Source organism: Grampus griseus (genome assembly GCF_964374135.1).
Source record: "Grampus griseus genome assembly, chromosome: 3".
NCBI lineage: Eukaryota > Metazoa > Chordata > Mammalia > Artiodactyla > Delphinidae > Grampus > Grampus griseus.
In genome coordinates, this window is record NC_139019.1 from 104,037,765 (window position 1) to 104,176,193 (window position 138,429).

The window sequence follows — 138,429 nt, forward strand, 5'->3', positions numbered from 1 at the left end:
GGGACACGGATTCGAGCCCTGGTCTGGGAAGATCCCACATGCCGCAGAGCAGCTAAGTCTGTGAACGACTACTGAGCCTGAGCTCTAGAGCCCTCGAGCCACAACTACTGAGCCTGCACGCCACAACTACTGAAGCCTGCACACCTAGAGCCCGAGCTCCGCAACAAGAGAAGCTACCGCAATGAGAAACCTGCGCACCACAAGGAAGAGTAGTCCCAGCTCGCCACAACTAGAGAAAGCCACACACAGCAACGAAGACCCAACACAGCCAAAAATATATAAATTTTTTCTTAAAAAAAAAAGGAGACTCAGTTTAAAAAAAAAAAGAATGGGGCACTGAGTTTAGCACATCTGCCTGCTGAACACAAAACCTTTTCCACGATGACTTCCTGGAGAGCAGAGTCCACACAACTCTTGGCCCTGCCCAACTGAGGCGCTTGCTCTGACCAACAGCACCACCTACAGGTCAACACCATGAAGACAATTTGATAGTATCTGATTCCTGGCCAGATTTCTAGAACCCTGGAATTGCCAGTGAAAAAGCCTTCAACCAGCAAACAGCAAACACTGAGGAATTATTGGATCTGTGTTCCTATTTTCATAGCTAATCTACCTTGGAAAATAAATGGCCTCTGCGATAATTTACACATGAGAGAAATCCAATTGACAATGACTAAAATTATAAACCATATAGGAATAAACTTGAAATAATTTTGCTAAGCATCTTAAGTATTTGAATTCAACGTACATACCATATACCTAGATTTTAAAAAACATGAGTATTGTAAATTGATTCTTTCCTGTTTATAAATCTATGATCCCGATAAAAATCTCAAAGAACTTCGCTTTTCAGAAACCTGAAAAATGCTTCTGAATTTCACTTAGGAAAATAGACAATATTTAAAAGTGCAAAATACCCCAATAACAACATTTATTGAGCTCTTACCACTGCCAGGCACTATATTACTTTTGTAATTTTTTCCTTTAATCTTTACAGTTGTTTGGGATGGGCGTTATTACCATCTCATACAGTGGGAACGCTAATCACAGCCACTCAGGTCCACTGTGGGAGCTGGGAACTCTGGCAGTATGGCTATAACACCGGATGCAGGCAGGGAGGGGCAGACAGTCACAAGGGGCTCAGTGTAACCAGTAACCAGCAGTACAGGACTCCCAGCACCTTAAATCACATGGCCAGCAATAACACACACAAATGTAAATTTTAACTTCTGTGGTTAAAAATACTAATAAGTAACTTTCATTAAGTCAGTAAAAAACAGAGGGACATGTAAGGCCAAAATTTTTTAATAAACATCATGACAAAAAATGTCCTTGTTGCTAGAAACATTTGTAGAAAACTTGTGAATTAGTTTCAATGAAAGCTTTCAGAATCAGTTTAACTTGACTTCCATACCTAAGATTAGAGTTGCCGGTCCCCCTCTCACCAGTGTACTAGAGATTATTCCATATTGGCCACCATGGCATGGCTTTAGCAAATACACAGGAGGATGGAGAGCCTCCTCATTGGAGAGAATACATACCTGATTGGAGAGAAATTATAAATGTAAAAATTGAAAAAACACCAACACAGCTCGTGTTTTGAAATACTTGTTAAAAAATAATATGCTTGGAAAAAACAGGATATAAAAAAATATTTCAATCGAAATTAATCTCAATTTCACAAAATGAAAATAGCCAATTACTACATGGTTTCTAAAAACGTTTTAAATAGTGCTTTACTATTTTCTTCAGACATTATTATAGACACTAAAGACAGGGCTACAATACCTAACATTGTGATGTACAAAGAAAAACCACAGCAAGGTTTTTTTAAACAAATGAACAAACTGCGTAATTTTCTTAGGCAACTGCTTGTATTAACCTTGTATTGATACACATATACTTTTAATCTATTTTGTACTTCAACACATGGAAGGAAACTTGGCTTTCAGCACAATCCTTTCATGAGATATTTAAAGAGTCCCTAGTTGAATAAGGGGAAGCTCACAAGTGTGCAGTTTGTGTGTGCTGGGGAGAGGGGTGGTGGAAAGGGGGTTAGGAAGCCTAGGATTCCAAGCACCTGATTCTCCGACATCATTTTTTTGTTGGTTTGAATTTTTAATCAAAGTTATACATTCTCTTGATTTAAAGTCAAATAGCTCTATAAGACTTGTTATGGAAGATAATCCCTCCTGTCTCCATGCCCCACCCCCCATTTGCCCTCTCCTGAAGCAATGATATTTTCAGAATTTAGCTCCCTATCTTTTAAAAGCCTATGTTTCTATTTCTTGCTTTTGTAATTTTAGGCATTATTGATTTTCCACTACAGAACATAAACTGCCTGCATCTCTGACCTCCCTCAAACCCTGAACTTTTCCTGCCAACATGCTCTCAGAAGGCCTATCGTCCATGTTTGGCTTAATATTCAAGGTTGACAACAGCATACCTGGGTGAACACTAGTCACAGCTGGGCCATGGAACATGTTATACCTTTCCTTCCCTGATAGATTTATAATTGCTTGGTTTTTTCATTTGCTTGCTTCTCTGCCATAACTCAACCCCAAATTCTTTGCCAGGTGTCTACATCTCTCCATATATCTTGACACATCAGGTCATCTACAGATGTCATCTTCTTGCAAGTCTTCTGTCCCAGTCCAGTCTGGCAGGAGTCGACGGGGTGGTGGCTGCTACCCATCAGGGGGGTGAAGGCTGCCAGGAAAACAGAACTGCAGGAGCCAGCGTGAGCTCGACAGGGCCCTGGGCTGAATCACTCCAGTAGCTCCCGGGCAGCTTCTGAAGAGAAGGAAGTGGACTCCCAGGAAAGAAAAAGTGAACTATGCCGAGTCCACTGCGAACACATGCTGCTACACACTTGCTTATTCTGATAACAAACCTAAGGGCAACTTAGGAAGCCTAACAGCTAAAGAAGACGGTCTGAGGTTGCATAAGAAATCCAGATGTGCTCTGCATAGAATTCCACACAGTCGTCCGCAGGTGCAGGTTCTAGGTAGGGCAGGAGCAAAATCTCCATCCACCCCCCAAATTTCTTCTGTGGTGACACAAGCCATCCTGAGCGAGAGAAGCTGTGATAATGATGAATGCCCTCAGACATCTTAAACAGCAAGTCGTTCCACAGGGATACTGTGCTACGCTCCTCCATAAACAAGGGACACTCCCTTCAATCACACCCTTTCCAACACCTGCTGAGGAGGGTGACATGAATCAATACTTGCTACCGATTTCTCTACTTGCTCAGGAGACGTTCCTGCACTTCCTGACAAGGCTTCTATTTTTTCCCCTATTATGTTCTGTACTTTTCCAATTCCTACCATGGCATGCATTATATTTTTCTAAATTATAAAAATAATGCTAAAGTTTAAAAAAATCAGTAACTACTAGTAACATAAAAATCCATCGAATCTATCTTTTATTACTTAAGGCTATGTCATGAAAATTTTTATTTTTTAAAAAAGTCTCTTGATTTAGGCTTCAGAAGCATAAGGGATTAACCACTGTCAAATTCAAAATGATCCATTGATTCAAGGCAAATAGTAATTTTCTTCGTCTTCTTCAGAAGAAAGAGATGCAACAATGCCTGAAACACTTGAAATGTCAATTGAAAGCAACTTTACTGAAACTTGATTCCTTGGGCCAAAGGCAGGTCCTTACTGTAGTTGATGGTACTAAGGGGGGGGAAAAATGAACAAAATTAAATGGATAGTATACACGTAATAGAGGAAATTTTATGCCATTAAAAAAATGTGTCTGATCTGCATATATTAACAAGGTCAAATATTCAAGTTATAAGTTAATGAAGAAAAAAATTAGGATACAAAAAAACATTAGTATAGATCCAGTTTTATAAAAGGAAAAATACGAGAAATACAAAATTCTGGAAAGACACACATGTGTTAGTAACGGTTTTCAGGGCACAAGAATATGGGGATTATAACTTCATCTTCTTTATGTCTCTCAATAACTTGTACTGAATTAGGAGGAAAAATACAGATATTTCCATTCTGATAGAAATAAAATAAAACTATAATAATTTGGAAAATAAAAGATTCCCTCTTAGTCAGTCATCTGGCTTTTCTCCTGAGAGGAAGTGTCTCCGTCTGATGGATACCAAAAAGGCTGCAGCTACATGCTTGGTCCCCTAGATCTCAAGTACACAAGAAAAGTAAAAGGAACATAACTGACTTCAACAAATGGGAATCAGACAAAGAGCATGCATGTGTCTGAGAGTAAGCAAGCCACAGCCAAAGCAACTCAGAAACTCCTGATACATACTTGAAATTTGCTAGGAGTAGATCTTAAGCTCGCTCGCTCTCTCTCGCTCTCTCGATCTCACTCTGACTCACACACACACACACACACTGTTGTGAGGTAAAGGATGTGCTAACTTGATTGTGGGAATCTTTTCACAATGCATGTGTATGTCAAATCATCATGCTGCACACTTTAAATATATTACGATTTAATTTGTCAATTATACCTCAATAAAGCTGGAGGGGAAAAAAAAATTCCTAACAGACATGAAGTTGCTGAGGAGACAATGAGCGAAGGTGTAGGAAACCCCCCTCCCCGAGAGGTTCCAGAGCCAGTGAGAAGCAGTAAATGAGACAGACGGTGTCCTGGGTTCCTCACCCTGTGCTCTTTCTACAACCTAACACGACATGGGCCTGACCCCACACACCATTTTACTGCTCTTGGATAAAGTGATTTCTACCCAAGAGGGAGAGAAAACAGAAAACAAATAAAAAGCAGCTCCTAGCCAGAACGTCCCAGCAACAGGTTCCCTTGCCAGCTACCCTTGGGCTGGGTGAACGTGCTAATCCACTTTCAAAGCTTGTGCTCACTATTCCCAGAGCTGTATCCCCCAGCTCGCTAGCCAGGCCCGCAGCCCACCTGCCCACTTCCATGTCCTACTGCCCTGGCAGCCTGCAGGGGTGGTAACTGTACCCAAGGAAAAAAACTGAAAGGACAGCCTCTTCCACGTTCTCCTGCTGGTTGACCCCAATTGTCCTGCTCCTGTGCTGTCTCTAGACAGGAACCACTACCGAGACGGTTTCACAGTCAGGCGCTGGGCACTAGCTGAAGCTGGAAAGATGGGTAGGAAAATAATAGCACCAAATAGATGCTCTGGGAGGGGAGAGCTGTGGAATGTTAGAAACATAAAATCAAGAGAAACTGCACGAACAGAACAGACAGTAGGAGACTGTGGAAGCACATTCCAGAGGCTGTAAAGCCAAACCATTTTCCCAAAGCCTTTCCTTACCAAGTAGATCTTCTCATGTACTGTTTCCAGGCATCACTACCAGACTCCCTGCCACCGCCAGTGTGCTTCTCTCCTCCTAGAGAAATAAACAAGCAGCTCATGAATCTTGCGCAGTGCCTCTGTGTGGGCTCCTACTCAGGATCACAGAAATGAAGACATCAGGAGACCAGAGCCACCTGACCAACAGGTAGCCAGAGTATCCCCTCTGCAAACAAATAGATAAAAGACAGAGACCAAACCAAATGGGAAAAAGGGAACTAGGTTGGAAAATAAAGTAAAAGGAATTAACCAAAAAAACAGAAATGTCAGGAAGCACCTTAAAAAAAAAACTTACCATTAGACCAAGGTGTTAAGAGTGGAAACCTCTGAATAATGGAAATGTAATTTTATTTTCCCATTTATGCTTATCTGTATATTATTTTCTATGTTATACACAAACTGATTTTATAATAAAAATGTTTAAATGTCATATTATTTTTAAAAGTTACAAAAAGGATAATGATTCCATAAAACAAGAAAAGGGTACTGTTTAAAAGCGTGCCTTCAAAGCACACTTAGTATCGTTTTTAGTAAGAGCAGAGGAGAAAAAAACAATAGAAGTGTTTTGAAGAAAAGTTTGAGGAAATCTCCCCAAAAGACTAACGAGATGGAAAATAAGAGGGGAAAAAATAACACAATTAGATAATTCTTCAACAGATAACATTCAAATACTAGTTCTAGAAATTAAAATACAGAAAAATCAAAGGGAAAAAATTGTCAAAGAAACACTATCAAAACAAAATAAAACTATCAAAAACTTCCCAGAACTAAAAACTGTGAGTCCCAATGTTAAGGCCAATTACTGGCCCATTGACTGTCCAACAAAAATGTTTACCAAGATCTCCATTGAGGCATATTACTGAAGAATTTCAGAACATCAGACATAAATAACAGATCCCAAATTTTTTGAAATGGGGGAAAAAAAGACCAGAAATCAAAGTGGATTGGGCTTTTCAACCACAGTAATGGAAACCAGAAGACAAGTAAGTTATAGCTTCCAAAGGCTGAGAAAAACTTACAATCTGTGCAGAAAAGACATAGCAGGTCTGCTTACAATGTTGCTGGCATCTGGAAACTTGTAGGCTAAACAGTCCCCTACACTGTCTCATTGAGCAAACAATGTGGTTTATGTTAAATACCTGCTTTCCTCAGGGAGTCTGGAATTTGGGTGCTTAGGCAGAGGTTGCCTGTGTGACCGACCCCCAATAAAAGCCTTGGGTACTGAGTCTCTATGCTTTGCTGGTAGACAATGTTTCACATATGTTGTCACAATCCGATGAGGGAAGAATTAAGCACATCTTCTGTGACTACACTGGGAGAAGACTTAGGAGCCACTTAGTATCTCGTTTTCTCTAGACCTCACCCTGTGCAATAACGGCTCACAGGAAAAGAGAGGGAGGGTTCAAGAAAGTTAATCTATGATAACAAAGGGTCAGTACATAATGTCTAAAGTTGTGAAAGAGCAGTTAAAGCACATTACTTAGAAAAACTGAAGTAAATTCAAAGGTCAATTTCCTTTTTCCTTCAGTAAGAATCTCAAAGTAGCTGCCTCCGGGAAAGGAGGAGGAAAAGCAAAGTATGGGGCAGAACTGCTTTTTCCATTAATGAGACTTTTTAAAAACTTTAGAAATGAACTGTAAAGGCTGAAATAAAAGAATCAATTGGAGAGAGAAGGCATGGGCGGCAAACAGGGATTGAGGGCCTACAGAAGGAGCAGACACTCACTTAATAGTGGAGCACAGAGATAAACGGCTAAGCTGAAATCAGGAACGTTTATCAATGTCTGTACGCTGGATAGTAATTGCCCTCTGTTTTAAAATGCATAAAAGAATGCTTCAAAAAAAATGCTTCTAATTATTTAAATTTTACAGGTATTAATGTATGTTTGTTTTACTTCTCTGTGTGTGTATATATATATAAATAATGCAATCTGTTTTTACTATATTTTGGATAATTTTTAATAAGTTAATACATGATTGTTGGGAAGGCCTCTTTTAAAAAAAAAAAAACAAAAAAACTTTTACTATTAGTACTAAGTTTAAGCATCAAGAGCCCCAGGCTCATTAAGAGAAAAGAGGAGCTGGGCCTAATGAAAAGAAACAACTCAATATTTTATCTAAGATAAAAGATAATGTATAATATTTACTATGCCTACTTTGCAAATAAAACCCAGAAATTTTCATGTGAAATTTTCTGGCTTTGAAGCAGAGGTTCTTAATCTTTTTGGGGTCTTCAAGCGTCTCCCAAGAAAACAGATGCCATTTCAGGAGTTCACATAATTCAGCTGAAGGGCCCCTGTTTTAACATGATGCTGCATCTGAGAATAAAATGTAGGACCTTGGACAATAACGCTGAATATAGAGCATAAGCTCTCTCGAGCATATCAGACCAGATAAGACTATTATTTCAGTGTCTTGGTCAAACTTTTCTAAAAGACTAGTGCTTTTTCTTTGCCACCTGTTATGGACTAAATTGTGTTCCCCTGCCCCAATTTCATAGGTTGAAGCCCCAACCTCCAATTCCTTAGAACGTGGCTAGCTGTATTTGGCAACAGGGCCCTTAAGGAGGCAATTAAGGTTAAATGAAGTCATAAAGGTGGGGTTTTAAGCCAATAAGACTAATGTCCTTATAAGAAGATAAAGAGACACCAGGGATGTATGTGCACAGAGAACAGGCCATGCAAGGACACAGGAGGAAGACGGCCATCTACAAGCCAGAAGAGAGGCCTCAGGAAAAACCAAACCTGCCAACACCTTGATTTTGGACTTCCAGCCTCCAAGAATGTGAGAAAACACATTTCTATTGTTTGAGCCACCCAGTCTGGTATTTTGTTATGGCAGCCCCGGCAGACTAATAAACTGGCCAACATGAAAAAGGAGAAAGGATTCTCTACGTACCAAATGCACCTCCAATCTCAGCCCCACTCGTTGGAATGTTGACGTTTACAATGCCACAGTCTGATCCTTTGGGGCTGTGTGTAAAAAGGGAGGCAAAGTGAAAGCAAAATATGTGAAAGTTAAAAATAAATAAATAAATAAAAAGGAAAAACACACACACACACAGAACAAATATACAGAAATGAATAAATAATCCAAACAAAACCTCTAAGACTCTCAATGCTAAACAATAAATAAATAAATAAAATAGGGGACTTCCCTGGTGGCGCAGTGGTTAAGAATCCGCCTGCCAGTGCAGGGGACATGGGTTCGATCCTTGGTCCAGGAAGATCCCACATGCCACGGAGCAACTAAGCCCGTGCACCACAACTACTGAGGCTACGCTCTAGAGTCCACGAGCCACAACTACTGAGCCCACGTGCGCCTAGAGCCCATGCTCCGCAACAAGAGAAGCTACCGCAATGAAAAGCCCATGCACCACAACCGCTATGAAGGGTAGCCCCCGCGCACTGCAACCAGAGAAAGCCCACGTGCAGCAACGAAGACCCAACGCAGCCAAAATTTAAAAATATAAATAAATAAATTTATTTAAAAAAATATTTTCACCTATGATGGTTTCATTTTCTTTTTTTATAGTCCATTCACCACATAAATCAGACTTACGTAAGTTTTCAAAATAGACAAAGTTATACCCAAGCCAGCGAAAGATTCTGCCCAAATCCTTGGTAAAGATGCTACTTGAAAGTCCCTGTTTTACTTCATTATTCCATGCAAAGACCTCGTCTTCATTCTAAAAGGACAGGCATTGGAAGCTGTTAGATGATACACACTGTTCTGGTCCAAACTGACTAATAGTAAACTCATTTCTGGTAAATTTCACTCATTTCGTGAAATTTACCAGTATAATTTTAGTGCACAAAAGGAAACTAAGGAGTCAACATCTTCCTAATTCTGTTTATCTTGTACAGTGCTTTGTGGGATTTTCCCCTTACCTGAACTTTGAGAAAAACATGAGTACATTCTTCCATTCAAGCCACTACGTATAAGAGCTGTTATTTACTGAGCTCTTACTATGTGCAACACACTGACCTAGGCACTGAGCATGCATTTATACATTTAATCCTCACCCAATGACACAGGCTCTGTATTATCCCTAATGTACAGATTAGGCAAGAGAGGCTAAATGACTTGCTCAGGAACTCACAGTCAAACACACAGACACAAGACAAAACATGAAATTACACTCTGTAGTCACATTATGTGAAACAATAATAGACAACTTAAAGCAAGATTTTAATTAGTGCAATCATATAATTGCAACAAAGTATAAATCTCATCATCCTTCAACTGTTAATCATGGCACAGCCAAGCCTTGATTCAATCTCTAGACATCTGCTGGCATGGTAGGGCCTGTCACGGGCTGGGAAGGAGACCCTCTAGTTACCTTTATCTGTTAAAACCTCCACAGCCTGTCCTCTGATACAAGTTGTAATTGTATGTCTACAAATTGCCCTTGTATCTTCTCATTTTGTCCACTGATACTTAGCACTCAGACTATCAAACTACCTCGTCCCTTTGGTGCAGAAGCTGACTTCATAGTCTATCAACACAGCTGATACAGATAATGAGGGCAATGTTCTCCATAAATTTCAATGTTGGCCCTCTACTTGTCTTAATTCCCCTGGCAGCTAGCTTATGCTCTATTGTTGAAAGTGTTCGTCTCATCATAGTTTGTCCTTAACCTTCAAATCTTTACTAATCGGAGTGACTTTCTAAAACCTCCCTAAAGGCCGACTGAAATTTAATATACCTTTATTTTCTCCTAGTCTTCTCACTTGTTTCAATGTTGAACTAGAGAAAAGAGAGAAGGAATCCAGTTTTTTACCTTGAATTTAAAGACATAAAGAATTGGGGCAAAAGTCTCTGTGTGTACAATGGACGCGTTGTGGTCAAGGCCTGTCACAATTGTCGGTTCTACATAATTTCCAGGGCGATCCATAACCTGCAGTAGAGAAAGGAAATAAAAACAAGAGCATTTTGTTTTCTGGTTCCTGAAGTCAGAGGATACAATCTTTGTTTATAATTTTGAGAAAAAAAAAATAAACACCATTTATAAGTGAATTATTTCTCCAAAATAACCTCCCATCGTGAATGAAATTTTTCTCTGCCCCTTATTGGTTCTAACTTAGTTGGTTAGAAAAAAAATAGAATAAAGGAGTCAAGGATAGAGAGCTGTGCCGTGCATCATGACCAAGTTACAGGGAAAAAACGCTGGTGGTTATTTTTAACTTCACATAATTTTAAAAGAGGTAATCTATACCTGTTCTGTTACAAACTGTATTGTGCCCATACCCACACCCCCAAATTCTTATGTTGAAGCCTTAAACCCACCCCACTCCCATTACGACTAAATTTGGAGACAGAACCTTTAAGGAGGTAAAGTTAAATGAGGTCATGTGGGTGAGGCCCTAATCAGATAGAAATAATTCCTCATAAGAAGAGGAAGAGACACCAGGGACCTCCTCTCTCCAGGCAGGGAGGAAAGGCCATGTGAGGACATGGAGAGAAGGTGGCCGTCTGCAAGCCAGGGACAGAGGCCTCACCAGGAAGGATCAACCCGGCCAGCACCGTGATTTGGGACTCAGCTTCCAGAACTGTGAGACAAATTTGTTGTTTAAGCCACCCAGTCTGTGATATTTTGCTATGGCAGCCCTAGCAAACTAACATATTAATACAGAAATCAAAAGCTCTAAAAGGGTACACTATAGACACTCTCCTAACTAACCTCCACATAACCAAATTACTAGTTCATCTCCACTTAACTTCTATAAAATATTCTGATGCCTGCAGCAAGCTGCTTGGCTGGGGGTCAGCTCTCCAGGGTGACTGTGTAATTCTGCTCTCACCCTCTGAGCTGTACGTTTACCAAGAGTCATCTGTATTTACTCCCAACCCTGTATGTGGCGGCTGTATTTGTTATTACAATACCATATTGCATTATGTAACTTAAGTAAATATTACACAAAGGGGAAAAAAGAGCTACTTCTAAAGATTAAGTTAAAATGCTTAAAAAAACTCAAGGTAAGTAACAAAAAGTACACATACACATCTCTATCCAATGAGATGTGGGTATGTCAACGTTGAGAGACTAGGGAGAAGGATTCTGCTTCTCAGAGAGCTTTGCCAAGAGACTCAGTTTTCAGTGATTTTTAAAGAAGTGAAAATAAATTGTAGATAATAAATTATATGTATAGCTTATTCAAGGATGAAGACAATTCCTATCATACACGAAGAAAACGCCTTGAATCTACATCTCAAGAATCAAACAAATATAGTGTGAAATGAAATTCATATTTTATGGGTAGACAAGAAAAATTTAAACATCAAAAACTTTCTCTGCCCTATGGCCTCCTCTCTCCCCTCAACTGTGCACTGTGTATCTGTATCATGCATCAACCAAACCTCCCCATTGGCAGAAATACCTGCTCAACCATAAACAGCAACATTCTCCTAGCACCACCAAGACAACTCCTTAAAAGACAACATTCCTTATATTGTAAGGGGCCATGATGATGCTTAGATGCTTAGATCTAGATTGTGTAAACTGTCAAAGATACGTCATTCAATGTACAGCCCTCTGTCTAAAAAACCTATATAACTGCCTTGACTTCTAACAGGTAGAATGGTTCTCGGAGCTTTCTGAGGTGCTGTTCCCGGGTTATAATCCTCGATTTGGCTCAAATAAAAATTTCCATTTCTTTCTTAAATCAACTAATTTTTCATCGACAATAGTAATATGTGTTAAAAATGCTTTTGGTATTTTTTTTTTTTTGATTCCCTGCCTTAAATGACTTAATAATCACTACTAAATGTGGATTTTTGCAGTATGCGGGCCTCTCACCGCTGCGGCCTCTCCCGTTGCGGAGCACAGGCTCAGCGGCCATGGCCCACAGTGTGGGATCCTCCTGGACCGGGGCACGAACCCATGTCCCATGCATCGGCAGGCGGACCCTCAACCACTGCACCACAAGGGAAGCCCTAAATGCGGATTTTAAATTGCACTAAATACAGTCTTCCATACCATGAAAAAGAGGTCTCCCTTCCATACAAATTCCCAGGGACTCAATTCATAGGCAACCCTGGCTCTGAGTTGTGTCTTCCAGAAATTTTCCATTCACGTTACATTGTCATTCTTTAAAATATGTATTTCCCCGTTATAAAAGGGATGGAGAAAAGAAAAGTGGCAGTCAGGCACCCTTCATCAATTTACCCAGAGCCCTGCTTGTGCGAAAGGAAAAGAAAGAACCTGTCACTCCTGATCTCAAGTTGTCATTACCTTGCCACCATAGACCACGGTGCCACCTTCTTTCTTTGCTTCCTCCACTGCTCCAAGAAACATGCTCACTGCCTGTTTGGTGTGGAGTGGCCCATAGAGAACATTAGCTGGAAAGAAAAAGGAATGCTCTTCATTTCACCCTAACTGGCATCATTTTATAATTAAACAGCTTTCCCAATGAACAGACCAATCCCTTCATATATACCCTCAGTTGAGAGCAGGAGTCAGCAACCTTTCTCTGCAAAGAGCCGGACAGTAACTATTTAATACTTTGCATGTCATGTGGTCTCTGCCACGACCACTCAATTCCGCCAATGTAGTGCAAAAGCAGCCACAGAAGATATGCACAAAAGAAGGTATGGCTGGGTCCTCATAAGCTTTCTATACAGAAGCACGGAGGGCCAAATCTAGGGAAAGAGCTATCAATTCATCAGAGTCCTGCAGTAAAAATATAGGCTCTGCTTATTACAGGGTGATCATTCTCTAAGAACCTCACAGAACCAGCAGTCGGTGAACAATTTAAGGGGAAGAGGCTGATGCTCCCTCTGTATGGCTGTCAGAAACCAGAGCATTAAAGGTGACCGTGAGACAGAGTAAGAAGGAAGATATAGGTAGGCCTCAGTGAGGAGGTGGGAAGGACTGGGCAAAGAGCAGTTCCAGCAGGGCAGAGCCTGGAATGTCCAGAGCACTGAAAGAAGGTTGGAGAAGCTGGAGCTCCGGGAGCAATGGGGCAAATGGCGCACAGCGGGTCCAGAAGGGGACGCAGCCGGGGTCAAATCACAAAAGACTGTGAGCTTGCAAAAAGGGTCTTAAAAGGCATCCAAGTTTTAGTCAAACAGTGATGAGTGTTTTTAGCAAGAGAGTGAATTATTTAATTACATGTTTAAAAATTACTTTGGTTATGGTGGAAGACAGAAGTGGAAGCAGAAAAGTCAGGCAGGTGACTTGCAACCTTGCACGAGGGAGGATGGTGGTATCTGGAAGGAGGGAAGTGAAGAGGGAAAAGCTTCTCAAACTCATCCCATCTCAATACCATCTCCCAAGCTCACCCACCGGCCCACGTCAAGCACTGAGATCCTAAACTAGGAGCAGACGTGTCACCCCAAATGCAAAATACACTGCTTTGTATTCCCTCGGGCCTCTCAGGAAAGGGAAAAAAATAAAAGTAGAAAATCAGAAACTCTTATAACACCATCTGTCAAAAAGGAACATCTTTGGAATCAACCAGATACTCACAGTCCCATGGGTTCCCAACACGGATCTGTGCATAGGCCTTTTTAAGTCTATTAACAACTTCATCATGAATGCTTTCATGTAAAAACTAAATGAAAAAGAAACAGTCAAGGGATTAGTACATATAAATGAACTATTAAATAGCACAAATAAATGTACGAAATTGTTAAAAATGCACAAATTTTTTTTCCCCCAGCCTTTTTTTTTTTTTTTTTTGGCCGTGGTGCACAGCTTGTAGGTCTTAGTTCCCCAACCAGGAATTGAACCTGCACCCTCAGCAGTGAAAGCGCGGAGTCCTAACCACTGGACAAGCAGGGAATTCCCTCAATTTTTCTTAACAGTACTGATTTATACAGTTGACCCTTGAACAACATGGGTTTGAACTGCACGGGTCCACCTATATAAAAATATTTTTCGACAGTAAATGTTACAGGACTACATGGTTCCCAATTGGTTGGATCTGCAGATTTGGAAGAACCATGGATACAGAGGGCCAACGATAAATCACAGAGAGGTCCATAGTACTGGAATGGATTTTTCTGTACAGCACTACAGTCCCTACAAAAATTGATTTGGGTTATGACTAACAGGATCCTCCAATATTTGACACTAAATATAAAGCATGGCTATGTATATTTGCTCCAGAACACAAAGGAAAAATAAAGGTTGACCAAATAAAGAAATGCTTGACTTTAATGTAATTTCATAGTTTACCACGTAATTAAGATTATAATCTTTTGGAGTACCCCCGTTTCCTTCTTAGACTTAAGGTAATAAATGTTTAAGGTGAACAAATTCAATAAATTGTAAATACTTTACAAACATCGTAGCTTAGATATTCTATCGTAGTAGGCAGACAAGGTACTTTATTAACTGGTATAAGATGATGCCTTTAGAAAGTGCAGGCTCTGGGTTTCTGCCGGTTAAATCCGCAGAGCAACATTTAAATAAACAAATAAATAGAAAAAAGAAAAAAGTGCAGTAAGAGAACGTTAGAACTATCCCTGTAAAACAAGCAAGTTCATACCGCAATTCATACCACGTCAACTGAGTAATATAAAAACAAAGGAAAGATACTCATTCATTGTAAAATACAGGAAAAAGTGAATATGAAAAGTTATGGCAAAGGTAAAGGCTTAATTTCCCTATATTTTTTATCTATTCTAATTAATTTAGATTATGTCAACCTTATAAAGAATTCGTTCATACTCATTGTGGGTAAGAGGAAAAACCCAAAGCCAATTCCTCCATAATTCAATTGTAAACTGTTTATTTTTTTTTATAATTACAGGAGGAAAACTCAACAATAATAATTTAAAAAGGCAATTGTAGCCAAATTTTCTACCTAATCAAAACTGGTTTGGCCCAGTTTTTCAATAGTATGAGTCATGAAAATCAAGGTTGTACCTCATACAAAAACATTTTAAAATCCAGCTCAAATCTAAGTGTGGAGATTAAACTTCCCGAACACTGAAGCGAAACCACTCTCCTCACATGCTCTTAATATTAATGTGTCCTATATATATCCATGCAGACTTATACACTTATATAGAGAACACACATATATTTACTTTCCAATAAACTACGTCACATCAAGTCAAATCTAAGACTTGACCTATAAGCCAAAATTTTCTAATTTTTAAAAATATTTTACTACTTAAAATGTTTTTACATGACAACTAAGACTGTCTACCTTTTAGCAAATAGTTGTGAATTTTTCAAATGTTTATCTTGTTTTATTCTCTAAGTGACAAGGGACTTTGTCCACATTGTTCTAGGTGTAGGACTGAAAGCAGGTCTCATCACCCATGTCCAACTCCAGTCAATGAGGACTGGACCACGTTCAGCTTGGGGAGGTAAGGCAGAGTCCCTCGCTGACCAGCAGCATCTGCCAGGAGCACAGAACAGAGCAGCAGGGCCACGTGCTTGCCAACCACATCCAGGGAATACACGTTTCTAGCAGTGTTTCTACTACACCTCCTTAACAGTACAATGTGTTGAAAAGCAGCACTGGAAGAGGAGGACACTCTCATGTGCCCACGCAGAAACACTCACCAGGCGCCTCGCAGTGGTACACCTCTGGCCGGCTGTCCCCACGGCTGCAAAGAGAGCTGAGGGAACGACTAAGCTGAGGTCCGAATCCTCAAAAGCTTAGGGAAGCAGAAACACATCCATCAGTGTTGTGAGGTAGGCAGACAAGGTACTTTACTAACTGGTATAAGATGATGCCTTTAGAAAGCGCAGTGAGAGAACGCCAGAACTATCCTTGTAAAATAAGCAAGTTCATACCGCAGAGGCAACTTTTCTCCCAAAGAAAATGATATGAGAAGAGAGCAATGAGCTCCCCCTCCTCTGACCTCTTCATCTTTCACCTCTCTGAAGTTTCTGGTGCTGACTGAGCCTTCTCTGCACTTTCATGTGGTCTCTTCTCTAAAAGCACCACTGTCTTTGTCAGTCTTACTTGCCTCCAGTCTCAACCCCACCACCCATTTAGATGGCAGCTTCCCTGGGCCCATAGAGAAGTCAGTGGGATCCTTCTGATTTATTACCGCCATCAAACCAAGCTCTCCAACAACCTCTGCACCCTCATCTGCATCAGTCCATTCCCTAAAATGCCTCTTGTTCTCCCCGCTACAGAAGCTTTTTCAAATGTCTCAAACCCCTCCAGCCCTTTAGTCCTGCTCCAGATGACTTCACCCTTTACTTCGAGGAAAATCTCAAAGTGATCACACACAAGGCCCTTTCCTGCTTCCTCTGCATCTCTGAAGAGATCAGTGCAAAATCACTTTCAGACTGCTCTCTACTTTTGTCTATTCCTTCCTGCTCCTCTTCTGCCCTCCAAAGAAAAAACTAGCATAGTTTTTACAAGGTTACCCGTCCATCGATCCATTGTATTACTTATAATTCCTTCCTTTCTATCCCTTCCAGAAACTTACAGTCCCAATTCCCTCTTACATCTTCAATTTTCCCCTGTCCAGTCTAAGAGCATTCTCAGACTAGCATGATGGTTAAGAAGGTGGATTACACAACCAAACAGACCGAAGCTCTTATCCATCACCACCACTTTTTCATCGTGTTATTTTAACTTTTTAAGCCTCAGTTTCCTTATCCATAAAATGGGATAACATTATCTGGGGTACTAACGGACGATAGTAAGGAGTTTTAGGAAGAGAGCTATGCTCTGGGGTCTGATTGCGAGGATACAAATGCTGGCTCAGGCACATAATCATTTTAAGCCTCATGGTGTAACCTTCAAATGAGATTAATAAAGGTATCTACCTCATGGGATTACTGTGGGGATTAAATGACATATTGCACATGAAAAAACTGAGCCTGACACATACCCACTGATCAATAAACGCTAACTATATTTTCTAATCAACTCTCTCTTTTACGAAATCAGAAGTTCATCCAAAACAAACCCCTCACCATATAATTTTTATATTTCTGGTGTACCCCACAAACACATAAGCACTTAAACATGATGATAATGATGGCAATATACAATTAGCAAGTTTTTAGCATAAAATTCATGATTCTATGAAGTCTCAACCAACTGATGTTCATCATATTATCCAGAAGTTAGGCTGGTAGACTATTTCCTTTTGTGTCAAACCAGTGAAAAAGTGAATTAAATAATCTCCAAGACTATAGGTAAATGATAAAATGCCTTAAGGAAGTGTTCCTTCCCAATGTAAAAGCACTCAATACCCCACTGAAGACGAACTAATGTTTTTGGAAACAGCAGGTCACATAGAGTTACTTACTTATTTATTCTAGAGAAACATGTGGCCAGTTTTCAAAAAACAGAAGGAAAACAAGAAACAATGACACATTAGAAACTCTCATACACAGATTCTAAGCCCCAGGTAACATTTTCCAAACATGAACGCCTTTCCCTCCTAGTTATCTCTGCCTGCAAACCATGTGTCCTGTCTCACAAGGAAAGTTCCTAAGCATGGGACACACAACATAAAAGGGATGAGTTCTTACACAAGTTCTATACATACAGGATGGCTACTGAAGATATTCTAAACAGAAATCACGCAAACAAAGAAGAAAAGGCAGCCTTACCTATAATTGCATTGTTTCCTCCAAGTTCTAATAAACTTCTCCCTTTAACATATATAAACACAAATTAATTCCTATTTCATTGTTTAATGCACACAGCTACACGGCCTCAAATCATAGCCTATCCCAATTGTTTTAATTTATTTTCTGATTTAAAACAGCATGACAAAAAAACAAACAAACAGCATGACAATAAATAAACTGTAACTCTTAAAAAATTTTCAAGGGAAAAAAAAAGCATGAGCATCGCATCAATGTCTAGATTCCTGATTTTAATAATTGTATCATGGTTATATGATCGAATGTCCTTGTTCTTAGGAAGTACACAAAACACATTTAGTGGTAAAGGAATACAATGTCTTCAATTTTCTCAAAAGGTTCAAAAATATGCTCTCACAATATGTGTGCGTGTGTGTGTGTGTGTGTGTGTGTGTGTGTGCTGGTAGAGAGAAAGTGATTTTAAAAATGGTACAATTGGTAAAACTCATTAAAGGGAATATGGGAATTCCTTGAGTTAGTCTTGGAATTTCTCTAAGTTTAAAATTATATCCCCCAAAACTCCAGTTAGTATAAAATGGTGCAGTCACTTTGGAAAATTGTATGACAATTTCCCAATACAGTATAACCATAAGATCTGACAATTCCATCTGTACCTTCCATATCCTTCCAATTCTCTATGTGCTCCCTAACCATGTTCAAAACCACCAACCCCCTCCAGGAAAAGCACCTACAACTTAAGACAGGCAGATGCATCATTTAAAAATTGTAATCCTACTAATGGTACTACTTATAAGAGAACTACAAACTACCGCTTTGAGTTAAAAGGAGGCATAGGGAGGAGGACAGTATCTTCTAGTGGGAGAAGCAGGATTAACGATCTTAAGCACCACTGCACATACTTACTGGACATTTGTTTATCTTTGAAGAAATCATCTAATCAAATGCTTGCCCATTTTTTAATTGGGTTGTCTTTTATATTACTGAATTGTAAGAATTCTTTATATATTCTAGACATAAATCCCTTATCAGATAAAGGATTTCTAAATATTTTCTCCCATTCTATAGGTTGTTCTTTTCACTTTTTTTTTTTTTTTTGGGGGGGGGGTACGCGGGCCTCTCACCGCTGCGGCCCCTCCCGCCGCGGAGCACAGGCTCCCGACGCGCAGGCCCAGCGGCCATGGCTCATGGGCCCAGCCGCTCTGTGGCATGTGGGATCCTCCCAGACCGGGGCACGAACCTGCGTCCCCTGCATCGGCAGGCGGACTGTCAACCACTGCGCCACCAGGGAAGCCCTCTTTTCACTTTTTTGATGGTGTGCCCTTTTTAAGTTTTTTTTTTTTTTTTTAATGTGGACCATTTTTAAAGTCTTTATTGAATTTGTTACAATATTGCTTCTGTTTTATGTTTTGGTTTTTTGGCTGCGACGCATGTGGGATCTCAGCTCCCCGACCAGGGATCAAACCCGTGCCCCCTGCATTGGAAGGCGAAGTCTCAACCGCTGGACCGCCAGTGAAGTCCTGATCTTTTGAAACAGCTCGTCATTTCTACAAAGAAGCCAAGTGACATTTTGAAAGGGATTGCATTCAATCTGCAAATCACTTGGACAGTACTGATCTTGGGCAGTAATAATATTAAATTGTTTCCAAACAGTGAAAATGGGAGGTATTTACATTTATTTAGGTCTTTTAAAGTTTCTTGCAATGATGCTTTGTGGTACTCTGTGTGAAAGACTTATACTTCTTTTGTTAAATTTATTCCTAAGAATTTTATTCTTTCTGATGCTACTGTAAATGAAAGTTTTATGAATTTCATTTTCAGATTGCTCGTTGTTAATGTATAGAAATACAATTGATTTTTGTATCCTGCAACCTTGCCAACCATGTTTATTAGCTCTAATAGTTTGTAAACTTCCTTTATAAAAGCAATGCCCATATAGCAAAATAGCTGACAGATTAACTATTCGAATCTCACCTTATGCTAGGGTTAGTCTAAATCAGCAAAATAGGCAAAAATTGACCATAAATATTATCCCAGAAAACCTCTTTAATGAACCATAAAGTAGAGCATACAAAGCTATGTCTTACAGCCCTTTTCAGTCATATACGCATGAAACAGAAATGAGAGAAAAACAGATGTAAGTCTTCTACACAACATTCATTCCAGGTCCTGTACTCTCACTGGTCCTGTTTAAATGTCAGTTTTCTTTTTTATTTGCCAAACCAGTCTGATAGAAATTGATAAGTACATTTGATATGATTCTACTATGGTCATTTAGGGAGGGAATGACATCCTTTTCCAAATTATGCTATTAAATCTGCTATCTCCCTAATATTAAGCCACTATTAACTGTACCCTTCCTTTCACTTGGACATTCAAATAAACACAGCTGGTGCCTCCATGGAAAGAGACAAGGAAAAAAACCCAACCTTTATTTCATATCCATACCTGAGGGAATTAAAAGCTCGATATAAAGCCAACACTTACCAAACCTCTCCTGCACCATAAGAGCCACTTGTTTTCCCACCCGAGTGCTCCCAGTGAAGGACAGCAGGTTCATTCGCTCATCTTTGGCCATGGCTGTGCTGCAAGGGGAAGAGACACGGTCACCCAAGCAGAGAAACCCAGCAATGGTGGCACTCGACGGTGCCAAGCCAGAAAATTCTGAAACCCCTGTCATGGAAAGACGTCAGTGAAAGACACAAGGATCGAAGCAGAAACTAACACACCATTGTAAGGCAATTATACTCCAATAAAGATGTTAAAAAAAAAAAAAAAAAGACACAAGGATCTATCCCAAGGGAGCAAGGGAAGGTCTTCATGAAAATGATTTTCACAAGGAGAACCATACAGCAGAACAGACTAACCCGTTCTGGGAGCTCTCCGTAAACAGAAATCACCACAAGGATGTTGTTAAGGAAGATATTCCTTCTTGTACTGATGGGTGACTGGACAATACAACCGTAGCAGTTCCTCGACGAGCACCCCAGTTATTTTGCAGTCTCTTAAAACTGATTCCTAAAAGTTTAGGGACTTCCCCGGTGGTCCAGTAGCAAAGAAGCCGCCTTCCAATGCAGGGGATGTATGTGGGTTCAATCCTTGGTTGGGGAACTAAGATCCCACATGCCGCGGGGCAACTAAGCCCACGTGCCACAACTACTAAGCTCGTGTGCCTCAACGAGAAAGCCCATGTGCCACAACTACAGAGCCCACACGCTACAACTAGAGAGAGAACACTGCACGCCACAACTAGAGAGAATCCATATGCCGCGATGAACAGCCTGCATGCCGTGACGAAGACCCAATGCGGCCAAAAATAAAAAATAAATTTTTAAAAAATATGCAAAAAAAGAAGACAATTTTAAAGACTGTAGGGAAATATCCTAAGTATCCTTCTTGGAAGCTGACTCAGAAAGGCTGTGCTATTTCCAGTTTCTAAGGAATGCAGACCAGACACTACTGATCTGAACCTTCTTGCTCATAGTGCAGGGTTTCAAAGGGCTTGGTGTGGGCCAAGCAAGGCAGCCACAGCATCAGACCAATGCAGGGCTGGAACTGTGTGATCAGACAGTGCATGTGGGCTTCCCAGGTCAGCCCAGCACATGTGAGCACTGACACTCAAGGGGGTTGCTGTGTAAAGCCCTTCTGCACACATTATTGTTATTATCTGAGCTATTCCAAGGCCAACGTGAAGGACTGCATGCCCAAAGTACAAGAAAAGAGCGGGTCAAAGGATAGACTATTTGTTTTAAATGACAATTTAGATAACACTTCACTATGCACTCTCTATGTGGGAGTTGTATTTTCTAAATAAAATTTTCTCACTTACCTAAAAAAAAGGAGTCATGTATTACAACTTTTTGAGACTGCCCATGAAGTACAATAGTGTGGTCAAAGTGCTAGAGGGGGACTAACACGTTCATCACACCTGTAAGGGTTCTAAGACCTGACTCCTATGAAACGCCATCTAATCAGTCAAGGCTACTAGAACCAGCTTCACCATGATTCAGAGACAGTACAGTCCGTTCCAGCTGAAAAGATGCTATAACATTCTGCCAAGTGAAAGCAGCCGGATATAAAGGCCACATGATTCCATTTACCTGAAGCACCCCAAAGAGGCAAACCAACAGGCGTGAAGTCGATGAGGGGCTGCCAGGGGAAGGGGAGGGGGAAATGACTGCTAATGGGTACCAGGTCCCTTTGGGGGTAACAAAAATGTCTGGAATGAGGTAATGGGGATGGTTGCACAACACTGTGACTTACTATTCTAAAAACCACTGAATTGTACATTTTTAAGGAGAGAACTTTATGGTATGTGAATTACATGATGATTTTTAAAAAACAATAAATTAGAAGCTGTGTCTCCAGGGTTCCCTTTTTTGGTCAGCTGAAGAACCCAGAGAAGAGGCTAGGTCCTTGGTGGGGAGTGAGAAACCAGAGCACAATTCCACAGCTTTGCTTTGTAAGTGAGCACGTTGATAAATCAAGCGTTAGGAAGCCATGGGCTGCACAGTGGTACGGCAGGGTGTTATTTTAGGATATAAACACCTTACAGTAGTAGCTCTGGGCAATGAAAAAGACAGTTCTCACTCATCCTCCAACAGACGCTACACAGTAATGAAGTAAAGCCCAATGAGATCCGTAACAATAATGATTCCAAAAAACCACTCACCTCCTGAGCTATACCGAGTTTCGAAATTCTAGTAAAGATGATTCTAGTTGATCAACCCAAGCCCTTCAGCAGAAAGACACTCCGGGCCTACTATTGACCTACCCAATATCCGCTCCACCACAAGTCAAGGAACAAATCGCACCAGGCAGCTTGTTGTCCTCCAGAACCTTGGCTATTATCCTAGGGGAAAAAAGCAATTACTAAGGAAGGGAGTGATTTAATTTCTTACCATTTTTTGAAAAATGACAATAAATTCCAACTACGTGACTACTTTCTTTTTTCAACTTTCTCTCCCATCCCTCAAATATCTAGGCCTAGATTTCTCCTCACATACTACAAATGAGGTTTTCAAACACTTAAAAAGCAGGACTCTTGGGCTTCCCTGGTGGCGCAGTGGTTGGGAGTCCGCCTGCCGATGCATGGGACACGGGTTCGTGCCCCAGTCCGGGAAGATCCCACATGCCGCGGAGCGGCTGGGCCCGTGAGCCATGGCCGCTGAGCCTGTGCTCCGCAACGGGAGAGGCCACAACAGTGAGAGGCCCGCATACCGCAAAAAAAAAAAAAGACGACGACATGCGAAATAAACAAAACACCTAAAGCACTGGTCAGGAAGTTCAAGTGATCACTGTTCTCAAGTATTTTCTGCCAAACTCTGAAGACATATCTGGTTCAAGATGGTAGCCTGATTGCAGGGCTTGTTTTGGCTTCTCACCACAAATCCACTAAAATGATGTTAAAGAAATAAAAAGGGAAATATGGAATAAAACCCACAAAGATGAAGAAAATGAAAGATAGCTCCCATTAGCAAATGAGAGGTTTTGACGCATCTCTCCCAAGCAGAGCCAGCCAGAGAAGTGGTAAAGGGTGAAAAGGGAAAGAGGTTCGCCAAATCTAGACAGTATGCTGAGAAGACAGAGCAGAAGGCACTGGACCTGCCTGCAGAACCCCAGAGAAGTTCAGGACTAGTTTCCACTGGCTTCGCGCCAACCTCTTAGTCAGGAAATTGTGCCCTCCAGGCTAAAGTAAGGTGGACAAGCACAGCTTTTTCTCAATTAGTCTGCTTACAACTTAGGCTGTTAGAGTCAAAATGAGAAACACAGTTCAATGCTACTTAAATCTGATTTTAAGTTGTAAAAAATGGCTCCAGTAATTCTGATTTCTCTGGAACAGGGTTCTTTCATTGATTTTGAGCTTCCTGAGGAGCATGGGCCTAAATAGAGCAAAAGTTCTTTCGATCAATCATCCCAAGCTACTGGCTACTTCCTAATTTGCTTAACTTAAATTTCAAAAGGATCCAAATTCTGTACCCACTTCCATAAAAAAGATACCATTGTCATACCTAAGTAAATTCTCCAATTGTCCCCAAAAATGTCCTTTACAGCAGTTTTCTTTCCTCCACCCAATCAAGGACCACATATTGCAGTTGTCATGTCTGAGAGCAGGTGTCAGGCTGTGCAATTCTCTCCAGGGACTCAGGGTGTATCTACTATCTGTACAAGTAGCTGACTGCTCCTGAAGGGCAGGTATTTTGCTTTGGCCTGTGGGTAAAGGTTAACCAAAACCTCTTCCCCTAATGCATGAGAATCTGACCTTGGGTTAACTCTTTAGTTTTGCTCCTCAAGTTACCTGATAAATGCCAGAGTATCAACAATGCTACCTAGACAATATGGCTCATGGTAAAGATGACCCCTGACTGGTCAACTCAATCTAAACTGGAATAACGACCTGAGAACTACAACTGGAAACCTCATGCTTTTGCCCTTCTCTGAGCGCAGTGACTCCTATAACTGTATGTCCCTGGTGGGTGGTTGAAAGCCACGTGGATAGAATTGTTACAAGACATTTTAGCTCATGTGGGGCATTAGGCTTTTAAGCCAGGGCAACCTCCACACCTGTCCAGTATAGATCTCATCTCCTTTGCCCTGAATAAACTGCTACAAAGACACTGAATCAAGAGGAATACCTGATGCTATCCTCCTAGCAAACTATGTTCCTGTCCTATATCCTTCTGAACATATAGAGGTACAATATGTGGTCATTTTATGAGTCTGAATATTAGCTGAATTTTAAAAAATTCCCAGTGGACGTTGCAGCACCCTTGGTTAATTCCAGCACAATTTAGCATCATTTTACTTATTGTCTTACATTACAAAATCAGATAATATTCTCAATTACCTAAAAAAAATCATCCATGTTCCTATGAACACCTCAAACCCTTCAAAGGTTTAATAAAGCAAATATTTAAAAGCACAAGGCAAAAATAACTTAGAACGAATATCAAAATTAATGATAATTTAACCAGCTACTAATAACAATTGGCAAGTCAGTTCACTATGTCTACATTAATTTTTTTTTTTGAGGATTTTTTTTTTTTTTTTTTTTTTTGCGGTACGCGGGCCTCTCACTGTTGTGGCCTCTCCCATTGCGGAGCACAGGCTCTGGACGTGCAGGCTCAGCGGCCATGGCTCACGGGCCCAGCCGCTCCGCGGCATGTGGGATCTTCCTGGACCGGGGCACGAACCCGTGTCCCCTGCACTGGCAGGTGGACTCTCAACCACTGCGCCACCAGGGAAGCCCAAGGATTATTTTTAAAAATTGCCTGGGGAATCTCATCATTTTTATGTGCTTTGTATGTCAGTGTTCTTAATATTTAATTTGAACAACATTGCCTTGAAAGATATTGTTTTCTCAATATCACATATTCCTTTCAAGTAAACACTTAATACACGCTACTCTTTTTTTGGCCGACTTTTCACTTCCTAAGCCAGTGTTCCTAAAATGACCTTCCAACATTAAGGACCCTCTTATGTATAGAATCCATCACAAACTCTCTACCAGCAATTCTTTAAATCAGAGAATGTAGACCACACAAACGATGGAACATCAAGGGCCCACCGTCACCCTACATGGGAAGGCACTCTCTTCTATACATTCTCTAAATTCTGGAATGATAAATTAGTAACACTGATTTTATGACCTAATCAGAGTTGTCATGTTTCCAAATAGGAATAAATAAAACAGTAATTTTTTTAACCGAAAGAAGAATCAGTGGAATAATATAATAACCCTTTCTTTCTGCTTTGCTAACTGTCTATTAAACAAAAGCAGTAAAAGTATCAGGTGAGTAGAAATCAAGACCATTAACATGCTGAATAGTTGTAGCATAAAGCCCCTAAATTGCAAGGCTATTTCCTCTCTACTGGATTTGTTTTTATTTTGCAAGTGACAAAAAAAAATGTTTTAAGAGTTCAAGTTCAGGCTTCCCTGGTGGCACAGTGGTTGAGAGTCCGCTTGCCTATGCAGGGGACACGGGTTCGTGCCCCGGTCCGGGAAGATCCCACATGCCGCAGAGCGGCTGGGCCCGTGAGCCATGGACGCTGGGCCTGTGCATCCGGAGCCTGTGCTCCGTAGCGGGAGAGGCCACAACAGTGAGAGGCCCATGTACCGCAAAAAAAAAAAAAAAAAAAAAGAGTTCAAGTTCAACATTTATATCAGTATCTGGCATGTTTCCCAAGACTTAAATGTATGGCTCTGAAAAAGCTCTGTAAACGGCCTAACGATACAAAAATGTTATTACAACCAAAGAAGAACGAGTTTATCCAAACTCCATGCTAAAATAAATATGACACTTTCATGTCATATTAAAAATTCAGTGCCTATCAATCACCCTTTTAAGATTCTTCCATACCCAGAAAGAATACAGTCATACATACTTACTTTGTGACAGCTACACTAATGAGGGAAGTTGTTGGAGCTCCTTTCCTTATAAGGGTAAAAAAACAAAACAAAAAAAAGGCAGTTTAATTTGGTGGAAATCATAAATACCTTTTATTTTCAAGCAGAAGTCTTTGTGAGAAAAAGTTCTCTCCAATTAAGCAACTAAGCCTAGTAACTAAAAGAGAAATCTATCCTTCAGCTTGGTGCCTCTGGGACCTAAAGAACTATAAAACTTTTATAAATAGAAAAATGGCACCAAGCAATTCTGGACCTGCCTGCTGCACTGATCACAGGAACTGTTACATTAACCTCTGCCAATTAAGGAAACTGAGTAAAACAGAAAATCAATCAACATGAACTTCCATTGGAAGGCTCAGAGGGCTGAGGAAGACTATACAACTAGCCTTTGGTAACATGGTGCCAGATCATTAATCCTCCCAACTATGCCCTTGCTTTCATAGTCTTTGAATACCTTCAACTGAAAACAACACTAAGATCAGTACATATTAGCGGGACAGACAGAAAAGGAGCAAAGACAATTCTCCTGGTTTTCCCATCTAAGTTCCTCCATTGAACAGGAAAGCTAAAAACAAGCAACCGTTTTGTCATCTATAAATACTGACATTGTCCCAGCTAATTTTTACTATCACATATTTTATAGCGATGTAACATTTAATGCATCAATGGGAATATGGCCAAGTGCCTCAGAATCACTTGGGAATTCACCATCAAATTTTATTGAGTTAAAAAAAAGAATCGAATTTTTAAAAGAAGGTTGTGACGTATCACAAGTTATTTTTTTCCCTCCTATTTGTTCACTTAGTTTTCTGTTTGTTAGTATAGTATAATAAAGACTATCTGGTTTTCACTCCCAGTTTTCTGGCATACCCTGTTATCAACACCCCTTGGAATTTCCCGAGTGAGAGAAGTCTTTTTTATGCTAATTAGGTGACTAGTGGGCCCGCCCCCAAGATAGCGTCAGGATGGGTGCTGGTCATTGTTCACCAGAAAGATCAACCATGGGGAGGTGAGGAGGGATGAAGACTAAAGTCCAATCACTTGTACAATGATTTACTCAGTCATGCCAACGTACTAAAACCCCCATAAAAATTCTGGACTCCAAAGCTCAGTGGAGCCTCCTGGTTGGGAAGGTGACGTGTCCTCCCCTCACAGGGAGAGAGCAGGGAAGCTCTGAGCCTAGGACCCTTCTAGACCATGCCCTATATGTATCCTTTAAAATAAAACTGCAATCATTAAATATTGCGCTCTCTTGAGTTTTGTAGGCCATTCTAATGAATTACTGAAACCAATGGTTCACAGGAACCTCCAGCTTTGTAGATGGCTGGTCAGAACTACAGATGTCCCGGGGACTGGGAACATCTGCAGCTTGCATCTTAAGTAGGGGCAGTATTGTGGAAGACTGAGCCCTTAAACAGGTGGAGCCTGACACTGAGTACAGATAGTGTGTGTCAGAATTGAATTACAGTACACCTGCTTGGGGTGGAAATAACTGGAAGGAACAGGGGACAAGGCTGTGTCAAAAAAAAGGAGGTCAAAAAAAAATAAATTTTACCAATGGTAAAATTTGTAATAATTAAAAATCAGCATTTCACAACTACCAGGTGTGACTTAGCTATGTTACTTGAAAGAGTAGTAGAAAACATTTCAATACATTTGCGATACTTTCAGTAGTACTTGAAAATAGCTAATTTTACTATCTAACTACTGGATAAGAAAATGAGCCGTTCTTACCAAAGGCAGGCATTCCCACAGATCATGGCGATGGCGTTGTTCCAGCCATACACCGCCACAGGGAAGTTGAACGCAGTTATGATTCCAACCAGGCCTACAGGATTCCACTGTTCAATGAGCGCATGGCCAGGTCCTGAGGAAAGGGAAAGCATGCAACATGCTTAAGCATGTTAATTTCATGCCTGTCAAGGTAATAAGAACAAAGTCTGCAATCTTTCATTTTCAGAACAAAGGTGCACCACACCAGGTGGCGACTCCAGATGCCGTGCAGCGGATCACTTTACACAGCTGTGGGATGCTGGTACATTAATGAGCATACAACAAAAGCTGTTATTACTACCACATTATCTTATAAACCATGAGGATATCCATTACGCCTCTGCTCATAGGAACTCGGTGTAGATCAGGGCAGTTTCAGTCCCATCTGGGAGACAAGGAAACTTCAGAGAGTAGATGAGACGTGTCCTAGGTGATGTGATTGCCAAGGGCAGGGCATGACCACAACACAGGAGTCATGACTCTCAGGGCCGTGTTCTTGATGTTCCGATGAAGCCCTCAGCTAACCTCTCTAAATTCAAAACAAAGTGGCTCATGTACAGGGAAAAAAGTTATAATAATTATAAAAATGCTGAACGAATGAAGTGCACAAATAAAGCTTTACATACATACAGGAAAACTGAAAATACAAATTGAACCATTTGCATTTTATAGACAAACTTTAAAGACACCATAATCCCACAAGGGCCTTATTTTAATCAAAGGCAGCTGGAGCAGTGAAGAAGCAGAGCAAGGAGTGTGAAGGTTCACAAAACCTGGTTAAAAGCACTAGGAAGGTCACGCTCCCAGCCATCCACCTTTCTGGCCACGCTCACGCTGCTAGCAAAAACAGGGAACCCACCACTTGCTGCACCTCATTCCCAGGCCCTTCCTTAGTCTAGGAACCCTAATCTCCCTGGAGATGATGTGCTGGTACAGCCTCACAGGGCCTCTTCCTGCAGGGCCTGCCTCCTCTTCTCTGCCCCTCCCGTCTTTATCCTCCCCTCAAGTAGGCCAGGGGAGCTCTTATAACATCCCTCCGTAGCTTGCCACACTTTGGTGTCTGGATCAGTACTGCAGCTGCCCTCAGGGTAAAGTCCAAACTCCATGAAAAGTCCCTACCCAAGGTTCCCTCTCTACCCATCTCTCCCCCTCATACTGTGCCCTCCAGCAGTGCTGAAGTTAACACAGTTACTAATGGCTAAAGGCAATCGCTATTATGTATCTAATTAAAGACAGTAACTGTACATTTGAAAAGAATCCCCTAACTTCCTACAAGCAGGGAATTTGCCCGATATTCTAAGAAAATATAGGAAAATACGATTTTTTTTTTTTTTTCTGGTACGCAGGCCTCTCACCGTTGTGGCCTCTCCCATTGCAGAGCACAGGCTCCGGACACACAGGCTCAGCGGCCGTGGCTCACGGGCCCAGTCACTCCGCAGCATGTGGGATCTTCCCGGACTGGGGCATGATCCCGTGTCCCCTGCATCGGCAGGCGGACTCTCAACCACTGCACCACCAGGGAAGCCCAGGAAAATACGATTTTTCAAAAAATTTCTTTTCCTGATTATAAATGTAACACAATTCCCATTGTGGAAACTTTGGAAAATATAGAAAAATATAAAGAAGACAATAACAACCATCAATAATTCTGCCATTACTACTTTGGCAGACTTCCACCCTGGTACTTTTCCTTGTTCTCATCATTAAGTACAAGGTTGGTCCCCGCAGCACAGTTGAACAACCAAAGACTGAAAATACCCTAAATATCCATCTTTTAGGAACTGGCCATCCTTACAACAAACAACCATAAAAAAAAGATGAAGGAAGTACCTTATTGGAATAATATGAAACAATTTCTAAGACACATTAAGTAGTAAAAAAGTAGAGAACATACAGTTTGCTAACGTTTATGTTCCTAAAAGACATGTATTTGCCTGCACGTGAATAAAAGCTCTAAAAAGATACACAAGAAACCAGAAACATTCGATACTTCCATGGAAATACTATGGAGTATCCCATGGGGAGGACAAAAACTTTTCATCCTTTACCCTTTTATTCCTTTTTAATTTTGTGATATGAATATATTACCTCTTCAAAAAAATAAAAATAATTCAAAAATAAGTAAATACAACTTTCCTATAAAATTTGGGGTTGGGGAAAGCAAACTTCATGATTTTTTTAATGCTTGCTAATAGACTACCAAAATTATTTACTCAACTTTTGTCATATGATTTGACATGTAGGCCATTTCTAATGTTTCCTATGAATAGGACAATGAACATCTTCACACATGAACCTCAGTCACATTTCAGATTATTTACTTCAATTAGATTCTGGAAACTGGTATTAAGTATTTAAGGCTCTTTGGAGAGATATTTTTCCAAATTGTTCCCCAGACAGACTGGTGACCCACATTGCCAAAAGTCCCCATAAAAGAGTGTCTGTCTCACCCATGGACTTGCCAATTTAAAAAAATTTTTTTTAAAGTTTAAGCATTTTAATCTGATGTCTTCATCTGTTTTAATTTGCCTTTCTTAGTAAAGAGATTAAAGTTATTATCATATCTATGTATTACCTGAAATTCCTTTTTTGCAAACTGTTCACAGCCAGAGAAATTTTTGGAGCTCTCTGTATTAGAGTATGAAACTCTTAAAAATAAATAAAATAAAATTAAAAATCTCTTAGCTGAACTGACTTCATTGCTTACTTTCAGAAGGCAGGATGGGTCCCCCAATCATCCGAGATAAGCCAACAGCATAATCACAAATATCCACGTACTCTTGAACTTCTCCCACACCTTCCACTAAGATCTTCCCCATCTCCAAAGACACCTAAAAATACAAAAGACCAAGCCGTATTTTTCCAAGAGAATTCATACTTTAAAGATTAAATTTATGGTGGGGAAATCAAAACATATTTTGTTTGTTTTGTGATGCTCATAAACTTCATCAAGTGTGTTCTTATTTTTCTGAAGAATTTTAAAACCCAAGAATTGTCTTCACTTTTTCCTGTCCATCTTGTTAATCTTCCCTCTAAAGAAAAGATTTTTGAAATATATAAATTACTCTTCTTAAAAATCACAATCTTATACACAGGAGGACAACATAGCCTTATTCCTCACTCGAAGGATTGTATATTTACTACAAGAATACTTTACCAAGCTTCCTAGTACTTGGATCTTCTCCCGCAAGGCATCACCAATCTGTCTCACTACTTCTCCTCGCTTTGGAGCAGGAATCTAAGAAAACAGTGGAATTTTAGTGTCTGATTCAAAGTGTAAGCTTGTGTCTATAACACAGTAAGTATTAGATAAATGTGCAATAAGAGAACAAAGTACAAGCACATCAAAGACAACTGTTTTGATCCCATCAAGACTGTGACATGGCAGGCCCCAAAACCCATACCACAGACCAAAAAAAAATCCAGATGATACGTTCTTGGTGAGGCAAGGACTGTGCTAAGTACATAGAGAAATTCAGATTGAACACAACTTTTGGGGATGGCTCCAGAAAGCTCAGAATGCCTTACATACCTGTAACCCTTTATGATTCCCAGAGGTATTTTCATATGGGTCAAACTGACTGCATGCCCAGACCCTAAATTCAGCTTACTTACAAAGCTGGTATTCCATAATCCATTCAAATAGTACCACTCACTCACCAAATACTTCTAAGCACCTACATACTATGTGACAACAGCAGTACTAGGCACCGGGGCTAAAATAAGTGAGGCACTCATGGAGCTAATAATTCTTATCTAGCAGCAGTCATGGTACTAATAACAGGCGGGGGGAGGCAACAAATAATTACGAAGTGCCACAAGGGCTATAAAGACCAAGGAAATAAAGAGGTTTCTAAGACAGAGAAAACAGCAGGCTTGGAGGATAAACGGGTACATTGCTTTACCTAAAAGGCTGTCAACCCAAATCTCCAAGGTGAGACTTAAGCTGAAACCTAAGGTTGGGAAAAGTCAACCATAGGAATATTCTTCCCAAGGAAAAGAAAAACGTGTAAGAGATCCATGGAAAATAAAAGCCTATCATATATGAGGGGCTGACTGAGGAGGACACTACGCCTACAGCTAGAAGGAGCTTTAAGGAGTCTGAATTTTACTCCAGGTGCAATGGGAAGTCTTTAATGGTTTTTAAGAGGCAGAATAAGATGATTCGCTTGAACTTTTCTAAGATCAGTGCCTTGATGGGTGTAGAATAAGTTGGAGGGGAAAAGAGTAGAAGCAGGGAGACCAACTAAGAACATGTTCTACTAGCCTAGGCAAAAAATACTGGTGACTGAGCCTTAAGATAGAAGCAAGGGAGACAAAAAGTGGATTCAGAATCTATTTTGGAAGTAGAATGGACAGAACGCACTAATGGAACAGGTATGGGAAATGAAAGCACTAAGGATGACTCCCAGGTCTCTGGCTTGAATAGCTAGGTAGATGGAAGTAGAATTACAGGGATGAAGATAACTCAGAAGAAGCATCAGGATTTTCTTTTGGAGGTGGAGTACAGGTTGGGCCATATTAAGTTTGAGATGTGATGCATGAATGGAGACATACTTTCGCCACCTACGATGTCACCCCTTCTCTCCCTTCCAGCTCTTCCTGATTTATTCCACCTCTCCCTTGAAAGGCAACTAACAGGACCATTCCCATCCCCCCAGGCTGCTGCCAGTCCCCCCATGCCCTCCTCACAGAGAGGCCTCCCAGAGCTTGACCGTGAGCTCAGGGCTCTTCTTCACTCTCTCTCCTTCCCAGATGTACTCCAAATGTCTTAGTATAGCTTTTCTCAAGGGTAGCTTGGTATTCTATTAACATTTAAAATGTCCCCTGCTTTGAATAGGCAGTTCTACTTCTGGAAATTGAGTATATACATAAGTGTGCAGAAGTAGAGGTACAACAGCATTTACTGCAGTGCTGTTTCCAGTAGAGAAAACAGAAACCAGCTAAATGTCCATCGGTATATGATTGGTTTATTATGGAATAGCCATAAAATGGAATGCTTGACACTCTCTAAGAAGAATAGATTTATAAGGACAAACTTTTAAAAGCCATAAAAATAGCAAGATAAGCAAAAGTTTACTTACCATATGCATTAAGTTTGAAGGAATATAAAAGATATTAACAGTTGTAATTTCTGGGAAATGGAATCATAAGAGACTTTCATTCTCCACATTTTGTATGCGGATATTTGCCATTTTTACGATACCTGCACACTTTCAGAAACAGTAAACAAAAATTATAACATTAAATGAAGCAGCACAGATCCTTTGTATTTTCTAAGGCATGGAATGGGTTTAATAATGTTTTGATCGAATTTAGCCCACACATTTATAAACTTAGCAAATTGGTTAATTTCAACTCAGAATGGCCAACTCAGTACACATAGCTATTCTAAGCACATCTATTCTATCAGTCTTTCGACCACCACTTACTGCACACGTTCTATGTGCCAGATATTGTGCTAACCCCCGGGATACTAGGGAAATAAGTCAGCTACGATTCATGCCCCCTAGAGCCAATGGTCGAGTGAGAGTGGTAGAAACAAAACAGGAGATTACAATTTCATGTGGTAAGCACCGTGATGGAGCTAGACTGCACAACTGGACCACCTATGAGTGTTAGCCTAGCATTACTTGCGGGCAAGGAGGTGGGGAGGAAGGAGGCTTTTTAAAGAAGTTTAGAGGGCTTCCCTGGTGGCGCAGTGGTTGAGAGTCTGCCTACCGATGCAGGGGATGCGGGTTCGTGCCCCGGTCTGGGAAGATCCCACATGCCGCGGAGTGGCTGGGCCCGTGAGCCGTGGCCACTGAGCCTGCGCGTCTGGAGCCTGTGCTCCGCAACAGGAGAGGCCACAACAGTGAGAGGCCCGTGTACCGCAAAAAAAAAAAAAAAGAATAAGTTTAGAGTTGAGACCTAAGACCTAAAGCATGACTGGTGTTCACCAGCTGAAGAGGTAGAGAAAGTATGGGGGACAGGGAGCATAACATACGCAAAGGCTAAAAGACAAGAGAACACGGTGATTCTGGAAAACTATAAAGACTTCAAAGAGGTAGGAGAGGAATGTAGGGGCCACACTGCCAAGGACTATGTAAAGGATCCAAAGAGCAGTGGGGAAATCACTAGAGGGTTTTATATGGTGGGGAGAAAAATCACAGTGCTTTTTAAAATACCACTCTAAATGTGGTATAGAAAATGGATTGGAGGGAGAAAAGACTCAGGCAGGAAATGAGGCCAGACAAGAGATGGTGGCTGTCTGGACCACAAAAATAGCAATAGAGAGAAATAGAATTCAAAGTGTTTAAGGCTTGGTAATTGATCAAGTCTCAACCCTGGCTACATATTAGAACCACCACCCACGCTTTAAACTACATTCCATCCCAGACCACTCAAACCTGGCTTTTTTTTTCTTTTTCCTCCAGCTTCCAAGATGATTAGTAGGACAAGCAAGAGATGAGAAGAAAGGCAGGGTTAGGTGTGAGGTGAGGGATGTGAGGTGAGAGCGGGAAACCAGGAATACAGCCATATTCCCCGTGTGGGCTTGATCAGTCCCAGCGTGACGGGGCATCAATAACCTCAGACCCTCCTGAGATGGCAGACGAGAGCCCTTGTCCCTACACACCTCACCGTGAAGTAAGATTTAGAATGAGCATCAAAGGCAGCCATAGGAGACAACTATGACCACTGAGGAAGTACCAGCTGAGCCCCTGGGGAAGTACTACAAAGATAGCCACCCATGTTAAAGAGTTACCAAGTATCTGGTATCCTTTTATTCAGCTAGAGGAGCCCCATTCACAGTTCCTGTCATCTCTGGCACCTCCTCACCAGAAATGGAGAAAATGATGACACACACAGCGGATGGAGAGAGGCAGAAACAGGTGGCATTCAGACTAAACAGCTCATGAAAGAAAGCAAGAGTGAGAAGTCCCAACCAGGTTCCCTGTAGTTAGTTTTAGTTAAGAGAAAGAAATGTTTTTATAACTACTTTTTCATATTTTCATACCTTTTTTTTTTTTAAGGAAAAAGGAGACAAAGTTCCCTTTGAAAAATTCCAGGTTTAACACAAATGAACTAAACGAAACCGTGGTTTGTCCTCACAGGCAAGGTCATCCAGAAAGGTCAGGACCAAGCAGAAGTAGCCCCACATGAGTGAGCATCCAAGAGGAAAAGTGTATATACCAGGAGGGGATCAAGCTTTGGTCTGTTCTTGTTTGAGAACGAGCAGCCCTGCTGGCAGGAGTCCAGAGGCACAGTTAGGAAAGGCTCTGCTTCTTCCCTAAACTTTGGGCTCAATTGCTTAACTCAAATTCTAACAAGTGGGATTCCCAACTGATTTTACCATCACCCAGGAAAGCCACCTGTTCCCACTTCGCACCCCGACTCTACTGAGAGGTCTAACAAGTAAAAGCAGAAATAGTAAGAATGTTAGGTGCAGAGGCTGGCCCAGTTGAGTAAAGGGCAGGCACCAAGTAAGAACCTGAATTCAAAAAGTAGCAACAACAACAAAGTACAGCACGATTTTAAAGAAAGAATCACAATGCCAGCTGCCACCCCCTCGGGCAAAGCCAAGACTAACCTAAAAGCCAGTTCAGGGAAAGAAAAGACCCTGAATTCACACAAATCTTTTTTCAAACAAGATTGTATTTACTGTGGGTAAAGACACACATATAATGGAAGTTTCTGGTCAAAAGTTTCACTAGCATTCAAAATAGTACATGCAAAGAGTGAATCCTAATGTGAATTATGGACTTGTTAATACTAATGTGTCCATATTGGCTCACCAATTAACATGTACCACACTAATGCAGGGTATTAATACAGGAAACTTGCAGAAGTGATGGAGAGTAAGGAACTCTACACTTACTGATCATCCTTCCGTTGAAGGGGTTCAAGCCACCCCACAATGGGCCCGTCTGGCATGTTCTTTGGCATTATTTTGAGCTAAAGGCAGTCAAAGCACAGTAGACTCGGAAAAGATTTCCAACACCTCCTTAACCGCCTACAAGAACTTAGAAAGTGGACCTATACCAGGAGCCATCGCCAGAGGTAACTTTTTATATCTGACTTATCTGCATGAGGGAAAACATTTGTTACCAAACACTTGCTCTTCTCACGTTCCTGAGATTTGTCCTCCTCTTCTTTGAAGCCCCAGGGCCCCCACCCCTTTCCTTAGATCAGGATGGTATATAAGCCTCAACTGCCTAACTGCCTTTGGGTCTCATATCTTTGTGTCTCCCCCTCACACAAAATTAAAATTTGTTTTTCTCCTGTCAATCTGCTGTATGCTGATTTAATTATTAGAACAGCCAAAGAACCTAGCAGAGAATAAAAAATTTTCCTCCCCTATAGTTTCACCCTAAAACTGCTCTAAAATATAAAGTCTATTAAAAAAAAAAAAGTACAATTGTCCTTCAGTATCCACAGGAGATTGGTTCCAGGACCCCCACGGATTCCAAAACTTGCGGATGCTCAAATCCCTTACATAGAGTGGCTGAGAACAGTCAGCACTCCGTATCTGCAGATGTGAGGCCCGCAGAGGTGGAACCGGCTGACTTAAAATAATTTGACACAGCTTTGGTCACAATTCTCTAACCTGCTAAGGCGAACTTTACTCAGCACACTGCTTACTTCTGGAAGTGGTATTTTCTTTGTTGAAGGATATTTTTGATTGTATATAATGGAACTCTGAGCATAACTTAGCCAGAATTAAAGAGATGTTCTTCCTACTTTGCACAGAGGTGGTCTCTTGGCTGACAATAACCCTGCATCCAACCCAGGGCTCTCCTGGAGAGTCTGCCCTTCCCCAACTCCCCACAGCAATCACAGATTCAGGAGAAAAACAAAAAACCACTGAGGCTCAGCAGTCACAAACCCAGCAGCACATGGTTCTAGAAATCAAGCTCACTGGTACGGAGGTTTGCCCCTATCTGCAAGCACTTTAAATGATTAATTCATTTAACCCTCACAATAACTGAAGAGGTAAGCACACCTGGTCTCCCCTTTTTACAAGACAAAGCACACTAAGGTGAAGTAAAATACCCAGGGGCTGAGCTGGGTTAACCGACCGGATATTCCTGCTGCTTCGGGCCTTCAGCTGAAGACCAAAAGGGATATTCAGGGTGGGGGAGGTGAGGGAGGCCTGAGAGATCCAGACTAGGCCAGTTCTTTACTCTCCCCTCCTCCAGACCTAGGCCCTTATCTAGTGATAGCTCACTGTGGCCCGGCCCAGCTCCAGTCAAAATCCCTACACCAGCTCACAGAACTCCTGGTGGAGACAGACAAAGAAGGCAGAACCGGCCTCAAAGCCTCATCAGACTGTTGAGGAACTGGAGCCTAGGCCCGGTAAGAGGGGCCACTGCCATTTGAGCCAGGAATGTCGACCTATTGCTAAGATACCCTCACTCCCGAAAAAACTGGCAGGGAGAAGGAGCATACAGGTATTTTTAGGATAGATATTCCTTTCTCTTTGCTTAATTATAAATTCAAGTAACTTCAGTTGGAGAGTAAAGTGTTCATAGATCAAATTTATGCTACATTAGTAGAGTTCTATTCCCTTTAAAATCACCAAATTACTGAAGGCAGAGGAGATAGTTGCAGCCCCCAGGAGCTCCTGTTTCAGCAAGGGGGCACTGGCCTGCTCATCAGATGTCTCTTATCTCACCGTCATTACAGTAGGTAATCGTGCCATGGCCTCCATACTTACATCCGCCCAGATTCTCCATGCTTCTCTTGCTTTCTTTACAGTTTCTTCATAGTCAGCCATGCTGGCCTAAATAAAGATTTGGAGGGAGACAAAGGGTAAAGGAAAGGGCAGTGATGATCTTCTAAGAACACAGATTTTTGGAAAAGAATTGTAAAATCTCTGGTTGACCCTAAGATTTGTGGTTTAAAATGATTTTCACAGCCTACACTTCCAAAAACTTGCTGGAATTCAGTAAGTCAGAATCTGTGCTTTTTAAAACCTTGCTTCTCAAAGCGAGGTCCAGGAGCCTCATCTGTGAGCAATACCTGACGTGTATTAGAAATTCAGAACCTCAGGCTCCAACCCAGATTCAAGAGGTCAAAACATTCATTCTAACAAAAGTACCCAGGTGATCCAGAAGCATGGCCTTCAATGGACCCCCTCCCGAGTCCTCTCTAGGGTTCACCTTTTCTGGGGCACACACACCCCCATCGACAGTCTCCCTCAGATATTCTTAAATGTTACATTAAAAAGAAACATTATTCTTTGACTTTGTAAAGTTGTATTGCTCGTCATCACTGGCACAAACTCCCAGTGGGCATTCTGCATTTAAAAAAAAAACAAACCCACTTACCTGTCGGACTCTCGCTATCGGCTCATTGTTAGCAGGACAATAGGTGGTGATAACCTTAAAACAAAAAGACGACCACCATAAATAGAAAATGTAATCCCAAACTGGGGGAGCAGATCAAATGGGGGAAGAAAAAAAGGGGAAAAAAGAGGCTAAGACACAATATTCAAATTCAGAATCTTTACACTAACTTGTTACAAATAAGCGACTCTACAGAGCTTTCATTTCTGACCTGAACATTCAGAACAACGTTTTCTGCAAAACCCACCTTCACCATTCTAAATACTAGGTATTTAAACAAAAGCCTAAATGTAATCCATTATTTTGCCTCTATTTCCATTAACAACAGAGCAAAGTTACAAGTTTAACTTATTCCCTCTCTCCCTTACTCTGCCCACCCTCTGGTAAGGGGTGAAATGGCCAAAGCTAGACAACCATGGGAAAGGCCTGTGTCCACACAAACTGGAGAGGTCAATTATAAAGAAAGAACCCAGGTGTAGCTTTAAAAAAGGCTTTCAGGAGAGGGTATTTATCCATGAATCTAATGATTGGATACCACAGGAAAAACAGCTGAAACCACCAATGGGGGAGGGGGGATTTGGGGAACAAATAAAACCGCCTGCATCTCCTAGTCACAGATAACTAAAAGATGTGTTTCCTCTAACAAAGCAGGTTCATTCAACAAACTATCAGAATGTTACATAACATTTTCTTTCCTTCTTTTGTATGCAGCTCTCAAAAAAATCTAGGTGATAACAACCTAACCTTTCCATACTACTCTATAAAACATTTTATTGAACATTAACTGGGTGTCAAGCACGGTGTCAGGCTCTGGAAATAGAGAAACGCTGAAAACCCAGCCCTCAAGGAAGCTCAGAGCCCAATGAAAACATGATAGGATTTCAGCAAGTCCGAGCTTGCATTCCAAAGGATTTCAGAAAAGACAAGACAAAACTATACTGTAAAACAGTACCTGTGGCGCACCTCACATGTGAGGAGCCACAGTCAAGCACAAAATTCCGATAATTTCCACCGCTAAGCGTGTGGCAGTTCTCACTAGAGTGCCGAACTCTGCCGGCACGGTTTCAAGTATGCGGGGGAACTTCAACCCCAACCAGCTCCAAAATGAACTCGATTCTCCATAACACACGGGACCTAAAATCTAACGGTATTTTTAAGACATTCTACGTGAGGAAACTTTTACTGTGGACTTCAAAACTTCCCACCCAGTACAACCGCCGACAGCGTCCGTGGGGACTCGAGCTGGGCAGTGCGTGTCCGGCCTCCCGGGGCGAAGTGAGGCCGCAGAGATTGCCCGGGACACCCGCATACCTCTCCCCGGCCTCCCCAGCTTCCATTATACACGCCCTCGTTGTCCTCGCGGAGCCCCAGCTCCTTCAGCCAAGCATACTGGGGCTGATTGATGAGCAGAGTGGACATGAAGGCGGCAGGCCTGTTCAAAGGTCCCGTGAGCTTGCTCTTCCTTGGAACGTACACGCAGAGCAGACGGCGAACTCGCCACATACTGAACCAGGGAGGCGCACTGCGCCTGCGTTCGGAGGAGCAGCTGAAATAGGGCCCCGCCCCCCACCCGGAGGAACCCATTGGGCAGGTCCGGTCCCGCCCACAGGGTCCGCCCCCTCCCTCGGCGTCTCCCTGCCTATTTGGATCTTCCGCCAGAGCCCGAAGCTGTAACCTGTAGCTTAACACCGGCCTGAAACAGTGGGGCTGGGAGGAAGTGAACGGGCTACTGCCATCTGGTGAAAGAGACTGGGAACAGCGGCAGCAGCTAGAATTTTTTTTCAGCAAAATATTGGCTCTACAATACAGTAGGTTAGAGCAGGCCTTGTCAGACCGAAATGTGCGAGTAATCACCTGGCCATCGTGTTAAATGAACATTTTGATCTGGTGGGTCCAGAATGGGGTCTGGGAGTCGGTATTTCTTTTTTTTTTCCTGCTGTATTTTTTTAATCTTTATTGGAGTATAATTGCTTTACAATAGTGTGTTAGTTTCTGCTTTATAACAAACTGAATCAGCTATACATATACATATATCCCCATGCACCGAGCTGATCTCCCTGTGCTATGCGGCTGCATCCCACTAGCTATCTGTTTTACATTTGGTAGTGTATACATGTCCATGCCACTCTCTCACTTCGTCCCAGCATACCCTTCCCCCTTCCCATGTCCTCAAGTCCATTCTCTAGTCTGTGTCTTTATTCCTGTCCTGCCCCTAGGTTCTTCAGAACCTTTTTTTTTTTTAGATTCCATATATATGTGTTAGCATACGGTATTTGTTTTTCTCTTTCTGACTTACTTCACTCTGTATGACAGACTCTAGCTCCATCCACCTCACTACAAATAACTCGATTTCATTTCTTTTTATGGATGAGTAATATTCCATTGTATATATGTGCCACATCTTTTTTTTTGTGGTATGCGGGCTTCCCACTGTTGTGGCCTCTCCGGTTGCAGAGCACAGGCTCCAGACGCGCAGGCTCAGTGGCCATGGCTTACGGGCCCAGCTGCTCCGCGGCATGTGAGATCTTCCCGGACCAGGGCACGAACCCGTGTCTCCTACATCGGCAGGCGGACTCTCAACCACTGCGCCACCAGGGAAGCCCCACATCTTCTTTATCCATTCACCTGTCCATGGGCATTTAGGTTGTTTCCATGTCCTGGCTATTGTAAATAGAGCTACAATGAACATTGTGGTACATGACTCTTTTTGAATTATGGTTTTCTCAGGGTATATGCCCAGTAGTGGGATTGCTGAGTCGTATGATAGTTCTATTTTTAGTTTTTGAAGGAACCTCCATACTGTTCTCCATAGTGGCTGTATCAATTTACATTCGCACCAACAGTGCAAGAGGGTTCTCTTTTTTCCATACCCTCTCCAGCATTTATTGTTTGTAAATTTTTGATGATGGCCATTCTGACTGGTGTGAGGTGATAACTCATTGTAGTTTTGACTTGCATTGCTCTAATGATTAGTGATGCTGAGCATCCTTTCATGTGTTTGTTGGCAATCTGTATATCTTCTTTAGAGAAATGTCTATTTAGGTCTTCTGCCCATGTTTGGATTGGGTTGTTTATTTTTTGATATTGAGCTGCATGAGCTGCTTATATATTTTGGAGGTTAATCCTTTGTCAGTTGCTTCATTTGCAAATATTTTCTCCCATTCTGAGGGTTGTCTTTTCGTCTTGTTCATGGTTTCCTTTGCTGTGCAAAAGCTTTTAAGTTTCGACGTGACCAGATTGGGCGGGGCGTTGGAGTTGAGATCTCAGTGTCCTTTATACCTACTTCCTTTTTGTCCCTTTCCGGCGTTCAAGATGTCGAAGTGAGGACGTGGTGGGTCCTCTGGTGCGAAATTCCGGATTTCCTTGGGTCTTCCAGTTGGAGCCATGATCAACTGTGCTGACAACACAGGAGCCAAAAATCTGTATATCATCTCTGTGAAGGGGATCAAGGGACGACTGAATAGACTTCCTGCTGTTGGTGTGGGTAACATGGTGATGGCCACAGTCAAGACAGGCAAACCAGAGCTCAGAAAGAAGGTACATCCAGCAGTGGTAATTCGACAACGAAAGTCATACCAGAGAATAGATGGTGTGTTTCTTTATTTTGAAGATAACGCAGGGGTCATAGTAAACAATAAAGGCGAGATGAAAGGTTCTGCCATCACAGGACCAGTTGCAAAGGAATGTGCAGACTTGTGGCCCAGGATTGCGTCCAATGCTGACAGCATTGCATGACTCTTCGGTGTATTTGTAAAAGAAAAAAATGATAATAAAAATTATTTTCTCCAAAAAAAAAAAAAAAAAGCTTTTAAGTTTCATTAGGTCCCATTTGTTTATTTTTATTTCAATTTCTCTAGGAGGTGGGTCAGGAAGGATTCTGCTGTGAATCTCAACCACCGTAGTGCTCTCAACCACTGCGCCACCAGGGAAGCCCCCTCCCTGCTGTGATTTATGTCATAGAGTGTTCTGCCTATGTTTTCCTCTAAGAGTTTTATAGTGTCGGGCCTTACATTTAGGTCTTTAATCCATTTGGAGTTTATTTTTGTGTATGGTGTTAGGAAGTGTTCTAATTTCATTCTTTTTTTTTTTTAAGGGAATTCCTTTTATTTTTATTATTTATTTTTGGCTGTGTTGGGTCTTTGTTTCTGTGCAAGGGCTTTCTCTAGTTGCAGCAAGTGGGGGCCACTCTTCATCACGGTGCGTGGGCCTCTCACTATCGCGGCCTCTCTTGTTGTGGAGCACAGGCTCCAGATGCGCAGGCTCAGTAGTTGTGGCTCATGGACCTAGTTGCTCCGTGGCATGTGGGATCTTCCCAGACCAGGGCTCGAACCCGTGTCCCCTGCATTGGCAGGCAGATTCTCAACCACTGCACCACCAGGGTAGCCCCTAATTTCATTCTTTTACATGTAGCTTTCCAGTTTTCCTAGCACCACTTATTGAAGAGGATGTCTTTTCTCCACTGTATATTCTTGCCTCCTTTATAAAAAATAAGGTGACCATATGTGTGTGGGTTTATCTCTGGGCTTTCTATCCTGTTCCATTGATCTACATTTCTGTTTGCGTACCAGTACCATACTGTCTCGATTACTGTAGCTTTGTAGTATAGTCTGAAGTCTGGGAGCCTGATTCCTCCAGCTCCATTTTTCTTCCTCAAGATTGCTTTAGCTGGGCTTCCCTGGTGGCGCAGTGGTTGAGAGTCTGCCTGCTGATGCAGGGGACATGGGTTTGTGCCCTGGTCCAAGAGGATCCCACATGCCGCGGAGCGGCTAGGCCCGTGAGCCATGGCTGCTGAGCCTGCGCGCGTCCGGAGCTTGTGCTCCGCAACGGGAGAGGCTACAACAGTGAGAGGCCCGCGTACCGCAAAAAACAAAAAAAATTGCTTTGGCTATTTGGGGTCTTTGTGTTTCCAAACAAATTGTGAAATTTTTTTGTTCTAGCTCTGTGAAAAATGCCATTGGTAGTTTGATAGGGATTGCATTGAATCTGTAGATTGCTTTGGGTACTTTAGTCATTTTCACAATGTTGATTCTTCCAATCCAAGAACATCTGTTTGTATCATCTTTAATTTCTTCCGTCAGTGTCTTATAGTTTTCTGCATACAGGTCTTTTGTCTCCTTTGGTAGGTTTATTCCCAGGTATTTTATTCTTTTTGTTGCAATGGTAAATGGGAGAGTTTCCTTAATTTCTCTTTCAGATTTTTCATCATTAGTGTATAGGAATGCAAGAGATTTCTGTGCATTAATTTTGTATCCTGCTACTTTACCAAATTCATTGATTAGCTCTAGTAGTTTTCTGGTAGCAGCTTTAGGATTCTCTATGTATAGTATCATGTCATCTGCAAACAGTGACAGCTTTACTTCTTTTCTGATTTGGATTCATTTCTTTTTCTTCTCTGATTGCTATGGCTAAAACTTCCAGAAGTATGTTGAATAATAGTGGTGAGAGTGGGCAACTTTTTCTTCTTCCTGATCTTAGTGGAAATGGTTTCAGTTTTTCACCATTGAGAACGATGTTGGCTGTGGGTTTGTCATATATTGCCTTTATTATGTTGAGGTAAGTTGAGAGTCGGTATTTCTAACCAGTTCCCAAAGTGATGGTGACTGCTGTTTCCTGGAGTAGCCAAAGGAGGAGGGTTTTTGGTGGAGAAGAGAGGATTTTTTGTTTTCGCCACTTTGTTAAATTATAAATTAGAGTTTTCTAAAGAATGAAAAATATTAAATTGTGGCATTTCCCTTTAAATATCCTGCCTGGGCATATTCTTGCTTTTGAAGAACAAAGACAGTTTTGATCAATTTCCTTTATTCTCCATTTCTTCTATCTTCCTGCAACTTTTTTGGGGGGGGGGTTACTTTTTTTTTTTTTAACAGCAGGTTCTTATTAGCTATCCATTTTATATATATTAGTGTATATATGTCAATCCCAATCTCCCAATTCATCCCACCTCTTCCTGCAATATTCTTTCCACCCCAACCCCACCCCTCCACCATCCCATCTTCCATCTAATTCCACAATAACTGGGCTTACTCTATATAAGGGAAATAGCACCATCTCAGTCAGCATGATTTAGGCATGAGTTAAAAATATACACACACTCTCAAATCAATTGAATTAATAAGGTGTCTCAGTGATTCCAAGTGGACTTGCCTTGTGGCCTTCCACACTGCAACCAGACAGTCATTGTATGTTTCTATACAAAGCCTGTGTTTTCCTCTCAGTGTCTTTGCCCTTGCTGTTCTCTCTACCTGTAAAACCCTTCCTTCCATCTCTGCATTCATGCTTGAGCTTTATCTGTTCCATCCTTATGACACAAATGATTTCAACAAACCATGTTGAAATCGGCATGTATCAAGCACCTATCAGAAACTGTAGTTAAGTGCTGGAGATACCTGAATGATGCTTCCATTTGAAAATGTTATATTTTTCCCCATTAAGGCAAGGACCATCTCTGACTCATCCTTGCATGGCTCCACAATTCCCAGCATCCTACCAGGCTCACATACATTTACATCAACGAAAAAATGAAACTATAAACACACCTCTGTGGTACAAAGCAAGGATACCCTGTCCAGCATTGGTAACCTCTATCAACAACCCAGCTACTGTTTTCCATCCACCCCTAGGACTGAAGAACTAATTTCCTTCATTTTAATTCCCAAACATTTTAATGGAGAATTTAATTCTCCTCACTTTCTGGGCTGCCAGTAAGATTCTTTGTACACGTATCCTAACACCACATCCTTCCATTCTCTTCCCCTCCATTTGATTCAAAAAATGAAAAGGCATTTACAGATGCACTAAATTTTAGAAGCAACACATAAATGCTCTCAAGGAATGTTAACTTCCTTCTCTTCACTAAGAAGAGAGGTTCATGGCTGTCTCTCTAAACCAGTTCTGGGATGATAGACACCAGCAACTGCCTATATGGAAAATAGGGATTGCATCTCTCTTCTACCTTCTTTTTTCAAAACTCACTTAGCCTGCCAATAAGAGGTCAGGAAAAATCACCATCGATGAATTTTGATGGGGCAAAGCACGAAGAGATAGAATTAAATGAATCATATGAAAGCATATTTCCTACTTGAAAAAGAATTAAATGGATCGTACATGAAAGTATATGTAAAAACTGCAAAGCCCTATAGAAATTTAAATGTACTGACTAAACTCAGGACACCTTGATCCAATTCTCTATGAAAAGTGGAGAAGTTAGCAAATGGCCAATTCTGCTTTTCAAATGACTTATCAAAGGCATCATAGGGTGGTTATAACAAAGACTTTGGAGTCACAGCATAAGTACAAATGACCTGTGCTTGGGAAGTCTTCATGAATACTAGCTGTCTTTGTTCTTCAACAATAGCTGGCCAGAAGGCGGAGGGATTTGATCTGATAATGCATGCTTGCCCCAAGGCAGCAGTAAAGTGGAGAAATCACATAAAATTTCATTATTGTAAACTCAGAATCTGATTTAACAGAGCATGAGTGAATGACACTAACTATTGCTCTGGGCAGGCTCATATTAATCAAGCTAACCAAAAAATGATGCTGCAACTAAAATGCTGGCTTATTACTTGATGGGGAAAATTATTCTCAGAAAGGACCAACCATTCACATCCTCTAATCACTGCATTCTCTCCCAGGGTATATACTACCTATCTAGTGGTTTAGGAGCCCAGAATTTAGAAGAAGAAGAGTTATTGATTAGCAGTATATGATTCCTGCATTCAATGGCATCAGGCTAAGATAGTCTCCCCAATGTCCAGATTAAACTGTAGATTCAATGCAATCCCAACCAAGATACCAGAATCGGCAAGCAGAGTCTAAAGTTTAAATGGAAGGGCAAAGGATCTAGAATAGCCAAAACAGTTCTGGAAAAAAAAAGAACAAATTTACATTACCTAATTTTAACAACTATTATAACAATTTTACAATTGTTATAAAGCTACAGTAATCAAGAAAGTGTCACATTGGTGTAAAGATAGACATAAAGATCAATGGAACAGAATAGGGTACTCAAAAATAAACCTTCATATATATAGTCGATTTTCAATGAAGGTGTCAAAGAAATTCAAGGGAGAAAGAATAGTCTTTTCAACAGATAGTGCTATATTATTTGGATATTCAGGCACACACACACAAAAGGGAACCTTGACTTTTACTTCCCGCTAGATAATAAGAATTAAGTCAAAATGGACCATAGGCCTAAAGTTAAGAACTAAAACTCTTCTGGTGGAAAACACTGGAGAAAGTCTCTAGTGTGAGGGGCTGGCTATTGTATGCATTCTACGGTATTTAGCTGCCTCCCATACCACATAGTAAAATGTTAATAATAACATGAAAATGTACTCCTACCTCACACCACGCACAAAAATCAGTTGTAGGGGGATTGTAATTCTATGCAGAAAAGGTAAAATAATAAAGTTGTCTAAGAATTAGGAGACCTGGAATCAAGACGCAGGTCTTCACTAGCTTAGCTGTGTAAACTCTCTTCAGTTGTCAAAATAAATTGGACCAGGTGACTTCTAAATTCCTTTATAGGTATTAAATTCACATTTCAAAAATCTAAATTCATTTTTTTCCATACAGTCTAGAGACATATCCTAAGGAAATAATAAAACAAGTTTGTAAAAAGACACGTTCATTGCAAAACACAACCATCAGAGACTAAAAAATGAGGCTACCTTCATGCAATGGAAAACTAGGGAGTCATTAAAATGAAGGAGCTAGATCTTTATATTCTGGTATAGAAAGGTGTCCAGATAAACTTCTATATTGTTTTTTTTGGCCGCGCCTCGCGACTTGCAGGATTTTATCTCCAGACCGGGGATCGAACCCAGCCTCCAGCAGTGGAAGCGCGGAGTCCCAACCTCTGGACCCCAATATTGTTTCTTTTTTAAAGTAGATAGCAGAATAGGAAAAGGTACAAATAACAAGATCCCCTTTACGCAAACAAACAAACAAAAAAATCAAATATTTCTTGACCATCTTTACGTACAAGAAGTCATGTATGTTCGCAGGTAGAAACAACAGCGAATAAAACTGACATTTTAGTGGGGAGCTCAGACAAAAAAATTTTAAAATACACATACGACTATTGACGCCATGAGGGAAAAAAAACGGTTTGAGAGTGACAGGAGAGACCCTGTTTTAGTGAGGGTGGTTGAAGAAGACCTCTCTGAGAAGGTGGCATTTAATCAGAATCCTGAATCATGAGACAGCATAACCTGTGCAACAACGGGGTGTCGGGTGTTGGAGAGTCAGCCAGGCAGAGGGAACAGCAACTGCAAAGCCCTTGGGCCGGGAAAGGACAAAGGGTGCCAGAGGAACAACGTGAGCAGCGCCAGCGTGGCTGGAGAGCCAGAGGGGGACACCAGACAGGCACACACCCGCAGCTCTGCTGGCAGTGCTGAGAACTCAAGCCTTATCGTGCGGAGGAAAGCCCTGGAAAGTCTGAGCAGGGCGGTGACCTCACGTCCCGTCTGGAAGGTTCCCCGGGAAGCTACATGCACGGTGGATCACAGAGGAGCAAGAATGGAAGCAGGAAGGCCTGCCCAGAGCATCCAGGCGAGGGTTGTGAGGCCGAGGGAGAAATCCCTCATGGCTGCCATCCATGCGCATCTTTAGGTTTGCCGGAAACAGGTCGGTAGGGAACGCGCCAGAGTGCTGCAGCAGAAGAGGACTCATTCTCCCAGAATAGCGTTAAGCGAGCGGGTTGCAATGATGACGCAACATCTGCGAGCCTCGACCCAGGCGTCTGGGTCCATCCACCGGCCGCCGGGGCGGGAGCAGCCCCCCTCGCGGGGGCGCCCGACCAGTCAGAGCCAGCCGGACCAGCCCGCCGCCCCGCCGGAAGTGCCCTCTCGGCCCGCTGCACCGCGCCGCGGGAAGATGGCGCAGGAGGCAGGCGACATGGAAGATGGGCAACTTTCTGACTCGGATTCCGACATGACGGTGGCACCCAGCGACAGGCCGCTGCAGGTGCCGGTGAGTGCGGAGGGGGGGGCGGGTGACTCTGGGCCGGGAGCGCGGAGCGCGGGCTGCGATGAGGGGTGGTCGTCCCCGGGCCCGGCGCGCGAGCCGGTGCGGTGGGGAGGGTGAGGGGCGGGCGGGCGTCCCGCGGCCCGGCGCGCGGAGCGAGGGAGGTTGCGGGGATAGGAGGCCGTACGAACCTAGCCCGGCGTCTCGCTGCGAAGCGGGTTCCGCGAGGCGGGCTGTCTCCCGGAGGCGGGCTTGCGGCTGCCTCTTCCCCGCCTCCAGTGCTCCGCTCCTCGTTTTCTAAACCTACGGGCTTCCCCACTTCGGCGCCGCTAGGTTGTCTCGGAAGGGCATTTTTTTTGCCGAAAATGTAGAACCTGGGGACCTCTGCCCGCAAACAGCCTGTGGCGCTCATGTGCACGCTGAGCAGAAAGGGAGTGAGGACCAGGGATGAAGTTCATCACTTGCTCAGAGGCCTGGTCTTCCATATTCCCCTGGAACCTAGCTTCGTCATGCCATAATGTGGCACTGGGTTTTGTGTTAGCTTCCCAGGTTTCTAAGTAGGCGTTTGTCTTGGCCGCCCTACTGAGTAGCAAGCTCTTTTGAGAAGGCTTTAGTGCCAGTCTACCCGCGTTCGAATCCTGGCGCCGCCACTGTGTGACCTCTGACAGGTCATTTAGCCTGGTGTCCCCATCTTAGAATAGGAATGATAATAGTACGACAGTAATAGGGTGGCTGTCAGGATTCAGTGGAGCCTGAGTAATGGCTGACAAGTGTTAGTGCCATTATTATTTCAAAATAGGAAGACTTACCTTCTAGACTTAAAATACCCCACCCCCATTTCTAGCACATATTAGGAACTTAACAAATACTTTGTTCAGTGTTTAGTTGAAAAAGCGAAGGTGATTCCTTTTGCATAGAAATTTCTTAGGAAATCGGTACCAAAATATTTTGTTTTTCAGTCTTTTTCAGTTTGTTTTACATAGATTGACCCATGACTTGGTAAACTTAATGCCACGGACTCTGCAGTTTTAAAAGTAATTTGTCGGAGATTCTTACACATAGGAGTTTACTGTCTAGTCTAAAAGGAACATAGTCACAAAACCATATAAAGGCAGTTGATGTAATCAAATGCATGGCAGGCATCTTTGGAAAGGAAGAAAACAAGTTCTGTTTTAACTGCTAGTAACATCGTGTATGTCATTTTCAAACATTCTGACAATAACTTAAAAGATTGAAAATCTTCTAAAGGTGAGAATTAAAAGCTTTGGAAAATTTTTAAAAGGGGTCTTAGAACTAAGTGCTGTATTAGCTATATAGAAATATGAATTTGTGGCTTTTAAAATGGAAATTCCAGGGAGTTCCCTGGTGGTCTAGTGGTTAGAATTTGGCGCTTTCACTGCCCGCCCGGGTTCGATCCCTGGTCAGGGAACAGGGATCCTGTAAGACTCACGGCGCAGGCAAAAAAAAAGGAAATTCCATGTAGACCTTTAGAAATGCAGGGCCTCAGTTGGTTTCAGAGATCTTTGAAGATCATTTCTCCTTCAAAATGGTCCAGCTGAATCCCTAAATAATTTTTTAAAAAGCACATGGTGGGGCTTCCCTGGTGGCGCAGTGGTTGAGAGTCCGCCTGTCGATGCAGGGGACACGGGTTCGTGCCCCAGTTCGGGAAGATCCCACGTGCCGCGGAGCAGCTAGGCCCGTCAGCCATGGCTGCTGAGCCTGCGCGTCCGGAGCCTGTGCTCCGCAACGGGAGAGGCCACAACAGTGAGAGGCCCGCGTACCGCAAAAAAAAAAAAAAAGCACATGGTGTGTGGAGTTAATGTGTTTTATGGAATTGATTGTATTTTCTTTCACTTGCAGAAAGCACTAGGTGGGGACTGTGCAGTGAGGCCCTTCCAGAGTACTGCAACAGTGTGTGCTCCGGTATCACATTATCGGACTGTTAAAAGTGTGGATTCAAGTGAGGAGAGTTTTTCGGATTCAGATGATGATAGCTCTCTCTGGAAGCGCAAACGACAAAAATGTTTTAACACTCCTCCCAAACCAGAGCCTTTTCAGTTTGGCCAGAGCAGCCAGAAACCGCCTATTGCTGGAGGGAAGAAGGTTAACAACATATGGGGTGCTGTGCTGCAGGAACAGAATCAAGATGCAGTGGCCACTGAACTTGGTATCTTGGGAATGGAGGGCACTATTGACAGAAGCAGAGAATCCGAGACGTACAATTATTTGCTTGCTAAGAAACTTAAGAGGGAATCCCAAGAGCATACAAAAGAATTAGACAAAGAGCTAGATGAATATATGCATGGTGGCAAAAAAACAGGATCAAAGGAGGAGGAAAATGGGCAAGGTCATCTCAAAAGGAAACGACCTGTCAAAGACAGACTAGGAGACAGACTAGAAATGAACTATAAAGGCCGATATGAGATCACAGAGGACGATTCTCAAGAGAAAGTGGCTGATGAAATATCTTTTAGGTGAGTATTTAAATTTGTCTACAAGTGAGCACTCGACCAATTGTCTTCCATTTATGAGAAATAACAGATTCCAAATACACTGACAATGGTGTTCCTTTTTGAAATTTTTAAATTCAAGGCATGAACTCTAGGCTTATGTGGTTATATGAATATAGCTGGGTGTTCTTAAATTTGGGCAGACCTGATAGAATAATTTTGCAGATTTTTATGAACTTTTGAGCAACTCTTTCCATTTAGTGCTATAGAACTCTTTAGGTAAAAACATATCCTTTTAAATCATGTAGGTTTTTTGGAGTGCTTTCAAGCATTCATGATTTTTTTTTTTTACAATTTTATTGAGGCATGGTATACATGTGGTAAAATTCATCCATTTCAAGTGTTGATTTTTTTAGTAAGTTTATCAGTTGTACAACGATTACCATAAAGCACTTTTAAAACATTTCCATCACCCTATAAGATCCCTCATACCATGTGCCCATTTAAAGTTAGTTCCTGTTCCTATTCCCACGTAACTGCTAATCTACTTTCTGTTGCTATCAATTTGCATTTTTGGAAATTTCATGTTAATGGAATCACAGTATGGGGTCTCTTGTGCCTGGCTATTTTCACTTACTGCAGTGTTTTTCAGATTCGTCCATGTTGTAGCAGGAATCAACAGTTTGTTTATTTACACACACATGCATATGCACGCACACATCCATATCGGCTGTTACCGTTTTGGGAAATTATGAATAATGCTGTTATGAACTTTCACGTACACATCTTTGGACACAGATTTTCATTTCTTTTGGATAAATAGGAGTAGAGTTGCTTGATGTATGGTAAATTTACATTTCATGTATTTTTTATTTATTTATTATTTTTTGGCGGTACACGGGCCTCTCACTGCTGTGGCCTCTCCCGCTGCGGAGCACAGGCTCCGGACGCGCAGGCTCAGCGGCCATGGCTCACGGGCCCAGCTGCTCCGCGGCACGTGGGATTTTCCTGGACCGGGGCACAAACCCGTGTCCCCTGCATCGGTAGACGGACTCTCAACCACTGCGCCACCAGGGAAGCCCATTTCATGTATTTTTAACAAGAAATACTAAAAGTTAAAATTTTGGGAGTTCTCTGGCAGTACAGTGGTTAGGACTTGGCACTTTCATTGCCATGGGCCCGGGTTTGATCCCTGGTCGGCGAACTAAGATCCTGCAAGCCGCCCGGGGAGGTCAATAAATAAATAAAAAGTTGAAATTTTGTTTACTTTTTTATTAGCTCTAAATCACTAGTGAACAGTGTCACAAATCTGAGAACAGGTAAGGTTCAAGAGTAATATAGCTAGTAGGAAAACAAGTATTTACTTTCCAGGCAAGCCTGTCAATACTCATACTGGATTTTTTTAAAATACTGAGGGAGTTTGGAATTTGAGTTCTGGAAAGGAACTTCGAGATTTTGTAAACCAAAGCCTTTACTTTACAAATAGGAAACTGAGGCCCAGTAGTTGTGTGGCTTGCTCAAAGTCACAAATTTAATAAGTGTCAGACCTGGAACTAAAATCTAACCCCTTTGTTCCTAGTCTACTGCTCTTTCCACAACAGAGAAGAAACAAAAGAAGCCAGGGCTGGTTAGGGAACTGGTAAGACTTCTGTAATATTAATGCTCCTTCATCTCTATGGAGTATGGGCTCTGATGTCAGAAGTGCTACCTACTTAGGCTCCCTGTGTTTTTACCTCTCAGTGGTAAAATGAAAATAACAATATCTGCTTCATAAGGTTGTTGAGAGAATTAACTGAGATACAAGGCATATATAGTTCTTAGGATTGTGCTTATCCCATAATAAGCCTTTGGTAAATATTAGCTATTTCCTTGTTCTGAGGCAGGGAGCCCATGAGGGAAAAATCCAATCCATTTTAAAGCTCTTAGACGTCTCTAGAGTTAGGAGAGCTAACTTTTAGAAAGCATGGTATATGTTTGCTATTTGTTTTGATGAGAGTAGACTGGTTGTATCTTCTTTTGCTTTTAGGCTTGCATTCCCCTTGCTATGTGTGCATGTTTCTTTTGAAATATGCCATAATCCAATAAGGCAAAGTGAAGATGCCAGTTATGAGACTTGAGGTGGATCCTGGAGGTTATGATCTCCTTGGGTGACCCAAGATAGGAATGTTTCCATGTCAGTGATTCCAAGGTTAAATATTGGGGATTTTGGAAAGCAAATGTTATTAGAATGAGAAGTTAATTCTAACTAGGAACTAAATTGGAGACTAAGGTAGATTTCCTCAACTTTTTGCAACAAATAAAAAGTTTAATATTACTTCATTTGTTCCTCATCAGGTTGCAGGAACCAAAGAAAGATTTGATAGCCCGAGTAGTGAGGATAATTGGGAACAAAAAGGCAATTGAACTTCTGATGGAAACTGCTGAAGTTGAACAAAATGGTGGCCTTTTTATAATGGTAAGACTAACTGCTTCATTCTTTCTGCTTTTGTATTATTTCATGTGATTTTTTAATAAAATGCCCTTGTCTCTGATTGTTGGTTCTCTTATTTATAAATTATTACAGTGTGTTTCAGACTTTAAAAAACCTTCATTAATAATTTAAAAATTCAGGGCTTCCCTGGTGGCGCAGTGGTTAAGAATCCACCTGCCAATGCAGGCGGCAAGGGTTCGAGCCCTGGTTGGGGAAGATCTCACATGATGCAGAGCAACTAAGGCTGTGCGCCACAACTACTGAAGCCCGCGTGCCTAGAGCCTGTGCTCCACAGCAAGAGAAGCCACCACAATGAGAAGCCTGCGCACCACAGCAAAGAGTAGCCCCCGCTCGCTGCAACTAGAGAAAGCCCGCACACAGCAGCAAAGACCCAACACAGCCAAAAATAAATAAAAAACAAATGTATAAAAAAAAATTTAAAAGTTCAGTATGGTCAGTTTTTGCAATTAATACTTTACTTATAAAAAATATACCTAAATTGTAGCCTGTTAGTGTGCAGTCAGCAACAGATCTCTTATAGGATTCATTAAGGCTGAAATTTTAAGAAAAAGGTCTGGAGGGGGGAACTGGAAGCTCAGATTTTGAGAATATGGGTTTTGGAATTTGGGGTACCTGGTTTTGAATTTTGGGTGTGCAGCTTACTAGATGTGACATTTGGCTAAATTATCGATACTTCTCAGATCTCAGTCTCAGCTATAAAATGGGATTAATCCTCTGTTATAAGGATTAAATGAGATAATGCATATACTTACCACAGTGCCCGGAATTTAGTTAGTGGTGGTGAGCAGAAATGTTACTTTTGGGGCTTCCCTGGTGGCTCAGTGGTTAAGAATCTGCCTGGTAATGCAGGGGACACGGGTTCGAGCCCTGGTCCGGGAAGATCCCACATGCTGCAGAGCAACTAAGCCCATGCACCACAACTACTGAAGCCCACATGCCCTAGAGCCCGTGCTTTGCAACAAGAGAAGCCACCACAATGAGAAGCCTGCGCACCACCACAAAGAGTAGCCCCCGCTCGCCACAACTAGAGAAAGCCCGCACGCAGCAACGAAGACCCAATGCAGCCATAAATAAATAAATAAATTTATTTTTTTTTAAAAAAAGAAATGTTACTTTTGGCTCATTTAATTCATGCATTTTTTTTTTTTTTTTTTTTTAATTTATGGCTGTGTTGGGTCTTCGTTTCTGTGTGAGGGCTTTCTCTAGTTGCAGCAAGTGGGGGCCACTCTTCTTTGCAGTGCACGGGCCTCTCACTATCGCGGCCTCTCTTGTTGCAGAGCACAGGCTCCAGACGCGCAGGCTCAGTAATTGTGGCTCACAGGCCTAGTTGCTCCGCGGCATGGGGGATCTTCCCAGACCAGGGCTCGAACCCATGTCCCCTGCATTGGCAGGCAGATTCTCAACCACTGCACCACCAGTGAAGCCCAATTCATGCATTCTTGGAAACTGGTTCTTGGGGGTAAAAAAACCAAAAATCTTGTTATGTAAAAAGCACAGATAAATATAAAGTATATCTGTGAGTATTAAAATCTCATGGGTGGTAGGCGTGAATAGGAAACAAAATGTCTAAAGAGGCTTCTGGGGTTGAGGAAGCAAAAATGAAAAAACAGTTAAAAAATACTTCATTGCTCCAGAATGGCATAAAGAGCACTTCTCTGGTTGGGGCCAGATCACAAGCAGTAGCAGTTTATCCCATAGAATGAATGGTTTTGCAGATCTCATTTAATTGAGCTTTCAGCACAGGGTGAGGATGAAGATTGAATGGCTTCCTTCTTATTTGTTCCTCGTGAATTTGAATAATAACATCACAAGAGACTAAATATTATGCTGTGGAAATAGAGAGAAAAGAAACCAGTTAGAAGTGATAGCACTGGGTGAGGAAACAGCCTGTGAACATAGGTTCCAGAAGTTAACAACAAAACAAATTATAATAATCATGATGTACTGGCATCCCTGTTTGTGTCACTGTTGAAGGTACCTAGATTTTCATTCAGTTGAGCACGAAGTTATAGATTATATCAATATTTTACTTTAAAAAATTTTTTTTTTAATTTCTTGCTGTGCCACACAGCTTGTGGAATACTAGTTCACCAACCAGGGATCAAATCCAGGCCCCCTGCAGTGAAACCACCAAGTCCTAACCACTGGACTGCCAGGGAATTCCCTATATCAAAATTTTAATACTGTAGTAATAATACAGTAGTAATAAAACCAGTGAGCTAATGGAAATCTACTGAATGTTGGGAAGATGCAAGTCCAAATTCACTTTCTTTTGGTGCATGCATTCTTTCCTTGTACAGTTCTTTATTGCTGTGTGCCAGGCACTGTTCTAGACACAGGAAGCTTATGTTGTAGTAGGGGGTGGGAGGGAAACAGTCTGTAAAGAATAAATGTAGTATCTTCAAGTATGCCAAGAAGTGATACATGCCATGGGAAAAGAAATAGAGCAAATGGAAGTCTGGAGAGGAGAGAAGCACACTGCAGTTAAACTGGAGTGGTACTGTAGACCTTAATATCTCCTTAGGAATGTCTCTAAAAGTTGCTTTGACCATTCACTGGAAGAGTCTTCACAGGATCATTTTTCTGTTCCTTTTTGTAGAATGGTAGTCGAAGAAGAACACCAGGTGGAGTTTTCCTGAATCTCCTGAAGAACACTCCTAGTATCAGTGAGGAACAAATTAAGGTAGAAGCAATAATGTCCTTGACTTTTGAGATCCATCATAATTTAACTCCCACTCAGCCTCTAGCTTCATTTTCTACTGATCTCTGTTACCTGCTCTGCCTTGTACTGACCAATTTTTCATTGTCTCATTTCAAGTAAACCTTGTGCCTTTGGTAAAGCTCTGCCTCCTCATTTTCTTCCCTTTCAGAGCCAAGGTCAAGATTTCTTTTATGGCAATTTTTCCTGGTCTCTTAGCATGTAATTATTTTTTTCTACTCCTACAACTTTTTATTAATGAAAAATTTCAAACGTGGAATAGATGAAAAAGCAACAGGATGAATACCCATATATCCTTCACCTAGGTTCAGGGGGGGTTAACATGTTGACATTCTTACTTTACCTATACAATTTTTTTTCTGTACCATTGGGAAATAAGGAGCAAACATCATGACATTCAGCCCTAATTACTTCAACAAGCATCTCCCAATATCCTACACAGCCACACCTAAGAAAAATAAGAACAGTTTCATAGCATCATCCCAGTATCTATCTAGCCCTTATTCCAATTTCCTGAATTGTCCCAAGAATGTATTTTCTAGCTTTTTTCCTCCCCAAATCAGGATCCTATCTAGATTTCCACATCCCATTTGTTATATGTCTTTTGGTCTGTTTAATCCTACATTTTTCTCCATGATTTAGACCTTTTGATGAGTCCAATATGGCTCTCTTATAGAATATACTACATTCTGTTGTCTGCTCACACATTTGTTTTGTTCATTCCTCACAAACTGGAAGCCAGGCATTTTAGTATCATTTTTGTATTACCAGAATGTCATATGGGAAATCTTATACACTGTGGGTTTTTCACAGCTCAGAATTCAGTTACCTTTTAATTTATTAATTAAGGAACATGACTCGCATTTAGCACATGTGATCAAAATTGAGAACTGTCTTTTGCATAGGAAGGAGATGGTACACATGTGCAACACAGCTACAATATTTGAGAAATTTTGTATTCTCTTTATTATAACAGTGGGTGATAAAGGTCATAGGAATGTGCTTTAGCCGTACTAATGTAATGCTGATGATGACAGAAAAATAAAAACCTTTTCTCTTGAGCTGATGCTACATGTGAGCATATTTTGCATCTGCTCAATGTTTTTTTCTTTTTTCTGGCTATTCACTTTTAGTCATTTTTTTAAAAATCTGTTACTGAAATTCCTACAGGAAATGTTACTGTTGTTGCACGTTTGAAATCTCTACTCTGTAACTACTTTTTTCCTCATTGGAACAATTATTTTGATAATAAATTTATAACAATGTGAATTTCCTTGGGAACACAACTTTTGAGTGGTAGAACAGAGCTTATACCTTAATGATGTTCTCCCTCCTCCCCCAGTATAACCCCTGATCAGAGTGTGTACTTAGAAGGAACATTCTTCTTGGGTCTTTGTTAGATAGCAAAATGTGACTCTTTTCAAAGATATAGCATGATGTGATGAAAAGAATTCTCTAAGATTCAAAATCTAGGTTTTAATCTTAATTTTGCCATTTAGTGATTATATGACTATGAGCAGATTGCTTATTCTCCCTTAGCCTTGATTTTCTCATCTATAAAGTGAGGACTTTAATATGTGTCCTGCCTATTTAATATTGCTATAAAGGAGTTAAATAAAGTGATGTCTAGAAAAGCTGTTTGTCAACTAAACTTGCACAATTTCCAGAAGCAGGAGAGAAGAAAATAACATTTATTCACCATCAGCCTGGCACTGTCTATCATTGGGTATTACCCTGATGTGCAAATGCAGAGCAATAAAAAGGATAGGTCTGAGATCACACAGGAAGGACTCTGACTTCAAACCCATGCTGTTTTCATTGAATCACCTATCTTTTTTTTTTTTTTTTTTGTGGTACGCGGGCCTCTCACTGCTGTGGCCTCTCCCTGTTGCGGAGCACAGGCTCCGGACGCGCAGGCTTAGCGGCCATGGCTCACAGGCCCAGCCGCTCCGCGGCATGTGGGATCCTCCCGGACTGGGCACGAACCCCTGTCCCCTGCATCGGCAGGCAGACCCTCAACCACGGCGCCACCAGGGAAGACCTGAATCACCTATCTTTGAAATTCATTTCTTCTAACACATTGTGGAGAAGGAGATTTAATGTTAGTAGATTTTTATCTTGAACAACCAGAAACATTGCATTATAATAAACAGAAACGTTTGTAGTATCTAATAATAGGGGAATGTTGACTAATAGGGACATTCATAAAACAACTATCCTGTAGCCTCTATTTTTGTGAAACAATTTTAAGAAAATTAGAAAATGCAATAATAACTGAATTTTTTAAAACGACAAGGTACAAATTTATAGAGAAAAAGAGGCATGGGACAATAGACTGGCAGTTAAAGCACCAAAATATTACCAATGATTTGGTCTGTTGTGAGGGATTATAAATGTTTTGTCTTTTAAGATTTTTCTGGGTTTTTTTTTACCAAATTTTCTGTATGTGCGTGGATTGACTATCTTTGTTACTAGAGGGAAAAGCCTAAGACAGATATAATTTTATTATAGGTAATTTCATGTGCCATCCAAATAATGGTGTTATAATTATTCTTTTAGTCACTGTATTGCTAACAATCACAGTCTGTAGAACTTGGAAGCCAAAACTGAACTGAGTGGGCTTGTTTTCAACTTTTTCTCATTTGATTTTGTTTCGGTATATGGCCTTATAATTTGTTTTAGACAATACAAAGTTGGTGAAGAAAGAAAAAGTAAGAATAGTTAGAAGTTAATTTGCGAAGCGGGGACCCCTGGGGTGCCTGGCCAAGGCCCCCTCGCCCACGCCCACCCCATCACCGACCCCCTGGGAAGACCTCAGCCCCCAGACGAGCACCTCTCCGGGACGCTTGTCCCCAGATTTTGCTGAGGAGCTGAGGTCCTCAGAGCCATCTCTGAGCCCCGGTCTTCTGGAGGAGGATGGAGAGGTGGCCGTGGTGCTTCTGGGCAGGCCCTCTGCCGGCGCCGCGGACCCTGAGGAGGTGGTGCTGTGCAGCAGCTGCTGCGCCGTGCGGCTGCGGCGCCGGGGCCTGGCCCAGTGCCCTCCTAGAGGGTCGGGGTGCTTCCCCCGACTTGGTGTGGGGGCCCCGCCACCTGGCTGTCAGCATTTTAAAGAGGTCCCCCCCTCAGGAGTTCTGGCTGCCAGCTAACTGCCCCCTCCCCAGCCAGGACCTCCTGGCAAGACTGTAGCTAGTGGTGTTTTTACAACCAAAGACTCTATTTTGTGGTTTAAGGAGAATAAAATTGACTATGTTTAAAAGAAAAAAAAAAGTTAATAAGTCCACCTATAACGTTCTCCCTCTGAAAATAGTATGCACTTCAGGTTCTTAACTTGCAGAGTTAATTATACAAAGAGATGGATGGGAGAAAAAAGTTGCTCTCAGATTATCTGTTGTCTGCATTTGTTGTAACAACATTAATAATATGCTACAAAGACATTTCTTTGGGTCATCCCAGTTCTGTTTAAATTCGTAACCCATGAGAATGACATTCCTTTTTAATAAGGATTGCCATATTTGGAGGGAAAAGGGGAACTTCGTAATTTTATTTAGTGTTGCCAAGCGTTGTACTAGTTAGAATTGTTTTTATCAAGATGTTTGGATGTGCTTCCATATAAAATGAAAATACTTCTACTATTGCTCCACTTGAAGGTAAGTAGACTCTTGAAAAAATTGTGAATTATCACACTCTTGCGAAGGTTTAAGGTTTAAGAATATGGATTTGAAGAAATCATTTATGAGTTTAGACTTTATACCTTTACCTGTTGGCTCTAATCTTGAGCCTCACTTTCCTCATCTGAAAACAAGTATAATCCCCACCTCATAAGGTTCTTGTGTGAATGAAAAGAGTTCACACCTGTGTCAAGTTCTCAGCGTAATGCCTGGCACATAAAAGTGCTCATTCAGGAATTGGTAGCTGGCCTCATTTTCCTCTGAATTCACCCTTTTTGTCCTTCCTGTGCTTTTTTCTCACATATGTACCCTCCTTCTCCACCCCCATCCTCATTTCTTTAGCAAACACTTTCATTCCTTCTCTTCATCAAAGCTCTCATATTCTGACGCTTTCCCTTATTGCATTCATTTCGGGGTTCCTTACTCCTTCCTCTGCTAATTCCATGTGCTGCTTTTACTATTTAGCGAAGCAGAGGGCCCCCTTTATCTCACCATCCTCCATAATGTTTTTTATAAACAAGAAGGGATTTACACTTTATGCACTTTAAGAATGTAATAGGAACTGACTTGGCTACAGCTTCTTTTTTTTACGGTACGCAGGCCTCTCACTGTTGTGGCCGCTTCTGTTGCGGAGCACAGGCTCTGGACGCGCAGGCTCCGGACGCGCAGGCTCAGCGGCCATGGTTCACAGGCCCAGCCGCTCCGCGGCATGTGGGATCTTCCCGGACCGGGGCATGAACCCGTGTCCCCTGCATCGGCAGGCGGACTCTCAACCACTGCGCCACCAGGGAAGCCCTTGGCTACAGCTTTTAAGAGTCACTTCCTAGAATATAATAGGATGTCGAAAAGTGTGTCCTGCCTGTACTAGCTTCTCTTTTAAATCTTTGAATCTTTTTTGTATTAGCATCATCATTTTTGCCTTCTCTTTAGATCCCTGCCCTTTTTTTTTTGTACCCTCTAAAATTATATTTATCTATCTGTATCAAGGTTCCCAGAAGTTATTTTGTTTTTCCATGTAGTGTTTTAATGGAAATGTATTTTCTACTTGAACCGTTCTCATTCACTGGCAGTTTTGCCTCTCAGAGGATATTTGGCAATGTCTAGGGGTATTTTTTGGTTGTCACCGTTTGGTGGTGGGGTGGGTGTGCTAGTGGGTAGAGGCCAGGTAGGCTGCTGAACATCCTGCAATGCACACAGCAGACTGCTACACAAAGAATTCCTTGGTTTGCAGTTTTAGTAGTGCCATACTTGAAAAACCCTGTAGTAGAAGATTCTCATATTTTCATACTATAAAATCCTTTTTCTGGCACCCTGGAATCCAAGTGCTGACTATATCATTTTTATGCCTTGTGATAAAAGTTTTTGGCAGGGAGTTACAGTCTCACATGTTAATTACAGCAGTGTTTAAGGGCTGGAATTTTTCTTGCGTTGTGTAGGTTACATGATCATATTTAGTCACACAGTTCGGGCCTGGCCAGTTTCTTAGCATATAACATGTGGTTATGATGACATTTCAGAGTTAGTAAATTATTATACCAAAGACTTTGTTTTGTTGTGATAAAATATATTTTATTTAAATCCTAAACAATATGATTTTTCTACTGTATATTTCTATTTAGAAAACCTTTATAGATTGATGTATATGGTATAATAAGCATGGACCCTAGACCTAACACTAGGCTGAGTTTGAATCATAGCTTCATCCTCTCAACTTGCAATGAGGATTTATTAAATATCTTGGACTCTGTGTTCAATTATGAATCTAATATTTTTTGTGTGTGGAAAATGGAGATAATATAAAGAGTCTGCCTTACAACAGGCTTTCAATAAATGGTAGTTCTTGTTTACTAAAGTTGTTCCTTTATTGTAGGACATTTTCTACATTGAAAATCAAAAGGAATATGAAAATAAAAAAGCTGCTAAGAAGAGAAGAACACAAGTGTTGGGAAAAAAGATGAAACAAGCTATTAAAAGCCTAAATTTTCTAGAAGATGATGATACATCACGAGAGACTTTTGCAAGTGACACAAATGAGGCCCTGGCCTCTCTTGATGAATCACAGGAAGGACACGGAGAAACAAAGTTGGATGCAGAGGAGGCCATTGAGGTTGATCATTCTCATGATTTGGACATCTTTTAGGACATTTTGAGAAATAAGCCTTTCTAAGATAACATTGTAATAAACCATTTCTACTGAGATTGCTTTATTTTACTTTGCACTGATAAACCCAAAAATCTGGAGAGAACTGTTGTTTTAAATAAAATTGAATATGTGGGAGATGAATGCAATAAGAACATTTAAAACTTTCTCATGTCTGACAAAAGTATATAGCAGAGGATTTAATTTCTCAGTCTATTGCATGTGCTAATCATTACTAGTTGATAATCAGTTTTGTCCAGGTCATTATAACATAGCATTCAAAAGTTTGTTTTCTTTTTCTGATTTATCTTTGCAGTGAATTATGATTGGTTTCAAACATTCCATTAAAAGATCCTAAGACCTAAATTGTTAAGCTATTACAAATGCATTCAAATTTAGTTTTTCTGTGTTCTAAGAACTCTTAAGCAGTTTTAATAATAGAGACTAAAAATAGGTTTATACTAGTGGCTCTTCCCACTTAAGTTGTTTGTGCAGAAGTAAATAAACATCAGAAGCTTTTCAAAGAAGTATCTGTGCTTAACTTTAACTTTGTTTTTGATCTCTTATTAGTTACCTTGGTCATATGTTAAATACTGAATATGATCCATACCTGCATAATTATCATGACATTTAAAAAATTCCCAGTGACAGCCTGCCTAAGACTGTTTTACCTTATGTTAAGGAAGTTAGGTATTAAAAATGTTTCATCTGCATGATGTTTAAAATTATTCATTTTTATTTAAGGAAATAAAGGTAGTTTACTTAAGATGTTCCAGGAGTTGACTACAGTTTACAAAATAGATTAAGCAAAAATATGTAGGGAGCAATTATTAGCTATTCTTTGCAGCAGTGTACTTGAAGTCTTTCAGTAGTTTCTGAAATACATGATCATTGATGTTGGAGCTAAGTAAGCAGGGAAAGAAAAGGAAATGGTAATTGGTTACATTTTTTTCATAAAGAATGCAAAAATAAAAGTGGAGTTCTGGCAGTCCTTAATGAGTTTCAAGTGATTTTATTTTTTAATTTCAAATGTTCTTTCATAAAATTGCTATAACCTAGGAAAGAAACATTTTAAATAGGTAAGTATTTAAACATTATCCCTGAGATTTTTTAACCATTTATTTATTTATTTAAAGAATTTTTTTAAATTGAAGTATAATTGATTTAAAATATTACATTAGTTTCAGGTATACAACATAGTGATTCAGTATTTTTATGCCTTGTAAAATGATCACCACAGTCCCTGAGATGATTTTATGTAAGGTGATTTTAAAGGTATAGTAGGGCTTCCCTGATGGCCCAGTGGTTGGGAGTCTGCCTGCCGATGCAGGGGACGCGGGTTCGTGCCCCGGTCCGGGGGGATCCCACATGCCCATGCCGCGGAGCAGCTGGTCCCGTGAACCATGGCCGCTGAGCCTGCGTGTCCAGAGCCTGTGCTCCACAGCAGGAGAGGCCACAACAGTGAGAGGCCCGCGTACCGCAAAAAAAAAAAAAAAAAAAGGTATAGTATATCAGGAAAGATAATCAACATTCAGAAATCTAAATGCCACTTACTCATGTAACTGCTAATTTTTCTAGTGAAAGTTACAGTTTTTGAGGGACATTAATGCCTCAGGCTACTTCATCTTCAATGGATTGCTCCTCCCTCATTCCCCCCTTCCCGGATTGTTTTCATCAATTGTTATCTCCTTAACATTTGCAAACCAGATTTCTGGATTGTAGTACATCCTAATGTTATATATAGAAACCAGTGCTTCAGTTTTTAAGGTTCTGTAAAGTTTTGTGTATTAACATTACTCTTCTCTAAACCTTTCTGACTATCCAGATCTAGAAAGTTCTCTCCAGACTGTTGCCGGATATGTATTCAGTTAATACTCTCACCAAGGCAGTGTACATTGCAGTCATTCTTCCTGCTCAGCCTAACATTTTTCCTCCTTCTGGCTAGGAGTATTAGCAGTAATAACCCTCCATGTCTCTGGCCTAGTAATTTAGGTGCTCATCCTCACTCATAACCTTTCTTTATTAAAATGAGTTTTGTTACCTAAAATACTCTGCGATATAACTCAAATCTTAGGAGATAAGATGGGTTGGATTGGTTTGGGTTTAGGCAAGTTTGATTTACACCTTGAAGTGTGTCTAAGTAATGGTGAAACAAATGGGACACATATCAACCACGTGCAGTATGTAAAGAGGAAAATCAGCTAAGGGTAAATAGTGTTCATTTGAAGTGATTATTTGTGAATAATAATTCTTTAGTCCAGTATATTTTCTAGTATCTGTCAAATTTGTAATATATCTGCAAGCATCCTTATTTTTTAAGTGTTCGTGATAAGAATGATGGTGTACTCAAGGTGTACTAAAACACCGAAAATAGCTCTAAGTGCCACACTCTTAACTTCTAAAGTAACTGTGATGGGTTGCTATGAAATTAGCAAAACATTGTTAGATCTGAGGCAGCAATGACATCATAATTAGACTAGTAGACTAGTGAAGTTCTAGATGAGAATTCCTGTCACTACTGGCAGTGATGGCTTCAGGCAAAGACACTTGTCCTATCTTACCTAAACTCACCAACAACTGTTCTAATGAGAATTCATCTAAGCCTGCTAATAAGTGAGGACTTAAGGGTTCTGGGTTTTGGGGTGGTTTCTTTGTTTGTTTTTTGTTTCTTTGTCTTCAATCTGGGAGCTACATAGATGAGGACGCTAATTCTGTGCTTCCCCTTGGCATCTATATAGAAAGCTTTATGTTCCAGAACAAAACAATGTGTGTGCAGAGAAAGCAAGTCTGACCTGAGTGTAGGGCATGTACTAAATTCAGAAGCTAAATTCGTTACTGGTTTTTGTGAGTGGCCAGTGATTCCTTTAGGTAATGAGTAGGCCTGAGGTAGGTCATGGTGTGCTGTCTTCCCCCATAAAGTCAGGCCAAAATGAACATCATGAGCAAATTGTAAAGGACAGCGTGCAGTTAGAGCTACAGATACCCAGGCCAGACTCTTGATCTTGGTGATACTCGGGGATTTAATGGCTTGGTTATCTACTAGGTGAGCCTCAAACAGTGACACAGCTCTGTGCTGCATCTGCGAGGGTCCAAACCTCACAGACACAGCTGCTTCCATTCCGTAAAATGAAGCTAAAATAATTGAATTTAGCTCACAATATATCCTTTCTTCTTGCTTTTTCCTAATCTTCAGGTGTGGTGAGATTCATTTGCCACGGTTTTCATTAAAGCATGGGATGATCCCAAGACGTTATGTAATGCCTTGGAAACAGAACATGAAATTCAGGAATGTGAATCTGAAGGTATTTTCCTATAGGTATTTATAATAAAAAACCTATACTATTTAATATATCTGTGAATAGACATATATAACTCTACAAAAGCTGCTTTGAAATTTATTTTTCATTTTTTCAGCTTTATTGAGGAATAATAGACAAATATGATTGTGTACCTTTAAAGTATACAACGTGATGCTTTGCTATACATTGTGGAGTGATTACCAAGATCAAGATAACACATTCATCACTTTACATTGTTGACTCTTTTTTTCTTGCAGTGAGAATGCTTCAGGTCTACTCTCAGCAGCTTTCAAGTATATAATACCGTATTATTAACTATAGTCACTGTGCTGAACATTAGACCGTTAGAACTTATTCTTCTTAAAACTGAAAATTTGTACCCTTTGTCTCATTTCTTCCTTCTCCCAGGCCCCGACAACCACCATTCTGTTCTGACAAAAACTATTTGATGCACCTTCACATAAACTTGCAAACAAAAGTTAAATAGCAATATCTATTCAAATAACCCAATTACAAACTTAAAATAGATAAACCAAAAGATTTCATAAATATGTGTCTACCTTTTTCTCTACATAATGGCAACTCACAGCTGTTAAGTTCATCAGAAGTAGGCGCCATTAACATTAAAGCTACCGTACAGAGCATGTATTTTTTTTTAATTGAAGTATAGTTGATTTACAGTGTGTTAATTTCTGCTGTACAGCAAAGTGATTCAGTTATACATATATATATGTATATTTTATATTCTTTTCCATTGTGGTTTATCACAGGATATTGAATATAGTTCCCTGTGCTATACGGTAGGACCGTGTTTATCAATTCTATATATAATAGTTTGTATCTGCTAACCCCAAACTCCCAATCCAACTCTCCCCCATCCACCCTCCCCCTTGACAACCACAAGTCTGTTCTTTACAGAGCGTGTATTTTTACAGTTGTACTGCACACTCAGGTTGAGAGCTATGGGAACACTTTGGCTAGATTTACAGATAAGACTCCTTGCTCACTCAATGCTCTGATTCAGTAGTCAATAGTTTCAAAACATTTTCCAAATTCAGATTGATTGACCATTCACTTGTGAAAAGGTAAGTTGTTTCTTTAAAGGAGATTATAATATTTTGTAAGAATCAGTAAGAAGAGATTTCATGTTAGGATTCCTAGGAAGAAATGTGTTTATATAACTAATTTCCAAATTTCTAAAGGATAAGCAATTAATGTTGAATAAGAATGTACTTTGTGAAGACAGAGATATTACAAAATATGAATATTATATGATATACAAAATACAAAAATATGGCTCAATTATTTTCTTATAAAATGCATACATACAGTGTAATAAATGAGGCTGCCATTTGCCTTGAGATGATTATTTTATATGTATTTTTATCTGATATTTTGAAAACAAATATGAAACTAAGGAAATCACGATTCAAATACCAGACTTAAACATCAAATTTGTATGGTTATTAAGACTTTCTAATATCTTAATATTGGGCTGTATTTCATGTAACTTAGTGGCTTATCAAGTCATTTTCAATGTCCTAAGTAGCTTTAGCATGGTGACAATATTAGTACTGACTTTATATTTTTCATTTACTAGAACTATCGGGTATAAACTTAGAGTTGAAGTCAATAATGAAGAACTGTTTTGAATGCATCAAAGCATTTCTGTTAGTCTTGCCCTTACTCTTTAGAGCTATAAGTCAGCATAATTCTTTCATTGTTATTTTACTTCTCCAATTTAGTTGACAGTGTTCCTAACAATCTAAAAAATATAATTAGCGACTGGTGTATGGAATATTCTGCCATACAGAGTAAAAGTGAAAATTAAATGAGAATTACAGTGAAGTGAATGTGCACTGAATAAATGCTAGCTATGCTTTCTTTTCATTTTACCATTTTTCCTGATGATATAGCTCTTTAACAACATAAAAACAAGAACACAGCATAGGAGAGAGGGAGCGGCACCCCAAGACCAGGCCAGACTGCTGTTCAGCAGTATCAAAGAATCAGAAATAGATGTACAACTAAGAGAATCTTAAGTAGCTGTTATCTATCCAGCAGCAGGGTGCAGCAGCAGCTGCATACTGTGTAGCTCTTTTACTTAGTAGTTGGCGAAAGTTTTTTCATTCACATAGAATGTTTTATTCAACACTCAAAGAATCCTTTAATAATTCCCATTTTATGTTTGAGGAAACTGAGTCTCACGGTAGGTAAATGACTTGTACAAGAACACAAAACTAGTGAAGTTAAAAGTCAGTGATCTGACTCCAAGTTTATAGTCTGCAGCCCACACCACTGGCTCTTCCTGTTGGTCGGAAGACACAAGTGAGAGAGCACTGCTTTTGAAAAAGGGATATTGCTCTGCCCACTAGACCTTCCTTCTCAACAGGAACAGTTAGAAAAACTATTGGGCAACTTCCATCTCAATCTAATAAAGTGGGTTTTTTAAAAATTAATTAATTTATTTTTCTCTGCGTTGGGTCCTCATCGTCGCACGAGGGTCCTCTCCATTTGCAGCAAGTGAATGGGGGCCACTCTTTGCTGTGGTGCGCGGGCTTCTCATTGCGGTGGCTTCTCTTGTTGCGGAGCGCGGGCCTCAGCAGTTGTGGCACGCGGGCTCTAGAGCGCAGGCTCAGTAGTTGTGGTGCACAGGGCCAGTTGCTCCGCGGCATGTGGGATCTTCCTGGACCAGGAATTGAACCCGTGTCCCCTGCATTGGCAGGCGGATTCTTAACCACTGCACCACCAGGGAAGTCCCTAATAAAGTGATTTTTGGTGTGATATAGAGCATATTTTTTTTTCTTTTAGCATGCAGAAGCATGTGGGATCCATGCTGGCCCTTTGGAAGACTCTCTGTTTTTGAATCACAGTGAAAGGCTTTGCCATGGGGAAGATCGTAAAGTTGTCTTGAAGAAAATCCCACCAGAAATAAAAATTGCAGATATGCCTCTGCATTCACCTCTTTCCAAGTACCAAAGCACTGTGATTTCCCATGGCTTCAGGAGGCGACTGATCTGATGAAAGAAGAATAAAATGATAAAGTATTTCAGTCTCTCCCTCTCTCTCTCTCCCATAATGTTTAAGTCCTTGTACATTTGTATTTTGCCTATAGGTTCAATTTGTTCAAAGGCTATAAGTCAACTGCATACTCTTTAAATTATACTAGCTTAGAAAGGAAATAGGCTGTGAGAATATCTGAGATGACGTGGGGGAACAAGGAAAACTGTCTCACTGAAATTAATTTCACACCAAGTAGTTAAGAAACAGCAGACGGATCCAGTTCTACCATCTAACCTTACCACACTCCTCTACCTTTCTCTCCTTCTTATTCCACCCTTATTATTCATTCCCTCGAAAACTCATTGTCAAGAAAGCCAAACTGAAATAGAGTTGCAGGATGTGGAATTATTTTTGCTTCTTTTCTGACTGCTCCAACACCCTTCCTTCCGCTCCACTACACCACACACACACCCCTAAGGCTATAGAGACCGGCAGCTAATCAGCATGGTTATTAGAAGTGTTAGTAGACAACTCTGTGATACATCATACAATTTTAGCTGAGACATATGTTTCCATATTGGTTCAGTGTATCCAAGTATCAATTTCCTATAGTGAAGGATTGATTCACATAACTTAAGACATAATAATCACTGTATGCAAAAATGATGCACCACTGTGGAAGACAGTATGGTGGTTTCTCAAACAATTACACTCAGAATTACCTTATGATCCAGCAATTTCACTTCTAGGCATATGCCCAGAAGAATTGAAAGCAGGGATTTGAACAGATATTTGTACACCAATGTTCATAGCAGCATTATTTATAATATCCAAATGGTGGAAACAAGTCAAATGTCCATCAACAGATGAATGGATTGTTGGGGAGGAAGAAATTTTCCTCTACCCTTCTAGGTTCTTCTGACTGGCTTAAGAATTGAATTGACATGAGACAGATTAACAGGAGAAAGTCAAACAAAAGTTAAATAACATGTATACATGGGAGAGGCCCAGGAAAACTGAGTAACTCACCCAAATGACTGAAACCCTCACTTTGTTTTTAAATTGTATTTATTTATTTATGGCTGCGTTGGGTCTTCCTTGCTGCGTGCGGGCTTTTCTCTGGTTGTGTGGTGAGCGGGGGCTACTGTTTGTTGCGGTGTGTGGGCTTCTCATTGCAATGGCTTCTCTTATTGCAGAGCAAGGGCTCTAGGAGCACGGGCTCAGTAGTTGTGACACACAGGCTCAGTAGTTGTGGAGCACGGGCTTAGTTGCTCTGCAGCACGTGGGATCTTCCTGGACCAAGGCTCGAACCTGTCTCCCCTGCATTGGCAGGCGGATTCCCAACCACTGAGCCATCAGGGAAGTCCCTGAAACCCTCACTTTAAATACCACCTTCAGCTAAAGACAGAAGAGGATTTGGGAATAGTGATTTGGGACTTCAAAGGGAGGAAGGCAATTGACATGGAGATGGAAAAGTAAACGTTTGGTAAATGTTTTCTGAGCCTGCAGAGACAGTGGGACACAGGGTGGCCTGTGATCTCTAAGAGTTTCCCCCACCACATCTAGCTCATGTTCTTTGCAGACATCTCTGGTGATAGCTCTATTCCAGTAATCGGCCCTCTATCTAAATTCCTTTAGGCACTTAGGGGGAAGGTCAAAAATTCTTCCTGAGTCTTCTGGGCCTTGATTGTTTTCAGCTTGAAATAATCCACATGACAGAGACATTTTAGGGTGGCAAATTTTGTTTCCCTACAGATAAACAAAATATGGTATATGAATGTAATGGAGTGGATTATTAGTCAGCCATAAAATGAAGTTCTGTTACATGTTCTAACATGGGGAACCTTGACAACAGGCTAAGTGAATAAATAAGACATAAAAAGACAAATATTGTGTGATTTCACTTATATGAGATACCTAGAGTAGTCAAATTCTTAGAGATAGAAAATAGAATGGTAGTTAGTTACCAAGGGCTACAGAAGAGGGGAGAATGGGGAGTTATCATTTAAAGGGTAAAGAGTTTCAGTTTGACATGAAAAGTTCTGTAGATGGATGGTTACACGACAGGGTGAATGTATTTAACGCCACTGAATTGTACACTCAAAAAGGGTAAAAATCATTAATTTTATGTCATATATATTTTACCAGAATTTCTTTTTTTAAAAAGACCATAGTGGGTCTAAGCTATGCTTCATTCAGCCAAGTGTTCATATCTGATAACAGCACCGAGGAAACTATTACAGAAAAAGATAGAGCTGTCTATCTAATAACAACTTAAAAATCAGCAAAGAAAGCATCAATAAATTATTAAGGAAGATAATTTAAGTGATACTGAACTGAAGCAGGGTCCACTTGACAATTTACTGACACTGGGTTGTGGTGAAGGAAAATACAGCATTTATTGTAGGCACCAAGCAAGGAGAATGGGCAGCTCATGCTCAAAAGAACCAAACTCCCTGATAGCTTTCAGGGAAAGGTTTTTAAAGGCAACATTCAGGGTGAGGGTTGCAGTGGGTATGACTTCCTTCTGATTGGTTGGTGGTTGTTAACAGGGTGGTGTTTCAGGAATCTTATTCACCAACCTGGTTCCAACCAGTATGGGGTCTCTATGCTTGTGGTCAGCATGTAGTCACCATCCTCAGCCTGGGTGGGAGTCTTTGTCCCTGCAGAACAACTCAAAGATATGTGTCAGATTGTTGTATATATCCCTTGAGGAGGAAGTAGGCCTCTGTTTTACTGCTGAACTATTGTTTCTTGACTGCTTTTCCTGTGTTTCTGCATTCCCTCACTTCCCTAATTAATAACTGCTTGTGCCTGCTCTTTGGAACTTTGGGAAGGCCTAGGAGACCAAAGCCTTTTTCTACAAGCAAGAAATGGGAGACACAGAGGGGCTTTTGTACCTAGGAAGGCTCTGCAGGGTCCTGCTTGGTTTCAGCTTCAGGTCTTCTCAGCTTGTCCCTCCCAGTGTGGAACCACCACCCTATGATCTGGGACAAGGAGAATTAGGGCTCCAGTATTCTCAGAGCCTCTATGCCCAAGGCAGAGCTTCCATCCCATGAATTGGGGCTGAGCAGAAAAAAAAAGGAGTCCCCCACCTTTTGGCCACACTTGCATAGAACTTAGCTTCAGAATCAGGTAGCCGGGGTCAGGATGAGAAATGCTGATATCCTGCCCTGCCTAGGAAGACAGCCCTCTACCTGGGATCTGTGGGGAGAGGAACCCTGTGCTCTTGGCTGCACCAGTCTGCAGTAGAGTTTCCACTATGGTGAGCTGGGAGGGGAGAGGGGAGAAGTGGGTCCTGGATCAAACACCTCAGGGTTCACTGAGCTTTAGGAGATTTCATTAAATAAATATTTCTTCATTTGCTGTATGCACCCAGGACCACGTCCAGAGACTTTAAATGGCTGTCCTTTTGTAATTATTACTGATTTTTTTTTGGTAGTGAGTCTGAAGAGCTCCTCACATTGTCATGCTGGAAATGAAACTCTAGCCTTTTAAAAATTGTTCTAAGGAATCCCGTAGTCCTTTAGATCCAAGTTCTCAAGAGAACATAAAGCCCAGTCCGAAGAACTAGAAGAGATACTAGAATATATCTGTCTTGGACTTCCCTGGTGCACAGTGCTTAAGAATTCGCCTGCCAATGCAGGGGACACAGGTTCGATCTCTGGTCCGGGAAGATCCCACATGCCGTGGAGCAACTAAGCCTGGGTGCCATAAGTACCGAGCTTGCGCAATAGAGCCCATGAGCCATAACTACTGAGCCTGCATGCCACAACTACTGAAATCCACGTACTAGAGCCCATGCTCTGCAACAAGAGAAGCCATCGCAATGAGAAGCCCGTGCGCCACAACGAAGAGTAGCCCCCACTCACCGCAACTAGAGAAAGCCTGCAGGCAGCAACGAAGACCCAACACAGCCAAAAATAAATAAGCAAATAAATTGAAAACAAAAACAAAACAAAAAGAATATATCTGTCTCCTCAACTGACAAGTACTAGAGCCTAAATAAAGGTATGTGAGGAAGAAAACTGTGAAATATAATTTATATAATTATGTCATTCTACCCACACTTCAGTCCAAACTTGAGAAATTGCCAGGAGGACAATTTATACGTCTAATTTAAGAAAAAAAGAAAAAAGCAGTTCTGAATTTTAAAAGCTATTTAGGATAAATTGAAGATTTTTGCTTCCTGTAATTCCCTACTTTGCCTCTAAAATAGACCTGAGCCAACTAACCCACTTCTTCTCAAGAGTAAGCATTGACAGGACTATGTTCCTGTCAAGTATTTCTCCATTATTTTCTCTTCCATTGAAAACAAAAGAAAATTTGGCTGGTGGTGGGATAATTATCAGCAAGATCTTTAAGTTAAAATTCGAGATACTTCTCTGTGTTTATACCACTCAACTAGAATTTAAAATCCAAGGTGACACCTGAGGCTCAATTTCACAGCAATGAGGAATAGGAATGCTGCAGGACATCCTGAAGAGGTTCACCTCTCTATGAAGGGGTGCCTAGAACTGCAGAAGCTCATTTGAGTAGGGTCTTTGTACATCTCTAGGAATAAACTGAAAAAAAACCCCTTCAACAAAAGAGTTGCACTGAGCAATGTACAGTGCTTGGTTCTTGCCTCATGAAAACACCTGAGTATATTGTTCTCATCCAATTGTGCTAATTGTGAGGTCTGGCCCAGTGACAGTCTCCTCACCCTATGGTATCAATTATTCTGTCCTACTTAATTTTCTCTAATTTTGTGTGACCCCTAAGTTATGTCCCAGGAAGTGATTCTCTTTCAGATTATTCCTCATCTAATGTCACTCTCTTAAATGTAAATTCTAATTTGTACCTTTGGCTTCCTCCTTTCAAAACTCCCCATTCCACTGTGGTTTAGTTTAAAACTGTAAATTTCCTTGCAAGAGAGCAGATTATGATGCTGCATCTTGGCTCAGGTGGGTTAGTCCCAGTGACTGGGAAATCTCTGGGATTTCCAGGGTCAAAAATGCCAATGGATATATTTTTCACATACTGAGAATATAGGTGATCATATTTGGCCTTTACCGATTAGCTTCCGTCAGCCTGAGGGGCCACCAAGAGCAGGTGAATAGGTGTACCCCACACAAGGGCGTCTGGCAGAGAAGGTGAGCAGCGGCTAGAATGGAGCCAGCACTACACTCCCCAAGCTGTGTGCATCTCAGTGCATAACTGGGACCCCAGCAACATGGGGACCAGTACAAAAGTCTTCACTGAAACTTCTCTGGCTTTTATGCGATTTACCAGTAAAAGCCTTGCTGTCAGAAAACATCTTTCTTCTTTTAAGAATGTGACCAAAACAGTGACCATTGCTGAAGTACCAGCAGCCAAGATGAAGTTCAATCCCTTTGTGGCTTCTGATCAAAGCAAGAACCAGAAAAGGCACATCAATGTACCTTCCCACATTCACAGGAAGATTATGTCTTCCCCCTCTTTCCAAAGAGCTGAGACAGAAGTACAGTATTCGATCCATGCGTATCCAAAAGGATGAGGAAGTTCAGATTACGCGAGGGTACTGCAAAGGGCAGCAAATTGGCAATGTAGCCCAGGCTTACGGGAAGAAGTATGTCACCTATACTGACTGAGTGCAGCGAGAGGAGGCTAATGGCACTGTCCATGTGGGCATTCACCCCAGCAAGGTGCTTGTCACTAGACTAAAACTGGACAAAGACCACAAAAAAGATCCTTGAACGTAAAGTCAAATCTCTCCAGGTAGGAAAGGAAAAGGGCAGACATAAGAAAGAAACAATTGAGAAGATGCAAGAATAAAGTAATCTATATAACTTTCATTAAAAACTGTTAAAATGAAAAAAAGGAGAATGTGGCAAAATGTGTGTGATAGAACACTAGATGAAAAGTCAAGGTGTACCCAGTGTGAATAAAAAGAATGCATATGACCAGAAAACAATGCTGGAAGCCAGTGCATCAAAATATTTACAATATTAGTTTTGGATCGTGGAGTTATAAATGATTCTTAATTACATCCTCGTATCTTTGTAAATTACAGCAAACATGTATTTTTCTCCACATGTGTGGAAAGCACTCCTCTCTGTTCTGCTGTCAGAGTTTTATATCCAACATAACTATCAACTTCTATGAAACCTATCTCTTCTATGAAACCTATCTCATATCCTATTTTCTCCTGTACCAGTTCTCTCCACCTTAACGTTTTCCAAGTTGGTTCTCTGCCTAAGACTTCTCCTTCTTGACCAGAAGAGGTCTCTGCTGCGTCACTCAAAAAAAGACAAAGCTTTCTTTCTTTTTTTTTCTTTTTTTAAAATGTTTTGTTGGTTTGCGCTTTTTTAAAAAGGTAAAAATTCTTCAGTGCCTCTGAAACTAACAAAATTTTCAAAGAGAGCATTTTATCAACGAAGGGGAGCTTAAACCCTTTGGGTACTGTCATCAGTGCCTTGCATTTTACTGAGCCACAGAGCAATTTCATCTGATATGTAAAAATTTGAAAACTAAAAAAAAGAAAACAAGGGAGAACACATTTAAACAGGAAAACATATCTTTTCTAGGGACAAATTAAAAGCCATCAGTAAAGCACTTCCGAGAGCATGGACTTCAGTTAGCCTGACCTGGCTTTGAATTCTGACTTCACTACTAACTGTGTGGCTTCAAGCAGCTCCACACACCATAATCCTCTCTCTCGGTTTGTCATCTGGAAAATGAGGCTACAGATAGCTCATTCATAGAGTTGTAAATAGTCTGTTAGGGAACAGAAAAGCGCTTAGCGTAACACTCAATAATGATGTTTAGATTCTTATTAGGCCTGTGGATAGACATATGGATTGGGTTGGGAGTTAAATTTTAGCCATACCATGGCTAACTCAGTTGCAAAGTAGCTTTTTCCCGAGAGGAAGAATATAGGAATAGCAGGAGATCCCCTCAAATGGGAAGAGGAACGCTTTTCATCAACCATCTTTGCTTCAAATATCACCACTAAGAAAAAAAACCAAAAATTCATATCTCTAATTTCTTTTAGGGGCTAGGCTAGAATTTCTGTTCCAAGCTGCATCTTTCAAATAATTGTCTCACCAGGAGCCTCACATTCATCAGATGAGCTCCTCATCTTCCCCACTCTTCTTTTCAGGCCTACTGTTTTCTCCTGACTTAACTATTTGTACAAGTTGTCTAACATTGGTAAATACCATCACCTAATAGCGTCCTATGTTCTGGGTGCTCTGGGTCTCAGAAATCACATTAGATCCCGTCTGCTCCCCTTTCCCCTTCCCCACAAAGCCATTCAATCATACCTGTTCCTTGTAGGTAGATGGTAGTATCTTTAAGAGCTGTCTCCTCTTTCATTGCCCGTGAAGAGCTACTCTCCTCCTTGAACCACATTTCTTACGGTTCTGAGATGGGGCCCCCAGATTTGCATTTTTAACAAGCTTCCAGGTGAGGCTTATGTGTGGACCACACTCTAAGTACTGTCAACATGTCTAGGAAGTGCCGCTATGCAAGAAGCATATATAGAACTTCCTTAAACATTGTAGTTTGTCCAAAGGTAATCAAAGCCACAGCCCATGTAGCTGATACAGATTAAAGAATTTGGATCACAGGTAAATGGTTTTCACCACCTATAAGCCGCTTTGGCGCTGCTGCTATTTCATCAATTCAGGCTGTTCCTTTTTATTGCTGAATATTATTTCATTGTATGAATGTACCACAATTTATTTATTTATTTATTTATTTATTTATTGGCTGCATTGGGTTTTCGTTGCTGCGCAGGGGCTTTCTCTAGTTGCGGTGAGCGGGGGTTACTCTTGGTTGAGGTGAGCGGGCTTCTCATTGCGGTGGCTTCTCTTGTTGCGGAGCACGGGCTCTAGGCACGTGGGCTTCAGTAGTTGTGGCTCACGGGCTCAGTAGTTGTGGCTCACAGGCTCTAGAGCGCAGGTTCAATAGTTGTGACACACAGGCTTAGTTGCTCCACGGCATGTGGGATCTTCCTGGACCAGGGATCGAACCTGTGTCCCCTGCGTTGGCAGGTGGATTCTTAACCACTTCACCACCAGGGAAGTCCCCACAATTTGTTTATTCATTCACTCATTGAAGCTCATTTGCCTTTTGTGTTAGAGGTCCCCAAGACCACTTCCAGTTTCAATAATTCACTAGGAGGACACGCAAGACTCAGCATGTAGTCATACTCATGGCTATGATTTATTACAACAAATGGATATGTTACCAGATCAAACTTGGATCCACTTGCTGGCCAATCTACTGACAGGCCAATCTACTGACACTGGGTTGTGGTGAAGGAAAGTGCAGCGTTTACTGCAGACCAACCAAAGAGTTCAGGCAGCTGGTGTTTAAAAGTCCCAAACTCCTTGAAGGCTTTCAGGGAAAGGTTTTTAAAGGCAGGGTGAGGGCCAGGGTCGTGGGGTGTGTGATCAGTTTGCTGACATTCTTCTGATTGTTTCATGGTGAGGCAACAGGGAGTCAACATCATCAACATTCTGGTTCCAACAAGTCTGGGGTCTACATGCTTGTGGGCAGCACACAGTTAACTTCTTCCACCTGGTGGAGGTTTCAGGCTCTGCAAAACAGCTCAAAGGACATGGCTCAGAATATTATCTATAGCCCTTGCCCTTGGTTTAATGGCTAAAATATTATTGTTTTTTCTTGCTTGACTCTTTTCCTTTCTTTCTGCATTTTCTCACTTCTCTGGTTAAATTTACTCTTTAGAATTTGGGGAAGGCCTAAGAGGCTAAAGTTTTTCTACAGACAAGAGGAAGGCAGGGGACATGTCGGGGTGGGCGGGTTCTGTTCTGGAAGGGCCCCCTAGGGTTCTTCTCCATTACAGATACAGAGCAAAATCAGCAAAGGAAAAAGGCACATGAAGTCCAAGGGACAGAGAGCACTAATTTCCAAGAGTCCTCTCTCAGTGGGAGTCGAACAGGGCAGACAGACTTAATTCCCCCAACAATGAGCTGTGACAACTCTGTTTTTAATTTGATCAGGAAACGTAACTTGTTCATCCTTTGGTCTTTCTGGAGATTTAAGAGAATACTTTGCAGATACAGCAAGGTTCATTGTCATCCAGGTATTGCAAGACAAAAGTCATGTTTGCATTACAGTTTTCTCAAGCAATCGAAGGTGCATTTTATCCTAAGTGATTATTAGAAGATCAGTCCTCGACTGATGCTACCTTCCAGAAGAGAGCTAAGCTTTAGAGAGTCAACGAAGTCACGGTGGTTTCCAGGAGGATGCAGATCTGAGCGACGGGTACGATGTGAGCCAATGAGAGCTAGAAAGGACTTTCTACACACGGGAAAAGCATAAATAGAGGAGATGAGGAAGGGAAAAGCCACTGCATTTACAGAATGGTGAGAACATCCTGGGCAGAGAAAAGTTTCCTGGTGGGAAATAAAAGAAGGTAATCTTAGGAAAAGGGATCCAGCTTATCGAGGACTTTCAATTCCCAAATTAGTGATCGAAATAGATTACTATATAGAGAGTTATGTTAATGATCATGACAGAGTTTGAGAAAAATTAATCTGGCAACACTTCAAAGGATGGATTGGAGATTAAGCGATGAATAAACTTGTTTGAAAATAAACCCAGGTGAGAAGCCCCGATTAGGATCAAAGATATGTGGATGGGGAACAGAGGGCTCCCTCGAGACAGTTTATATTGGGGTGAATGAAGCACACGAGCAAGGCTTGAGCACATGGAAATAAGGTCAGCCTATCCTGGAGAGGAGTTTAGTTGCACTTGGTAAGTTACCTTTATAAATGAGGTCAGTAAGGCACTATAGAGCCTTTTTTTTTTTTTTTTTTTGCTGAGGCTGCTTGTGGGATCTTAGTTCCCTGACCAGGGATTGAACCCCGGCCCTCGGCAGTGAAAGCACAGAGTCCTAACCACTGGACAGCCAGGGAATTACCTATTAGAGCCATTTTAACCTCCAAGAAAAGGTATAAAACACTTTCTACTAGAAAGACAGATGATAATGCAGAGGGGGAAAAAATCAATGTGTGGTATAGAAGTAGCAAGAGGTGCAGTGTTTTTTTTATCGTGAAGTATTTTAAGAAAGCCATTTAGTGCGACTAATCTGTTTTCCCTTTCAAAGGTAGTTCATTTCAGTATAGCCTAATTAGGAAGGAATAAATAAGGCACCCGAGGTCAAGATTGGACCTGCTTTGTTAACTTATAAAAATTCAAGAAAGCAGTAATATCTAAGAGCTCATACATTCATATCTGAGATCTGATACATTTGGAATGAGCTATGAGCTGATGTGGGACTGTATATATATATATTTTTTTTTGTGGTACGTGGGCCTCTCACCGTTGCGGTCTCTCCCGTTGCGGAGCACAGGCTCCAGACGCACAGGCTCAGCGGCCATGGCTCACGGGCCCAGCTGCTCCGCTGCACGTGTGATCCTCCCGGACCGGGTCACAAACCCGCGTCCCCTGCATCAGCAGGCGGACTCCCAACCACTGCGCCACCAGGGAAGCCCAGGCTGTATATTTTTAACAAAAGCTGAAATGACATTTTTAAAAAATTTTATTTTATTGAAGTATAGTTGATTTACAATGTTGTGTTAATTTCTGCTATACAGCAAAGTGATTCAGTTATACATATATACACATCCTTTTTCATATTCTTTTGCATTATGGTTTATCACAGGATATTGAATACAGTTCCCTGTGTTATACAGTAGGGCCTTGTTGTTTATCCATCCTCTATACAATAGTTTGCATCTGCTAACCCCAAGTTCCCAATCCATCCCACTCCCTCCCCGCTCCTCCTTGGCAACCACAAGTCTGTTCACTATGTCTGTGAGTCTGTTCCTGTTTTGTAAATAAGTTCATTTGTGTCATACTTTAGATTCCACGTATAAGTGATATCATATGGTATTTGTCTTTCTTTTCCTGACTGCTTAGTATGATAATCTCAAGGTCCATCCATATTGCTGAAAATGGCATTTCATTCTTTTTTATGACTAAGTAGTAAGGAATAACATTTCTAATCATGCCACCAACTCAAATTTTCTCAGTGCAAAAACAACATTAACATGCTTTGAAGATGTACAGTGTCTTGAGGAAGTGGTAGAGTAAAAGCCAGCTGCTGCCTGTGTCATGCTGCTCTGTCAGATTCACAAGCTCAGTTTCTCCCTTCCTCTCCTCCTTCACCCCATTCCCCTGGCAATGGCCTTCCTTCTGCACTTCAAACATGCTAAGTTAGTCCCCATCTCAGAACTACCTGCAGTGTTCCTCCCAAGATTTTCCCGTGGCTGCCTCCTTCTCATCGTTCAGTTTTGTTTGTTTTTTTAAATACATTTATTTATTTTTGGCTGCGTTGGGTCTTCGTTGCTGCGCGTGGGCTTCTCCCTAGTTGTGGAGAGCGGGGGCTACTCTTGGTTGCGGTGCCTGGGCTTCTCATTGCGGTGGCTTCTCTTGTTGCGGGGCACAGGCTCTAGGCGCGTGGGCTCAGTAGTTGTGGGTCGTGGGCTCAGTAGTCGTGGCTCACAGGCTCTAGAACGCAGGCTCAGTAGTTGTGGCACATGGGTTTAGCTGCTCCGCGGCATGTGGGATCTTCCCGGACCAGGGCTCGAAGCCGTGTCCCCTGCATTGGCAGGCAGATTCTTAACCACTACACCACCAGGGAAGCCCCATCATTCAGTTTTTAAACGGTATCCTCTCCTCAGGGAGGGATAGCAGATGCTGTTGGGAGCCCTGCCCATAGGCTCTTCACAGGCTGTGCATTCATCCCCCAGATGCTGTGGGTATTGGCTGCTCATGACTCAGGCCTTTGTCCTTTTATGGGGAATTGCTCTTGGCCGGCAGGAGCCTCCTCACCTGGCAGTGGTCCCGGAGATAATGGCGGTAAGTTACCTCCCCCACCCAGGGGAGGGCGGTGGACGAAGGCTAAGTGATGAAAGGATGTAGCAGCCTCCTCACCTCTGGGTGGCACAACTTCTGTGGTGCAATTCACGATTCAGGGCTTCCCATGGGATCAGGCTGAGACTAGACTCTTCCTAAAGCCATATCTTTGCTGAACTTCATCCCCTGCTGTCCCCTACTTTTTTCACCTAATAGGTTTCTCTTTAAGATCATTTAAGCAGGAATTCCTATCTTAGGTTCTGTTCACAAGAAAGACAGCTGGTGAGAGAAGTGGTCCTAGGAAGCCAACTGGATCTAGATTTGGCGTTGGATAACTCATCCACTAGATGGCAATGAGAACCCTGTCATTGGTAGTGAGTGAACTATTGTTAGTGCTTGACTTGCTGTAGGGGTGCAGTTGCTAAGATTTTCACCTGCAGAGGACTAGGACAAAATATAGGTAGAAGAAGCTGCATTAAATTGTGCAATGGCTCTGGTATTTAACATGTATCAGGAAAACAGGGGAAAGCTTGGTACACAGGAATGCTTGGACTATTTTTCCCACTTCTTGGGAGTCTGTAGTTATTTCAAAACAAAAAGTTAAAAATGAAAACCAACAAACAGCAATAATGTAAAAATAATATTATATCCTAGGTGGAATGGTAAACATTAGTACCATCATTAAGGACTTCAGGGATACACAAACAATGGTTCCCATATACCCCCATTTGATTCAATAGCTTGACCTCTTCAAAAACCAAATTAATTGTGGCAGATGACATGGACTACCTGAAACTCAACCAAATAACCCCAATTGACGCCACTTCATTGAATGTGGTACCTTTATTAGAATAGATTAACATAGACTTTGGTATGTGGTGTAAAGCCCTAACTGACATCTATATCCTTTTCTATACCCATCAGAAAGGTGAATCAGTAAAAGTTTGCATTCACAAGGAATGGATAATAGTATATACAGTCACAGCTTTGCCTTAGGGCTACTTTAACTCTCCTACTCTCTGTCATAATGTAGTCCAAAGGGATCTGGATCATGTGGACATTCCACAGAATTTTACATTGGTCAACTATATTGACAGCATGATGTTAAGTGAACCTGATAAGAAGGAAATGGCAAGTGCTCTGGGATGCTGAAGTACACTTCAGAAGGTGGAAAAAAAAATCCTAAAAAAAATAAAGGAGACTACCACATTGGCAAGGTTTCTAAGGGCACAGTGTTCTGGTACATCCTAGGACATCTCCTCTCTGGTAAAGGACAAGTCACTGCACCTTGCGACTCCTGCCACCAAGAGAAAAGCACAGAGCATGGTAGGCATTTTGGAGACAGTATTTATGACATTTGGGAACACTGCTCCAAGCTATTTAGTGGGTGATGAGGAAGTTTACCAGTTTAAGTGGGACTCAGAGTAGAAAAGGGCTCTGTAGTGGATCTAGGTTATGGTATAAGAAACACTGCCTCTTGGGCCATGTGACCCCAAAGATTCTAGGGTACTCGATGTATCTCTGGTAGATAAAGATGCTGTGTGGAATACTTGGGAAGCCCAAATATGAGAATTGCAGGGCAGATGTCTAGGGTTCTTGGGCAAGGCCTTGTTACTTGTAGGAGAGAACTATACACCATTCACAAAACAGCTTCTGACACACTATTGGGACCTGGAAGAGACTATCTGATTACGAGACATCAAATGACTACGAAACTAGAGTTGCTCGCCACAAGCTGGGTTTGGTCAGACCTACCAAGTTATAAGATTGGGTACACCAGCAACATCCATCATAAGCTGGAAACAGTATATCTGAAACTGGGCTCAAGCAGATCCCCAAAGCATAATAAAGCTGTGCAAACAAGTAGATCAGAACAGCTACTACTTTCGTTACTCTTACATAAACACTTTTCCTTCAGCTCATAGCTGTAGCCTCTTAAAGTTTTCCTAGGACCAGCTGATAGAGGAGGAAAAGTCTTCTTCTTGGTATATGAATACATGTTGAAAATAGACTACTCGTACGCTACAGCCCACTCGTGCTGAAAGACGGTGGTGGAGGAAAATTATCTCAGTGGGTAGAGTTTCAGATGGTTCTCCTGGTTATCTACTTCGTGTGGAGAGAAAACGGGCCCCCAGAAAAGTTATTCACAGATTCATGGGCACTAGCAAATGGCCTGGCTGGTCAGTCAGTGGCTGGGAAAGAGCAAGACTGGAAAATCATAGAGCAAGTGTGGAGAGAACTTGTGAGTGGATCAGTGGGAGTGAGCAAGAAGCCCTGGTTAATGTCCACCAGGGAGTGTCGGCTGCAGGTGAGGCACTAGCCAACCAAGGCACAGGAAGAGTCACCCAGCAGACGTCAGCCAGTTTCTATCCTCAGCCCCACCAGTCCTTTCACAGTTGGCTTATGAACAGAACAGGCATCGATGTGGGTTATGCATGAGTTCACCAGCATGGGCTCTTGCTCCACAAAGCTGATCTAGCTACTGCTGCTGCTGCATATCCAACCACCAGTAACGAAGAGCAATGCCGAGTCCCCCAGACAGCCCAACCTCTTGAGAAAGCCAGCTAGCTATATCAGACACCCTTCATGCTGGGAAAGAACAACAATTCATGGTGGTATTATCATACCCTGAGGACCACCTGCAACAGTCAGAGTTGTAATTTGTTCCAGTAACCCTTCTCTTATAAATACCAGAAATTGCACCAACCAGAATGTTGGAGGACCTGCGACCAGATGGAGTGACATTACCATGAAAAACAAGTGGCTCTGAGTGGTACAAAGTGTAGACTGTAGCAGATGCAGCTGGTGCCTTCCTAAATCCCCCTTACAGTCTGGTGTGCCAGTGTTGGCTGCTAATGGCTCACACCTGCGCTCTGCCCCAGGGGCTTGCATTTGGCTGAAGGGAGGTGCCTCAGTCAGAGATGACTCTTCCTTCCACAGTGTACAGAGACATCTGTCTAGCCATGACTACATTTCCCAGCTTCTCTTGCAACTAGATGGGGACATGTGAATAGTTCTCACTGAGAACTATTGAGGTGAATTCTCTCAAGGCCAAGATTGAGAAGCTTTCTCCATTTGTTCTTTCCCCTTCCTCCTCCTGCATGCAAAGGGCATGAAAACCCTGGCAAGAGGAGGCCACAAGATAAAAGGAGCCTGGGTTCCTGAGTCACCATGTGGAAGCTGCCACCAATCAGGAACACATGTATTGTTAAATGACTGTGGGTTCTTTTGTTACAGCAGCTGCATTACTCTAATATCCTCTACCTGTGAACTCTAACGGGATTCCTGACATACTATGAAGTGGGACTGGATGCTTCTGAAGGCCCCTTCTGATACAGATTCTCTGATACATTTCTTCTGAAATTTATGAATTATTGTACTTGAAGGTTATGTTGTTAAATAGTATCATTTAATTATCCTATAGTAAACATAGTAAAGTTTAAAACCACTGAGTCAGAAGAACTGGATTCCAGCTCTGGCTCCTCTACCAGCCTGTTATAGAGTCTGGAAAATATAACCTTACCTCTCTGAGCCTCAGTTTCATCAACTGTAAAATGCAAATAAAATGCAATGTGAAAGGGACAATATGACCTCTAAGGTCCTTTCTAGCTCTTGTAGTCCTTGCTTCTCTGTATAGTATTAAAATAAATCTCTTCAAAGAATGTACAGCAACAGCTCTTTATAGCCTGGGAGAAGTGGGAGCACAGCACTTTAGTGCATTATATATTGCACTAAACTTAACCTATAATAAACCCTTTAATCACAGAGTTATCTTTTATTATTGGACTTCAAAATTTGGAGGTGAGTCAAAGACACTGGGTTCTTTGCTTTTGGCTCTAGGTATAGTCAAATTGTCTCGAACAGCTCAAATACTCCATTCAATTGAGGCAGTAATTGGGGATGATTTGTATCAGAAGTAGGAAATAGGGCCAAGTGAGTCCAGTGGGAAATGGCTGTTTGACAATGCCAAGGAAACACTCCAGGGCACTGGGCCATGACCATGTCAGTGACACAGCCCACACTGACAATGAATCCAACAGTAAACCGTAAGCTGATTGAAGTTTTGTTTCCTTTATAAACAAATAGGCGTGGCTGTGTTCCAATAAAACATTGTTTACTGGTTTCGGTTATTATCATTTTTTAATTAACAAACATAAAGAAGTCATTTAGAACAGGGGTCCCCAACCCCCGGGGGGCGGACCGGTACCAGTCCGCAGCCTGTTAGGCACTGGGCTGCACACACAGCAGGAGGTGAGCGGCAGGCGAGCAAGTAAAGCTTCATCTGCCGCTCCCCATTCCTCTCCATCACTGGCATTACCGCCTGAACCATCTGCCCCCCAACCCCCATCCGTGGAAAAATTGCCTTCCACGAAACTGGTCCCTGGTGCCAAAAAGGTTGGGGACCACTGATTTATTTATTTAAATTAAAAAAAAATTTTTTTTAATTTATTTTTTTTAATTTTTAAAAAAAATTTTTAAAATTTATTTATTTTACTTCTGGCTGCGTTGGGTCTTCATTGCTGCACGTGGGCTTTCTCTAGTTGCAGAGAGCGGGGGCTACCCTTCATTGCGGTGTGCAGGCTTCTCATTGCAGTGGCTTCTCTTGTTGCAGAGCACAGGCTCTAAGCACACGGGCTTCAGTAGTTGTGGCTCGCGGGATCTAGAGAGCAGACTCAGTAGTTGTGGCACACAGGTTTAGTTACTCCATGGCATGTGGGATCTTCCCGGACCAGGGCTCAAACCCGTGTCCTCTGCATTGGCGGGTGGATTCTTAACCACTGCTCCACCAGGGAAGTCCCAGGACCACTGATTTAGAAGGCACAAAATTATTAAAGAAAAAGTTCTGGAAGCTACTACAGATAAATCTGTTTCCTTAGTAACTATCAAGTCTTCTGACATTCTGTGTCTCTGAACCACATAGTTTTGTTTTGTTTGTACTGGACGGAGCATTTAACTAATCTCCTGGTGTTTGCGTAAGGAGCCTGGGCCAACTGTAGATAAAGAAGGGATTGGAAAATATCTGGGGCTTTCTCTGACCTTTTTCTGGGCTGCCTTGCGTCTTACCCACTGTAGAATATGCTGATTTCCTCACACGTGAGGATGATGAGCAATTCTCAGAGGTTGAAAGAGCTGCTGCATTTAATCTAGGTTGTTGGATTATATCTCCCTGAATGGCCATGCACATTTTTGTCAACTTCTAGGGGTAAGATGCAGCTCCAGCAGTGATATCTGGTAAAGCACCTCAAGGGACAGAAAAGGCAGATGATCTCCTCAGCCGCTTCACCAAGCATCTGGCTCTGTTCAGCTCCGCCACAAGCCTGGCTCCCAGTGTTGGGCTGTCCTTGCACTTCTAATATTAGTGTAAAGAGGATGGCTATTTCCTTAAGCACTGAGAGCTAAGGCATTGCTGGCTTTCACTGCTGAGGATCTGTGGACAAGTCTGATGTCTCCTTACATACAAATACATCAGACCACGAGAGGACATATTGAAGGATCCATAAGGTGTCTCGGACATGCTGTGAGGACCACCCAGACTTAAAATCTGAGCACCGTCAGTCCCCACCCCGTGACTGCCTTTTACCTTCTATAGCTAATCATTTGCCAATTTATGTTTATTCAACATACACAAGGTCTTTCATTCCTTTCTAGGGCTACTCTCACTTACTTCAGGCCCTCTCACTGACACTGTAATATTAAATTCTAAACTGCATTTCCAGCCCCAATACATCTTAGACATGCTAGCGGACTAAGCATTTGAAACCCGATTCCCATCATGTTAATTTCTGCTCAATCTTTCTCAGTGGTTTCCTGTTGTATATATAATTATGGGTAACCTCAGCCCGGCATCTCTTAAAATTAAGCTCAAATTTGCATTTTCCAGCCTTTATTTCCTAGTACCTATTTCACACATCCAACTCTAACGTAACTACCCGGAAAAGCTGAAACTTTCTTACATATGCACCATTTTTCATATTATGCCTCAGTTCTCCTTTGAAACTTTCTCCATGTGAGTAGGAGCTGGTTTTGTTTTCCTTCACAACCTCCACTACTCCAAGTGCAGAGCCATTTACATAGCTAGTTTTCAGTATACTTTTGTGGAACTGAATTAGAAAATGAAGTTCTTCAGGTACAATCCAAGATCCATTCTCTCATAGTTATGTGTCAGGTATTGTTCTAGGGCTAGGGATAAAAAAACTGAACACAACAACGGGAGTAAATTTATGCACTCATGAAGCTCAAATGGGGGAAGCAGGGGTAGGAAATGAAGACATTAAACAAATAAATAAGCAACATGCTTAAAATGTCATATGAAATGTGAGCTATAGAGAAAAGTGGAGTTGGGAGGGCGATGGGAAGTACCAGAAGTGGCTGGGTTGGGGGGAGAAATTTTAAATGATGGTGATCACAGAGGGTCTTTCTGAGAAAGTGACATTTGAACAAAATACTTAAAGGGTAGGAACTCGTGGCTACTGAGGGAAAAAAGCATTCTAAAGATAGACACAAGACAGGCAGAGGCCCTGAGGCAGGAACTTTTGGTGTTCTAGTAATAGGTAGCAAGGAGAGCGGAGTGAGCCCGGAAGCGTGTGGTAGATGAGGGTGAGGGTCTCAGTGGACCGTAAGTTATTATGAAGACTTTGACTTTTACCCTAAGTCAAATGCAGAGACTTTGCTGGGCACTGAGCAGAGGAGTTCCCTGATCTAAACTGATAGGCCAGGGTAGAAGCAGGAAAACCACTTAGGAGCATCTATGATAAGCTAAGATGGTGGCTTGGACTAGGGTGGTGGTGAAGGGTTTGAAAGGAGGTCAGATTCTAGAGGTATTTTTAAAATAGAGCTGATAAGAACTGCTGATGGTTTGAATGTGGGATGTGAGAGAAAGAGAGAACCAAGGATAATTCCAACATTATCCCTGAGTAAGTAGAAGGAAGTTGGCATTATCGATATGGAATAAACTATGAAAGGAACAAATTTTAGAGTAGGATGGAGGGCAGATCAAGATTTTTCTTAGTTTATCAGTGATAATTTAAGGTAGTTCTGGTCTTCTCCAAAGTTTTAATTAGAATGTTCCTTTCTAGCACACCCTGAATTTTATCTCAAAACCTTTTTTTCCTAGTACTCTTATAACACAAATTCCAAAAACCATAGTTGACTGACAAATTAAATTACGTTTTAAAAGTTAGTATGGCAAAAACTACCAAAAGCAAAGTCTACATAAAAATGACAAACCATGAAACAATATTTGTAGCTCATATTATAATCCTAGGTTTCCTAATATATAAAGAACTCCTACAAGTATATAAGAAACAACAATAACAACCCCAAAGGAAAAATGGACAATGGATATGAACAGATCGTTCATGGAAAAAAATGCCTTTTAAGCATAAGACACTCAATGTCACTCATTTAAAGCTATAATAAGATAACTTCTTCCCTATAAGATTGATAAAGATCAAAAAGGTTAATAACTCAAGATATTGGTTAGTGTATAAGCAAATAAGCGTTCTCGTATATCAGCTTCTATGGAGGACAATTTGGCAACAGCTGTCAATTTTTTAAATGCATATACTCCGACTAAGCAATCTGACTTCTAGCTAGGCATGATAGAGGTGTAGTCACATATTTCTGAAAATACACACACACGAGGTTATGAATTACAACATGGTATGTAATTTAAAAAGATTCAACACAACTTACATATACAATAATAATAGAGTAATGGTTAAATAAACTGTGATATATCCATTGTAAACATCCATTAAAAATAATAAGGCAGCTTTGCAAAACATATTATTAAGAGATAAATGTACAATTAAAAGAAAAGAGCAGGGCTTCCCTGGTGGCGCAGTGGTTGAGAGTCCGCCTGCCGATGCAGGGGACACGGGTTCGTGCCCTGGTCTGGGAGGATCCCACGTGCTGCGGAGCGGCTGGGCCCGTGAGCCCTGGCCGCTGAGCCTGCGCGTCCGGAGCCTGTGCTCCGCGATGGAGGAGGCCGCAGCAGTGAGAGGCCCGCATGCCGCAAAAAAAAAAAAAAAAAGAAAAGAGCAAAGTGAAGAATGGTTTGTGTAGTAAGCTACCATAGGTTTTCAAAAATATGAGCGGGACAGAATGTACACACGTATGTTTATAACGGCATGGAATATCTCTGCGCGTATATATGGCAAACTGATAAATATGATTGCTCCTGGAAAGCAACTGGGGGGCTGGACAATGAAGGTGGGAAGAAAGTTACTTTTTTAACCAGCTGTTTTAGATCAAGTTTTTTGGAAACAGACATAGACAACAATGAGCAGAGAAGGTTTATTGGGGAGTGAGCTCAAGAGTTACACCGGCAAGGGAGACATTGACCCACAATGCAGTTGCAGCGGGGATCTCCGCCCGTCCTACAGTCTTGTGGTGAACTCTGGAGCCGGATGGTCCTTACTCATTGTCCCAAACCGAAGCAAGGAAACCAGGACTTTGCACCCCTGCCTCAGCCAGTCGTTGGCCTAGGGCTGCCCTCTGGGAGGGATGGAGTCTTGGGAGAGCAGCTCCCAGCAGCTTGTGCCAGTTCCCACCAATATTGCCAGCAGCAGAACCATGGGTTCCTGAGCCTTGACGACAGGATTGGGGTAACGTATATTTGAATTTCTTCCAAAATAACTAGATAGAATAGCTTGGGTGGGGCAAGCAAGGAGCCAGTACTCTACTCTGAAATTATAGGAGGCTAGCACTGCAAGTCCCCCACTGAAACTGTCTTTGGAGGCTGGCAGCACTCTTTTTATTTTTTATTTATTTATTTTTATTTTATTTATTTATTTTTTTGCGGTACGCGGGCCTCTCACTGTTGTGGCCTCTCCCGTTGCGGAGCACAGGTTCCGGACGTGCAGGCTCAGCGGCCGTGGCTCACGGGCCCAGCCGCTCCGTGGCATGTGGGATCTTCCCAGACCGGGACACAAACCCGTGTCCCCTGCATCGGCAGGTGGACTCTCAACCACTGCGCCACCAGGGAAGTCCGGCAGCACTCTTTTTAAATTGATGACTCTGACATCTGTTTGACCTCCTAATCCTCCCATCTCATCCAAGAGGGTCCTTATGTTCCTTTAGTGCACGCATCCTCCTTCAGGTGACAGCGGAGGAAAGAGAAATAAGCAAAGTAATCGTGACTTGAGAAAGTAATTTACAACTCTATTTTAAATGAAAAATGCCATATTTTATTTCCCTGTCTAATTTTAGACAGAGATTCTTAGCTACATCTAATTTGAAACCATTACATTTTAAAATAGGTTTGGCATCGGACTTCCCTGGTGGTCCAGTGGTTAAGATTCCACACTTCCCATGCAAAGGGGCACAGGTTCGATGCCTGGTCGGGGAACTAAGATCCTACATGCCCTGTGGCATGGCCAGAAAATTAAAAGTAGGTTTGGCATCCTTATCTTTTTCTTGTGCCTCTTTATTATGAAATTAAAATATTCATATATTACCTAAGTTTGTCAAAAAAAAAAAAAAAGAGATTGAAAGAGACTTAAGAGATAAAATCAGTGGAACTTATTTCAATCTTGAGGGGGATAAAAAAAGACCAGTGCAAATGAATAGTTTTGAGACAGTCAGGGCAAGTTGTACATGGACTGGATATTAGATTATACCAAGAAATTATTGACAATTGGATATAATTTTAAGAGTCTTTATTATCAATTCATGTTGAATTATTTGTGAGTGAAATAATGTCTGGGATTTGTTTTAAATACTGCAGCTAAAAAGAGGGGCAGAAAGGTGATAGGATAGATGAAAAAATATTGGTAAAACATTAGTAATTGTTGAAACCAAGCATGGGCACCTGGGGTTTAATGTGCTACACTTTTTACTTTTGTTTTATTTGACGATTTCCATAATGAAAATGACAAAAATTCATGTATCTAAATACACGTATGAACTGCGTCATCTCCCTAAACTGTATCATTTAAAAAAAGAAAACCAACACCTATAAAAATGATAATTCTCCTTTGGTTTGACGTAATTGGTGGGATCATCAGGCCTTTAATTGTTCACACGTCACTGGCTGTATTAGGCTATAACCTGACCATTCCACCATTGTAATTTCCTGCACACAAGCATTACATAGATGACAGTCTAGTCTAATGACTGTAGCTGTGAAAAACAAGACAAAAGATAGGTTAGTGTTTCCCAGTACTTGTCAGAGTGAAGCCACATCATATGCTTTTTATTCTATGGCAGAGTCCCATGTACTGACATATAAATTTGTCCCACTGAATTAATTTATTAATTAATTTGGGCAAGTTTCAGCTGCAGGAATGTGTGCCCACTCTCTACTGGTTTGTATATTCCATGAACAAAACAAAACATTGCTTGAAGCTCATTGCTAAATTATTTCTAATAATAATTATGTTCAGGTATTAAGTCCTCTGTGGTTTCTGACTTCAGGTCAGTTATACTATTAAATGGTGCTTCTCAAACTGTTTGTCTTTTGGAACCCTTTACATTCTTAAAAATTATTTTTTAATTTTATTTTAAAATTTATTTTATTTTTTAGTTTATTATTATATATATTTTTTGGCTGCATTTGGTCTTTGTTGCTGCACGTGGGCTTTTCCCTAGTTGCAGCAAGTGGGGGCTATTCTTCATTGCGGTGCAGGCTTCTCATTGCAGTGGCTTCTCTTGTTGCAGAGCTCGGGCTCTAGGCACGCGGGTTTCAGTAGTTGTGGCTCACAGGCTCAGTAGTTGTGGCTCGCAGGATCTAGAGTGCAGGCTCAGTAGTTGTGGCACATGGGCTTAGTTGCTCCGCGGCATGTGGGATCTTCCCAGACCAGGGATCGAACCTGTGTCCCCTGCATTGGCAGGCGGATTCTTAACCACTGCACCACCAGGGAAGTCCCTTAAAAATTATTGAGGACCTCAAAAGAGTTTTTGTTTATGTGGGTTTTATCTATTGATATTTACTATGTTAGACATTGGAACCAAAATGAAAAATTAATTAAATAATAATAAACTCATATGTTAACATAATGTTTTTAAGAAAAATAACTATTTTTCTTAAATATGAGATAGGGACCAAATCTGCACATCTTGTTAATGTCTTGTTTAATTGAAGGCAGCTGGAGTCTCATTACTTCTGCATTGACACTGTTACCATATCTCCTAACACGCAGCCTTCAGAAAACTCCATGGTACACTAGTGCAAAAATGAGAAGGAAAAAGTCAAAGAACGTCTTATTATTATGCAGATAGATTTGACTTCCTACATCCTCCCCAAAAGGTCTTAGGGAGCCTCAGGTGGCCCAGGATCCCACTTTGAGAATGGCTGCCAGATAATGTGTGTGTATTTGGGAAAGCTTGCCCACATGTGAAAGTGAGAGAGTGGACCCACCTGACTCAGAAGCATGGAGACGCAGCGACCTCAGGCGACTGGCCAGTACTACAACCCACAAAGTTTACAACTACCCCAGAAAGGGTTCCTCAGAAACTGATCTAAAGAGAAAAATTTTACCCTTGCCATCTTAGTCTGTTCAGGCTGCTCTAACAGAATTCCATTGATTGGGTGAGTTAGAAACAAGAGAAATTTATTTCCCACAGTTCTGGAGGCTGAGAAGACCAAGATCAAGGCACCGGCAGATTTGGTATCTGGTGAGAGCCTGCTTCCTGTTTCACGTCAGAAGTCTTTTCCCTGTGTCCTCACACTGAGAAAGGGGTAGGGAGCTCTCTGGGGTCTCTTTTATAAAGGCACTAATCTCACTCATGAGGGCTCCCCCCCAAGGCCTAATCACCTCCCCAAACCGCCCCCCCCCCCACCCGGCCAAATGCCTTCCACATTGGTTAATTCACATTTAGCACATCCATTGGGGCTGGGGGACACAAACATTCAGTCTATAGACCTTACCTAAAAAAATATTCTGCCTGAAGTTTTAAAAGGTTTTAAAAGAGAGATTTAATGTGCTCTCATGACACAGAGTCTTTTGGAAATTTAAACAATATTTAATAGTAAAGTTTTTGTTTAAGGCTCCATTTATGACTTTTTTTTTTTTTTGCGGTACGCAGGCCTCTCACTGTTGTGGCCTCTCCCGTTGTGGAGCACAGGCTCCGGACGCGCAAGCTCAGCAGCCATGGCTCGCGGGCTTAGCTGTTCCGCGGCATGTGGGATTTTCCCGGACCGGGGCACGAACCCGTGTCCCCTGCATCAGCAGGCAGACTGTCAACCACTGCGCCACCAGGGAAGTCCCCATTTATGACTTTTATTGTCATATATTTTATTTGTTCAACATCTAAAACTTTTATTTTCCCAGGTAATGCTTGGCATAGTTTGTGGTATTAGTCTTTCCAATGCATTATTTTTTCTGCACTTCTTATTATGGGGTGGTATTTGTTTCCATTCAGTAAGACATGTTTAAACAAGCAGCTTTGGTCAACATTCCACTACTAATGCATTATATTTTTAAAGTAACTTTTATTTATTTATTTCTAATTATAAAAGTAAAACATACTCATTGAAAAAAATTTAGAAAAAGAAAAAAAACAGAAAAATATAAAGTGTAAAATAAAGATCACATATAATCCCAGCTTCCAGAGACAACTACTGACAATATTTTGTGGTCTAGCCCTCCAGATTTTATTCTATACGTCACATCAATTTGTCATCACAGTACATAGGTAGATGTCTGAAAATCAGATGTAGCAAATAATTAAAATGTGGCCCATTTGCTTTAATATTTGGCGTAAATTGAACAATGATGGTGACAGACTGCAAAAATACAGGGCTTTCGTTTATACTAAAAGAGCATCTTGTGAATCTAGGCACTTAGTCCCGCTGCGGAGCACAGGCTCCGGACACGCAGGCTCAGCGGCCATGGCTCACGGGCCCAGCCGCTACCGCGGCATGTGGTATCCTCCCAGACCAGGGCACGAACCCGTGTCCCCTGCATCGGCAGGCAGACTCTCAACCACTGCGCCACCAGGGAAGCCCCTGAATCTAGGCACTTAGTGCCGGAATATATTTTTCGTAATTTACTAAGGCTAGGAAGAGTTCATTTATTGATGTTACTAATCTATCTAGATTTTGGTCTCAAGATCATATTCTTCCTTATGGACAGATAAGCCAGAGTTTAGCAATTTGTTGGCAAGACTGTACTTTTGTAAATTATGGGGCCTGATAGAACATCACATAATTTTACACAGATGCTTCAGTAAAAGAAGCATCTGATGAGACCTTCCGAATTAACCAAATATGTTCTTGTATGTCTCACTGTTGTTTCGCTTACCACGTTAATTACCCTTTTCATATATTTACTCTGAGGTGTTCATCCAGTTATTTTCTGAACAGATGGTCCCCAGAAGTTACCTCATTCAGAATAGGGTAATTAAGCATGAAAATTATGATACGAAGTATAGTCCCGTTTTCCACAGAAAATGCTACAAAATCCTGCAGACGGGGTGGATTTAAACAAAGCATCTTCAGGTGTTGTGCTTAGAACAGAGAGCGAAGAAGGCCCATACTTGGGTAAAACAGGTTACAAGAAGAATAGAAGCTGTTGTTCAGGTATTTCCAGTTAGTAAGGGAAGAACTTTCAGAGCTCACTGGCTATCCAACTCCCTGAGGTTTTTAGTGGTAAATCCCAGGTGAATATGTCAGGTTTTTCTGGGGCTTGATCTTTCTGCATGAAACTTTTGAATTACAGGACAGTTATCAAGTATTTTTTGCTTTGGTATATTAAATGTCTGGTTTTAATTCAGACATTTGGAAATTGTATGAAATCTTCAAGATGTAAAGTTTAGTCCAGTCTAGTGGATGATCTATATAGTGATGGTTAACAGGTCTAAACCCCTATCCTAAAGTATGTTTTGGAAATTTGTGGGGCTATTTTTATCCCTCACAATGATTGGAGGATGCAACACTAGCATTTAAAGAGTGGGGACCAGGAATGCTAAACCACCTGCAGTGTGGAAGTATCTCCCACAACAAAGAATTATCCTTGTTTTGCACAACTGTCCAGTGTCCCACCAGACTAAACCCACTACAAATATAAATCAATGGTAATTTGGTAGATTTTAATAATGAAGAGCTTGTTGCTGTTATTGTTGTTTTTACTTTTACAAGAAGTTACAAAAAATACCCTGTAATTTAGGGGAAGTTGGTGTGAAGAAGGAAACATGAACGGATGAAAGACATAGTCTTTGAATAATTTACCAACTCTGATCTTCCTTTCTACGTGATGCATGATTATAGTTCTAAAAAGAATTGACAGTAAATAAACTGGAAAGGGAGCTGCTAGTACTGATTGAATAATTTCCATTTTTAAAGACATTTTGAAAACTTGGTAGGCATCCCAATGTGTCACTTGTAGTAGTGTTGAAATTATGTAATGGCATGAAAAGCTGTTTAGCAAATCTGTAAATTTAAAAGTCTGATAGCCCTGGTGGGGTGTGACTATTAATACCATTTGTGGGAGTAACCAACCTCCTCATTTTCTCCACTAAGATTGTATGTTGTGTTGGCACATGATCCTTAAATTTCCTTCTCTGATCATCTACAAATATAGACCCCATTTGTTCCCCTGCTCTTTCATTTTCGACTTTTCTTTTATGGAATATCTTCTGATCCTCTTCCTTCCCTTAAATGCAGTCCTATCGATTACAAGGAGTTGCAAGGATCTGACTATTTCATGTCTTTCGGTGCTTCACCACTACTCAAAAGTACGGTCCAAGGACAAGCAGCATCAGCCTCACCTGGGAGCTTGCTGGAATTGCAGAATCTCAGGTCCTTCCAGAACTACTGAATCAGGATCTGTGTTTTTTTACAAGATCTCCAGGGCAATCGTATGCATGACTAAAGTTTGAGAAGCACTGTGAGAGTGTAGCCACGCCCGATGGTTCACTTATTGAAATAGCGAAAAATTGCATAGTATTTTGTTATAAATTATGTTATAGGCTGAATTGTGTCCCCTTAAAATTCCCCCTCAGAATGTGACTGTATTTGGAGACAGAGCCTTTACAGAGGTGATTAAGTTAGAATGAGGCCCTTAGCATGGAACTTAATTCAATCTGAATGAGATCAAAACAGTATGGTACTGGCATAAAAACAGACACATTGATCAGTGGAGCAGAAAGAAGCCCTAGAAGTAAACTCACGCATATATAGTAAATTAATTTATGACAAAGGAGCCAAGAATATACAAAGGGGAAAGGATAGTCTCTTTAATAAATAGTGTTGGGAAAACTGGACAGCTATATGCAAAAGATGAAACTGTACCCCTATCTTATACCATACACAAAAATCAACTCAAAATGGATTAAAGACTTGAACATAAGACTTGAAACTATAAAACTCCTAGAAGCAAACACGGGGGTAAGTTCCTTGACACTGGTTTATATTGCACCTTTCTCTTCTACTGGTTTAGAAAATATACATGCAATTTATTCTTCTCATTGGTAATTCCTAAAATTTAAATATATTATTTGACAAAGTAAAAAACTGATGATTTTGTTCTCTCCTTGAACAAGTCAAGAATTTCAGTGTACTTTAACTTTGAGAGCACCACTCTCACCTTTACTTCTTTTGGTTGCCTAGTATTTTAGTATGTGCCTCTTGATCTAAGAGTTACATGAGAGAATTTGTTTTCTCTATTTTTGTGTAGAAGGGCCTTTATTTTGTGATAATGTTAGTAAGTCTAGTTTTACTATATTGTGATTAGGGAATGTGGCCTGTATTATTACTGTTCAAAATTTGTTCAGGTTTTTTTGTGGACCAATGTATGGTCAATTTTCAATGGACACTTGAAAATGAAGTGTATTATCTATCTTAAGGAAACACAGTGTACCATGTTTTGTTGAATCTAGTCACAATTTCTTTCTTTTACATTTTAAAATCCCTGCATGAGATTCATCTTTCCATTTTGGCACCTTATAATTACTTTTGGCCAGATGGCATTTATAATGCAGTTCGTATTGCTGGCACTGTCATAAACTTGGTCACCGCTATTTACACCATTGACACTTCAACTGAGTTATGTTTACATTGCTGGATCTATACATGTTGGGTTTAATTACCATTGAAAATGTGGTTGAAAAGATTACAGTGTATTTTGGCATTGAAACTAAAAGTTATTGGGTACATAGAAAGGTTTGGAAAGGTATAAATTTGATATTAGTAAAGCAAATATTATTGATGGAAGTATTACTATACTTCCACATTTTCTTGCAAAAAACAACCAAAGACTATACAGAACCTTGAAACAATAAAGGACAATAACCGTGAGTAGATGAATCTGTGGGGCATTTTGTTCCTGAGGCAAACACGAGAGGAAACCTATTGCACACCAAGTAAATCAACTGAGTTTAGGAGAAATTGCCAAATCTGTCAAAATAGATGAAATAAGTTTCATAACAAGCAGAGAACAGTGAGACTTCATGCATTTTGCAGGTCATAGGCATGTGTCAAAGTTTAACTGATAGCATTTATTTTCTTGGTGCTCTATTAAAAAATGACATGTTTTACAGTTGACTGCATCTTACATTCAGTGAAATGTGATATATTGACCAGTTCTACCTTATCATGTTGCTTATGTTGTCTATATCCTCACATCATTTTAAAAATGTCTGTGATCTGCCTTGGACCAAGAGATGCAAATGAAAGTCTCCAAATATAAGTGTTATCTATTTCTCCTTGTTATATCCTGTAATTTTTGCTCTTTGAATATTGCTACCATGCTTTAATTGCATGTATATCACAACTGTTATATCATCATTATCATTTAAATCTTCTAAGTTCATATTATAAGTTGCCCTACTTGGTCTCATTTTATGGTTTTTTGGTATGAATTTCTATTGCCTGATATTAAGATCGCAAATCCTGCTTTCTTTTTATTTGCATTTGCCTAGTTTAGTTTTGCTAATCCTCTTATTTTCAACCTTGTGAATCACTTTGTTCTAGGTGTGTTTCTTTTATATACTATAAAGTTTGGATTCTTGCCTTGTGCTCTAGTCTGAAAGTCTGCATATTTCTAAAAGATAAATAAGCACATTTTAAAAAATTTGACATATTTGTCTTTTTTCTGTTTTTTTAATAAGTTTTAAATTCTTTCATGATGTAATCTGTTTTCTTTGCCTTTTTGATAATCTGATATTTGGAGAAGTTCATGGCTTTGTGGCCTTTATAATTTAAAATTGTTACTCAAGAAAATATATGCTTTTCAAATAATGCATCTGATAAAGGAATTATATCCAGAATATATTAAAGACTCTTACAAAGCAATAATAATAGACAAAAACTCAATTTTAAAATGGACAAAGTATTTGAACAGATATTTCCCCAAAGAAGATAAACACATGAAAAGATGCTCGGTATCATTAGTATTAGGGAAATGCAAATCAAATCCACAGAGATACTACTTTATATTCCCTATGTTATGGACCGAATGTTTCTACCCTACCAAAATTCATGTTTAAGATCTAACCCCCATGTGTCTAAATGTGGAAATAGAGCCTGTGGATGTGGAACCAGGGGTATGGAGGAAAGGCGGATACAAAGGGCTGACTATAAGGTACATGCAGATTTTTGACTGGGAGGGGTGGCGCTGCACCCCCTAACACCTGCATTGTTCAAAGGTCAATTGTACTATTCAGAGAAAATTAAGGAAATGGGGAAAAAAGGTAATGAATAAAGCTAGGGTAGTGGAATGGAGGTGGGGCAGGGAGGAATGCTATACAGGAAAGGGAGAACATTCATTCATTCATTGTATATCACCTAGCTCAGCTGTGAATAGTGTTTACATAGTCATTATAATGAAATTCTGATTATTTATATAAGCAATCTTACAGTATAACTCTGGAGACAAGGGGGATGAGAAATTGTGTGTGTGTGTGTGTCTGTGAGAGAGAGAGAGATACAGAGATAGATATACAGAGACAGAACTAGAAGTCATGTCAATCCCTTATCTCCCCACGGTGTGAAATCAATAGATAATGCCTAAAATTGGGAATTCAAGAAGTGATATTATAAGCACATTATTTAGAGACACAGAGGTTAACTATCAAAAGAATGAGCAAAAATAGTTAAAAAACATTACTCTGGGAAATGGGAAACAGAAGTGGGATGTTGCAGGGATGACACGTTGGGGGGGTGGGGAATAGCTGGGATTTTTAAAATAATAAACCTTATAAAAATATTTGACTCTACACTGTATACATATAACTTTTTGTAAAATAAGAATGTATGGGGACTTCCCTGGTGGCGCAGTGGTTAAGAATCTACCTGCCCGTGCAGGGGACATGGGTTCGAGCCCTGGTCTGGGAAGATCTCACATGCTGTGGAGCAACTAAGCCCGGGTGGTACAACTACTGGGCCTGCGCTCTAGAGCCTGCGAGCCACAACTACTGGAGCCCAAGTGCCACAATTACTGAAGCCTGCGCACCTAGAGCCCGTGCTCCACAACAAGAGAAGCCACCGCAATGAGAAGCCCATGCATGGTAACAAAGAGTAGCCCCTGCTCGCAGAAACTAGAGAAAGCCCGCAGTGCAGCAACGAAGACCCAACACAGCCAAAAAAAAAAAAAAAAAGAATGTACAGTCAACTGTGTTGAATGTCACCAAAAACAAACAAACACACACACACAGATTCACTAACAGGAATTAAAAAAATAGATATTAATAACACTTGCCAACATTAATTTTCCTAAGAATTGCATATGTTTTGTTATCTTTTTTCCTAAGAATTGCATATGTTTTGTTATCTTCTTTTTTATGTGCTTTCCCTCATTTTATTTCTGTATAGAACCTAGAGGAACTACCCATATAAATATTTTTAGTTCATTATGAATTACAGGTTATCCATTGCCATTCTCTCTAAAATCATTTGGTTGTAGGAAACTTCAAAGGATAAATAATGTGTAATCTCCATCCCTTCCCACCCAAGGGGCTCTCACTGCAATTCTTCACCTGTACCTTGAGGGCCCCTCCCATCAGCTAGATATGAGTCATTCTTGCTTTGGGGCAGGGGTTCCATTATTGGCACGTTAAAGTTATAAAGCCACTGGTTGAGGTGAAGACTGAAAAATTCAGATACACATTTACAGTTTCCTACCCACCTCTCCCCACCCACCCCTTCTGACCTTCTGACCAAGTTACGATTCCACTGGAGGAAAGAAGAGAAAGAGGGGAGAGACCACACAGGAAGAGGTGGATGGAGAAAGGCATCAGTGTTCAGCCTGAACAAGGAGGCCCAGTGTCAGTGGCCGGTCAGCTCCCAGAGGCCATCCAGTCTCTAGACACGTGAGGATGGTTCATTGCTCTGCTGTGTTGCCGTGTTAATTATCCTCGTCTTGTCACTCTCCTTCCCGTCTCTGACACCCAGAGCAGTCAGCATGCCACACACTGCTTGTCTGTCAGCAATGACCAGCCTCTTTCCCAACAGAGGCTTTGCCACCTCCCACCCCACGGGCTCCATGCGTTCAGCTGGCCTTTCTGTAGCCATCATTGACAGCCCTCATCTAAGCAAGACTGGACCAAATACAAGGCAGGAGCCTTCTCCAACTGAGTGGGGTGTTGGGGAAACACTCCCCATTGCATCCCTAACTGGGTTTGGGCCATCTGGAGGGGGCAGAACTTAAGGACAGGGAAGGATGGAGGGGGTCTGCATTTACTTCTCAGCTCACATTTCAAAGACCACCAGCTAACTTTGCAAACTCTACCTCCAGAGATGCCACCCAGGACCCTGCTCTCCAGGTAAGGTGGGGAGGAATGGCCAGTGCTGGATATACCCTGTCTATCTGCATGTCAGTGAGTAAAACAGTTGTCTTCTTGTAGGGTGGCTAATTTAACATCAATAGTTTTGTTCTATTATTCAGTAATTTTTAAAGAAGTTTTCAAATGAAACCCTTTGCCTTTCTCTACTTTGAGCAAAATGAAATATTTCAAGTATCAAAACACCAAAGCTGGCCCCCCAAATTCTGTAATCTTCCCTTTATGGCATTACATGTTGGATAAGGTTATGATTAGCTTGAGGCCAAATGTGATTTAAAGTACCAAAGAATGATGAAGTATGAAGTAATTTGTTTTGAACTAATAAACTAGTTTCAGCTGAATTAGTAGTAAGATTTTTTTTTTTAATGACCCAAATAGGCTTTTAAAAAACCTAGAAACTCGCATACTTGTTAGAACTTGACAAATTCCACTTCCTATGCTAGACAGATATGCAAGCACTGGCAGTTCTGAGCACCGTAATCTCAGCACTGACACTTTGCTCGTGTAACATTGATTTCTGAGGTTTTAAACACTTATCGAAGCTAAACTTAAAAGGGCAACAATTTAGTGCTTTGAAAAATCCGATAAGGTTTCTTACACATTGCTGACTCTTACTTTAATTTTAATCTTTTTCAATGCCTTAAAGACTAAAAGCTGGGGCCTTCCCTGGTGGTGCAGTGGCTAAGAATCTGCCTCCCAATGCAGGAGACACGGGTTTGAGCCCTGGTCTGGGAAGATCGTACAAGCTCTGTGAAGCAATGAAGCCCGTGTGCCACAACTACTGAGCCTGCACTCTAGAGCCCACGAGCCACAACTACTGAGCCCACGTGCCACAACTACTGAAGACTGTATGTCCAGAGCCGGTGCTCCACAACAAGAGAAGCCACCACAAAGAGAAGCCCGTGCACCACAATGAAGAGTAGCCCACGCTCTCTGCAACTAGAGAAAGCCCGTGCACAGCAACGAAGACCCAACGCAGACAAAAGTAACTAACTAACTAAATAAATAAATAAAAAATCCTAAAAGCTGAACTATAATTTCATATTTTGAGTTAGACTTTGTAATCAGAAAAGTAGCTATTTCCCTAACAGGATCTCAAGTATTAGTCTTTAAGCTTAATATAAATTTTCTACTATATTCTCCTAAGAATCTATTGTTCTCAGAACTGAAATAGTAAAGATATTTCTAAATTGAATCTAAATTGGGGATTTTCCCGGTGGTCCAGTGGGTAAGACTCCATGCTCCCAATTCAGGGGGCCTGGGTTCGATTCCTGGTTGGGGAACTAGATCCCACATGCATGCCGCAACTAAAGATCCTGCATGCTGCAACGAAGATTCCATGTGCTGCAACTAAGACCTGGTGCAGCCCAAATAAATAATAAATGAATACATAAATAAATATATTTTAAAAAATAAATTGAATCTAAATTTTATGTGAAAACCAAAAAATGGCTATAACTCTTATGCTGTTTCCACATTTGCACAGCAAGGCGTAATAATTGCTAAAACATTAGAGAAACTGCCATTCTCCTTGTCATTTTAAAAGGTACTTAATCATTCTTTTGTGAAAGGATACAACTTGTGACTGAAAACGTTAGATTGTTTTGAATCTGGAGACACAGATTTAATAATATTGGATGGACTATTTCCTCTGTTGCTGGAACTTACCCCTAAGGGCATTTGAGTCTCACAAGAGTACAGCAGCTGCCTTGAGCAAAGCAAAGCAAAAGCAGGGTTTAGCAGTAGCTCATGTGAAAATGATTTAGGGAATGCAGGCAGCATTTATATCAGTATACACCCATTTTGAGGTTTCCACCAAAAAAGCGACTATGATCTTGGTCTGCATTAAGAGAAAAGCAGTGGTGACAGTTGCTCTCTCTCTACCCCAGAAACATGACATTCAGTTCTGGATGTTGCGTCTCATAAGGAAAAGAGACAACTGCAAAGTTCTCAGAGAAATCAGGAGCACAAAGGGCCCTGACACATGTTACACAAAGAACAGTTGCACAAACAACCTTAGCGTGTTTAGCCTTGAAAAGTGATGTATCAGGCTGACTGCCTTTAAATTTTTGACAGGTATTTTGTGGGGGATGGATTAGATAAGTCTAACCCTTACTGCCTCAGGTTGTAGAACCAAAGAGTGAACATTACACGGAGACAAATTCAGGCTTAATCTTCAAGATACTATTTTATTAATGTTTCCAAACATAGAATGAGGTGCTTCAGAAAAGAGTGAATCCCAGTCTTGAGCTCTGTTGAAATAGGTTGGACAACTCCTGGCAAGAAGCTTTAAATACTGGGTGTATCGTTAATAAGCCAATCTTTAAAGTCATCTCCAAAGTCCAAAGTGTAGATTCCAGGACCTCAGCACAACAGTATAAATGCCCAGTTCTCTTCAAAATGTAACTGAGGGGGCTTCCCTGGTGGCACAGTGTTTAGGAATCCGCCTGCCAATGCAGGGGACATGGGTTTGATCCCTGGTCTGGGAAGATCCCACATCCCGTGAAGCAACGAAGCCCATGCGTCACAACTACTGAGCCTGCGCTCTAGAGCCCGAGCCACGACTACTGAGGCCTGTGCTCCTAGAGCCCATGGCCGTCAACAAGAGAAGCCATTGCAATGAGAAGCCCGTGCACCACAACAAAGAGTAGCCCCCGCTCACCACTAGAGAAAGCCCCACGCAGCAACGAAGACCCAACGCAGCCAAAAAATAAATAAATAAATAAATAAAAATGGAACTGAGATTACATGTGATGATTTGGGGGTGCAATCAATGCTTCCCACTTGCATATATCCTCAGATTATCAGCAAGGTCAATTTCTTTTTTTTTTAATTTTTATTGGAGTATAGTTGATTTACAGTGTTGTGTTAGTTTCAGGTGTACAACTGTAAGCTCAATTTCTATCCCTCGGCCCCCATGCCCCCAACCCCATTATGTTTGGGAGCCTCTCAAAGTGCTGTTACCAAAACGAGTTTGTTTTGCCTGGCGCCCAGCAAGCCAAATGCTGCGACACCAAAGTTTGAAGCAAATAGAGGGTTTATTCACAAGGCAGCCAAACAAGGAGAAGGGAAAACAAGTCTCAGATCGGCCTCTCCAAAGCCAAGGGGCTGGGGTACTTATGGGACAAAAAATACAGCAGCAGGGTGGTCTGAGGCAAAAGCAGAGGAGTATAGCAAAAGGTGATTGGGAAAAGGCGTGTAATCGTCGTTCTGAACAGGGGTAATTCATCGCCAGGTCTCTGCATGTTAAAAATGGAGGCACTTAGCACGCTTTGAGGGTGGAGTTTTGGCCCTCTGATGTCAAAAGGTCACTGAGCGGACACCTGCGCATGCTCAGTGCTAAGGGGCAGTCCTAGCCCCTTACCCAGCTCAGCTGGAACTAGACACAGCTGACTCCAAATTCCTGGACAACAACTCGGGCAAACATCTTTAGGCTATGTGCTGCTTGGAGGACACGCAAGTCTTAAAACGACCTTGATTAGTGAAGGCAGGTGAAACGGACTTGACGCAGGGTTTCAGTGCTTCTTCATTTCACGGGGCAGTCCTCCTTGCTCATGTATCCCTGCTGGGTCAAAACTCAGATGCCCGCCCTCCACTCCCCTCTTGTGAGCCTTGGAGACTTCCACATCTGAAGACAGTTGCTCTAGAAGGAGCCTCCATGCTGCTGTTGCCGTAGCCAGAGGGAAGTGGTGTCCCAGCGGAAACCTAGGTAATCAAAGAGCTCTCTACTTACATCTGTTGCCATCACATGCCATTGCTAATCGTGTCCAAAGCAACATGGCTGAAACTGTGGCTCACTAACACAGACCCTTCTCACACTCTTGGCAGTTCTGCAAGGTGTGTTTTTTTTTTTTTTTTTTTTGGTACGCGGGCCTCTCACTGTTGCGGCCTCTCCCGTTGCGGAGCAACAGACTCCGGACGCACAGGCTCAGCGGCCATGGCTCACGGGCCCAGCCGCTCCGTGGCATGTGGGATCTGCCCGGACCGGGGCACGAACCCGTGTCCCCTGCATCGGCAGGCGGACTCTCAACCACTGCGCCACCAGGGAAGCCGTCTGCAAGGTGTTTTAAAGAGCGAGGAGGGGGCTTTCCTGGTGGCGCAGTGGTTAAGAATCCGCCTGCATGTGCAGGAGACACGGGTTCAAGCCCTGGTCTGGGAAGATACCACATGACACAGAGCAACTAAGCCTGTGACCCACAACTATTGAGCCACAACTCCTGAAGCCCATGCACCTAGAGCCCGTGCTCCACAACAAGAGAAGCCACCACCAGGAGAAGCCTGCACACCACAATGAAGAGTAGCCCCAGCTCGCCGCAACTAGAGAAAGCCCATGCACAGCAACGAAGACCCAGTGCAGCCAAAAATAAGTTAATTAATTAATTTCAAACAAAACAAAAACCCCAAATGTTTCTCGAGAAGATTCGCTGTGCTGAGAATCCTAAGATTCCCAGGTACAACCTGGGAATACTTGAACAGAAGGCTCTCTGCTAAAAACTTACATTAGTAATTTAGGGAGTCATTTTCTACATTATCTAGTTATTTCCTTTTTCTTACTAACATCTTTTGGACTGTACTTCTTCCTTAGACTTATCTTTAGTATACCTGTACTCAGATATCCTTGTACCCATAACAAGACTGCTGAACTCACAGGGGAAACAAAGCTTAAGATAGATCATCTTTGAAAAGCTTTTTTGGATTTGATCCAGTACTTGAACCAGACCTCTCCTGATAGGTCCCTCCCTGTCCCAATTCCCCCTTCAAGTGTAATCTGTGTACCCTGGAATTCCCTGGCCAAATTGCCTCAAGAAGCTCATTTTCTGAGACCTGACTGACTCGGCCCCATCTTTGGTCCATTCTCCCAAGAACGGGCCACATCACTGGTGTGCTTGCTCTTAGCCCGGAGGGGTGGGCAAGCATGTGGAAAGAGCTTGGACATGAGGATGACACGTTCCCACAGGTGCATACAACCCCCTATGGCCAGAATAGAGCTGGGAGGAGGGAGGGAAAGTAGATGGGCCATGCAGGGCCCAGAGCTGGGGCTGGACTGGCTCTTCCTCTTTCTCTAAGCTGGGGAGAGGAGGAAAAGGAGGAGGAAGATGGAGAAAAGAGGAGTAGGGGCAAACGGAGAAGAAAGAGAAAGTACTTTCCTACTTAAAAGACAGGCTACTTGTTATCCATTGGGGCCAGGTCTATTGTCTATTCTCTTGTCTATTTTCTTCCCTTTACACACACAAGTCTTTGTTTTCAGCCCTGGTTATTTTCTTAGGCCAAATCCCCAGAAGTAAACTGCTGAGACAAGGGTAAGAACATTTGTTAAGCCTTTTAAGATAAAAGATATATTATCAAGTTCTCCCGCTGCAGCTCCTGTGACCTGGTATGTGGTACTCTCTCCTAGACTTGATTCAGGCCTTCTACTGGCCACTCAGCTTGCCTTGCCCGTGCCCTGTTCACAAGACTTTCGTGAGATAAAAGCTGTTCCCTGACACCTTCTCCCTAAAACAATCTAGAGACTCCTGTGGTAGATGAGCATAGAGATCACCTTGCCGTATTGCTGGCCTTAATGGGATTGTTTTCTGATGTTTTACCATTAAATAGAATGTTGACTTTTGGTTTGAGATATACACTTTTTTTTTTTTCCCTGTGGTACGCGGGCCTCTCACTGTTGTGGCCTCTCCCATTGAGGAGCACAGGCTCCGGAGGCGCAGGCTCAGCGGCCATGGCTGATGGGTCCAGCCGCTCCACAGCATGTGGGATCTTCCCGGACCGGGGCATGAACCCGTGTCCCCTGCATCGGCAGGTGGACTCTCAACCACTGTGCCACCAGGGAAGCCCGAGGTATACACTTTTTAAGTCAGGTCAAGAATATATTCATCTTGGACTAGTCAAAATTCTTGGTTTCAAAATCCCAAATAGAATCTGGGTAACTTATGGGAAGAAAATTTTGGAAGCCTATTTGACAGCCCATGGAATCTCTGGGACAGCTGAAGTTCCAAACTTGGCTCATAAGAACAAGAAAGATTAAGAATTATAAAACTGGGGGTTCTTTTGAAATTTTGGGTTTTGTTTATTTCTGGACTGAGAAATATCCAGTAATAAATTTCCAGTTTGCAAATATGAGTTCGTCTGGTCCAAGTATCCATATGATATTTGACTCTTCACTGCAACATTCCTATCAAGGGAAGATCAATTAGCCTCTGTCTAAATGCCAATAATTGTCTTGCCAAATTTTTTAGACTTCCTATAGCATTTACCCATCGTTACTAGTTTTTTTTTTTTTTTTTTTTGCAGTACGCGGACCTCTCACTGTTGTGGTTTCTCCCGTTGCGGAGCACAGGCTCCGGACGCACAGGCTCAGCGGCCATGGCTCACAGGCCCAGCCGCTCCGTGGCATGTGGGATCTTCCTGGACCGGGGCACGAACCTGTGACCCCTGCATCGGCAGGCGGACTCTCAACCACTGCGCCACCAGGGAAGCCCTCGTTACTAGTTTTATGTCTTGGGTTATCGGAACAAACCCAATGCATTCTGTTCCCTCTACCAAGAATGCTTTTTTCCCACCTTCAAAAGAAACAATAATACTGATCTTTTAAATGTAAAATAAAATTATATCTGTTCTAAAAGAAAAAAAAAAATGCTGGGAAGCCAGACTGCAGACAAAATTAGGCCCCAAGAGGAGTCAGGTTGAGACTGCCTCCTGCCACCTGTACTTCTTTGCATTACCCACTTCTGACTCAGTACCAGGTGAGGGTCTCTGGTTGACCAGGTTTGGGTTGGTGCTTGCACTGTGTCTCCCAGGGTCAGGAAAAGCAAGTGCCTGGCTTTTCTAGTGGGACCCCGTGTCCCACCAAGATTCACACAAACTCCATAACCCAGAATAGGAAGCTGATGCTGGTTAGCTAAAAATATAAATGACATGTGTCTACCACTCATCTATTCTGACTTTACTAAAAAATTTCACCAGGACTCAATACTGATTACCTTTCCAGCATTTGAAATGACCATATGATGTTTTTGCTTCAGACCTATTACTATAGTAAATATATTAATAGATTTCACTGAACTATCTTTCCAATTTTGGAATAAAGCCCACTTAGTTGTGATATTGTATTCTTTTAATATACACCTGGATTCTATTTGCTAATATTTCCTTTAGTATTTCATGGTTAATTCATAGGTGAGGTTGGTGTGCATAATCCTTTTCAGGATTTGATATTCATGTTTTGATTCCATTATAAAGTACTTTGCATGATTTCCCTCTCTATCCTCTGGAACAGTTTAAGTACTTGCAAACACTTATATATTACATACCATGTACTTCTAAGTGTGTTACATGTATTAATTAATTTAATCTCTGCAACAACCATATGAAGTAAGTACTGTTATTTCCATTTTACACAAGGAAAAATTGGGAGAGTGATTTAGTAACTTGCCCAAGGCCACAATGGTAATCAGCATCAGGATGACATGTTCATTGAAAATTAGAAAGATTTTACCTGTAAGATATATCCAGGAACGGTATTTACTTGGATAAGGAGCTCTTTTAAAATTTAAAAAATAAATTCCAAAACAGGGGGTCTCACAGTGTGGTCTTCAGACCAGCAGCATCAACGTCACTTAGAAAGAGATCTGCTGAATCAGAAACACTGGGGTGGTCCCCAGCAATCTGTGTTTTAACAAGCTCTCCAGATGTTTCTGATACATGTTAAAGCTTAAGAACCAATGAGCCAGAAATATAACCATATTAGTCAAACGTTCAGTGGAACATGGCTGAACCAAAAGGTAAGGGCAGATCTGAATTTGGAATCTTCAGGAATGTCTTTTGGTTTTGTCTATGTAAAAAGCTCTTCCTTTGCGGAACTCGTTCTCTCCCACAGCAATGCAATCGTGTGATTTTGGTGGGGCTGCTAAAACCAGGACCCTTTTCCACAGTGGGCACAGAACATTCCTGATATCCTGCTTACCTGGCTTTAGTAGGCAAAGGCATGCAACCCAAGCCAGGCCAATGAAAATCCCTCCGGGATTTTACATTTAGAGTTGGAGGGGAAAGTGCTTTGCTTTTCGCATTGTGGAGGTGGGGGCAGATGTTAACTGGGGGACATTGTCTGATAATTTGCCTGCCATGTGGAAAAAGCCCACCTGCACAGAAGAGAATAGGTCGAGAACAGTGAAAAAGCATAGTTGAGAGACCTAACAAGTTCATCCGAGATCTTGGATCTGTCATCCTGAAGCCAGCCATAACCCGAAATTACCAGTTACAGTAAACTTACCAGTAAGTTTTTTTATTTACTGGTAATACCAGAAATTACCAGTAAACTCTCTTATGCTCAGACAATTTTACATTGGGTTTCTGTCACTTGCAAGGGAAAGCATTCTGCTTAGTACACTAGAGGCAGGGAGTGTATGGAGGGTGTAAACGTATTTCATAATCACAATATTTTAATTTTCAAATCTACTAGTATTTTAGTAACACCAAAGGGCTTATCTAAATTATGCTTTTATGCTACTTCCTACCTTAAGCATTGTGTAACTAAGGTAATTTGCTTTTTGTATATTGTTCGTCCATAAACTTGCAATTTTTTTTGAACCCAAGCCATTACTGCCATCTGTCACCAGTGAGCTATGACACTTTATTTCCCTGCAGCTGGCAGCTGCTACAGAAAACATCAAGTCTAAACTGTGGACTCCTTTGGGAGTTTGTTCACTTGGAAGAAAACTGAACAGGGCAAACCTTGGCAGCTCTCTTTCCTCTGTTTGGCTTAACCAAAAAGAAACCCTAACACATAGGAAGCGCTCAATAAATATTTATTGAATACATGAAATAGAACCCGGTAGAAACGTAACAATTTAAAATGAAAAACACTGCAGCTAAATTTAGTATCCATGCATGAATTTAGGAAATTTATTCACTTCGGCAAATGTTAAGTATCAGGGGTGAGTGTAGTTACAGTAACAGAGATTGGATCATGGTGTCTTGAAGCCTTAGACAGGAACAACCAGGACACCTGCACTTCACAGCCCGGTGTCTGGGCTTGTCAGGTGGGAGGTGAACTATAAACATTCAGCGGGAGCTGCTTATCTCTGACCCAACTTCACCCTCACAGCTGTCCAAGTGGATTACTGTATTGTCTTGGCTCCTAGCCGAGGCTGGCTTAGATGTGTATTTTTGAAATCTTTATAGCTGGTGAGATTCCAGCCTGAGTGGTGCTAAGCATTTACTCCGCTGAGATATCATTCCTAATGGGATATACATTCCAGTGAAAAGGAAGCTCAGGGAGAGCTATTCATTCCCATTGGAATACTAGAAAGATTCCCTTCACAGTTGTGGTTTTCTTTGGGTTTCTGGCATTTTTGAAAATTGGCCTTGTTAACAATTAAGTCTCCTGGCAAATTCATTTGTTTTTTTCCTAAAAGCAAATTTATTTAACCTCCAAATATGAGTATCCTTTGGCTACCTGAGTCTAAAAAGTAGATGCTTTAAGAAATGAGCCCTTTGGGCTTCCCTGGTGGCGCAGTGGTTGAGAGTCCGCCTGCCGATGCAGGGGACACGGGTTCGTGCCCCGGTCTGGGAAGATCCCACATGCCGCGGAGCGGCTGGGCCCGTGAGCCATGGCCGCTGAGCCTGCGCGTCCGGAGCCTGTGCTCCACAACGGGAGAGGCCACAACAGTGAGAGGCCCGCGTACCGCAAAAAAAAAAAAGAAAAAAAAAGAGCCCTTTGAAAAAATCCGTAACTGAAACTTTTATGTATCCCAGCTGTAATTTGCTAATCCTTTCTGGGCATTCTGGACATTCATAGAAAAGAAAAGAATATGCCTCATGTTTTGAATCAATCTGTTTTTTAAAAATTTTGATGCACTGATGCTGCCACTAAATCAACACTTTAGTCTGCTTTTGATGTTTCCTTTGGGTTATTCCTTTAAATATCCTAAGGTTTTGATTCTAAATGGATTTAATTAACTGAAAGATTCCAAATATTTAAAACGTGAAACCTAGCCAATATTCTTCTAGAGTTTTCATTGGATATCATAACTGTAATGGTCCATATAGTAGACCCTCAATATTTGCAGAGTCGGTCCAATTTCTTTTTTTTTAAATACATTTATTTATCTATGGCTGTGTTGGGTCTTTGTTGCTGTGTGCGGGCTTTCTCTAGTTGCAGCGAGCGGGGGCTACTCTTTGATGCGGTGTGTGGGCTTCTCATTGGGTGGCTTCCCTTGTTGCAGAGCATGGGCTCTAGGTGCCTGGGCTTCAGTAGCTGTGGCACGTGGGTTCAGTAGTTGTGGCTCAAGGGCTCTAGAGCGCAGGCTTAGTAGTTGTGGTGCACAGGCTTAGTTGCTCCACGGCATGTAGGATCTTCCCGGACCAGGGCTCAAACCCGTGTCCCCTGCATTAGCAGGAGGATTCTTAACCATTGTGCCACCAGGGAAGTCCAAATTCTTGACTCAAGCAGATTATACAAGTGGCTATGTTTGAGAGATTTTCTGTAAATCCCACCTCAACACAACCAAATTGATACAGCTCTCTGATGACATTTATCTTTTGTTAAGATATTAAAAAATAATCCTGTAGATCTGTTTCTGCAGATTGGATTTTGTTTGATTTTGGGGAGTAGACAATTTCACCTTTCTTTAAGTAGTTGAGAAACAAACAGAATCACATTATTTATCATGGAAATATACAAGCTCTAATTTGCCAAAATAAAGTGTCTGACACATACCGGGGAGGTTTTGGCATGCCCAAAACCATATGATCATGGGTGTCTTCTGAACCATGTCACAGGCACTCCCTTTTGGGCATGGAAAGCTTTGGGAACATAAACTAAGAAAACAAAAACAACACCTCTTCTTACAGAGTATTTTACATAGATATGTACTATTACAAAATAGAAGTCAGTTCCTTTTTAAAACTTTGTCACATAATACCAAGGATGATGACAAAGTTAAAAGATTTTTAAGAAAAAAATTTTACTTCAAATACAAATATCCAATAGACGCACTTCTTTAATTATGTATACTAGCTGTCAAGTTGAGTTCAAGAGCTTTAAACCTACATAAACACTATTTTTCCAAACTTATTAGAAGTTACTGACTCAATCAGCTCTCTCAAATAATTGAATCTAATTCTTTTTTGGTTTATCAGAGCCACTTGCCTCTGCTCCATTCTACCCTATGTTTTGTGACATTGACCTCAAAACCTCTTTTAAACTTTCTTATTCTTCCTATGTGTTCTATTCTGGAACATTCCAAAGCATTCAGCCGGACCAAGCAACATTCTATTACTAGAATGTAAAGCTCTGCTTTAGGCAATTACTAAAGCCTCTGAAATTGCTCCAGAAGTTTCTCATTCCTCTGCTGTATTCGATGCGTTCCTTATTCTTACCTTCTCTGGCATCTGACTTCCCTGGCTCTGCACCTCTCCCAGTTCCTGTCTCGGGCCACTTGCTCGCTCTGATAATTCATTTTAGACACACCTTCCCGGATGGTGCTCTCTTGGAGGGACTGGGTCCATACACTGTAGCTGGGGGTGAAAAGTGCTCATCCCCAACCTGACCCTGAGACCAGCAGGACCAGAAGTTTCAACAGATCAGCCCTGCCCAGCTCTATTGGGTGCTCCGCCTTTGCTCTTAGCTGTTTCTAATGAACACTGTCAGGCTCTTTGTGAGTGAATAACTCAAACCTGACCTTTTAAAAAGTAAGATAGGGCTTCTCTGGTGGCGCAGTGGTTGAGAGTCCGCCTGCCGATGTAGGGGACACGGGTTTGTGCTCCGGTCCGGGAGCACGCGGAGTAGCTGGGCCCGTGAGCCATGGCCGCTGAGCCTGCGCGTCCGGAGCCTGTGCTCCGCAACGGGAGAGGCCCCCGGGGCCCGCGTACGGCAAAAAAAAAAAAAATCAGACTAGGTACTTTGGGCAGAAATTCCACAGATTTCTCAGTGCACTATATCAGGAAGCACATGATGTCAATTTGTTCTCTACCTAATGATTTTAACTTTTATCCCTGGATAAGAAGCTTTTTGCCAGTTTTCTCCACTGTAAGGTAACTAATTTTTCTCTTAGTAATTAAGAAGCATATTGTAGGGACCTACGTGTCTCAACCGCCAAGCCCAAGCTCGTCTTGGGCCAGGTGGGAAGCGTAAGGGTGCATAGGGGGCCGGTCCCGCAGCTCACCTGCTTCTCTGCCCCACCCAGCCTGCGCCAGCAGGTCTCAGCCTCGCCCTCCCTTCCCCCGCGGCTACGCCCTCAGGGTCCACCACCTTCCTTAGCTTTCAAGGCGCTCTGCTTCTCCACGCTGCCCCGGCCTGTGCTGTCATTTGTCCTTCTGTAAATGGTTGCATAACGGTCAGTAGACTGCTCACTTCTTGGGGGCAGGATTGAGTTTTATTTATTTTTGTGTCTTGGAATGCGTTAATTTGTTGCTTTTTTCAATGAATGGGTGTTTAGGTAGGGAGAGACCCAGGAAAAGTGATTTGCTTGGCTTTGAGTGCTCGTGTCATGTCACTGGGCTTCTAGACTTACTGAATAGTGAAATGTGAAAGCAGCTCTTTTGAAAGATAACAATAAAGATGTAAATGACTCTTGCTTTTAAATCAAACAATTTACTTCTTGTAAAGACCTAGGTGACCAGATATTCCAATCCTGGAGTTTTTTTTTTTTTTTTTTTACAAAGGCGTAGAGAGGTTAAAGGATCCCCAAGATGAAGCACAGCTGGCACTATAAACTCAAGATTCTGAGTCCAGGACTTCCTCACAGTGCTAAATTCCTTTTGGTCTTGTCCAGCCCTTTACAGACACAAAGTAGGATGGACAAATTTCATGACCCTGGAAAGATTTTAACAGCAAATTAAGGTTGCTCCACTCTTTTTTTTTTTTTTGGCCACACCGCCCCACGTGTGGGATCTTATTTCCCAGACCAAGGATCGAACCCGTGACCCCTGCAGTGGAAGTGCAGAATCTTAACCACTGGAGAGCCAGGGAAGTACCCCCCCACACTTTTTTTTTTAAATTGGGGTAAAATTCACGTAACATAAACTTAATTATTAACGATTTTAAAGTGTACAGTTCAGTGGCATTTGCTGTATTAGGTTTTTGTTTCTTGTTTTCTTACTTAAAAAATATCACATGTGAGATCCCATTAGACCTGGTCCCACTTAAACTTCAGATAGTTATTTTCAGAGGCAGATTAGTGAAAGCTTGTGTAGAGAAGGAATGAAGTCAGTACTCCTGCTGCCCCCCTCCTCTCACACAAACTACAGGGCGGGAGAGACGCTGAGTTAAACCCTTCAGTAGACACTTGCCAAAGACAATAAATGTCATTCCTACGAGCGCACTGTTTTATTATGAAGGGTTTGGGTTTTGTTTTTTTGTTTTTGTTTTTTGTCTTTTTATTCTCCCTGTTATGCCTTAGGTGCAAAAAGAACAGAGGGAAAAATCCTAGCAGCTTTGATGACAGTTTTGGTTTGACTCATCATCCAACAGACGAGAGTGGGGTGGTGACTATTTATGAAGCTCTGTGGAGGTGGGAGTGGTCTGACTCTCATCCAGTCACTGCAGTTCCAGTGGGTTCCACCTCTCACCTGAGGCTTTCCTCGAAATCTCCAGCCCCACCACCCCTTCTCTGGGGACTACCCATCTGGTTCCAAGTGCAGAGCTCTGAGTTTTTGAGTGGTCTTTTTATATACCTTGTTCAGGTGCTGCAGTTTGACTGAAGACTCTATTTTTGAAATCTCTTTGTATTTGCCAAACTTACTACTTTTCCTTTTTTTTTTTTTTTTTTTTTTTTTGCGGTACGCAGGCCTCTCACTGTTGTGGCCTCTCCCGTTGCGGAGCACAGGCTCCGGACACGCAGGCTCAGTGGCCATGGCTCACGGGCCCAGCCGCTCCGCGGCATGTGGGATCTTCCCGGACTGGGGCACGAACCCGTGTCCCCTGCATCGGCAGGCGGACTCTCAACCACTGCGCCACCAGGGAAGCCCTACTTTTCCTTTTTAAAAAAATTTTATTTATTTTTGGCTGCGTTGGGTCTTCGTTGCTGCACGCGGGCTTTCTCTAGTTGCCGCGAGCGGGGGCTACTCTTTGTTGCAGTGTGCGGGCTTCTCATTGCAGTGACTTCTTTCGTTGCGGAGCACAAGATCTAGGCGTGCGGGCTTCAGTAGTTGCGGCACGCAGGCTCGGTAGTTATGGTTTGTGGGCTCTAGAGCACAGGCTCAGTAGTTGTGACGCATGGGCTTAGTTGCTCTGAGCATGTGGGATCTTCGCGGACCAGGGATCGAACCCATGTCCCCTGCATTGGCAGGTGGATTCTTAACCACTGCACCACCAGGGAAGTCCTAGGTTTTCTTTAATTTGATAAATATGTGTTGCGATATGTCTTAAGTTCTTTCCCTGGGCATGAAATTTGTCTGTATTGCATGGAATCTAAAGTATAAGTTCACATGGTTCTTACTCCTTTTGAGAACTAAATTCTAATAGGAAAGATGAATAAGATATGTTCATTTGACAAATATTTATTGAGCTTCCTTCCTAATAGCCCACATGATGGCAGGTGCCAGGGATGCAAAGATGAATTGAATGGCACTCAAGGACTCATTCACAGAGTGATGAGAATTGGCAGTTTGGGCTGACAATAAGTTCACTCCTGAACTTAACCAGGGGACCCCTAGGACATGTTTGAATTTCTCATTTAGACCAGGGAAGGTGTAGTCTTATAAGACATCTTCACAAAAAGGTAGGCCTAAGAATTATTTTAGTATCTTCTCTTATAAACAATTACTTGAGTGATAAAGAACCTTAATGAACTGGTGGGAGGGGTCAGGGTCAATAAAAGGATGTTCTAGTTAGGGACAGATTAGAACTCTAACTCAAATCACCATGTCTAATCTTACCCAACACTGCCCCCAGGGCTTCCCTGGTGGCGCAGTGGTTGAGAGTCCGCCTGCCGATGCAGGGAACACAGGTTTGTGCCCCGGTCCGGGAAGATCCCACATGCCGCGGAGCGGCTGGGCCCGTGAGCCATGGCCGCTGAGCCTGCGCATCCGGAGCCTGTGCTCTGCACCGGGAGAGGCCACAACAGTGAGAGGCCCGCGTACCACAAAAAAAAACAAAACACTGCCCCCAGTTTTAGGCCATTTATTTTTGGGCAAAAAAGGAGATCAGATAAATTCTATGAGGCCTACTTGTGCCCTCAATGGAGATTTTTCAGGTATAGAAAGATAGTGCTGCTTCCAGAAGAAAGGGGTGGGCCTGGGAGGAGCAGAACCGTGCAATTAGTTTTCATGAGAGAGATCCTGAAGAAGAACCCAGAGCTGCTTGCTCTGATTTTAGTTTAACTGGAAACACACCCTGAATGTTAGACAAAACCAAAATGGTTCTTTCATCTGACCTTGAGAAGAATTAAAGACTCTGGGTTTAATTACACTGCCCACACCCACACTAAACAATATGCACCTATTAATTCTCCCAGAGTTAACTGGGCCTATGAAACAATATAATCCAACCCAGTGAATGTGGCAGAACAGGATACTATGTATTTTGTGGCTGCAACTGTAGTCTGCATGTGTTGGTAAGAGTTCTGCTCTATTTCCTGCTTTTTAAAATTTTTTTGAAACGTCACTGCCATGTAATGACTTAAGATTTTTAAATCCTGAGTAGGCGAGCAAGGACATTTATATCTGGTGCTTAAGCCAAAACAAAGACCCTCCTTTGGTTATAGGAAATTGAATAGCTTTTAGTGATAGTCCACAAATAGTCTTCTGTGTAATGCTGGGGTTCTGAAAGGAAGTCTAACAGACCTTTTTATTTTTTTAAAGTTAGTGTTCAAGTTAACAAGCCCCACATTTCCCCACAAATTCCTTAAATCATTTTCTCTCATACTGTTTTAACCTACTTCAAATAATTTGGGGTTTTCAGAAAGGACAGTGTCAGGTAGTGTCAGTGTCAGATGGAAGATGAGTCTATGATCTTCATTCTACCATAAACCATAAATTCCAGGTTAGCACTGAAATAATGTCATATTACGTATGTGTGTTGTGTTGTGTTAAATTGAATTTCCTCTGTTTACAAGTGAGCAAAAACAAAGAGAACTTGAGCAAAAAAGTCCTGAAGGGTGGAGGCCCTTGTGGGAGAATACTCGAGCATGGCCTTGAATGCAGGGAAGAGTGGGTAGCAGCATAACCAGGGCATCTCTGGGGACCTCGGTGAACCCAGACACAGTGAGAGACTTTCTCCTTAGAGGGCTTGCTGCTTCAAACACTTCTTGGTCAAAATGTACTTCCTGGAGAACAGAAGCTGATTGTCCCTCTTTGCTCAGGGTTCTGCTCTGGACTGGTCAACTATTCTCGTAGGACAGAACCACACAGCAGAAACAAGACTTAGGATAACCCACTCATCTGGAGACAGTGGGAAGTTCTTTTTTTTTTTAATTGTTTATTTTATTTACTTTGGCTGCGTTGGGTCTTCATTGCTTTGCGTGGGCCTCCTCTAGTTGCAGCGAGTGGGGGCTACTCTTTGTTGCAGTGCACGGGTTTCTCTTTCCGGTGGCTTCTCTTGTTGCAGAGCACAGGCTCTAGGCATGCAGGCTTCAGTAGTTGTGGTGCACGGGCTTCAGTAGTTGTGGTGCATGGGCTTCAGTAGTTGTGGCTCACGGGCTCTAGAGCGCAGGCTCAGTAGTTGTGGCGCACGGGCTTAGTTGTCCCATGGCATGTGGGATCTTCCCGGACCAGGGCTCGAACCCATGTCCCCTGCATTGGCAGGCGGATTCTTAACCACTGTGCCACCAGGGAAGCCCAAGTGGGAAGTTCTTAAGGAGAATGGTGGTGAGGGAGGCAGGGACGGGGGGTAGGGAGGGGTGGGGAGCAGTCCACTGCTCCCCACACATGGAGTTTAATACAATAACCATGTATTACAATTAAAAGCAAGCTTTGTTTATTTTCCATAGCAGAGGGATGAACACATTAAATGATCTGTTCTTTCCTAATACTCTATTTTCAAGACTTTACAAAATTAAGGCTTAGTGCAGTGATGTGAGTCAGAGGCGTGACCCATGAAAAATAGAGGATGAGTCTGGCATCTTGATATGCAGTGGAAGATATGTGAGAGGTAAACAGCTTGCAGTTATTACTATAAATGTACAATCAAAAACAGATCTCTTATTTAATTAGCTTTTTAAAAAAAATTGTATTATTATTTGGCTGCTTCGGGTCTTAGTTGCGGCACGTGGGATCTTCGCTGTGGCATGCGGGGGGCGGGGATCTTTCACTGCGCCACGTGGGTTCTTCATTGCGGCACGTGGGCTTCTCTAACTGCGGCATGGGCTTCTCTCTAGTTGTGGTGCAGGGGTTCTAGAGTGCATGGGCTCAGTAGTTGTGGTGCACGAGCTTAGTTGCCCCGTGGCATGTGGGATCTTCCCCGACCAGGGATGGAACCTGCGTCCCCTGCATTGGAAGGCAGATTCTTAACCACTGGACCACCAGGGAAGTCCCTAATTAGCTTTTAAAATAGAATTAAAAAAATTTTTTAAAGGTCTAAAATGTATCATTATTGTTCTATGCCACAGATGTTAATTGGCTTCTATTCTTGAATATGTATATATATATATAGACATATGTACATATATTTTAACATCACTGTCCTTCATCACACCCAAAAATTATGCTATGGGCTTCCCTGGTGGTGCAGAGGTTAAGAATCCACCTGCCAGTTCAGGGGATATGGGTTCGGGCCCTGGTCGGGGAAGATCCCACATGCCGCGGAGCAACTAAGCCCATGCGCCACAACTACTGAGCCTGCTCTCTAGAGTCTGTGAGCCACAACTACTGAGCCCACGTGCCACAACTACTGAGCCTGCTCTCTAGAGTCTGTGAGCCACAACTACTGAGCCCACGTGCCACAACTACTGAAGCCCACGAACCTAGAACCCACGCTCCGCAACAAGAGAAGCCACGGCAATGAGAAGCCCACTCACCGCAAGGAGGAGTAGTCCCTGCTCGCCGCAACTAGAGAAAGCCTGTGCGCAGCAATGAAGACCCAACATAGGCAAAAATAAATAAATTAAAAAAATAAATTTATAAAAAAAACACAAAAATTATGCTATTACAGTCTTTTTAAATATACAGATGGAAAACCATAATTAACAATGCCTATTTTATGTACATGTAAATGTAGCTGTTGGAGTCACTAGTTTGGTAGCCTGTGCTTGTTTAAAGGCTCATTTTTTTTTTTGTCTCACACAAATGTCCTAAGTCGGTTTCCCATAGCTATATGATACATTGGACATGATACACCTAACGCAAGTCCTGAGGTGAAAAGACTGTCAAAATGTTTTTCTGGAAATCCAGAGAACAGCTCAGCATGCCTGCAATGACCCCAGATTTGAACACTTCATTACTAGGAACGGGGTTGTGTCAGCCCCGGTCCATCCCCAGTTCCTGGTGCCATTAGAAATTGTGAAGGAGGCCAAGAATGCAAATATAACTTCCTGCTTGGTTAATAAGTTGTCTTCATTTCTAGAGACACATATAAGAAAATGTTTCTCCCTCTCCCAGAACTTAATATACATGGGAGTCCTGGAAATCCTCACTCCAGACGGCAACAAAGACTATATTTCACATAAATAAATGAAGATGTCGTTTCTTGAACTATTTATCTCATCATTGCATTCGCTGGGATTTTTTTTTTTATAGTTCTCTAGAAAAATTAACTTTGGGGTTTTTTCCTTTTTCTTCCATTATTTAGTAATAGAAAAGGTACCTATTTTATTCCCTCTGTCAACCTCAAACCACAGATGGTGAAAACACATTAGTCACGCAATTTACACCTCTGAAGGAAAACAAAACACCAAATAGAAAAAAGAAAAATCTATCAAAGCAAATTCAATGATTCTTAGATCATCAGATTTTTCCAAACAAAGTTGACATGTTTGTACCTCAACCGCCAGACTGAAATCCCAGTAATCTGGGGTAACAAAGCAAAAGAAACTGACCCATGCTCTCATTGGAATCTGCAGTGTTCACGGGAAAGCTCAGTCTTGGAGTCTTTAGCTCCTACATATAGCTCCCAGGTTCCCCAGGGAAGCAAGGTTAATTTCTCCCGCAGGCCTTATTTCTGCCCTTTGTTCTTGCAGTATTTTCCAGGAGGGCCTACAAAGAAACTGGGGTTTTCAGTCAAGCAGGCCTGGATTCCAATTGCCCCTCACACCCCCTGATGTGAGGCTCTGACTGTCCTGTCTTTAATATTTGCTTCTTCCTTAAACTGGAAATAGCAATATTTGGTCCAGGACTGTGGCAGGATGGTAAGCAATAGTGTCAGTGGCACCGGGAAGGAATGCTGGAAGTGACGGTGGCTGCTAGTGGTAACCCTGGGTTCTTCCTGTAGACACCTTCACACCTGGGGGGTGCGGGTACAGTAAGTGCCACCCTGAGAAATTTAACACTTGTTCCTCATTCCATAGACTCCTGAGACTTAACTTTTAAGAAGATAGTGGGAGATGGGGAGGAAAGGCCTCCTGCTCTGGCATTTCTTCATTAGTGTTGTGCCACAGAGAAATGCTTTGAAAGGGGTTACAGGCAAATAGATCAATACCAGAAGTATTGATGCTTCTGCCCTGAGGGAGGCTGCATGGATGAGGCTGCAAGAGTCCAGGGACCCGTTTTCTTCCAAGGAGCAGCGTCATTGTTTCACCCCAGTGTGCTGTACAAATACTCACATTTTCATGCCAAGTGCTGGTGGCATTGTAGGCCTCTAGGAAACCTTACGTACAGCTTCTAGATGAGCGTAGGCAGTCTAGAGAGCAGTAGAGGGTACGTCATTGTGATGAATGTCTAGGTACCCTATGACCCGTCAGTTCCCTCTCAAGGGGCACGTACGAGAATATTTACCATGATCAGGTGTTTAGAGACAGGGAGCCGTGCAATCAAGGTGTGTGTCTCTGGGGATGGGTGCTAATGTAGGAGATGTCCTCCAAGAAGTCCTGAGTAACAGACTAGATGCGCACACAGTAACACTGTGGGTCTCCAAAGCTGTGCTGAGGAAATGAAGAGAGAAACAGAATGAGATCTGCATCCTGACATCACTTACATAAATTAAAAATGCAGGAGTACAAAATAACCCTACATTTACAGTAAAACAGAAAACAAAATAATATACATTAAACATGTCACAATGGTTGCCTATGGGAACTGGAAATAGGAGTGGGGAGTGGAGATAAAAAGGGATAGAGGGATGGATGGATGGACGGATGAATGAATGAATGAATGAATAAATAAATACGCTCCCTGTGCTGAGGGATTGGGGATATGGTTGACTCAGCCTTTTGCTTCTGTATTCCTAAATAAAAAATTATTTTTATTGGTGCGACTTTTAAAGGATTGAGAAGCAGCTGTTCTAGGTAATGCAAACATTTCCTTGGAAGCCACCAAAAGTAGCAATTAATAGCAATTCAACAAAAGTTAAATGTCAAACCAGGAGAGAAAACAATGTGCATACAAGGTGTTTTTCCCATAATATTTAATTATAGAAGAATAATTTGTAAAGAGAGGCCATTACTTTGTTTTTTTTTTTTGCTGTACGCAGGCCTCTCACTGTTGTGGCCTCTCCTGTTGCGGAGCACAGGCTCCGGACACGCAGGCTCAGCGCCCATGGCTCACGGGCCCAGCCGCTCCATGTGGCATGTGGGATCTTCCCGGATCGGGGCACGAACCTGTGTCCCCTGCATTGGCAGGCAGACTCTCAACCACTGTGCCACCAGGGAAGCCCCGAGAGGCCATTACTTTGAATGAAGATGTTAAAACCACTAGCTACATTACATAAGTAATTATTTAAAAATGCCGCCTTTGATATTGAAAGATCATCAGGTGATCTAGGAAGTCTAAACTTGTAGAATGGTAGGGAGCAGTAGGGATAGTATTTTCTCTTAATACAATTTTGCTGGTCTCCCCGCTGCCAGCGATGAGAGTCATGTTACACTTCTGATCTCCATTCCCTACGCCCTGCCTGGTCAAAAATATCTGAGAGATGTGTCTGCAATCATCCCTTTGAAATTAATTTGGTTTTTCTCAGCAGCATCCCTCCTGCTGGGCCCTAGGAAAGGAGAGAATGCTATTCTGGCTGAACCTTGAGTGATCAGTAGGATTGGGAAGTCTGCTGATAAGTGGAAAGGACATTCCAGGTGTAGGGAACAGCATGAGTGATGGCACAGACATAGGAACGTCCAGGGCAGATACAGGGACGGGTCTGGAAAACTACTCAGCAGTTGCGATGTTTGGCAGGCCTGGGCTCCCGCCGCAGCTCAGACCCTTCCAGCTGCGGTTGATCCAGTCCTGGGAGCTTTCAAGTGGGCTGTGTTACATTTTGTGGGCCTGGAGCCAGCAGCTTCTCCTTTAAACCTCACAGATTTAAAAAAAAAAAAAAAAGCAGCCAATTACTGCCAAGTGTGGTTTTCATTTTCTCTTGAATATTCTCAACTTCCCTCCAGCAGTGCTGCCAGTTTCTAGGTGAGCTGTCCATCTCTGCTAGATTCTTGTGATTCGTTACATTTTATTTCTTTTCAATGATAAACCCCTGACGTATTCCAAATCTTGAGATGTTTGTGTTACTATTGTCCCAGATATATCCCTCTAACGTGCTGTGAAAGGGAAGTGACTGGTTATCCATTAGACAGGAGGAACAATTTCTCAGTTCCCAAAAAACCTTTTGTTCAAAAAACCAGTGTTCAGTACCAAGTGTCAAATGTTTAAAAGTGAAGATCCCTAAACACTTAGAATAATTTTTTAACTGCTTTTTTTGAGATATAATTCACATATGATAAAATTCACCCATTTAAAGTGTACAATTCAATGGTTTTTGGTATATTACATTATTAATATTTTAAAATTGTGTTAAAGTAAATCTAAAGAAATTTGCCACATTCACCATTTTTTTTTTTTTTTTTTTGCCGTACGCGGGCCTCTCACCGTTGTCGCCTCTCCCGTTGCGGAGCACAGGCTCCGGACGCACAGGCTCAGCGGCCTTGGCTCACGGGCCCAGCCGCTGCGCAGCATGTGGGATCCTCCCGGACCGGGGCACGAACCCGTGTCCCCTGCTTCGGCAGGCGGACTCTCAACCACTGCGCCACCAGGGAAGCCCCACATTCACCATTTTAAGTGTACAATTCAGTGCCGTTAATTACATTCATGATGTTGTATAATCATAACCACAGTCTATTCCAAACTTTTTCATCACCCTAAACAAAACTGCTCACAATATTGCAATGGTATAATTAGGTCTAGACTGAAAGAGTTTTGTTTATAAAAGAGGGTGTTTAATATCATCATCCTCTGCCATGGTTCCCCACCCCAGGTGTTCTTACAACCCCCTGCTTCCTGTTGGTACCTGAGCTGGGAGCACCAGCCTCATGGTGAATCCCATCAACACCTGCAGGCTCCTTTCCAAGCCCAAAGGCTGGGCAGCTGGAGTTTCTTTCTCTCCTGGAGATCTCAGAGGCAGAAGAAATGGCACCAGGCATGTGCGCCAGATGCTTTCAAATAGAAGCCCTGCATTTTGCATGAGTTTATTCAACCACTCCCTTTTAACTCCACTCCCCACTCCTATTTCCAACTCCCATAGGCAACCATTTTCATGTGTTTAACGTACATTATTTTGTTTTATGTTTTCGTAAAACGTGTACAGTTTTGTACTCCTGCATTTTTAACCTGTGTAAGTTATCTAGGCCTGGACCTAGATAAAGGGGTAAGGCTTCCCATCTTTGTTTCTAGACTATCACTGAAACCAGCCTTTCCCCATATATCCTGGACACACACTCCTGACTTACAATAAGGGAAAATATGCACATATCCCATCACTAATGAGCTTACCTTCAACTCTTTTATGAGTCATATATAGCGTCTGTGAGAAATTGTTATCCATTCCCTGGTTCCTCTCTTTTAAATTCTATGTCAGTATTCCAGAGGCTCTGTGTGCCTTAAGGTTCTTGACTATAAGCAACAGAAGCTAATTCTGACTTAAGCAGAAAAGGAAAGTACTGAAAACATACTGTGTAACTCACAGAATGGTGGGAAGGCTAGAGGTCCTAGGTCAAAGGAGGCTTCATATCAGGGGCCCAGAACTTGTCTGGGAAGGTCGTTAGTGTTCCAAGTAAAAGTAGGTTCTGTAGCTGCTATCCACAAACCCTGCAGGTAGGACGGTACTCTGTCCCCAGTGCCTTTGGGAAATTGAAGGTCGATACCAGAATGGATTCGCCAGTCTTGCATTGCTTTGGGTCAGATTCTGGACCTGCTGCATCTGATTGGCTAAACCTAGGCCTGAAAAAGAAACGGCTGGCTGGCTGGCTTTTTTAACATCTAGAGTGGGAGGCAGACCACAGTGTCTCTTGCTAAGACTCAAATGGTAAGGAATTCCCCAAACATAGGAAGACAGTTCAGAGTGAGCAACCAAAAAAGTTACAGATGTCCTCTACAGGTAGGAAGCATCTGGTGTTCTGTACAGATCTGAGTCACAGCTTAATTTTATCTGTGTTTGAAAAATCCTCTAAACTGGTTTGTTGGCCTCCCTTTCTGTTCTTAAAAAGATACACTTGGGCAATTTATTTTAGCAAGTTCTTTTAGAAATGTAAAAATTCTGACATCAAAACCTCACAGTATTTTTGTCTTTTTCAAGTTTACATTATTGTGTTGAAATATAACTATGGAGCAAGTCTTTTTATAGTAAACTTAACTATAGCTTACCTTCAAGATTCTAATCAGGTTCTTATTCTGACCCAATATTTACAGTTTCGTAATTTTCAGAGTTTGTTTTCTGTTGTCTTTCTTCTTTTAAACTGGAACCGTTAGATTTTCTTTAAAAAAAAAAAAAAGTACATAGCTTGTATTACTACAAGGTAGAAAAAGAGAAAAAATAAGGCAGAACAAGAGTGAAGTACAGGAAAAAAATAGTTATTTTTGTAACCAAATCCAAGGTTAACAAGGATTTTTGTTAGTGAAACATTAGTTTATCCAGATTGCATTATTTCTCAGGTAAACAGAATCATATTTCTTGTGTGTTAATAGCTAGTCTGTGTTTGTTTACTAGTTCAAAGACTATTTATTCTTTAAAGTCTCAAAATCTTAGTCTGCTTCATTGATGTCCTATTTACCTGATATCTTTTTAATGAGTAACGACGTTTGAGCTGTCCCTGCCGTTTCACATTGAATGTACCCTCGCATCATTTCCTGTGGCTTTATGGTGAAAGATACTATATTTACTTTGTGATTTCGTATTCCATCTCTGCCCCTAAAACTAATTGCCCCTAAAGAAACTGATGAGAGAGACTCAGTGTACGAATTAGGTACTTGCCTATCAGACTATTGTCCATTACAAAGTGGATTGGATTCCAGACCTACCAATTTCCTTGAACAGGGAAGAAAAGATGTTTCACGTAAGATTTCATCAGTGAAAGAGAGCACCGTTGGTGGGAGTGGGGGAGGTAATTTGTGTAATTTCCTTTCAAATTTTAGAAATTCATGGCCCAGGATGCTGCTGAAGTCCATTCTTGTCTCTTCCTGGGACGGGCAAATGTCTCTAACCTACCCAAGCCATAGGATGCAGAAAGAAGCTGGTGTGAGAGGGAAGGGAAGGTCAGCCAGATGGTGGAGGCATGGAGAGAAGGGTAGGGGGGAGGAGAGGAGGGAGGGTAGAGGCGTTAATTAGCTTTCCTTGGCTCACCCAGAGCCAGTGTCAAGCAGATGGCTGCACCCTTAATACCACCCTTTTTTTTTTGTCCAGCAGGCAGTAGTGGTTGAACCTTGTGGTCAGGCAGAAAGCATGCCCACCCCCCTTTTTTTTTTTTTTTTTTTTTTTTTTGCTGTACGCGGGCCTCTCACTGTTGTAGCCTCTCCCGTTGCGGAGCACAGGCTCCGGACGCGCAGGCTCAGCGGCCATGGCTCACGGGCCCAGCCGCTCCGCGGCATGTGGGATCTTCCCGGACCGGGGCACGAACCCGCGTCACCTGCATCGGCAGACGAACTCTCAACCACTGCGCCACCAGGGAAGCCCCAGAAAGCATGCACTTTTTTTTTCCTCTTCAAAATGTGGAAGTGGCGGAGAAGCATACAAAGGAAAAATCTAGATTTAAATGTTATATGTATCTAAGAAAAATAGATTGTATCTCCTTCCATCTTTTGCAATAAGTATATGTGCATTCATATTTTGACAACAATTGAAAGTGATTTGTTCCTTCTATTACAAAACTCAGTCCAAGGGACTTCCCTGGTGGTGGTCCAGTGGCTAAGACTGCACGCTCCCAATGCAGGGGGCCTGGCTTCGATCGCTGGTCAGGGAACTAGGTCCCACATGCTGCAACTAAGACCCAGCACAGCCAAATAAATAAATATTAAAAAAAATAAATCCAAACTAATCAAACTGTGTCTGGATATCTAAAAGATAATCGATAAAATGATAAAACCGGCTATGAAGTTCAAACTCAATACCATAGCACCTTGTGTTTGGAGAGAGGTTGGCTTATAGACAACTGTAAGAAGATTCAGCAGGGCACGTGTCAGAGGTACTAGCATTGACTTCGCTCCTTGGACACCAGCAGTTTCTGTATGGCAGGGATTGTGGCTTGATCATTTCGCAATTTCTCTGGAGCTGGCCATAATGATATTCACTGAAAGTTCATTAAATGGAATGAAGTTATAGTAAGTCAACCACTATATGTACTATTCACTATTTGTATAATTATTGACTTTATACAAGATAAATATTAGTGAGCATGACAAAGTTAAACAGTTAACATTTTGAAAATGTGGTGTTGTAACAGGCATGGATTTTTCTCAGTGCTGGTATAGGGCTTTATATGCTAAATTAAATAGCTTTCAAAATTGGGAAGTAAAGATCCTGATACCTGTTTTTGAGGAAGGGAAAGGAATAAATATTTACTAAGTACTGACTATGTAACATATAATTTACATACATTAACATATTCAATTTTTTCAACATCCCTACATGGTAGTTCTTTCTCTGCTTTTTACAGATGAGGAAATGGAAGTTCACAGATGTTAATTGCTAGAGGTCACATAGTGACTAAGCAGAATACACACTTGGGTATGCCTGACTCTACTGTCCTGCCTTTATTCTACCTGAACCCCAGTATCTCCATTGGTCCCCCCAATATTCTGTTTTATGTGTCCAGTGGTTGGTGGAGTCAGCCTACTCTTCCTCTAAAGTAGTCTCCATGTTCTTTCTTTCCCCCATCCCGATGGCAGACAGAGATCTGGCATCCAGGTCTTCAACTGCTTAACTCTCTCACACTAAATCATTTTCAGAGCTTTCAAAGACAAATGGGAAGTGAAATAGTATATTGCTGGTAATCCAGAACAGAGCATTAATTTGATCCTAATGTACAATTCTGCAATTCCCTTCTACCAAATTTTCAAACTTCACATTCACCTTGTACTTGCTAATATGTGACACATGTATCTTATTCTTGTATTTGATATTTATCCTATGGGCTGAACATGTTTTAGATCTAGCAACGTGTTGGATGTTAGCTAGATTCCATTTGGGGCAGGTGATACATCTTTGGTTCTCTTTCTCATTGCTTAGCATCAATTTTTTAAATATGCATTTTAGGGAATTCCCTGGCTGTCCAGTGGTTAGGACTCCGTGCTTTCACTGCTGAGGTCCCAGGTTCAATTCCTGGTTGGGGAACTAAGATACCACAAGCTGGGCAGTGTGGCAAAAAAAAAAAAAAAAAAAAATCAAGTGGTCAAGTCGTTGATTTCCTCCAATTTCTTCATGACGAAGTTTGCTGGAAGCATTTGAGATGACATAGTAAACCTGAAACTGAAATAGGCTGTTCATATTTAAGGAGAAAAAGTCTTATATTACATATTGTTATTTACTATATTTGGTACTATTTTATCAATAATAGATAATCACAGAAATAAACATTATGGATCAGACTCTTATTTTCAGGCAAAAGTTATAGAAAATAAGAAGTTTTCCAAATGGAATTCTTACAAAGTCTTTAAATAATTGTTTTGGGAAGTTTTACGAGTGTCTCTTGACTCATGCTTATTAGAGTTCTTTGCTCACTTCCTCTTAGATGAGGTAGACCCATTATGAGAAATGAGAGATTGGTGAAAGGCCAGGATACTTAGATTATCCATTGTTGTATATTGCTCTACTCCCATTTGGGAGTTGTGGACACAAAAGTGACAACACTTCATCATTTGCACTGTCCCCCAGGGAAATTCTCCTACCTTAAAGAATCTTATGATTTGGTCAAAATAATGGACCAAAAAGCAATATGCTTGGTTCCGAGTGACTGCTATAGATGATCATGCCATGGGGGTTCATAGGAGGAATGACATTTAAATTATTTTGGGGTGAAACAGACATTTTGGATTCACTTTACTTTTAAAAATAACGATGCTGGGCTCATCGCTGTAACTTCTCTTTTCCCTATGACGGTTGAGATCTTGTTTCTACATCCCTCACTTTGAGATCAACCCAACTTAAATCCCTTAAAGGAAGTATATAGTAAATGAAAAGAACTAAGAAGTTAAGATTAGAGAAATGAAACCAATTTCTTTTAAATGACAATACATTTCTGAAAACCTTGTGAAGGAGTTGATTCAAGTTATCACAGGGTGACTTTTCCAAATGAAAGTCACAGTGACGGAACTTTTCTGCAGTCATGGGTGTCATGGTGGGTTGTCTGACTTAGTTACTTCAGGTATGTAATGGTATACAGGCTTGTATGGTTCTGGATGTAACTCAAGAGCCCCAGTGAGACCAATGGCAGGAGCTATGTGCTTTGCTTCCTCTACGTTCTCCACTGCAGTGTCTCATAACTTTATCATCCCACGATCTCTTTTGATAAGCGTAAAAATCTCATCTGCCCCCCCAAACCTGAGAAAGCCCCTTATAAACAGGGTGCCTTATGTCCTTCCCCACCTTCAGTTGAGAATCACAGCTTTTACAAAGCCTGTCTGGCCAAGAAGATTTAGTCAAACTTTTAAATATGTTTATTAAAACAATAGGTAGGGCTTCCCTGGTGGCGCAGTGGTTGGGAATCCGCCTGCTGATGCAGGGGACACGGGTTCGTGCCCCGGTCCGGGAAGATCCCACATGCCGCGGAGCGGCTGGGCCTGTGAGCCATGGCTGCTGAGCCTGTGCGTCCGGAGCCTGTGCTCTGCAGTGGGAGAGGCCACAGCAGTGAGAGGCCCGCATACCGCAAAAAAAAAAAAAAACAAAAAAAAACAATAGATAATATTTTTTGCTATCCTAGATTTTGATAACTCCCTTTTTTCTTCCCTTATCCTCATCCCCTTTGAAAATTTCTTCTCTATCCTTATTTAATTAAACTTGTGGTGTGTCTTTTTTGTTTAGAAAGTTGTTACATTAATAAAAGAATTTAGGTTCTTGGATTACTAGAAATAAGTATTTGTATCTGATCAATAGGATGATCAGTGTCCAAATATGTCAACTTATAAAACAAACATAGTAGTAAAAAACAGAATTTCATAGGTAGAAACTACTGTTTTAGGTTTATTTCTTTCTTTAGAAATTTATTAAGTTCTCAGTTTTTTAGTATTCATATTCCAACCTTTTTAAGACAAAAATGGCAGTAGCTCTTTTCAAGTCACCAGTTTCACCCTTAACACCTGGCTCCATTACGCAAATACATGTTTTATTTATTTATTTTTAAAAAATTTTCGGCTGCGTTGGGTCTTCGTTGCTGTGCACGGGCTTTCTCTAGTTGTGGCAAGCGGGGTCTGCTCTTCATCGTGGTGCACGGGCTTCTCATTGCAGAGCACGGGTTCTAGGCGTGCGGGCTTCAGTATTTGTAGCTTCCGGGCTCAGTAGTTGTGGCTCACGGGCTCTAGAGTGCAGTCTCAGTAGTTGTGGTGCACAGGCTTAGCTGCTCGTGGCATGTGGGATCTTCCCTGGACCAGGGATCGAACCCATGTCCCCTGCATTGGCAGGTGGATTCTTAACCACTGCACCACCAGGGAAGCCACTCAAGTACATCTTTTAAATCTGATTAAGTCATAGGCTTAAAAAAAAAGGTTTTATACAATTTCTGACTCCTGAAGAAATCACACAGGTTTATAGCATAGGTATAAAAAATGAAGAGTCCACAGAAAATTTAAAATTCAAGCCACAAATAAGGTGGAAATGGTATCCACTTACCAAAAAAAAAAAAAAAAAAAAGGAATAAAAAAAGCTTCCAAGTATACCTTATGAATTTTTAAATCTAATCTGTAATAGACCAGGTTATGTTTTCATCGTGGTAAAATTTACATATAGTGAAATGCACAGATCTGAAGTGTACAATTTAATGAGATTTGATTACTGTATTTGTCCATGTACCTATGACCCTATCATTCCAGAAAGTTCCTCAATGTCCCCTTCCAATCAGTCCTCACCACAGTAGACAACCAGTGTTCTGACTTCTTTCACATAGATTACACTTACTGTTCTTGAATTTCATATAAACCAGTCACATAAAATGTGCTTTGTATGCTTTGTATGCTTGTGTGATTCATCCATGTTGTTACATGTAACTGTAGCTCATTCCTTTTAATTGCTTATACCATGATTTATTTGTCTATTCTGTTGATGGGCATTTGGATTGTTTCCGGTTTGGGCTATTTTGAATAAAGGTACTACAAACTTCTCGTGCAAGTCTTTCAGTAGACGTGTGCTTTCATTTGTCTTGGAAATAGAACTGCTGGAATGCAGGGTAGGAGCATTTTTAACTTTATAAGGAGCAGTTAAACAGTTTTCTGAAGTGGTTGTACTATTTTACACTCCCATCAGCAATATATGAAAGTTTCAGTTCCTACTTTACGCACTATACATGTAAATCAGAGAGGTCACTAAGTGCTTTTCAATGTCATCTCTTTTCAGTGACTTTAACAGAATATTTTTGATATTGTTAAATCCCAAGCACGTGGGTATCCAAATTCTGGATAAGTCTTGCCCAGTTTCTAATATATGTACTAAACATAGACAAATACAAATATTTCATGAAAAATATAAAATCATTTCACTTTATGGGATAGTGCTATTCCTGAAAAACTGTGTGTAAAGATTTTTTTTGGGGGGGGGCCACAGCATGTGGCACGTGGGATCTTAGTTGCCTGACCAGGGATTGAATCCGCACCCCCTGCAGCACAAGCGTGGAGGTTTAACCACTGTACTGCTGGGGAAGACCCTGTAAAGACAATTTTTTATAAATCAAATCACTTACTGGATAAGACTTTCTCTACTTCAATGTCTAGTTAAATCCTCTTTTTTCACATTGTCCTCTCATTCTCTAATTTCTTCATTCTCTAAATTTTAGCAGCCCCAGAGATTTGACACCTGTCATCGATGTCATTCCTTTGGGCCTTTGTCACTCATGGCTTAGTTTCCTAACCTAATTATTCGCATGTATACATCTCATTTCCACACACACAATACAATACCTTTATGGAGGAAATGAACCACATTTCATACTTTAAAAAGTTTCTTTGATAGCATGTGGTGCTGCACTTTGCACACAGGAGTTACTCAATAAAATTTCCTGCTTAGTTGGTTTTCTATTTTTGTTTTGCTTTAGACAAAAGGCATAACTGTTATTTTACGACTCAGCTTCAGTAATGTTTTAATTATATGGTAATTTCCTCAATTTTCCATTTTCTTGACTAATGTAAGCCATGTTTAAAGTTAAGATTGTTGGGACTTCCCTGGTGGCGCAGTGGTTAAGAACCCACCTGCCAATATAGGGGACACGAGTTCAAGCCCCGATCCGGGAAGATCCCACATGCCGCGGAGCAACTAAGCCTGTGCACCACAACTACGGAGCCTGTGCTCTAGAGCCCGTGAGCCACAACTACTGAGCCTGTGTGCCACAACTACTGAAGTCTGCCTAGAGCCAGTGCTCTGCAACGAGAGAAGCTACCGCAACGAGAAGCCTGCGCACCACAATGAAGAGTAGTTCTGCTCGCCACAACTAGAGAAAGCCTGCATGCAGCAGCGAAGACCCAACACAGCCAAAAATAAATAAAAAATAAATAAATTTAAAAAATAATAAAAATAAAAACAAGCGAAAAAAGTTAAGATTGTTGACTAAAATCTGCTTCCCTTACCACCTTACTAATTCCTAGTTTGAAGCACCCCCTACACAGTGTGGTTTGAAATAAAAAGCACACCACAAGGAGGTTAAGGATTCCATCTGGGGTTTCCCTCTAATTCTCCCTGGAGATGTGGGTTGCCATTTACAGGTCTCCATTAAGTACCCGATCCATTTGCCAGTCCCTGAAGACTGACATTCTTACCAGCCCAGCTCAGGGATCATCTGTCTGTGAGTGGTTTCCTCCTCCCAACTCAGAGGCCTCTCTGGTCCTTGTTGAACCTACACTACCTTGTTCATGCCTTATTTTTAGTACCGGGCACTGGGAGGCAGAATTTATTTACATGAATGTTTGCCTGTCCACCACTGGACTGGCAAGCTCCTCAAAGCAGGGATCATGCGTGGACTTCAGTCATCCTTGCTCTGAATGTAGTAAGTCCTCCACAAATGTTTGATGAATAAATGCATGGATTAATGAGTGAGAAAATGGGCATGACTTTTTAGGTATCCTGAACCTTTAAGAGTTTCTACTTTAATGTTTTTTAATATGCAAATTTATGGAGATTTTAGGCCAGAAGAGCACTATTTATGTTATTTCTCTTACTGTCCTTCCATGAGGTAGATATATGCTGGGTTATTTTGTCTAGCATCCCTTCATTCCTGTTTAGGATGAACTCTTCATTGCTGGTGGAATCCCATCCTATATGGTCTGGTGAGGCCAGCCTTGACTCCTGACTCTCTCCCACCCCTGACTGTCAAACAGGTGATTTTGGGCTTGGACTTGGTTAACCAGAGTACATCCTAGCTCTGGACACAGCAGTCCATTCAAGGCTGGGCATGTGACCCAAAGAGGCAAATCAGTTTTCCTGAGATTTGTTATATTGTGAGTTAGTAGAACTTTGGCTTCAGTGTTTAGAAGCCAGGTTTTCAACCTTGTGGTGAGAGCTCATGTTAGAATAAAGCCTACTTGAGAGGAAAAGCAGTGTGAAGAGATCTAGAAGGAGACCATTCTGATGATGGGATTGCAATCTCCCAGTGGCATGGACCAGTTGAGGTTTATATATTAATTATATTCGAGTTTAATATTCCAAAGATTTTTCACCTCATCCTTTCTGTCCTTAGATTGATTTTAAGTCCAAGGAGATTCTTACCAACCATAGGGAGAGCCATCTGCCTCTTGGTTTTGCTCTGTCTCCATTCTGTGCTGGCCTTTTCTATATGTGACTTCTTTTAGTTCCTGAGTACGTTGGCCTCTGTCACGTCTGTCTTCAATGCTTCTGCTGAATTGTCTGCAGTTCCACCATGCCTTGAGTGGCCAGTTCACCCAGCTCAGTCTGCAGCGTCCCTGTGCAATTCACTCAATTCAATCTGTTGGCTTTCCTTAGCTCCTCCACATTCTTCTTATGGGCATAGGAAAGGTGTACATAAGGGTTCTCCAAAGAAACAGATCCAGTAGGAGGTGTATATATAGATAGATTTACTTTAAGGAATTGGATTGTGTGATTAGGGAGGTTAGCAAGTCCAAAATCTACAGGATAGGCTGGAAGGCTGGAGATACAGGAGGAGCCAATGTTGCAATTCAAGTCTGAAGGCTGTCTGCTGTTAAAATTTTGTCCTGCTTGGGGATATCAGTCTTTTGTTCTTTTCAGGCCTTCAACTGATTGGATGAGGCCCACCCACAGCACAGAGGTCAATCTGCTTTACTCAAAGTCCACTGATTCAAATGTTAATTTCATCTAAAACACCCTCACAGAAATGTCCAGATAATACTTGACCACATATCTGGGCACTGTGGTCCAGCTAAATTAACACATAACATTAACAATCACAGAAGGTTAAGCTGTTCTGCACTCCCCTTGTTGCTCTTCATACCCCTTGTTGCCATTGTTTTGAGGCTGCTGTCTACAATCGTTCTAAGGAAGGCTGCTCTTGGCTTCTGTTCTGTTGCCTCAAGACAGAAGGAAACAAGAGACTTTGTTGTGAGGCACAAACCATCTCTACTCTTGGATCCTTCACCCCTATCCTCAACTCAGCTCAGGAATGGGACAAGGGACCATGACTCCCACAGTGCATCTGGCTTCAAACTCTCCTTCCTTTCCCAGCCAGGAGGCATTCACTGGGGTTGGGGTGATAGGGATGGGAAATGGGGTGGAGGGGACTGGTTTAGCCAGATTACACTTCTTTTCAAATCTTTTCTTATACCAATGTCAACGCTATTGAACTTAAAAGCTGAGAATGGTGTGATTATCTTTAGTTCTGGTTTAACCATGCCATTCTGGGAAGAATGGCACCCCAAAATTGTGGTAATGAGGAAGAAGAAAAGAACATCCTGACAGCTGGTTGAAACTTCATTCTTCTACTTTACCATATCAACTGTGCAAATGATGTAACTTCCTTTTTCCTCTGCATTCCTGAACTCAGCTGTGGGGTCTGGAAACAGTGCCCTTACTTTTCTAGATTGACCTAAAAGACTAAATTTTATGGGGAAATTTCAGGCAAAGCGACAGAGGAAGACTGGTGGGGAAGATATTTTAGGCAAGGAAAGTCTTACCTCAATAATCTATGAACTAAATGAATAACTTAAAGTGTTATTGGGAGGGATAAACCATACATCCAGATAAAGTGACTAAAGACTTTGTTTTTTCATGAAAAACTCTTTGAGTGGGGTCAGTTCCAATCAGAGCAGAAACAGCTGAATTACATGTAAACTCTACACTTAGACTCCAGTCTTTTTTGTTATTTTTACCATTCTAAAGGCAAAGATGCAGAATACAGGGTGAAGGGGCATACTTTTGTACGACTAAAAAAAAGCTGTTAAAAATCAGATGCATAGTTTAGTTTAACAAATGCTTGAAAGATATCTTTTAAAAATAATTTCAATAAAATGTAGGTTTATGAGCATATTTTGGCATAAAATAAAACTAAAATACAAAAGTGCAAATTGGTTTTTCTTTTTGAGTAAATCACAAGAGATCAGTCAGATGGAACCACTGAGTTAAAATAATCCTGCCAGTCCTACTCTTGCCGTGTATCCAGATTTTAACAAGCAATTTGGAAAACAATTTTGAGCAGTGTATAAACTTCATGGGGCTACGCTCAGAGAACGCTATTGAAGGTGATAAATACCCTTTAAAACTCTTAAGCTCTTTTTAAAACACAAATATTTTATCAGAGTTGGAGTGGATTCTGGATAGTCACTGAACCTTCTAAAACATGATTTATTCTTATGTTTTTACGATACCTAGAAAAAGTATTAACTTTGCAAAGTATATTAAATAGAAACAATCTGGTCTAGTGGAAGACCATGTATTAATTTATTTTGTCATTCAAATATTCAGAAAACATATACTGAAGAGATACAAGTTAAAAAAAGAGACACTGCTTAGCAATACTTTTCTTCATTTTGGACCGCATCCCTAGCTTCCCCATTTGTTTACACTGTATACTCAGCTAACTGCCAGCTGTCTCCCCCCTCTCCTGGGACAAAATTGGGTTACTTGTTAGCTTTCAGTCTCTCCTTCTCTTCTCCCTTCCTACCTACCCCCATCCTAGTCTGGGTCCCTTCTGCCCAGACCTGATAGGTATCCTGTGTTTTTTTGTCCCAGATCCATAAGACATACAGAAAGTAGGGCAAATGTCAAATAAATTCGCTGCATGTAGCGAGGCAGCTGTGTGTTTTGGGAGGAGTTTCAAAGACGTAAGTGATGCCATGGGAAGTTGAAGCTTGGTGGCAATATATATGGCCTAACCACTAATCAGAATATGTGCACTGACAAGTAAGTGAAGGTTTATAGAAAAAAATCAGACAGAATATTTGAAATCATGATTGTCTTTGTATATGCAGGAGCATTGTCACCATACTCATATAGTATTTGCTACTTCTCATTTATTGGGGAAAACAGTGGTGGTAATGGGATTGCAGGAATTCTTTAAATGAAGAGGGCTGGGCACATTTAGTATGAAAGAGCAGGGATGAAATAGGCCTTATTCCAGGTACGGAGTTAGGCTTGGGAAAAGCCAAGAGAATAAGAGAAGTTTACATTTAGTAAAGTGCCTGACCAAATGTTTGCGCAAGTACCTAATTCTAAGGCTAAGAGGTTTTCCATCTTTTTTCATTGCTTTTGGTAGGAGACACAGGATTACTATGAGTAAGGATTACTATTTAGCCTTCCCATATTATGTCTAAACCCTACACCTATTACTTTAATTATTGCAAACCCCTGCAAGGTAGGAATCATCCCCATTTCCTATGAGGAAACTGAGGAGTAACTTCCATAAAGTTACATTGCTATCAACAGCAAATCCCCAACCGTATGACTCCAGTGTATTTGTTGTTTCAGCTAATAGGATATAATCTGAGTTTCCTAAAACAATGAGATTGAGGGATTCTCAAGCTTTCAAGGGAAAGCTTAGTGGGGTTGAGAGCAGTAGAAATCATGCCTGAAATCATTTCACATATAGTCTTCAAAAATGGAGAGAAAATAATTTTCAAATATTTCCAAATATATTTTTTTAACGTCTGAGGTAAAAGGAGGGTATGGAGTGAAAGCCAAGCTGTCAGTGTAGTGGAAAGGGCCTCAAGAAGACTGGAATTACATTGCAATCCGGATTCTACCACCTTGGACACAGCACTCACCTTCTTTAGGCCTCATTTCTTTATAAGTAATTTAGATTTTCAAGGTCCTTTTAAGTTATTAAAACGTTACTTGAATACTTATAAACTCCTAACACCAACTTCATAAAAGAACCTTTTCAACTTTTTTTTTTTTTTGCGGAACGCGGGCCTCCCACTGTTGCGGCCTCTCCCGTTGCGGAGCACAGGCTCCGGACGCGCAGGCTCAGCGGCCATGGCTCACGGGCCCAGCCGCCCCGCGGCATGTGGGATCTTCCCGGACCGGGGCACGAACCCGTGTCCCCCCGCATCGACAGGCGGACTCTCACCACTGAGCCACCAGGGAAGCCCCCTTTTCAACTTTTTAATTGTCAAGGGCGTTAAGGAAGGAGGTATTTTAGATAACAAACAGGGTAGGAAATAGAACCGTTAACAAGAAGAGTATCATCACTAATAGAGAGCCGGGAAATTCAAGGAGGATGATATTCAACCGCTGCCCTTCACTAATTATGTGCATGATTAATATTTAAAGAACATTCTAGGGCTTCCCTGGTGGCGCAGGGGTTCAGAGTCCGCCTGCCGATGCAGGGGACGCGGGCTCGTGCCCTGGTCCGGGAAGATCCCACATGCTGCGGAGCAGCAGGGCCCGTGAGCCATGGCCACTGAGCCTGCGCATCCGGAGCCTGTGCTCCGCAACGGGAGAGGCCGCAACAGTGAGAGGCCCGCGTACCGGAAAAGAAAGAAAGAAAGAAAGAAAACATTCTAGTCTTCATTTCTGCCATTATTAAGGTAACTAACCTGTAATTACTCTACCGATGCGTCCCTAAAGGGTTGAGTTGGCCTTCCAGGTTATAGTTGAGGGCGAGGCTCTGGAGGCGATTGAAACCGCCTGGGTTCAAAGGCAGTCTTGTCGCCTGCCGGGCGGCTGTAAGGAAATTCATCTATTACGTGGATACATTTTCAAATGGAAGGAATCTGGTTCCCAGAATGTGTGGATGGATAATCCACGAAAAGCCCAGGGCAGGGCACATAGTAAACTTCAATAAATGTTAAGTCTAAAAGTTTAAAAGTTTTAAAAGTTTTCAAAGGGATTGATGGACATTCTATTAGAACTGTGGTCAATTACATTTCAGGGGAATCCCTTTTCAAAGCAAAAAGCATTTCTACTTAAGTTTTCACAAGTTTCGATTTTGATACATGGGATTTTAGTGAAGCATGACCATGAAGAGCTTGTGCTATTTACTTAGTAACATGTTAATCATATCACTTGTGAGGTGGTTTTGATTTTATAAAGCCCTAAATTGTTAAGAAATACACGGATCGGGGACCGCCCATCAGCACTGGCTTTTCTGTGGTCTTTATCCATCTGCTTCAAGACACGCGTGCGTCAATTTGATGGGAGGAGGTGTTTTGCTACACCGTTTTCCACCTGAGAGAAAAATAAAGGTTTGCACTTGGAACCCGCACGCAGTTGGTCTTGAAGCTCGGACACCAGCGCTCATTACATAACTCCACAGCGGCCGGGCCTCCAGGCCGTTTTCCGAACCCTCACCGCGGGGCGGGTATAAGGTTACAACGCCCGCGGTCGTCCCGGGCTCTACGAGTTGTGCGTGTGTCAGTTAGAGACGTTTACATTTGAATTTCCCTGAACCGCCGGGTGTGGGCGGCGGCACGGACCCGCCCCGGAAGCCTCTGGGCCCCTTCCCGCCATCCGCCGACCCGACCCGATAAGCGGTCCCCGCGCGCTGGTGGGAAAGCACGGCCGGCGCGGAGCCCAAAGCCGCCGCTCGAGCAGTCCCCGGCACCCCTCCCCACAGCCCTCAGTCCTTCCGCCCCCAGCCACGCCCAGCCGGGCGCGCCGAGCCGACGGTTGCCTGATGGCCAGATTTTGAATTTACAGGCCCGGCCCCCGAGTTGCCGGCCCTCCATTGGCCAGCGACGGTCACGTGGATACGCCGGAGCGCGCCGGCCATCTTGGGGAGCGCGGCGCCGCGGCCCGCGCCACCTCCGCCCCCAGCGGCTCGCAGCCAGCCCGCCCCTCCGCCCTCCTCACCCCGCCCGCGGCTCAGCGCCGCCTGAGAGGAAACAAAGTGCTGCGGGCGGGAGACTCGGCGGCGGCGGCGGCGGCGGCGGCGGCGCGCGGACTCTGCTCGGCTCTCCCGGCCACCCTCACCCTGTATTTCCTGAGCGTGTGTGCGCGCGTGTGTGTGTGCATGTTTTCTTACAAAGGACGTTTTACGTTTGATTCGTAGTCCTCCCCCTTTGCCCTTTGTGCTTGTAACCCCTCTCCCGCCATCCCAGGTGCTTCGTCCTTCCCCCCGACGTCTGCCTCTCCGCGAGCGCGGATCGTCGGTTCGTGCCTTCCCTCACGCTTCTCCGCCTGACGCCCCCTCCGTGTTCCGGCGCTGCCCGCGGCCTCAGCGCTCAGCTCTCCTCGCCGATCGCCATGGCGACAGCGACCCCCGTGCAGCAGCGGACGGGCAGCCGCGCCGGCGGCCCCGCCACGCCACTGAGCCCCACGCGGCTGTCGCGGCTGCAAGAGAAGGAGGAGCTGCGCGAGCTCAACGACCGGCTGGCCGTGTACATCGACAAGGTGCGCAGCCTGGAGACGGAGAACAGCGCGCTGCAGCTGCAGGTGACGGAGCGTGAGGAGGTGCGCGGCCGCGAGCTCACCGGCCTCAAGGCACTCTACGAGACCGAGCTGGCCGACGCGCGACGCGCGCTCGACGACACGGCCCGCGAGCGCGCCAAGCTGCAGATCGAGCTGGGCAAGTTCAAGGCCGAGCACGACCAGCTGCTCCTCAAGTGAGTGCCGGGGGCGCAGCTCGGGCGGGAGGGCGAGGGCCGGGGTGCTCACGTCCTTCGGAAGGGGCAGGGTCTCGGTCTCTAAGAAGGAGAAAGAATCTAGTGTATTTCAGCGGGGGCGGGGGTCGCGCGGGGGTCTCAAGCTGTAGTGACGGTGGGACCGGGATGCACATTTCCCGATTCTGGATACCCAGTGGGACTCGGCGAAGTGCGCGCCTGGGGCCGCCAGCGACAGGCGACCGGCTTCGGGC

At 41.9% G+C, this 138,429-nt stretch overlaps 4 protein-coding genes and 1 pseudogene across 6 annotated transcripts; 4 read left to right on the plus strand and 1 right to left on the minus strand.

Moving 5' to 3' along the window:
• Nucleotides 1-1,270: 1,270 nt before the first annotated feature.
• ALDH7A1 (aldehyde dehydrogenase 7 family member A1) lies at nucleotides 1,271-39,873 on the minus strand. 2 transcript variants are annotated; one of them, XR_014296446.1, is made up of 19 exons: nucleotides 39,671-39,873; nucleotides 38,342-38,395; nucleotides 37,729-37,794; nucleotides 31,189-31,269; nucleotides 30,739-30,862; nucleotides 27,993-28,125; nucleotides 26,241-26,285; nucleotides 22,626-22,703; nucleotides 20,339-20,436; nucleotides 17,858-17,899; nucleotides 15,839-15,933; nucleotides 13,787-13,871; nucleotides 12,551-12,657; nucleotides 10,100-10,216; nucleotides 8,907-9,004; nucleotides 8,215-8,288; nucleotides 5,279-5,354; nucleotides 2,447-3,683; nucleotides 1,272-1,541 (listed from the first exon to the last, which is right to left on the minus strand). XR_014296446.1 is itself a non-coding variant. In XM_082649840.1 (18 exons), the coding sequence occupies exons 1-18, from the start codon at nucleotides 39,860-39,862 to the stop codon at nucleotides 3,629-3,631; spliced, it is 1,620 nt and encodes a 539-aa protein (XP_082505966.1). In that variant the 5' UTR covers nucleotides 39,863-39,873; the 3' UTR covers nucleotides 1,271-3,628. The 2 variants fall into 2 exon arrangements, 1 of the variants encoding a protein (XP_082505966.1); XM_082649840.1 differs by having other exon boundaries at nucleotides 1,271-3,683.
• Nucleotides 39,874-40,257: 384 nt separating this feature from the next.
• On the plus strand, nucleotides 40,258-42,163 carry LOC309819856 (large ribosomal subunit protein uL14-like; the record flags this gene model as incomplete). The annotated part of the gene is made up of 2 exons (XM_082650315.1): nucleotides 40,258-40,270; nucleotides 41,685-42,163. The coding sequence occupies 2 exons, from the start codon at nucleotides 40,258-40,260 to the stop codon at nucleotides 42,092-42,094; spliced, it is 423 nt and encodes a 140-aa protein (XP_082506441.1). The 3' UTR covers nucleotides 42,095-42,163.
• Nucleotides 42,164-48,154: 5,991 nt separating this feature from the next.
• Nucleotides 48,155-62,326, plus strand: PHAX (phosphorylated adaptor for RNA export). The gene is made up of 5 exons (XM_082649957.1): nucleotides 48,155-48,337; nucleotides 50,192-50,805; nucleotides 53,116-53,236; nucleotides 55,872-55,955; nucleotides 61,530-62,326. Exons 1-5 carry the CDS (start codon nucleotides 48,242-48,244, stop codon nucleotides 61,797-61,799), a joined length of 1,185 nt encoding a protein of 394 aa, XP_082506083.1. The 5' UTR covers nucleotides 48,155-48,241; the 3' UTR covers nucleotides 61,800-62,326.
• Nucleotides 62,327-64,314: 1,988 nt separating this feature from the next.
• SPMIP10 (sperm microtubule inner protein 10) lies at nucleotides 64,315-68,119 on the plus strand (the record flags this gene model as incomplete). The annotated part of the gene is made up of 3 exons (XM_082652012.1): nucleotides 64,315-64,412; nucleotides 64,993-65,101; nucleotides 67,910-68,119. The coding sequence occupies exons 1-3, from the start codon at nucleotides 64,327-64,329 to the stop codon at nucleotides 68,117-68,119; spliced, it is 405 nt and encodes a 134-aa protein (XP_082508138.1). The 5' UTR covers nucleotides 64,315-64,326.
• Nucleotides 68,120-73,460: 5,341 nt separating this feature from the next.
• Nucleotides 73,461-73,897, plus strand: LOC309821323 (large ribosomal subunit protein uL24-like; annotated as a pseudogene). Its single transcript has one exon. The product of its transcript is annotated as a large ribosomal subunit protein uL24-like (transcript).
• Nucleotides 73,898-138,429: the final 64,532 nt, after the last annotated feature.

Coding starts and splice junctions, on each gene's coding strand:
- ALDH7A1 (XM_082649840.1), bottom strand. CDS start 39,862: ATGTGGCGAGTTCGCCGTCTGCTCTGCGTGTACGTTCCAAGGAAGAGC. Junction 31,270..37,728: donor CATGGAGAATCTGGGCGGAT/GTAAGTATGGAG, acceptor CTGTTTTCTTAG/ATTCCTGCTCCAAAGCGAGG. Junction 13,872..15,838: donor GTACCACTGCGAGGCGCCTG/GTGAGTGTTTCT, acceptor TTTTTCATTTAG/TTTTTACATGAAAGCATTCA.
- PHAX (XM_082649957.1), top strand. CDS start 48,242: ATGGCGCAGGAGGCAGGCGACATGGAAGATGGGCAACTTTCTGACTCG. Junction 48,338..50,191: donor ACAGGCCGCTGCAGGTGCCG/GTGAGTGCGGAG, acceptor TTTCACTTGCAG/AAAGCACTAGGTGGGGACTG. Junction 53,237..55,871: donor ATGGTGGCCTTTTTATAATG/GTAAGACTAACT, acceptor TCCTTTTTGTAG/AATGGTAGTCGAAGAAGAAC.